The 113,204-nt window shown below is 37.6% G+C and overlaps 8 protein-coding genes across 19 annotated transcripts; 6 read left to right on the top strand and 2 right to left on the bottom strand.

Moving 5' to 3' along the window:
- The first annotated feature begins 4,580 nt into the window (after positions 1–4,580).
- On the top strand, positions 4,581–21,847 carry ticrr (TopBP1-interacting, checkpoint, and replication regulator). Of its 2 annotated transcripts, none has more exons than XM_067380289.1 (22): positions 4,581–5,915; positions 5,987–6,239; positions 8,091–8,317; positions 9,087–9,315; positions 9,408–9,552; positions 12,358–12,494; positions 12,632–12,823; positions 13,023–13,168; positions 13,599–13,699; positions 13,826–13,916; positions 14,049–14,131; positions 14,222–14,449; positions 14,536–14,623; positions 16,091–16,166; positions 16,264–16,401; positions 16,484–16,574; positions 16,704–16,762; positions 16,853–16,987; positions 17,141–17,268; positions 17,372–19,409; positions 19,498–19,611; positions 20,384–21,847. In XM_067380289.1, the coding sequence occupies exons 1-22, from the start codon at positions 5,226–5,228 to the stop codon at positions 20,476–20,478; spliced, it is 5,484 nt and encodes a 1,827-aa protein (XP_067236390.1). In that variant the 5' UTR covers positions 4,581–5,225; the 3' UTR covers positions 20,479–21,847. The 2 variants fall into 2 exon arrangements, with proteins under 2 accessions (XP_067236390.1, XP_067236389.1); XM_067380288.1 differs by having other exon boundaries at positions 4,582–5,915; positions 13,596–13,699.
- Positions 21,848–22,244: 397 nt separating this feature from the next.
- Positions 22,245–28,953, bottom strand: pdia3 (protein disulfide isomerase family A, member 3). The gene is made up of 13 exons (XM_067379283.1): positions 28,642–28,953; positions 27,467–27,545; positions 26,487–26,604; positions 26,294–26,401; positions 26,070–26,199; positions 25,856–25,972; positions 25,638–25,763; positions 23,770–23,952; positions 23,573–23,681; positions 23,180–23,308; positions 23,000–23,079; positions 22,824–22,881; positions 22,245–22,743 (listed from the first exon to the last, which is right to left on the bottom strand). The coding sequence occupies exons 1-13, from the start codon at positions 28,776–28,778 to the stop codon at positions 22,630–22,632; spliced, it is 1,488 nt and encodes a 495-aa protein (XP_067235384.1). The 5' UTR covers positions 28,779–28,953; the 3' UTR covers positions 22,245–22,629.
- Positions 28,954–32,001: 3,048 nt separating this feature from the next.
- On the top strand, positions 32,002–40,096 carry LOC137014786 (uncharacterized). Its single transcript, XM_067379307.1, has 10 exons — positions 32,002–32,248; positions 32,443–32,579; positions 32,761–32,914; positions 33,140–33,391; positions 33,777–33,871; positions 33,989–34,039; positions 34,110–34,488; positions 35,473–35,649; positions 35,799–35,961; positions 40,006–40,096. Exons 1-10 carry the CDS (start codon positions 32,002–32,004, stop codon positions 40,094–40,096), a joined length of 1,746 nt encoding a protein of 581 aa, XP_067235408.1.
- A 715-nt stretch (positions 40,097–40,811) lies between these two features.
- ckmt1 (creatine kinase, mitochondrial 1) lies at positions 40,812–53,792 on the bottom strand. The gene is made up of 10 exons (XM_067378826.1): positions 53,596–53,792; positions 51,834–51,992; positions 50,989–51,187; positions 50,813–50,908; positions 48,222–48,443; positions 48,043–48,128; positions 43,367–43,490; positions 42,917–43,051; positions 42,487–42,612; positions 40,812–41,234 (listed from the first exon to the last, which is right to left on the bottom strand). Exons 2-10 carry the CDS (start codon positions 51,983–51,985, stop codon positions 41,121–41,123), a joined length of 1,254 nt encoding a protein of 417 aa, XP_067234927.1. The 5' UTR covers positions 51,986–51,992; positions 53,596–53,792; the 3' UTR covers positions 40,812–41,120.
- Positions 53,793–58,375: 4,583 nt separating this feature from the next.
- Positions 58,376–74,963, top strand: ahcyl2a (adenosylhomocysteinase like 2a). 9 transcript variants are annotated; one of them, XM_067379990.1, is made up of 17 exons: positions 58,376–58,647; positions 62,243–62,354; positions 62,458–62,592; positions 62,699–62,799; positions 63,715–63,817; positions 63,919–64,013; positions 64,121–64,227; positions 64,392–64,508; positions 65,965–66,028; positions 66,161–66,249; positions 66,326–66,396; positions 66,479–66,573; positions 66,670–66,768; positions 69,096–69,164; positions 69,381–69,459; positions 69,573–69,693; positions 69,781–74,963. In XM_067379990.1, exons 1-17 carry the CDS (start codon positions 58,381–58,383, stop codon positions 69,785–69,787), a joined length of 1,731 nt encoding a protein of 576 aa, XP_067236091.1. In that variant the 5' UTR covers positions 58,376–58,380; the 3' UTR covers positions 69,788–74,963. The 9 variants fall into 9 exon arrangements, with proteins under 9 accessions (XP_067236091.1, XP_067236089.1, XP_067236090.1 ...); XM_067379988.1 differs by having other exon boundaries at positions 62,449–62,592; XM_067379997.1 differs by lacking the exon at positions 58,376–58,647 and adding an exon at positions 60,167–60,345.
- A 2,809-nt stretch (positions 74,964–77,772) lies between these two features.
- Positions 77,773–89,328, top strand: ppp1r3ab (protein phosphatase 1, regulatory subunit 3Ab). The gene is made up of 4 exons (XM_067379772.1): positions 77,773–78,578; positions 83,892–83,944; positions 84,029–84,117; positions 85,250–89,328. The coding sequence occupies exons 1-4, from the start codon at positions 77,818–77,820 to the stop codon at positions 88,079–88,081; spliced, it is 3,735 nt and encodes a 1,244-aa protein (XP_067235873.1). The 5' UTR covers positions 77,773–77,817; the 3' UTR covers positions 88,082–89,328.
- Positions 89,329–91,794: 2,466 nt separating this feature from the next.
- bmt2 (base methyltransferase of 25S rRNA 2 homolog) lies at positions 91,795–102,427 on the top strand. Of its 3 annotated transcripts, none has more exons than XM_067380000.1 (5): positions 91,795–92,049; positions 93,979–94,120; positions 96,599–96,727; positions 96,829–96,949; positions 99,642–102,427. In XM_067380000.1, exons 1-5 carry the CDS (start codon positions 91,893–91,895, stop codon positions 100,269–100,271), a joined length of 1,179 nt encoding a protein of 392 aa, XP_067236101.1. In that variant the 5' UTR covers positions 91,795–91,892; the 3' UTR covers positions 100,272–102,427. The 3 variants fall into 3 exon arrangements, with proteins under 3 accessions (XP_067236101.1, XP_067236104.1, XP_067236103.1); XM_067380003.1 differs by lacking the exon at positions 91,795–92,049 and adding an exon at positions 92,062–92,259; XM_067380002.1 differs by lacking the exon at positions 91,795–92,049 and adding an exon at positions 92,460–93,882.
- Positions 102,428–103,918: 1,491 nt separating this feature from the next.
- On the top strand, positions 103,919–112,915 carry tmem168b (transmembrane protein 168b). Its single transcript, XM_067379478.1, has 4 exons — positions 103,919–105,650; positions 107,664–107,806; positions 107,915–108,189; positions 110,281–112,915. The coding sequence occupies exons 1-4, from the start codon at positions 104,514–104,516 to the stop codon at positions 110,826–110,828; spliced, it is 2,103 nt and encodes a 700-aa protein (XP_067235579.1). The 5' UTR covers positions 103,919–104,513; the 3' UTR covers positions 110,829–112,915.
- The last annotated feature ends 289 nt before the right edge of the window (positions 112,916–113,204 follow it).

Below are 113,204 nucleotides of genomic sequence, written 5' to 3'. Positions count from 1 at the left end.
TGTTCTAGGTTATATAACAGATTGTTCTTATCGTTTATTCCTTCCCGAATGAAGATCTGATGAAAATGTTCCTGAAAAGGGAGTGCGTCAAGGAAACCACCAGGGTTAAAAGACTCCTTCCAAGCTTATAACAAAATTAAAATGTATTTTACAATGCATCCGCTTCGTGTTTGCTTCCTCAAAACACAAAATATAAGTATGTCATGCTGTTCTATGAAGACTGTTTATTTCACTCTTGACCTAGCAGGAATAATTCAAGTGAGTGGGCTTGAAACGTGACTGAATCATTAGAGGAAAACACTGACTCATGTTTACAAGCCGGTGTTTATTAAATGGATTGCTAGTGACAAGTTGGGCTGATGGACAAAAAAAGAATAAATGCTCAGGAAAATGAGGGATTTGTCCCTTTTTTGGAAACTCTTAGATCCATCTTTACCTCATGGCACTCAACAGTAGATCAGAAGCCAGATTTGGGGGAAATTATATTGCTTATTCACCTGACTTTTGCTTCTCGTTTTGCTGTTGCCTGTTCAAGGCTGTCTGTGTTCTGTCTGCAAAAGTGTTCGTTTGCTGAATCCCTGACCTACATTCTCATACGCCACGAAGCAGAACCCTTTGGGCTTTGGGTCAGAACCAAACGGCACATAACTGGAAGCACCGTGTTGCCCTTGTTCTCCCAGTGTCTGTCTGTTTCTCTCATTGATCTGATGGAGACAAAGATACTGAATGAGCAGAGGGTAACCTATTTACACACTCTCATTTCCTCAAACCATCAATGAGGCGGTTGGAAATTGATGACATGCAAAGAATTATTAATATATGTGTCAGGGGAAATAAATAGATCGATACTGTGAGCGTGATATATGGTGCTGTATTTCATTTTTAAGATTTAAAGGTGCCCTAGAACTTTTTTTAAAAGATGTAATATAAGTCTAAGGTGTCCCCTGAATGTGTCTGTGAAGTTTCAGCTCAAAATACCCCATAGATTTTTTTAAATTCATTTTTTTAACTGCCTATCATTATAAATGCGCCGATTCAGGGCTACTGGCCCTTTAATTCTTGTGACCCACGCCCACGGAGCTCTCGCTTACCTTTAACAGCATAAACAAAGTTCACACAGCTAATATAACCCTCAAATGGATCTTTACAAAGTGTTCGTCATGCATGCGTCGGATTATGTGAGTATTGTATACTGTTATATTGTTTACATTGATTCTGAATGAGTTTGAGGCTGTGCTCCGTGGCTAAAGCTAACATTACACACTGTTGGAGAGATTTATAAAGAATGAAGTTGTGTTTATGAATTATACAGACTGCAAGTGTTTAATAATGAAAATAGCGACGGCTCTTGTCTCCGTGAATACAGTAAGAAACGATGGTAACTTTAACCACATTTAACAGTACATTAGCAACATGCTAACGAAACATTTAGAAAGACAATTTACAAATATCACTAAAAATATCATGATATCATGGATCATGTCAGTTATTATTGCTCCATCTGCCATTTTTCGCTATTGTTCTTGCTTGCTTACCTAGTCTGATGATTCAGCTGTGCACAGATCCAGACGTTAATACTGCTGCCCTTGTCTAATGCCTTTCATAATGTTGGGAACATGGGCTGGCATATGCAAATATTGGGGGCGTACATATTAATGATCCCGACTGTTACGTAACAGTCAGTGTTATGTTGAGATTCGCCTGTTCTTCGGAGGTCTTTTAAACAAATGAGATTTATAAAAGGAGGAAACAATGGTGTTTGAGACTCACTGTATGTCACTTCCATGTATTGAACTCTTGTTATTTGACTATGCAAAGATAAATTCAATTTTTCATTTGAGGGCACCTTTAAACAGCTGTGTAAGGGGCCGTTCACGCAACTTTTTTTTTTCTTAATTTTTCAACTCTAAAAGCACGTGTATGACCGTTGCGCTCGCGACTTGTGTCTTTTGTTTTGCGGTGTCTCGCGCATGACGCCGTTCTAAGACGCCATTTACCCTAGTGCGTTTTCGCTTTAAAATGCATTGGTTTTGCTACGGTTACACCTGTCGTTTACACTACGCCGGCGTTTTCGAACCTCGAAAACTGAGACTTTCAAAAACACTGCAGTAGCCGTATTAGGGGCCGTTTACACAACACTGTTTTCAACTAAAAACTTCTTATGTGTTTTTGCCGTTCATTTACACGACAATGGCGTTTTGGTGGTCTGAAAATGCAAACTTTTGAAAACGGGTTTCAAAGTGCACGTTTTTGGAAAACGGTCTCCGTGTAAACAACAAAAACGGCAATCTGTGAAAACGATGACGTCAAGCACATGCACATTACATGTTTCATTCTATAGTGTATCATCGCCATCTAATGGCCTGCCGGCAGAATACAGCGTTTTTAGTCATTTTCACAGATTCGTGTGAATGGGGATCGTTTTGACAATGGTGTTGTCTGTATGCGGAAAACTCAAAGGAAAAACTTTTCTGTTTTAAGCATATCATTGACGTGTAAATGTACCCTTTGTTTGAAAATGTTTCTCTGCGTATCCTTGCCGTGTAAATAAAAACATGGAGAATGAACTGCGATCTTTGCTGGCTTTGTTGTCATTTTTAGCAGCCATTGTGGAGTTAAAAAATGCTTTTTTTTTTTAATATTGCAGCTGCCTACAAGAGGCTATTTTTAAACTTGTACGCGCATGCCCAGAGTACATGAACGGTCATGTGACATGCGTTTTCGGCCGTGTAGTGTAAACGGAGATTGTTTCTGTAACGCTTTGGAAATGCCAGTGTAGACAAAGATAATTTTCATTTAAAAATACCGTTTTAAAACAAAAACACACTAATTTAAACGGGGCCTAAGGATATGTTTACACGACAAAGATATGCTTAAGTTTTTCCTAAGGGGCCATTTACACAACACAGTTTTCAACTAAAAATGTAAAACTTTTTATGCATTTTGGCTGTTCATTTACATGACAACGGCGTTTTGGTGGCCTGAAAATGCAAACTTTTTATAACGCCTTTTTAAAACTTTTTTAAATGTGCAAGTTTTTGAAAACAGTCTCTGTATAAACAACAAAAACGCGAATCTGTGAAAAAAAGTCTAAAGTGTTTCATCGCCATCTAATGGCCTGCTGGCAGAATACAGCATTTTTAATCATTTTCACAGATTCATATGAATGGGGATTGTTTGACAATGGTGTCTGTATGCGGAAAACTCAACGGAAAAAATTCTCAGTTTTAAGCATATCATTGTCATGTTAGCGTACCCTAATTTGAAATCAGTTCAACTTTTAAAAAACGCGTCTCGAGACCTTGCATTTTTCCCCCATTTCACTGCGCGTGTCTCATTCTGTGTGAACGAGCCCTAATTCTGCTTTGGATAGATTCAAGAATGTTTTCGATGCTGTCAAGCTTCTGATATTTGTGAGAATGTTAAAAATGTAGATTAGAAACCATCTTCTGTCTGTGATTATGACTGGGAACTTATCTGGCCCTTCTTTTTAATGCTCTGCTGATATTTCCATTTTGTGTTCTGACACAACCTAGTTTGAGAGTTTTGCCAAAGTAAACACGTCTATTCTCTAATGGCTTGCTGGGATGTAAAATCTTTCCTATTTTATCCTGTCCTTTTACCCTGTAAGTTAGATTATCTTGGCGAGAGCAGGGAAAAAATTCTGTGCACAATGAAAATCATCAAAATTAGAATCACCGACCTGATTAATCTAGTATGCATTAAAGTTAAGGCAGTTTTTGGTTTAATTCAGATGGATTGTAAAGCCAAATGCTGTCACTTTTGGTTTTGTGGATGGAGAAATAATAAAAGCAACAGCATTCCTTTGTTATATGTTTTTTAAACAGTGCGTCTGGGCCAAAGAGCCATTAGTCGGCACAACTTGTTCTCTTTTATGTTTTTATCCTTAACAGACCCAATGACTAATGCTGTCCAGACAACAAAATAAGTGGCCAAATGTCTGGATCGTCCAAAGATAAAAACATAAGAACTTCAATGTAACCCATAAATGGTTTCTGCATCCTGATTATACAATCATTTGAGGCGCTGAGGGGAGAAACGAGCCTCATTTCTGAGAAATACTGAAAAGAAGATCCTTTTGAATACTATTCATATAAAAAATCTGCCATCAACTCACCATGTTTAGCTAAAAATAAGAAATGAACATGCATCCTCGAGGACAGTATCTTTTTTTTTTAAACTTATCTTACTCTTATACTCTTTTTACTCTTATTGTCATGTGACATTAAAACTGTTAAAGTGGAATTAAAAGCAGTATTATTTTGAATAAAACATTAAATTGTATATTGAGTCCTAATGTGCACCAGTTTCAAAGTAGGCCTACTTTACACACACAATATTGCCGAATATACAACCCATAGAAAAATCCCCTACATTAAAAAAATATATATAGATATATAAATAAATATAACAAAACAGAAAATACATTAATAAGCCACAATAATAGGCCTAAATAATATGATTACTTCATTGGTTACACATATTAGTTTATAAAGCTACGGTTTTCCTGCTCATTTGAGCGTTTTTCTTTGACGTTGTTCTGATGCTTATATTGTTAAATATGACAATAAAACCAAACACACATTTTTAATCACTTTTCAGCTGACTTCAGTCCAGTAGATGCCAGTAACACATGAATACTGCACTGCATACTACACACGAGAAGAAGCTCTTTTTATTGACCTGACTGTGAACCAATCACAAAGCGAGAAACGATTGACGTCTTTACATTTTTTAACTGCTGGAGCTCTCTGAACCAATCACGTGAAGAGAAACGAATGACGTTTTTAAAGTTCGTTTGCTCCAGCCAATGACGTTCAACGAATTCTGAAGCGCGAAGAGTTTGAGGCAGAGAAGAGAGCGATGGCTAACGGAAACTAAAGTTTAACAAAACAATGCTTTCAAAATGCTGTTTTTATATATTTTCCGTTATTTTAACCGTTTATTTTAGATAGACGTAGTTCATTACAAACTGTTTTGGGTTGTTTTAGCTCAACAGCGACAGGAATCATGACTCGTGTTGAGAAAAATAACGTTCGTGTGAGTTCGTTCGCAACAGCTGCTCGTGAGATGGTGCGTGTTTAGCGTTCAAATGAGTTTGTTGACATTTAAAAACACTTGACTTCACGTTTCGTGTATGTTTTAATCCTGAACGCCTGTACGTGTAACATTTGCGATAATATTGTTACTTTATAAGTGCAGTAATGGCCTCTCAGAATGTTGTTTTTGCTATCGATGTGGATTATCGAGCAGAGGAGAACAACAGCACGACTAGTGCCTATCTAAACCATCTCAAACACTGGATACTAAGAGTCCTGCTCAGTTTGGGACACAAATATGGACTGGAAAAAGTGCGATGGGGGTATAAATTCTTCCATTCGAGGACTGTGAAAAGTGCAACACTTATAAACCGAGGATCTGATTTCAAGGAACTCCAGGAGAAGGTGTTCAGTGATTTCGAAGAGGAGCTGCTTGTCAAATTCAGCGGTGTAGAAGGAAAATCGCCCAGAAATCGGATAAAGTCGCATAAACTCAAACCCAGCCCGGCTAGTTGTGTCCAAAATGCCTTGAAAGAAATCCTCTTAGACTTCCAGTGGGACAGACCTGATCTCACATCTCCCACCAAGGTGACACTGAGACCAAGAAGGTCCAGTCGAAGTGGCAGAAATATCCCTCTGCAGGACTATGACATGTTAAACCCTGATAGAAATGTCCTTTTTGTGGTGTCTGAATGTCCACGGTCCAAAGCAGAGTTGGAAGACTACCTGTCCATCAGTAGAGAAGACAGTAGACATCACAGAGACATGCATGAGCAGGTGCTGCCCAAAAGTCTCATTGATATGCTTATGCAGCGCAAGGTTGTGCTTCATTGGGCTGATTCTGGTGTATTGAAGGTAAGTGGTGCTCTTATAGAGTTCCTGTTGTTTATTTAAGTGTTTTTGACTGCAATATGGTTTTTAACCAGGCTCATCATGCGGTGGAGGACTACACTGGCACAGACACATTGGCAGAGCTTCTCGGGCAGGTTGGTGGACGGGTGGTGCCCATGCTGTCTCCTGGTTTGCCACTGATGGACCAGCATCCTGGTGTAAACCATTCACTGGCTTTGGGACTAGATGCCTTTCCTATAGACTTCATCAATAGCTACCTTCAGCTGTCTGAAAGAATGCAGCAACAAGTGTTTCCTCCTTTGAGTGGATCGCTTTCCTGGATTGCAGGTAAATAATATGATGTCACTGGTGCATTTTTTTTGTTTGTTTATCATTATCATTATTATTATTGTTATGATTAGTAAATGGTAATTTTTTTATTATTATTTAATAATATTACTAACATGAATTATTAATTGTATGTTTATACACTACAGTTCAAAAGGGTCAGTCAGTTTTTTTTTTTTTTATTATTATTAATTAAAGGATTAGTTCACTTCTGAATAAAATTTTCCTGATAATTTACTCACACCCATGTCATCCAAGATGTTCATGTCTTTCTTTCTTCAGTCGAAAAGAAATTAAGGTTTTTGATGAAAACATTCCAGGATTTTTCTCCTTATAGTGGACTTCAATGGCGTCCAAATGGTTGAAAGTCAAAATTACAGTTTCAGTGCAGCTTCAAAGGGCCAAAAAAATGCTGTATGCTGTATGTCCTACACCTTCCGTATTCTACTTACGGAACGAACGCGGCACCAGTTCCATTTTTTCCGTAAGTAGAATACGGAAGGTGTAGGACATACAGCGTAAGCTTTTTGAAGAATATGGAAAGCGGAAGCACTTGCAAGGCAATCATTTGTGTTTATAAAGCATATACATTTGTATTTTTTTAGAAAATGACCGATCGTTTCACTAGATAAGACCCTTATTCCTCATCTGGTACCGTTTGAAGCTGCACTGAAACTAATTTTGACCTTCAACCTTTTGGAGACCATTGAAGTCCACTATAAGGAGAATAATCGTGGAATGATTTCATCAAAAACCTTAATTTATTTTCGACTGAAAGATGTTCATTCCTGGATGACATGGGGGTGAGTAAATTATCAGGAAAATGTTATTTGAAAGCGGACTAATCCTTTAAGTTTTATTCAGCAAGGAAACATTAAATTGATCAAATGTGACCGCAATTACCAAAAAAATTGGTTTCCAACAAAATATGCTGATTGTTGTAGTCAGTGAATGCTCTATGCATTTTTCAGATGAATACCTTAACCAAGTTTAGGGTTATGTTCTTCCCTCATATTTAAAGTATTTACAAAATATTAAATATTTTCCTCTAATTTTGATGGTTTAATCAAACAAACATCCCCTCCGGACATCACTTTTGGCCACTTGTGTGTGTGTGTGTGTGTGTGTGTGTGTGTGCAGGGCTTGACATTAACTTTTTTGCTCACCAGCCACTGTGGCTAGTGGATTTCCAAAGTTATTATCCACTCAGCATTTTCTCTGGCCACAATTTTGACATTGATACCATGGCGAAAAACTGTCATATAGATATCTTTAACATTATCTCATAATTTGGCTGCTGTCACTTTAAGACCTGACGCACAGATCCATTATACTGTTATACGTGCATTTTCCTTCTCAACTGTTTACGTTCACTTAAAACATAACCGACTCTGTTTACGCCAAGACCGGCATTTTGACATCGTTTTGTGTGTATTTGACTGTTTAAGCACAATAAGCATCGTAAAGCACTGAGAGGCGGCTTTATGCGCGCCCTATGGGTGTGAGCACAAAATTTGCAGGAATTAGTAAAATTTGCTCATTACTTGCAATCCCATACTGAAATTCAAGCCCTGTAACGCCAAAAACATTCATCCGGAGCAAATGAAACGAGTGAGTGAAGGGAGTCGGGTTTGTGGGTCATCTTGCTGTCGGAGAGATGAGAGAGCGCACATGGTATTGTGTATCTATTGTGTGGAAAATGACTATTGGAAGCGTTACAGATATTTCAGTATCGAAAAATCAAGTTTTGTAATATAATTGTAATATTTTAATGAATTAACTACTTTTAAACTTTGTTTTATTGTCTGATTTTACAAAATTGTCAGTGATTCCTACATTTTTTTGTGGCAGATGGGAACAGGCGTTCCTGCAATGTGACGCTGGAGCCGGTGTCATGCAGGCAGAGGTTTCTGCGTGTTCCTGTGGAGGTGAATCTCAGAGGTGTACTGCAGGACTTCGACGCCATTTCCCTTTCACGTCCAGCCTCAGAAAGCTGGATACTGCAGTGCCCAGATGCTGAACTAGGTCAGGAGGTGTTTCAGCACTTAAAGGAGCTGTCCACTGGAGGATCCGCCATGGTAAAATTACCTATTCTGTCATGCTGTTTTATAATAGGATGCTTCCCGCTTTGAAATGTGATTGGAGTCACATGCAGTGCTGTTGCTTAATGGGTAATATATACACACTTGTACAACTACAGGTAGATTAATAAACATTTTTGCTTATGGTGTAAGTGGTTTATCAGTTTATGTGTTGAACATTTTTTTTTTTTTAACCTTACTTTCCTTTCTTTTAAAGTATGCATTAAACAAAAGTCAAACGCTATGTTTACTTTAATCAATGCTAAAGTTAAGAATCTAAAGCTAAATGTACGTCAATAATAAATATTTTAGTGACCTTAAAGTGTAATCATCCTAGATGCGTATACAAATATAGAAGTATGGTATAATATATATGCTATTTTAGGAGTATTATTTTAGGATACAGGTAGAGTTGTCAAAAGTACTGACTTCGGTACCGTGTCATTGTAGCCAATCACAGACACATCCGATGAGCACATGAACACAATCAGAGGTGTTTATGAATTTGTTTAACTCAAAGCATCACATTTTTAAAATTTCAGTACCGATTGGTACCAAAGTTGGTATTTTTGACAACTCTAGATGCATGTTATTTTAAGTATTAAAGAAAAACAGCATTCAGTGTAATAGGGGACACTTAATGTAATGCATGTTGTGTTTTTTTTGCATTGTCGAGTCTGTGTTTACATTGTGCAAAGATAAATGTGTATGTCCATGACAGGTGCTGTTAGCGTAAAGTGCAATAATATCTACTTTATTTACACAGCTAGCAGAAGTGAGTGAAGGAGGTGTGTTGTGTTCAGCGGTGCTGTCGGTGCTCTCCTCCTGCACGGCTCAGCTTACTGTCCTTCAGCCTCTGGTTACTCAGGAAGACCAGCTCCTGCCTGCAGACCTTGTTTCCTTGGACACTACAGACCTTTCCAGTGACTTACCTGATGTTGTCAGCAGTGTTCTCAATGTCATGTATGACATCATGGAGGATGAGGATTGCTCAGGTGTTTGTTTTATCTGAAATAATTGGTTTTATTTGTGCAGTGTGCATAAGATTTTTATCCTGTTTTTAAAATAATGTTTTTGCGGTTGCCAGATCAAGTGAAGATGCCGTCAGTGCCTGACTGGGCCGATCAAGAGCTCAAGCAAGGGTCTTGTTCAAGGAGAAATGAGGTGGTAGAGGGGTGGTTTCCTCTATCTGACCAATCAGGAATCAGTTGCCACTTAATGGAATCAATGAGGTTTGGAATCTTTTACTCTTACTTGTAAAGTAAACACATATATAGTTACACACATTTTATTTTATATATGATATTATTTAGTAAGATCTCTTAAGGTCTTGTTTAACACTCTGAGGTCTGAAAACGCGCCGGCGCGTTTTGCAGGGTTTTTTTCACATTGCAGCAAAACAGACTTAAAATACTCCGTCATTTTTTGTCATAGAGACATAAGTAATATATCAATTGAAACTATAGAATATCTTCTTTTATGCGTGTACACTCAGTGGAAAAACACAATGTTGTGCTTTTTGTAAAATAAAGAAAACTAACATGATGCGTGATTTCTCCTCTCCCTCTGAACGAAGTCCAATCTGATAGTTCTCAGAAAATGAACTAACTTAGTGAATACTAATCACAGAAAAATTAAACTTATGTCTAAAAAAAACGTTAAGATGTCAGGTTTTAAATCATGTAAGTCAAACCTTCTGTGTTTATGTAATCTGTATGAAAAGAGAGCCATGTCAGAAGTCCGTGATTCAGCTCATTACCCGCTAATGCGGCCACGCCCACGGAGCCAGCGCTATTCAGACACAAATTCATTCAATACATGCATTCATCGTCTCAATCGTGTATTTATTGTCTTGAAAAGTGTTTATCTGGATGTAAAAGTCATGGTTAGCGAACTCTAGAAGACATGCAGTTAGTTCTTGTTTTTTTTTCTTCTATAGATGAAGTTTAGATGAGTTTTTGTTTCTTTAGCGCCCTCCTGCTGCAGTATGAATTGGAAACTCCATTCATGGAATAGCCTCTTCTTCTTTTAGATGAATTTGTGGACTAAAAATGCACAGAGCGCCCTCCGACTTCAAGGATGAATTGAAAACACCAGTGCTCATAGTAATGACAATGAATATTAAATAAATATAACTCTTCTGTATAGAAAATTGACATAAGCATATGAGAATCCAATATTTCTCCAAATGTGCATGCTTTTAAACTAAAAGCCTATATTCAGACTCTTTGCATCACAGAAATACATTATATTTTAAAGTATAATATAAAACCATTACTTTATATTGTAATAATATTTTTCTGTATGTTTCATATATCATAATGAGCTTGAGACATCACAGAAGGTTTTTTTCACAGCCTACCTGACTGAAATGCCTCATTAATATGCAAGTCATTTCAGCTCATTACTATCCAATTCTTTTGTCTTCTCAGGTGAGAATGGCCCATTATTCAGTGGTGATTCACGCCTCCGGGCATACTGTGTTTCTTGGCAAAAAAGTGTCTTACAAAAACTAAATCAATATATTGTTTTATATGAAGGAGTAGGCAGCATAATTTTTACATAATTTTGAAGCAAAAACTCTAGTTTACAACCTCCAATACCCAGAAGTCTTGTAAACACAGATTTACTATACTTTTTTGGCCTTATTTCAGTGACTTAAGTTTTTTGTTTTTTCAATAACCACGCATAAATGTTATTCCTTCAAAAACACAAACATGTACATTCATGTTCCTCACATATTATTGTAGCCTAGTTTGTGCTGAATACAGTGTAATGACACTTTTTCCATTAATATGTTTATGAAAAACTGAAAAAAGCACAAATTTCAGGGCATGTCAAAACTTCTCCAGGCCCCAAATCAGCCTCAGATTCCATAGGGTTCATAAGATCCTTCCAGAGAACTTTTTAGAATTTGTGTCATATGTAAATTTAAAGCATCTTGTGTAATTTTAATCTGTTGTACTCTATCTTTTGGTTTTATTTTACTGTATTTATACAACTCCTATGTAACACAACTCTTGCCATGAAAAAAGCCTCAACTGCTGCTGATATGGCATTAAAGGGGTCAGATGATGCTATTTTAAAAGTTCATTATTTTGTTTATTGTGTATAATGGATTAGGTTATAATCCTTTAATGTTCAAAAACATTATTTTTCTCATACTGTAGATTATTGCTGTATCTCTATTCCCAGTCTTAAATGCGCTGATTGTGTTCCGGTTTCTACAAAGCCTGCCCTTCTGAAAATTTTAGATTTCTCTGATTGGCCAGCTGACCCAGTGCATTGTGATTGGACAGACACCTCAAGCATGTCGAAAATGAAATGCCCCTTACCATAAACATGAGCTTCAGCTTCCAAGGCTTCTAAAGCAATTGTAAACACACATGTTGATGAGAGATGCTAGTTGAGTTTGTGGCAAAAAGTTCTTGAGGGTTGTTTTCTTGTACTGCATGTGATAATTCGTACTCAGAAAGTAGAACTGAAATGACATTCATTACAAGCTGATTATCTAAAACATTTCAAATGCACCTGCAGACTGTTTTTCTAGTCATGAATTTTGTCATTGAGGATTTCTTAAAGATAACAAGTAAAAAATCTTGTTCTTGTGAACCCAATCTCGTGTCTCGTCTCATAAGTAGTCTCACCCCTAGTAAGTAGTCTTTGTATATAGCTGGCATTGAACTGTCCCAGGTTCAGGAAGTTATCCTCTGTAAAATGTGCTGTGCACAAGTTAACTTCTGGGTTGTACTGCTCAGTGATATAAATAAATCTGAATGTTTAGATGTCTACGCAAGTAATATTTGGATATTTGAATATCTGGATCAATGTGTTTAAGGCAGGTCTGGAGCAGTGTTCTCTGTTTAAATACTTTTTGTGGAAGACTATGCAGAGCTTATACACACTCAAGGAAAAGTAAAACATTAAAAAGCATCCAATGACCCCTTTAAAATTTCTATTTAAAAAAGTGGCACATAATGTTTTCTGTTATGGTCTATTTTTATTCTAGTACTAAAAGATCTGTTTTACATGTTCAGGCTCCTGCATGCAGCTCCTGAGGAAGAGGAGCAGGGAGAGGAGTACTCAGATACTCAGCAGGAGATCACCAGCAGTCTCTCAGAGCTTTATCAGAGCAGCACAGCTGGATCAAGTGGCAACCTGAGGTCCAAAAAAAGTAAGGACAAATGGTGCTTGATGCATTGAGTATTTACTAAATATTTGCAGTGATTTTGTTGCAGATATCATGAATAAACAACTAACACATTCAGTGTTTTTATTATTGTTATTAATGGCTTAATCTGTTCTTTTCAGGAGGTACACAATGTACACCAGTAAGACAGAAGATGAAGACCATGAGTCGTTCTCTACAGATGCTGAATTTTGCTCGCTTGAATGTGAAAGCTCAAAAGACTCAGGTTGATAGCAGCTCTACTAGATCTGCTGTAGGGGCTGAAAAAGGGGGCAAGAGATGCTCTGGGGATCGGACCAAGCCTGGCCTCATGTGTGAGTAGTCATTTCATTGGAGAAAAAAAAACTGGTTTTAAAGCTAGGGCTTAGGATCTACCCGGACTTTTTAAAAATACGTATTTTTAAGCTTTATAATACATTTATCACACTGTAAATTTATGATAAATATATGAATCGATCTAATCTTCAGAACTTGGGTACATGTTAATGAAGATATTTATGGACTCTCTTACAGACTTCAGCAGTGAGGAAGAGCTGCTCTCCCACCTGGGACTCACTTATCAGAAAGCTGTGGAGAACAGATGTGTGTCTGTTCCTTCTCAGGTCCAGGATTTGCTTTCAGTTGTAAAGGCATTCATCAAAACTAACACTGATGTGGAGGTGAGTCAGAGGAACATTTGTGTCAGAATCGCACAGCTGTGTTGTCTGGCTGTAGACAACTGCAAATCATGGTCTTCATATACTGCATGCATGTGTATAATGAACTGTTGTGCCCTTCTAAAATATGTTAGTCAAATTAGATCATGTTGCATTTACTTGAAGTCTGAAATGTTAAACTACCTGTGTTGAGTCAAAATAAATGTTAAAATATATATGCTTCTAAGAGTTGTATGTTGTTGATATGGTGGTTTATTGTGTTATGCTAGTTTGGTGAAGACCAAAGTCATGTAATCATTCAGAAAATGTGCAACTGGAATGTTTTTTGTTTGTTTGGCAAAGACCGTAATGAACTTTCATGAGAAAAAAGTGACTTTTTTTATAAAAAAAAAAATTCATTTAACTTTACATTTCTCCAACCATTTCTCAGCAGGTTTCATTCTTGGATTTGGTGCAGAAGCATCTGTTAAAATCCTGTCAGTCTATTCGTCAGCTTTATGGAAATTCTTCAGATGAAGAAAGTAAAATCAGGGAGTAAGTATTCAGACAAAAAAAACGAATCAATGTGCAGATGGCAGAACAGTAATCTTGAAGCATACCTTCATACAGATAAAGTCCAGGTAGTAGACTTATGACTACAAAACATAAATCTTCATACAGATGCCAGCTGCAAGCAGTTCTCAGACTTGAGTTGTGCAGACAACCAGAACAACAAGACAACGAGGAGGTTGTTGAACAAAGAGTGGAGGATGTAAGGAGACAGTAAACCTTTATTAACTATGCATCAAAGTCATTATGGACTTGTGTGTAGAAATCTTGTATAGTTTGTAGGTGTTAAATAACTTACTTGATTGATTTTATTTTCCTTTCATGTTGGATTAAGGTGGCTGATATGTTCCGGATTATCTCCCGGAGTAAAGATGCTGTCTACTTATCCAAGTTTATGCAAGATGAAGTTCTGCCAGTGTAAGTTATTAAGGATTCAGGAATTTTAATGAAAATGCAAATTGAATACAATTCATGAGATGTGATGATCTCTGATATGATATCTCCCAGGTACCTGAACAGCATCCCTAAGGTCCTGGCAGACGTGTACCACAGTTTAGGAACTCAGTTGCCCGAGGCGCTCGTTGCCGTCCTGCCTTCTGACTTCTTCAGTGATGAGTCTTTGGCTAAGGACAGTGTGTCTGTCAGTTCCTCACCTTTCTCTGCCACACAGAGCAACGTATCCAGTGTTGGAGATCATCTGGAGGAACTCCGCAATCGCTCTGCAAAGAAGAGGAGGTGATTGTCATAGAAAACATTTTGTAATTATATTAAGTGCTTTGTATGTAAGTGAACTTATAAACCCTTTTCTCTTGTTTTTGCAGACAGAACATGATCACACGCCACAAAAGCATGACTGAGGCTCCTCAAGCACTTCGACAGATAGAAATGCCAAGAAAGTCCACACGCCTGGTGAGTTTTATTTTCCCTGTTGCTTTTATGGTATTATTTTCTGACATGTTCCTTGTAATGAGAATTTCTTAAGTCAGAATTAGGGGTGCTAACGATTAATCGATGATTGATTGATTGATTAATTATTGTTGATAATTTAATTGGTAAAACTTATCAGTGGTTGGTTTAAGCAAGGCCATCATTAGAGTGCATAGTTTTGAGGTGCATGCCGGCACCTCAAAACTTTTAAATGAAGCTAAACTAGGTGGTAACACTTTATTTTACGGTTCTGTTCTGCACGTGCGTACTATGTACTTGTAATAGCAATTATAATAACTGGGCAATAACTAGGTACTTACCTACCCCTAAACCTACCCTTAACCCATTAAGTTACCTTATATTACCAGTACTTTCTTAGGTAAGTACACGTACTGTAAAATAAAACGTAACCAACTAGGCTGTAGTGTTATGGGGCCCCTCCATCACGGGCAAAATACAGCCTGTGTTCATACAAAATAAAGTTTTATTTGAAATAATGTGCAAAATGCACTTGATACTTGATACAAGAATGCACAATATCTTTGCATCTACAGAGAGGTTTTCTATGTGCCTGCAAATAAAACAAAGCAATTAAAACGTTTACATTAATTATTATTGAGGCAGTATGAATAAAGGATAATATGTCTGACATGCAAACGAACAAGTAGACGGCAAGCAGGTTAACACGCATAGCTACAGTATAGAGACACGGAAACATAGACGCGTATAGAATCTTGTTGTCAGTGACTTTATGAATAAAATACCTTCGCATCTGCAAAACGACATGTTTTTGAAGCAGTTAAACTTACAGCTTTGCTATTAGAGACACTGCTGCTGAACAGTGTTGAGAGACACACAGATTTACACATTAATGTACACACATTTAAACTAATACATCAATCTCTCTAATAATTGCATTTGTATATAAATGGTTCAAGCCTTTCTTACAAGCTCTAAAATTTTAAAACCTTTTGTAATTAGCAATAAAGGGAGATGCATAATAAATTAGTTACACTGTACACACCAGAGCAAAACCTGACAAATGTCTTTAAATAAAACAGCTGAACAATGTCTTGAGGTGTGGTTACCGCAGTATAAGCAGAATAATTGATTCCAGTCTGCTGAATCCACTTCGCGTCATGGCTTCATCACCACCTCGATTTTTTTCTAATAAATCAACGACGAGTCATCAATTATTCTTCTATATATTCATTATAAATATATAAATCACATAGATTCATTTCACCATCCTGTACTATACTATTATTTAGAGCTTTTTATTCAGGAAAACTGGTGTTTTGAGTGGCACTGTCATGCCAACTTGCAGTTTTAAGGTTATCGAATAATTGATCAATAATTTAAATAATGACCAATCATGGGAATTTGTGCAAGTTGACGTCCCTAGTCAGAATAACCAAACCACTAAAGTATCTGTTCTGTGAATTTCAGGCAAAGCCAAAACTCAGTGTCCCTGTAGAAAAGCCTGCTGTGGAAGAACCACCACCACCAAAGCAAGCAGTTCAAGGTAATTGGCTCTTCCCATTTTAATCTTTATGCTGTCCTATGGCCAAACTGCTTTAAAAAGTTGTTGTGATCTGTTGTTGTACCTTTTTTGTTCACAGAGGTAACAAAGGTAAGGAGAAATCTCTTCAACCAAGTAACCGTATCGCCCTCAAAGTCGTCCAAAATGCCACGAAGCCAGTCTGTCTCAGCAGTAGAGGGTCTAAAGAAACGCAAGCGTTCAAATTTGGAAGATGAAGGTAATTTTTTTTTATAGTGAGATTTTTTTTTTTTTTTTCATCACCACTGTAGTGTGTAAACTTGAATCTTAAAACCTTTCAGAACGGCACACTCTTCTGACAAAGAAAGTGTCTGAGACACCACTGCATAAGCAGGTATCCAATCGTTTACTTCACCGGCAAAGGACTGGCAGGTGAGTCGTATGACCTACAGTTATTTTTAAATTGTCACTATATTTGTTCAATGTTACCTGTCACTTGTATGAGAAGTATCTAGTTTGGAATTGACATTTTCTGCCTTTCTGTTGCCCTCTTCGTCACAGGAGATCTGGAGAATCTGATGTGTGCATTATTGAGGAGTCTCCTGTCAAACCAGCTGCTGGTTGGTGTCTTAAGATTTTGCCACAATGTCATAGAACATAGAATGACCTCTTCCTAATATAAGGTGCTCTAATAAATCATTTGTTCTTAGATTTGAGGAGGAGCCCAAGAATTAAGAGCCTTACCAGGAGACATTCCAGTGTGTTCTATTCAAGCTCACAGCCACGTTCCCGAAACCTGGACCGCGCCATCTCCTCTTCTCAACTCTGCCACTCTGAGGGCAAAGGTGAGCAGGAAAATTTTTCAACAGTTAAAACAGACCACACTTCATTAAGCTACTGGTCATAAAATGTTTTCTCTAAGGCAATGTGTAGTTGTTTTTTTTTTAAATACTGTTAAGTTGTGGCATTCTCAAAGTAGCCTTCTCTTCATCTTGCAGGTGGATTTGATGTTAGTTCTGTTAGGTCGCCAGTTCGGCTTCTTTTTGGTGCTACCCAGTCCCCTGGTCGTCTACGACACACTACAGCATCCTCTTCAGAAGATCAAGGCAGCTCTACAGTTTTTGAGGTAATATCCCTTTTGCTTTGCAGTTGATTTAAAATAATATGGAATATCAAAGGAGCAAGTCCTGTCATCTCCTTTGCATTAATAAGATCCATTTGTTTTTCAGAGTCAAAATAAAACTCCACAGAAGTTAAGATCTGATCCAGCAGGATCTGCTGTTGGGTGCAGAACCCCTCGGTCCCCAAGAACTCCAAGCCAGACAGTTGGGGAAAATGGGATGACTCTGCGAGGGAGCCCCTTTCGCTCGCCTGTTGCGAAAAGTTTAGGGGTAGAGACGCCTAAGAAAAGCCCTTTGAAGGGGATACTCAAGACTCCAATGAAAAGCCTTTTGGATTGTGTTTCTCCAAATGGTGCTTGGCTGAGGAGCCCAAGCTGTAGAACGCCAAAAAAGAGTGTGACATGGTCTCCATCTCCACGGAAACACCTGTCAGAAAACCCAATCAATGTGCCAGAGTCTCCGATGTTTACAAAAAGATACTCACCAAGGCTGATTACACCTGGCAAGAATTGCAGCCCAGAGGAAAGAACTGTTTTTAAAACACCTGACAAGGTGCCCCAAAGGAAATCCAAGGCATCTTCTGGAATGATGCCTAGGACACTTGAACTTCCTGGAAATCTTGATTTAGAAACATCTCAGTCCATTACGAGATCAGGAAAGATGAGGAGAACACTAAGCTTACCTTGCAAGATTACTGAAGAATCTGGTGAATTTGCCTCCGTTGATGTGCAACAGTCTGATTCCGGGCCAGTGTGTTTCTCCATTTCACCAATGAAACCAAATATACAAACGCCAATAAAAAGCCCCAGCCCAGCACACAGGATGTGCACTCGCTCTGGTAGGACACCTGTTAAAGACTCTGCGTCAACTTCTAACAAGTTAAGAGCCATTGCAAGTACTAGCCCTTCACCTCATAAAGTTCTGATTGTGGCTGTAGAAAAATTAAGTGCATCACCATCCCTTGGTCTTTCTAGATCAGGTATCAGCCATCAAAGCAGTTCATCCTTCAATAAAGAGGGAAAATGTCCACAGGAGGATAAAGTAATTGCCCAAATTGAGACAGACAATGGAAAAAGAGAAGAGGCATCATCTTCTGACTCCCAGCAGTTTGATTGCTCTGAATTCAGCATTACCACAGATGATGAAAGCATCGATATATCGGAGGCCTCAGTGGTGAAGACCCAGCTCATAGGGGGCATTAAGATGAACATCGCTTTCTCAAGAAAACCCTCTAGATCCTCAGAGGTTTTTGAATTTGAGGGCAAACAAGCCACCCCGTCCGCAACAACAGCAAGTCGAAGCTATGGCTTCCGTCAAACTCCAGACCGGCGGCAACGAGAAGCAGAAGCACGCCTTGGATATCCCTCAGGAACACCAAAGATTTCCACCCCAAGAACAAGGCGAACTCCTGCATGTGAAAAGACGTCCACTGCTCAACCACTTACTTATGAAGTGGAGATGGAAATGCAGGCGTCAGGTCTGCCTAAACTAAAGTTAAGACGGACAGACTCTTTCAATGCAGGTGATGCACCTAGTAGTGCCACCAAAGGCATGGCCACACATCTTGTGCACCGTAACATGTCAAATGTGAAGGCGCCGCAAGTTGACAGCCCTCTTGCTCAATGTTCTAGACATCCTGGCTGCATATCTCCATCACTCTGCAGTCGAGGAACCCCTGCCAAAGGTACACCTGGAAAGGGTGTACAGACATACATATGTCAGTCGATTACTCCCACGCGGTATCCGGCAAGTAGCCAGTCCCCTTTGGCGTCCCCACTGACTCCATCTCCTCAAAGCAGAGGATGGTCAACCCCAGAGAACCTCAATAGTTGGCCTCGTAAGAAAAGGGCTCGAATCGAGACTTGCGGGAGCAAAGAGCAGGTCATCAAAGGGGTTCCTCTCCTAGAAAAGCCTGGGGTATTGGAGGACCCAGAACTTGAAGGGGTTTTCCGTATTCAAGGAGTGGAAGAACTCAAGGAGTCACTGAACACCCCAATCAGTCAAAGAAAACTGGGTTTGAGATCAAGCCAGATGATGGACCATCAGTGCTCACCAGAAGGCATGGACTGGACCGAAACTGTGGTTCAAGAGTGTGATGCTAGAGACCCTATGAAGTCTGAACAGTTTGCATGGAAGGGCATAAAGGGTACAGTAAAACTCGTGCAATTTAGGCTATAGCATGTTCCTTGTTTCCGTAACTTGTTTGTAATCGTTGTCGCTTGAATGTCTTACAGTGGACACCCCTAAAGTAAAGAAACCTGTGTCTGCCAGTGGAATCTTCGCTCTCACTCAGTCACCTCTGTTATACAAGAAATCAGCTGTAATCAATGAGGCATCGCAATTTAATGGTAAGACAAACAAGATATATTTAGAGCAATGGGCCTGAGTCAGAACAGACTCCTTACTCAATCTGACACAAATGAGAATGAGGCTGTGATCACAGCTGGTGTTTTCCTGAGATTTTTTTTTTTGGCTACTGCAACTTTGCTTCAGCTCAATTTTTATGTCAAGTTAGGCATGTTCTTTTACCCTTTTTCTTGTTGGAGCTCTCGCCAAAAGCTTATGGCATATGCATCATCACGTTGAGCTTTAGTGCTTATCCAGGTGTCAAAAGTTCAAATCTGGATCAAGATTTTTCTTAATCTCAACTAGGGTTGTGACCGTGAGGAAGTTTTCCCGCTGGTTATTCGACGTGTGACAACACTGATAATACCTGTATCACAGATAGGACGGGGGTTTAAATGGATTTAAATCCAAAATATTGCAAAGATCTTCTGCCATCATCAGTCAGCTCACTCTCATGATGAATGAAATCTGACTCCTGCTGCTGATCTGTGCTGTGACTCTCGTTCAGCTCATGCTGCATTGAGCAGATCCGTTCAGTTTTTAATTGTAGTGTCTGTTTTCTAACTGAACTAATTGATTTTTATTAATATAAAAAATCAAAATGACGGTGACGGGCAAGTTACGTAACCGGTGTTGCAGCTGAACACAAGTCGCAGCAAGCCTAATCTCAATTGTTGTGATTTTATAATCCTGTCACAATTGAGGGATGTATTAGATCAGGTTTTAAGCATTTATGTTAATAATGGCATCATGATTTATACTTTCTCCCAACAGGATCAAAGGCTGAGCTGGATATCTCTCCCCTTTGCCAGCCGAAAAGGCGAAGGACACCTAGCAGGACTTACAGCCGAAAGAAACTTCTAGACTAAGATGGTTATTACAAAAAGTACTTTCTTATCTCACACTCTTTGATAGAAGAAACACTTTTTTTTTTTAATAAGTTTTATTGTATGTTTTAGCTGAACTTGATTCTCGTTTGCTTGTATAATAATGCATTTCCCAACATTGTATATTTTGTACTCTTTATGTATTATACAAATGTACATATGCCATCAGTTACGTACAGTACAACTCTCAGTAGTTTAAACTGGTCTGAACATTTATTGTGAAAATAAGGTGGAAACATTTCTTTCTTTTGCATTTTTCACTGTAATTAAGTTTGTTAGTGCTCTATTTATTTGTGCTGTGGATTTTTATGTAGCATGTTTTTTAACAGTTTGGCAGCTCATTTGCAATCTGTCATAATGTGAAATAAATGTAAATGTTAAACAGATTATTTTAATAAAGACACTGTTGATCTTAAACCTATGCATGACTGCTGTTTTTCCCAAAAGCTGCTTAACTACTGCAAAATTATGTAGTTGATGCCTAAACAAAATGTGTTGCTTCTGTTTCCATGCCTGATCATGAGTCATAGGCCTGTGAGCTCCAATAAGGCTGGAATACACTACACGTTTTGCTGCGATTTGCAGTCTGGATGGGTTGCTATTTGCTAAAATTTTGGCCAGTTGGAGTTGACAGATTTAACAGAAAATCACGTAGTGTATGATGGTCACAGTTTTGAAATGTGATATCCAGTCACATTTCAAACGTTCAATATTGAGCCCCATCTGTTTTGTAACAAAGTATTGCACTCTAGAAGAAAAAGTTCCATACAGAACCCTTGGGTTCTAAAGAACCCTTGATGTTAAAAAGGTTCTATATAAAGATATATAATATTTATGTTTAGTTTTTTTTCCCCCAGTGATAGTTTTCATTTTATGAATTAAACTGCTTATAATTAAAATAAAAAATTAAACTAAATCCATGAAATGATTCCTTAATGGAAAGGTACTATATAAAGGTTGCCTGACAGAACCTTTCCTTTTAAAAGTAGTGTGTGATCCTCAGGTCTTCAGTGCTTTATAAAGTCAGCAACGGTTTCTATATTAAAAATAATACTGCAATATTCCATTAAAAGAATTGTCAATTTTGACTTCATGGTGACTTTAAAGCTGGTGACTTTCTTGGAAGAATCGGTTTCTCATGTGCCAGTGTCACTGAGTAAACTGCACCATCTAGTGTATTACTAGTGGATCTGTTTGTTGATTCGCAGTTCTATGCGCTACAGAAGTGAATCTCAACCTTTGAGTCATGGACCCCCATCATATTTGGAACCATCCTCAAGGATCCCAGAATAAAAATGGCACATTGGTATCATTAATCTCTTTGTGACAACCAAATGCAATCAAGTATAATTTACTACGTTTGTTGACTTGTCCTATATTTAGCTGTATTGTCAGGTACATTATATATTATCTTCCTCTTTTATGGGAACATGTCAATGTCAAAATATACAAAAATTAATATTCAGATATTTTATAAGGACCCCCTGGCATTATGTCAAGGACCACTAGGGGTCCATGGACACTGCTCTACAGAAATGCACCTTGAGATTTCTTGACAGTTAAACATGTCAGATAAGATCTGACTTTATAACAAGTCAAACTGATAACAGCCAAAATGAAAACTTTGAGAATGTCATTTGAAAGATCATGCTGAAGACTTTCTACTGGTCTTTTCTTTAGATGCTTTTCTATAGCTTTTGCCATTTTTAAAATCCCAGAACAAGTACATCAAGAAGAAACCAGCATGATTGTAGGTTTAGTGGGCCTTTTATTTCACAATCCTTCCAAACATTAAAAAAAAAAAAAAAAAAAAGGTACAAAAAAGGAAAAATTCACCAAATCCCCCTCCCCTTTTCCATGAGAAAGAAATATGTAGAATTGGTCTCAAAAGTGCATCTCTCCAAGGTACAGTGTAGGGAAAACAATCTCAAATTGACAGGTCTGTACCTCTTCCACTTATCTAAAAATCTCACACAGTCTGGCCGTCACAAGCTTCCACAGTGTTCCCAGAGCAGCAGGCCCAAGAGAGGGCCGACAATGTGACGTGGGTCAGAGCACTTGCTTCACTAAAGATTGGAATATAATTTATGTCTCCTGCAAGAATTCCCTCCTTGGTTGTTGGGCTGTGATTGTTTATAACTCAGACTTCTTCTTCTTCTTTGACTTCTTGTCATCCTCTTGAACCACCACTGTGTTTGTCGCTTCTCTCTTTAGGTAGGAAATGAAGTCGCTGACTTCACGACCTCCCTGAAAGTCAAATAAGACTGATGAGGATTCATTCTCGATGGACTTCTAAGTTTGCATTAACCAAAGTCAAATAAACAAACCTCATATTTCTTTGGATTGTTCTTCTGACCAGCTGGGGAGAAATAGATGGTGGGGAATCTGAAAGCAAAGAGTCAAATGATCAATAATCAAAACCTTAGCAAAAATTCAAACTACAAATGAGACCAAAAAAACACCACCATTCTGGCAGACAAGAAAGATAGATGGATAGACATACCCTCTAACTTCATATGGAGAGGGGACATCGTTAGCGGTGGCATCCATCTTCGCGATGATGATGTTTGGATCATCAGAAAGCTGTGAAAAAGATAACATTTATAATACAGTGAAGCAAAAGCTGCTGTTCAGGTCAATATTTCATAGCGATCAATATAATAATCGAGGTCTAAAAACTCACCTTCTCTCCAAGTTCTTTGTATTTAGGCTCCAGGCTCTTGCAGTGTCCACACCAGGGGGCGTAAAACTCGATGAGAACGTCTTTGCTGTCATCATTTACAATTGAGTCAAAGTTCTCAGCCACAAGAACCTGGAATGATATGGATGAAGTTAGGTTATGTAAACTGGTTTAAAAAAATAAAAAATTAAATATAAAATAAAAAATTAAATATAAAATAAAATTTAAATATATATATATATATATATATATATATATATATATATTGTAAATATGATAATTTAATTATACAAATATATAATTATTATAATGTAAAATAAAGTAAAAATAAAAAAATGATTACTACTATTATTAATAATCAACGCTGAAAAAAAAAAAAAAAATCCTCTGACGCACCTTCACAGGGCCATCATTGTTCTCAGGAATGGGCTCAGATTTGAGGTAACGCTTCAGTTTCCCATCAAAATAATCTTGCAGGAACTTCTCCAAGGCCTTTCCATCACGACTGCAGACACAAAAGAAATAGATTTTTTTACTTGCCTAAAACAAGGTTTGTGTGGGGGAAAAAAAAAAAAAAAAAAAAAAAAACTTACGAGAACTCCTCTTTCATGACGTATTTGTCTCCCTTGGCAGTACGGATGCCGACGAGAGGCAGCTCTCCACTGCTGCCGTCCAGACCCAACTCAGACACGTCATGACTGAAGCTGTTCTTACTGGCCACAGCAAAGCTGAGCGTCTTCCCCTGATCCAGGAAACTCTTGGCCACCTTCATTACCCTAGAGAGAGAGAGAAACATTATCAGAGCCTGATCACAATCAACACTTCTGCTTCATTCAGAAAATAAAAATATTTAGATTTCAGTATTTGAGACAGTCAACCCAAAATTTATTCAGACAGCTTGAACATTTCATTCATTAATACGGTTTATTCACTATAGTTTAATAAAATATGACAAGATCTCAGAGTTAAACTGTGTCAGAAAGCATTAAATCTTAATCATGTCAGATAACACGAGCAAAACATGGTCCGGTCAAAGTGTCTGAATTTTCGGTTCCACATTTTGACAAATTTATTAAAGAATAAAATAAATTGGCAGTCCACTGTATGAAGAATTTTTGGGTATAATATGTCACAGTTTACTTTATTTTGCGATCCTCACTTACATAAATGAACTATAGTGTCCTGCACACACTAGTACAAATATATCAAAAATATCTGAATCATTTTTGGTTTGACTGCATGTATGTGTGTGTGCGCGTGTGTATGTTTTAGTATTACTGAGATATTATTGTAGTTTCAATTAATACTTTGAATACGTTTTTATTTTTATGATTTTATTAATTGTTTTGTATGTTTTTGAGATTTGTATTCGTTATTGTTATTTAAAATGTCTATATCATTTATTTATTTTATTTTAGTCTTATTTTAGAAGAAAGTTAAACTAAATAAAAATAAATGGAAACTAGCTGAAATAGAATAATTTACGGAAGAGGATTAGGGCCAAGCAATAATAAATTAAAACCATCTCGAGATTAAAGTTGTTAAATTACGAGAACAAATTCGTTAAATTTCGAGAAAAAAGTCGAGATAAAATTGAGAAAAGTCATAATTTAACGAGTTTATTCTCAACATTTTATCTCGACTTCTCGAAATTTATAGACATTTTTCTCATAATTTAACGAATTTGTTCTCGTTATTTAACGACTTTTTTCTCGTAATTTAATGAGTTTATTCTCAACATTTTATCTTGACTTTTTTCTCGAAATTTAACGACATTTCTCATAATTTAACAAATTTGTTCTCGTAATTTAACGACTTTTTTCTTGTAATTTAATTACTTTATTCTCAACATTTTTAGACTTTTTTCTCGAAATTTAACAAGTTTATTCTCAACATTTTATCTCGATTTTTTTCTCGAAATTTAACGATTCTTCTTCTCGTAATTTAATGAGTTTATTCTCAACATTTTTAGACTTTTTTCTCGAAATTTAACAAGTTTATTCTCAACATTTTATCTCGATTTTTTTCTCGAAATTTAACGATTTCTCTTCTCGTAATTTAATGAGTTTATTCTCAACATTTTTAGACTTTTTTCTCGAAATTTAACAACTTTAATCTCGAGATGGTTTTATTTTTTTATTATTGCTTGGCCCTAATCCTCTTCCGTAATAAATAAAGTTTTTCTATATTTCATTTTATTTATGTTAAATTTTATTTTATTTTAAGTAGCGAAAATGTTATGGTTTTTGTTTTATAAAATACAAATAAAATAATAATATATTTTTTACTTTTTTAGACCAAAGGAATTGATTTGGGGAAAAAACTACTACTACTAATTAACATTTTAAGGTTGTTGTTTTTTTTTTGATCATTGGAATTTGAAATATACAGATTGAAATAAAAAGCCAAAATATTTCAATGGCCCAAAGAAACCATTGACAAAAATGATTTGAAGTTGTACCTGTTCCTCCAGTAGTTGGAACCCTTGGGGTTCTTCTCATAGTCCACATCATAGTAGGCCACCAACAAGTCTTTGCCTTTCAGCTGGTCTTTGTTGTCATCAGTCATGTGGGGACAGATTCCAAAACTGGCATATGATGAGAAAGTAACTGATTAAATATCTGATACATCAAATAGATCAGAAAAGAATGCAGATTTGAGCAACTCTGTGCAACATACATGTTGTCCTGAATGAACTTCTTGATCTTTGCACTTGTGAACTTGTCCTCAGTGAACTTCACACTGCCGTCTTCAAATTTGTTGCTGAGATGAGGTGGCCGGAACAAAATAATTCCCCTGCAATGTGCATTTATATAACGTTTTTTAAATTAGAAATTATGAATTTCTCTGTGAAACAAACCAAAAGCATTAGGAACAGAAAAATGCCACATACTCTCCATCAACATCATGTTTCTTCAATAAGTCCTCAACGTTAGTGTGGGCGAAACGGTAGGACTCTCTGAAAGCACTGGCCGCCTTCAGGAACTCTCCCTGAGCAGTGCTTCCTCCATCAGCGAAGAAGCCTGGAGACACGGAGAACCATTAATACTGTATTAAAATTAACACAGTATAATCAGGGCTAATATGAGGCTACTACTAAATAATACCAGCACTTACCCACGACACTGGCATCACGGTCCCCGATGAACTTCTCAAACTCAGCCTGACTCTTGAGCTCCACCGAGGCTGGGCCTGCCTGCTTCTTCAGGTGGCTAACAATTCCATCTGTCGGAGTAATGAAGAAACAGAGACATTAATAATCTGATACAGAAACTACTTAAAGCATCACTTACAAGAAATGAGAACATGCCTGCTGTCCTGGGACCATCGTAGCCACCAGAATCATCTCCGTCTCTGAAAATCTTCAGGGTTGGGTACCCGCTCACGCCATATTTGCTGCACACATTGGAATTGGCGGTACAGTCCACCTAGATCATATCGGAAATGAACATTAACAGCAATCCTCCACCAGACCCAAGACTTTGGCAGTTTGATATGCGCTACGAACCACTGATTCGAAACAAAAGATTCGCAAAGCTTCATTAAGCAGTGTTTTAAAATCTTCCATCACTAGATATTGTTGAAATAAAGTCGTTATTTTGTTTTCTGGTGCAAAAAAAATATTCTCGTTGCTTTATAATATTAAAGTCGAACCACTGTAGTCACATGAACCGTTTTAAATATGTCTTTAGTAGCTTTCTGGGCATCTGAAAGTGTTAATTATCTTGCTGTCAATGCCTCACTGAGCCATCGGATTTTATCAAAAATATCTTAATTTGTGTTCTGAAGATGAATGGAGGTCTTACGGGTGTAGAACGACATGAGGGTGAGTAATGACAAAAAATATTTTGGGGTGAACTAACCCTTTAAATGCATGTTATTTGCAATTAAATGAAAATGCATTACAGTTTAAATTTATATTAAATACAATTCGCTGAACTTTAGAGTGCTTTTTTCAACTCACTTGGATAAGACTTAAGTACATCTTTATATGCAACTTCATAATTATCTCTATTATCTTTGAAATATGCTTAAAGTGTACTGCTGAATATAATACACTTTAAAGTATTTTTTATTGAAAGGTTTATATTTAAATACATTATCTGCAAGTGCAGTTTTTAAAAATTAACTTTTAAGATTTGAAGTGCACTATAAGTGCACTTTTTTCACAAGGGAAGGCCAAATTCATTTCAAATAGGTCTTCAATGCAATATGGCAACCTGAAAAAAATATATATATTGAGAATATGTAAAGGTACTCCAGTAAATTTGCAGGGCTGAATATCAATACCTTAGCAAGTGGGACAATGCCTTTTAGTCGAGTGGCGGCTGCCTCATACTCAGGGGCAAGACGTTTGCAATGGCCACACCTAAAAAAGTGAACATAAGGTTTATTATTTTGTAAAATTAGGCTGCTAAAACAGAATGATAGAATGAAAAAAAATATACAATGAAAGTTAAAAGTGACTTGATAAGAAATATCCTTTTCACAACATCAAAAACAAACCAAAAAAGAAACAAAATATTAATTTTTAGTTGAACTCTCCCTTAGTTTCTCTAGACTGTATATGAGATCTGAGGCACCTATAAATCCAGTCAGTGTAACTCATTGATAAGTTAGCAACGCTGAACCACGTAATCGAGCGCCATCCAATCACACACGGCCAGCGAAACTTCATTGACCAATCAAAACGTTACAACGTTGGGCGACCGAGCCTCCAAACATCCTTGTTCCCGCCCACATCTAAGATCTCTATCTAATCAACTGCATACTACCAAAAGCATTAAATTTGACACTTTAATATTTAATGACCTGCAAATGTATCTAAAATGCAACTATTTTACACGGAGAACAAACAATTAATAATTTACAATGTGCAGAATACGAGTCCTTAAAGGGCCAGTTGACCTAAAATGAGAAGTCATCATCCGTAACCCAGTCTCATGTGACTTGAATTACTTGATTTCACCTCATGGTATTCAAAAATAAGATTTGTGCGGAACGTGTGGGACAAACAGCAAAGTAACCCACGAGCTAGCATCAGCAAAGAAGAGGAAAAGCTACAAACAGGAAGTGATTGATATAATTAGCTTCATCCATAACTATGGAGCCACATGGATTCATCCTGATCCCAGTGCGCTTTTAAAAATCATTACCACTATATTTGCATTCCCAGATTGCTTATAAATATCTCGCGACTTTGCAGACTTATAAATTGACTATATGACTGGTTACTTTCGCTTTAGCAAGCTTGGCTTGCAGCATTATTAAAAGTCCCGTGTATGCATGCCGTTGCTGGGTAGGTTTGGCATCTTGAAAAGAGCTTAATACATACATTTATTGTCATTTATAAGCAACTATGGTGCATTAGCTTATATTAGTTACCTAGAGTAAACCCTAGTGCATTAAAAATCTAAATCGCATGGAGAAAACACAATTAAAAGCCAGAATGGTCTCACACTCACCAGGGCGCGAAGAACTCCACCAGAATGAGGTCGTGATCTCCGATTCTGCTGTCAAAATCATCATCTGTGAACTCGAGCACATCACTCGCGCGCGCGGCCGCTGCAAAAGCAGCGACAAATAGCACAGCCAGCATCATTTCAAACCCTTTTCAGTGCAACAGTGAAGGGAATGTTTAATATCCTGGCAGCCCTCGGTTAGTTGCTTCTTTTTGAGGTGATGCTGTATTAAGGAAGGAGTGCCCAACAGAAAGGCCCGCTGTATCTGGCACCCCGCACTCAATGAAAGAGAAAGCGCAGACGGACGGATGTGCAAACCCGGAGCTCTTCAAAGTAACCAAAGTGTGGCATCTCACTATTGGATTCTCAGCCGCGTCAGGCTGTTGTAATCAGCCAATCAGAGCTCGGGAAACACACGCTTCCGGGTGGGGAAATCATCCTTTGCAAGCTACAAGGAAAAATAGTTGCCTTTGTTTGTTTTTAAAATATAATGTGTCATAGATAGATAGATAGATAGATAGATAGATAGATAGATAGATAGATAGATAGATAGATAGATAGATAGATAGATAGATAGATAGATAGATAGATAGATAGATAGATAGATAGATAGATAGATAGATAGATAGATAGATAGATTCTTTTTGACATAAAATACAATTTACTGTGATATCTATTTTTTAAATGTGTAAAACCACTAAATTAGTTTATGTTCCTGAAGTCCACCCGGTTACTGCTGCCCTTTAAAATCTTAAGCATGTGCCCCAAATCATGTGACATCATAGAATTGACATCATTTCCTTGGAGGGAAAGAACCCCAAGAACAATCAGTCATAACATTTGTTTCTTTGTTTTCTTTATTTTTAGAAGACTTATCTAAAATATGTCCACAAACATGAAGTGTCAATTTATACTGGAGGTGAAAATGTTTGATATTGTATACATATACACTCCCTGCCCTCCAAAAGTTTGGAAACACCCCTGGCAAAGTGTGGTTTTGGACGATATCAGCATAAATCCTTATCATTTTTTGGTGCAAATACATTACAGTAACTTGACATTATCATTGAAGACCAGCAATAATAATTTTCATTTTGATTACATAATAATAGCAATATATACATGTCAAAGTCAGACATGCCCCTTTGCCAGCTGTGATGTCTGGTTACTGGTTTAAACTTGGCCCAGGTTTGTGAAAGATTTTTGGGTCAGCACACCTTAATATCTTCAACTATTGATTGCTAATTTAAGTTTAGAAAACAGTGAACCAATTAGAACCTAGATAAGGTCAGATAGCTGCTAATGGTGGATATTTTGATGAATTGAAAATTTAGGTTTTTTCTATGTATAAACTGTTTATGTAATAAAATGTGTTTTCGTAGTTTGTGTTGGAAAATGACTATATGGCTGACTTAAAATGAATCTAAAATGAAATTAAAATGTTCCTTTATTAAACATGTTAATAAATGTTAATTTTCAAGATATTTTGGGTTCATTTTAAGTAAGCAATACTGTAATTTTACATTTGATTATTCAAATTCTGTTGTAGGCTATGAATTTATCTGAATGCCACTGTTAGTAGCCTACATCTTCCTGAAAAACCTAAAGCACTATTTTAAATTTCACTGACCTTTAAAATTACTCATATCATGATCATATCACCCAGCTATAATCATGTTAAATAATCGTTTTTTCAGTATTGAGCAAAATAATCATGATAATCGCCATAATCGAGCAGCCTTAGTTTGAATAGAAGCCTAAATTAAATCTGTTCAGCGTATAAAGTGATTGTGTCTTGTTTGTGCCACACACAATTCATAAATGTTGTTCATTGACTTTTCATGTGCCTCAAGAAAACATGAAATATATTTACGTGAATGTCTCTGCATTTTCCAAATGCATCTGTTTATCTTTATGTTAGTATAGATCTTTTGGAAGTTTCTGTATTCTTCAGGTGGGACAGATCCATAAGTTGAACTCAAAAACATCTAAGAAGAGAAGTCAAGTATTTCATATATTACATATTAGGGTCTTTAGAGACCCGGATCTATATTTAACATGGATGGATCTCCATCTGTTGGAATAATATAAAACTCTCCTGACATTTGAGTAAAAATTACAGAAGAATAAATAAAGCTTGGAAGAGTTCAGTTTGAGCAGATGTTTTATACCATCTTCACTGTCCTCGTCATAGCTCATTTCCCAGTACATTTCAGCATCTGGCTCACTTTCACGATCTCAAACATATTCTCAAGCTATCATTTTCAACATCTTCAAAATCAATATTTTGATTGCTGACAGCATCTTCACCATATCCATAGTGACAATGCCACTAAAATTTGATTGCGTTCAGTACTTGCTCTGCAGTAAATCGCTGAGTCATTTCAAATTTTGCTGATGATGCTTCCTATTCTTTTGTTTTCTGCCTGCGGTAACTATGAGTGAAACGTCACTTCACCATTGTGTATCAGACATTGTCACCTTGTGGAATAAAGGTGAATTGCACTTATTCAGTTATCAAATATTTAATTATTGTTATGCAGGAAAAATATTACACACCTCGGGTCGTTAGCGAGCCTATACATTTTTTTTTAACAAAAAATTAAGGCATTCTTTAATAATTTTATTATTTTTACTTTTTAGATTGTTTATAATGAATTGATTCAGGAATACTATGAAGGTTGATGTCTAACTTTAAAAAATGAATGAGGAGGAGGTTTATGAATGATGTCCCGGGTCACTAAAGACCCGAGGTATGCGTTTAAGGGTTAACTAAGCTAGCCTATATATTAAAATTTGTAGGTTTTAAGCAATTATATTTTATACATGCATAGTGTAGGATTTAAATTAAATTTCCACTTGACCAGAGATGTCACTGTCATCTTAACTCATTTTTTTTAATAGCTGTTATTATATCGTAACTTATTTTTCAATTAAACCTTAAACTTAAATGATCTAATTTTTGTCAATGGATAATAATGGTCTGTGAATTTATGTTGTATTTTTAAAGTTTTTATATTTGTTAATGGACACAGGAATTAATTTAAATAGGGTAAAATATTGTTTTTATTGTGACGTGAACGGTTAAAGTAATACCTTGAGGTATAATGTTTTAATTAGAAATATTTTCCTAAATATACCTAGGCTATATAACAAATAATTTTAGCAAGAATAGGCCTTTTCTCAGCTGTCAGAAGAATTCAATCTCGCGCGCATTCGAAAGTCACTCAGTGATGTGATGGCGTCATAATGAAAAAAGAACGTTGTGTTGCTACTTTAGTTTTAGCAGCGTCAGTTTTCTCAGTCTTCTCGTTGTGTATTTTGCTGTTCTTATGATAGTTACCCGAGTCAACATTTGTTATCATGGCAATGTTGAAGAGAAAACGTAGTTTTCCCGCTCAGGTGTACGACTCTTACAGCAGCTCCTCAACGTTCAACACCGATGCGGCTGAAGACCATCAGCCCGTTAGTGTCGTTGAGGAAAAAGAAATGCCAATGAGAAAGCGAAGGAGGACGGATAGTTCTGAGAAGCTGCCGTCTCTTCATTTCTGTGACTGGAGCGGCAGCTCAGATCAAGATACCGCTGTGAAATATGAAAGAAGTGCTGAGGGTAAATCAAACGACCATTAAATCAAGTGTCAATGTTACAAATCTACACCATTATACATCAGAAGTTTGATCAGATTTTTTCCCAAGACAAGACTTGTTAAAAACAAATAACATTTTAACTGAACAGTCACCATAATACTCAATGTTTAATAATTATTATTGACTGAAACATGCTTTTGCATCTGATTGCTTTAGATCAGATTTCTCTATGGTACAGCGCCTCTGCTCTAGAGGATCATGATCTTCAGGAACCTCTTTCCAGCGGTCTTGAGGTCCGTCCTCCTGCAGATCAGCAGCTTCAAACTCCTCCAGCTCCAGTCCACCTCATTCCAGTCAGTCCAACAGTCTATGTTGCTAATTACTCTGAATATATATTAATATTTGTAAGATTTACACATTTTTTGTGCATTTATTTTGTTCTTTGTGATATGGGAAGGAATTTGAGGTCAGATCTCTTCTATGTATAATGCACCTATCCTGATTCCTGTTTTTGTTTTGTTTGCGTATCATCAGCCTGTTAGTGAGGATAGTGATAGTCAGGAGGAGATCCAGAGGAGGAACAGTAGTTTTGGAGAGCTGATCTCTCTTCACTGGAGCTACAGTTCAGGTCAGGGTCAGAAAGTGGAGGATCAGACCTCTGCAGCAGTTAGTGAGAGACACGCTGAGGGTAAATCCAGTGACCATTTGAGAATCTGTGCATCATAAAGTCTACATCATTTTCTGCTAGATATGAGTGTCCATTAATAGAAAAACTTAATTCATAAATTAGAAGGAATTTTTCTGTTCTTTAGGATGAAGAGTCCACACCTTCACACATTTGATCAGAAATCAGTTAGATCAAAGCCATGATCAGATTTTTATTCCAGGAAATGTCATATATCTTTAAACACAGATGAAACCAATTGGGCATCTTTCATCATTGGCCGAAAGAGAAAACGAAGTTCTCACAGTGCTCAGGTGTACGACTCCAGCATCGATGCGGCTGAAAACCATCAGCCCGCTAGTGTTGGTGAGGACACTGAGATGCCAATGAGAAAGAGAAGGAGGACGGATAGTTCTGAGAAGCTGCCGTCTCGTCATTTCTGTGACTGGAACGGCAGCTCAGATCAAGATACTGCTGCGCAACATGAAAGAAGTGCTGAGGGTAAATCAAATGACCATTTGAAATTGTGTAACTGTTTACTAGAGCTCTGTACATCATTAAGTCTACATATATTTAAGTATCCATTAATGGGAACTTTAATGTTTTACATTCCCTGCTTTAGATCAGATTTCTCTATGGTACAGCGCCTGTGCTCTAGAGGATCATGATCTTCAGGAACCTCTTTCCAGCGGTCTTGAAGTCCGTCCTCCTGCAGATCAGCAGGTTCAAACCCCTCCAGATTCAGTCCACCTCAGTCCAGAACCAGATCAGAGCAGAGTGGACGTGACAAATGAGGGTGAAGTTACACTCATAACCTCAAACGCTACACTCACTGCTGTCCATTCTTGACATTTCATGTCAACTAAAATGATTCATCTTTTAACAGATGACATTCTGAGCCGGTATGAAATTGGCAGAATGCTTGGTAAAGGAGGATTTGGATCTGTCTTTGAAGGGAGACGCTTGGAGGATGACCTTGAGGTGTTGTCATTTTTCGACAATATTTAGCTAACAAATTGTTTTGTCTCACTATATCCATTTGAAAATATTTAGTGCACTTGACATGTTGGAAATATAACAATGTTTTCAATTGATCAGGTGGCTGTGAAAATTGCCAGAAAGCCATCGAACATGAAATACATCTACATTGTAAGTAGTGTTTTTCCACTGTTTTCAAATTAAAATGTGTAAACACCTTTAATTATGATCTTTCTTCTAGCCTGGTCATCCCACACCTCTTCCATTAGAGGTCGGCCTTTTGAAGCTTGTTAACACGGGCCCTAAAGTTCCAGAAATCATTGAACTGCTGGACTGGCAGGACCAGCCTGACCAATACGTCATGATCTTGGAGCGTCCCCCATCCTGCCAAGATCTGAAGACATTTACTGCATTCCACGGCGGCACCCTCAATGAGGACACGGCACGCTTAATCATGAGGCAGGCAACAACGGTCGCTCACATGTGCTGTCGCCGCGGAGTCTTCCACCGTGACATAAAGCGGAACAATTTGCTGATAAACACTGAATCTCTTGATGTCAAACTGATTGACTTCGGGTGTGGGGATCTCTTGCAGGAAGCCGCTTATGAAAGATTCTGTGGTATGTATTGTGCATCAGACCTGTAGTTTGGGACTTAAAGTTCTAGTCGGAAGTAAAATTGGTATCATATAAACCATATCTCACTTTTGAAGCAGCATTTTTTTAAAGGAACACTCCACTTTTTTTGAAAATAGGCTCATTTTCCAACTCCCCTAGAGTTAAACAGTTGAGTTTTACCGTTTTCAAATCCATTCAGCCGATCTCCGGTTCTGGCGGTACCACTTTTAGCATAGCTTAGCATAGTTCATTGAATCTGATTAGACCGTTAGCATCGCGCTTAAAAATGACCAAAGAGTTTTGATATTTTTCCTATTTAAAACTTGACACTTCTGTAGTTAAATCGTGTACTAAGACCGACAGAAAAATAAAAGTTGTGATTTTCTAGGCTGATATGGCTAGGAACTTTACTCTCATTCAGGCGTAATAATCAAGGAACTTTGCTGACGTATCATGGCTGCAGCAGTGCAATGATATTACGCAGCGCCCGTGAGCCCCTGCTTGCACAGGGAACGTGCCTTGCAACCATGGAGACGTTTGTGAGAGACGCTGTGTAATATCATTGCACTGCTGCAGCCATGGAACGGCAGCAAAGTTCCTTGATTATTACGCCGGAATGAGAGTATAGTTCCTAGCCATATCAGCCTAGAAAATCACAACTTTTATTTTTCTGTCGGTCTTAGTACACGATTTAACTACAGAAGAGTCAAGTTTTAAATAGGAAAAATATCAAAACTCTTTGGTCATTTTTAAGCGCGATGCTAACGGTCTAATCAGATTCAATGAACTATGCTAAGCTATGCTAAAAGTGGTACCGCCAGCCGCGGAGATCGACTGAATGAATTTGAAAATGGTAAAACTCAACTGTTTAACTCTAGGGGAGTTGGAAAATGAGCCTATTTTCAAAAAAAGTGGAGTGTTCCTTTAAGTTAAAAAAACACTAGATATAAACAAGCTTACCCATCAAACAAAATCTACTTCCTTCAGGCACTCGAAAGTACTTCCCACCTGAGTACTTCACAGAGGGCAAGTACCACGGTAAACCAGCTACTGTCTGGTCTCTGGGAGTCGTCTTATTCTTGATGGTGTGTGGACATCATCCAAAACCCAGAGACATTCAGATGATTGATGACGGCACCTGGATCAAACCTGGCTTGTCAAACGGTAAGATGCATTCGTCACAGCAACATGGCTTTATAAAAGATGGATCATTTTTTCTGAACATACAGTATAGATTAGTCAAATCTTAATACAAAGAGAGCATGTGCGAAGTTTAAGGTAATAATCTTACTCTCTTTCATTGTTCTGCACAGAATGTTGCCACCTGATTCGATCCCACCTGCAGCAAAACCCAAGCCGGCGGATCAAGTTGCGGAAAATCCTTCGACATGAATGGTTTAAGGTACTAAGCCTAAGATCAGCTACTTATGATTTTGAAGATATTTTTTCCCTCAAACAATTAAGAAAGTTGCATGAGTATTTTTGCGCATTTGTTTTTAAATGTATAGTTTGTGTATTGTGAAAAAAAGAAATGTCTTCTAATTGTAATGTATGTTGACTATAACTTTTATTTTTTATTTTTTTTTCCCAGGTCACAGAATAAGACATGGAATATCCAAAAAATGGAAACTTTGACGCCATAGTTCCAGAGTTCATAAAGTCAGCTTAGCATCTGGTGGCCTGACACAAGTGGCATCCCTCCATGCCTTGGCTGGCTTGTGGCAGTAATATTAGCATCTGGCGATATTACTTGCCTAGCAACAGTATAAAAATTCCCCGTCACAGCCGACTTTATGGCAGAGCTGCATGGTCAGAATTCCTCTCGGCCGCCCCAGAAGTTCATTTGAAAGCTGCTCCTGCCGCGGCACTGCACTGGATGTCACAGAATTTCCGGCTTTTGGCCACTTCATCCCTCTGCTTAGCATCTAGCAGGCCGATATGAGTGGTCCCACAATGCTTTAGCACATTGTAAATGCAATGTAGATACTGTAAATTATATTACAAATCTGTATTTGTTCTTGATCAAGTAGTTTTGACTCAGGGCAAAGTTGTTTCATAACTTTATATTTTTCTTAAACCTTTGTATTTTTGATGTTGTACAAACTTGGCTGTTATTGTTCATTAAAAATTATTGTTCAATAAAAAATATTTTAATAAATAATATTGGCGTACCTGTTATTGAGAAACTGTGTGTTAGTGTTGGGGATTTTTCAGCAACTTCAGTGCAGGTTACATTGACTTGACCTAGAGAATGAAAGCTCTTACAGATGCAGGTAATCTCAATAGTCTTCTTCTCTCTCAAAATACTCTACTAATACACTAATTACTTTATTGAAGCAGCCCAAGATGCTACTAGGTCTAAAGTGACATTTCACTCAGATATACGTCACAATAGGGAAAATAAGACTATAGCAACTTATGTTTCATGCTGACTTTAAAGCAGCTAAGAGATGCCTGTATTACAGAAATGCTTCACATCTCCCATCACCAAACAAGACATTTGATGTTCTGAACTTTACAATGGGATATCTTGGTATTATGGATCTGTCAATGATGAAACAGACTGGCTTTTGCATCTCTAAATTATCACTTACAGACCATAATTCATTCTAATTGTAAACATTTCAATTACATCTATTTTTACACCGGCAGGTAATCAGTAGCTCACTGTCACTGTTTCCGCCACTCAGTAAAGTTACTAGACTCTGATGACGTCACACGCATACGAAATTACCACATTCAAGGTCCAGAAAAGTAGTAAAAACATTGTTAAAATAGTCCATGTGACTAAAGTGGTTCAACCTTAATGTTATGAAGTGACAAGAATACTTTTTGTGTTCCAAAACAAAACAACAATAATGATTTTATCCAACAAATGTGTCTCTCCTCTGTCATTCTCCTATGCTATTTTCATTGCAGTGCTTCCTTGTTTATGTCCGAACGCAGACTCAGTATTGGCCGACGCTGTTCACATGAGCACTTGGATTTCATCAAAAGTATCTTAATTTGTGTTCTGAAGATGAACAAAGTTTTTACGGGTGTGGAACGACATGAAGGTGAGTAATTAATGACAGAATTATCATTTTTGGATGAACTAACCCTTTACTACGGAAGAGGATTAGGGCCAAGCAATAATAAAAAAATAAAACCATCTCGAGATTAAAGTCGTTCAATTTCGAGAAAAAACTCTTTAAATTTTGAGAAAAAAGTCTAGATAAAATGTTGAGAAAAAACTCGTTAAATTTTGAGAAAAAAGTCTAGATAAAATGTTGAGAATAAACTCGTTAAATTACAAGAATAAACTCGTTAAATTTCAAGAAAAAAGTGGATAAAATGTTGAGAATAAACTCAAATTATGAGAATAAAGTCATTAAATTACGAGAAAAAATTCGTAATTTAATGAATTTGTTCTCGTAATTTAACAACTTTTTTTATATAGGTTATAGTTTATATAGGTTATATAAGTAACCAACAGTTTAATGTTTAACAGTTTGCGAATGACTCGTAATTGTATCCTAATTTAGTTATTTGGTGTTTGGTAACGAAGGGCCTACTTTGCATCAGCAACACTGACTCAATGACAAACAAGTCATTCATAACAAAACAACTGATGGCACCTGTAATAAAGCAGAACTAAGTAACTTTTTTTTTATCTTCATAAATAGTTTTTTAAGTCCTTACGATGGTTAATTGACTTGTAGTGGTGTGTTTGAGGCGAGCACTAACCCCCTCTGGCACGTCTACGCCAGAAAACAGCACTTGCAAGTCGAGCTGCGCCGACCCGACACAATCTCGCCTCATGTTCACGTTCACGCGAGAGTGACAAAACGCTTTACGGTAATTCAAAAACAATGTATATATTAAGACAATTTCACCCACCTCCATCGAGATTTCTTGTACTGTATTTGCAAAACTACTGCGCTGGTGAGCGTTGAGGTCGTTGTAGTCCAGAGCTGCGCTTGGAGTATTTTTCGACAGTGTGATTCCCTGAAGGAACCTCTAGGGGGAGCTTCGCAAATCTTACTGAGTTCCGCTTTAATAGCAACTAGTTTCTAACTAATTAATTGATTGATTGTTAATCATAAATATAGGGGGCTGCTGCTCGGTATAATAGTTTTCAAGAACATGATGTAAATTGGTAAACTATTTAGCCTAGGCTGCTAAAGGCAGGAACACACCAAGCTGACGGTCAGCCGTCAGGCAGTTTTTCTTTATCGGCCGACTAAGTTTTCTCAGTGTGTTCTGCACCGTCGGCTGAAGTTGGTCCTCGTCGCCTTTTTTCCGGCCAATTCGACATGTTGAATCGGCGTCGGAGCTTGTCAGTTCCGTCAGGCCATCTGATCATTCTTATTGGCTGTTCAGATACTGCCACCTGCTGGTACGGCCACCCCGCTCACAACCGCTGTTTCATAATAATTTTTTTTGTTGAAAAGAATTGCGTTTATTTAAACGCAGAACCGTCTCTTTAAGACCACAAATAAAACGGGAGACTTTTCAGACGCGCACTCCAACTTCGCCTCAGCGCCAGGCTCAAGTCAAACGCGCGCAGAAATGATACAGGTGCCGAATGAGCTTAATCAGAATTAATAGCAGTGAACAGCGAACATTATATAGCTTACGTAAATGTTTCTCAACTGGTGGGTTGCAAGACGCGCAGTTTTCAATCACGCGCAAATACGGCGCGCTGTATATTAGCTTACTCACAATAAATAAAGCGTAAAAGAAACTACGAGCATGCAAAGTCGTAGTTCTGTCGTCTATTAAGTTATGAAATGACAAAAAAAGTGATTAAAGCTGCATTAAAACTGTGCATGCATGTATGTAGGCCTATATGAGATTTATGCGTCACATGTCTCTGGACTAAAATATTCTGCTATGTCAGATCACAATATAGGCCTAAGGCACAAACTGATATGTAATTTTTTTTTAATGCATAAATAAATGTAAGAACTGTGCATTTGTATTAGAAGATGCTAATTTTGCAATAATTTATAAAGTACAAACAAAAGTTATAACATTTAAATGCTTAAAATAATTAATTTTACATTCTGGCATTTATGTGCACTTCTGCATCAGTAAATGGGAATTCAAAAGAGAACACTTTTTTTTCTTTATACTGAGTTTAATTTAGGTATGATAGAACTGTTGCAATTATTTATTTTGACTATATAGAAAGTTTAAAATTTAGTGTTTACTTTTTTGGTTAATTTTTGAAACTACAGTATGTTGTTATCTGCATGTCTCATCCATAGATATGCAACAATGGAGAACAAGTTATTGGGTGAACAAGCTGACTGAACAAGTTGAAATTTAGCTATAGTGTGAGCCACTTTACTAATATGCCTGCAAGTGAGGAACGAAAAAAAAACAAATAAATAAATAAATAAAAAGGTCACATTCACTCATCTCAATTAATTAAGTACAAATGAACTGTATTAGTTGTGTTGTAGGCACAGTTCAGTACTTTATAGTCAGACTCGTTTTTATGTTGAAATAATGAAGATTTCTGTGCCACCCCAGACTGGTTGCTGGCCCCTGCCTGGCCACCCCTATGAAAAAAATCCTGGCTCCGCCACTGGTTCAGGCTTACCTTAACCTGCGCGACTGCTAAGAGAAATGTAAGAAGAGAACCTGTTCTGTGAGTTCGGTTCTCACTCACTAACACTAGGGGGCGCTCAGACAATGAAAGATGTTTGTTTTGTTTTTGCACAGTTCACACCATCCGCACTGGTAAGTTTAAATACTGTCTATAAAGTGTGTAAGTCTTATAAATTATAAACACTGTCTGTAGAACATTAGTAGACATTAGTGTTAGTTATCTATCCACCTATCTATCTGTTTGTTTGTGTATCTATCTATTTTGTCTGTCTAATTGTAATATGAGCGTTTTAACATAATGTGTTGTGTAAGTCTCGTAACTTCACCTCAGATAACCAATTAGGGAAAGTGACTGAGCATGGTACTCTCAAATGTTGTCTTGGCACAAAGCCTCAAGTCCACTGAGAACAGTGATGAAGGAAAAGATATATATATATATATATATAAAAAGCCTTTCCTCACATGGCAGCTGCTTTATACTTTAGGACGACAAGACTTAAAGCTTAAAGATACATACTGTATCAGTAGCTGATTTATTTGACATGGAGTGGGTCGCCTTATGTGGGCGGCCATTTCACAACACTAGGTGTCAGTGTAAACTTGTGACAACTGCCAGCACCATATACAAACTTGACTGAGCACCTTTAAACCTTAATGTCAGTGGTAGTTTGCCTAATTTCATGTATAAAAACAGCTAAACACAATAAACAACAACACTCGAATATCCTTCAGCACTTTATATTGTCAATCTCTTCAACAAAACATCAGTTTAATTCTCTGACACCTGAGGCAATTCTTGACAATGGCTATAATAGTATTATTGCAACACAATCAAGTTACAATGTGACAAATCAATAGCGCCACATTAGCACAATCATGATGTACGATACATTCACTCCTGTTTTATACTGGAGTGTGGTATGTCTGACATGACACAGAGGCATGCTTATGGATCATTATCATGGAATATTGAAGGAGGAAGGAACACACAAGAGGGAGGAGGCAGGAGAAGGGAGGAGATAAGAAAGACTGCCATTCTATTTAAACTGGCTGATGGGGGCAGGGATTTTGATGTCTTGGCCTTTCTCCAGTCTCTTCTCGCATTCAATGAGATAGTTCACTCCATCTATCACAGTCTGAACCAGCTGGACCTGTGCACGTTTTGATAAACACAAGAGGTCATGGTGAGGTAATTACATTTTTTCAGTTTTTAAAGGTATTTAAAAGCGCTGTCTGTGAATGTCCTGTCACACACACACTCACAACACAAGCCAGTATCGTGCGCATGGACGGCGCGCCAGAATTGAGTTCTCTGTAATGGTTGAACGAACAATAGCACGCACAATAATGCCAAAAATACGAATACTTAGAAAATAGTTACTTTTTTATTGATTACATGATTACACACACACACACACATACATATTATATATATATATATATATATATATATATATATATATATATATATATATATATATATATATATATATATACATATTATATATATATATATATATATATGAAAAATGTATATATATATTATATTAAAGTAAAATATATAAAAAACGTATTAAATTTTTTTTCAATTGCGATTAATCACAGAAAAATGTGACTAATCGAGTTAATTTTTAATCGATTGACAGCACTGATCTATATATATATATATATATAGTGCTGGTTTGTAGCTCATTACATGTAATATGGATTTATTAATTAGATGTAATTAGATTACATTACATTTTAAAATACTTGTATTCAGAGTTACTTGTAATACAGTTACTTTTTTATTTATTACAGGATTACACACACACACACACACACACACACACACAATATATATATATATATATATATATATATATATATATATATATATATATATATATATATATGAAAAATTCATATATATATTATATTATATTAAATTAAAATATATTAAAAACGTATTAAAAAAATGTTTTCAATTGCGATTAATAACAGAAAAATGTGAATAATCGAGTTAATTTTTAATCGATTGACAGCACTGATCTATATATATATATATATATAGTGCTGGTTTGTAGCTCATTACATGTAATATGGATTGTGTAGTTCCAAAAATGAAGTACTTGTAATTAGATTACATTACATTTTAAAATACTTGTATTCAGAGTTACTTGTAATAGAGTTACTTTTTTATTTATTACATGATTACACGTGCGAACACACATACATATTATATATATATATATATATATATATATATATATATATATACTGTATATACATACATACACATATATATATATATATATATATATATATATATATATATATGAAGAATGGATACATACATATACATTTTTCATACTGTACCTTATCATTTTGTGATGACTAAATTCACTTTTTAACACCACTGACCTCTGATTGGCCCAGCCTGTCCAGATTGGAAATATCAAAAGTGCTTCCAACAGCCGCAGTGTCCACTCCTCCAGTCCCCCTTTTCTGGAGCCTCAGGTTATCCAGGATTTTAGGGAAACGAGGGTCCTGCAATAGAAATACTACATAATAAACATGCATGAAACACAAAATATTCTACTGGTTATAATGGATTGTTTGTTATACAGTGGATCAACTATTAATTTAAATACACAACACACGTTACAACATAAATGTGGGTCAACCTAACACCAAAAAACACTGTATTAAAATACATACATAGGTAATACATATAAAAATACACAGAAATGCATTAACATTACCATACATATGCCCAACAAGGTGCAAAATTATTAGCATGGCATAGTCTAAATAGGAAAATAAATTAATAATATATTTCTAGAGCAAGGACCTTGCTGAGGCGAGGGAGAGTAACATGGACGCCAGCTCGTAGCCCTGTGCCCAGGTTTGAGGGACAGGTGAGAATGTAACCAAGATGTTCGTTCCACATGAATTCCCAACCCTTCTCCTGAATTAGTCTCTCAACCTGAGGGACAAAGAGTGAAAATATCTTGTGAGAATAATGGAAGAGTGATCTGTTGAACTAAAACAACGGAAAACATGGCCAAAAATAAAACAAACATATATTTATAATTTCCTTTTAGAATAATCAACAGACGATACCCACACACATAATTACACACATCTGGCAGGACGACTTGTTTACAACTGTATGTCCACAAAGGGCATTGCTCTGAGTTGCAGTAAACACAGCTGCAGCATCTCTGCTGGATAAATAATGGAGACTTGTGCGGTTTTAACAGTGACTGAGAGCCACATACATACACATACATGACCTCACCTCTAGCAGACCCTTGCAGAAACGCTCAAAGACCCTCTTCATGTTGCCCCCCTTCTCCATGGAGATCACACGAGTGTGGTCTTCCTCGTTGACCCACACCAGGAAGGTTTTCTCATTGTTGTGCCTGGAATTGAAAGGCATGTGTTTATTCTGTATCATCTGAATTAATATTGAGGCAAGTGTCTTTAGCCTGTACATACAGTATATGCATGTGACAACAAAGGTTTTTTGAACATTTTTGGCCTGAGTGAAACTTTGAAGAGATCTCCAGCCAATTGATTTGAATATGATAGATTTAAATATTCAATTATTCAAGAAGGTATAACGATTCTGGTTCCTCAACGATTACATTAAATTGCATTGCATTAATATAGAAATTGCACTGCGTAAAACAATTCTAGCAAAAGGTGTGCTTACTGCTTAAGAAGACTTTTAATGACTTTTCATTCTTTTCTAGAGGCGGCAATACTATATGAAGAGTTTCGTTGCAAAACGAGATAAATCCGTTTTTAACATTTTTGTCAAAACATGTTTATTATTATGTTATCATGTTATTATTTTGTTTTATGGTGCTACATAGCTGTATTTTTTAAGTTATGAAGGTTTAAATCAAAACAAACCAACTGCAGTTGAATTGATATTAATTGGAATGCACAACCAAAAAACAAGATTTTTGAAAAATTAAAAAAATGGATTTATCTCGTTTTGCAACGAAACTCTTCATATATTAACAATAATATTTAAAAAATGTAGAAACATTTAATTTATTATTATTTATAAAACGCTACTTACGCTACTGATTCAGTAAAAAGGTTCAAGTCAGGACTAATCAGATTCGGACTACATTGTTTGCAATTGGTTTCAGTAAAAAGAACCACCTCATTAGAGTCATTCATTTGTGAATCAGACTACAATGTAAGTTTTGATTTGTTAAAAAGAACCAAATCATTAGAGTCATTTGTTTGTGAATCAGACTACACTGTGTTTTGATTCGTTAAAAAGAACCAAATCATTAGAGTCAATCATTTGTGAATCAGACTGCACTGTATGTTTTGATTCGTTAAAAAGAACCAAATCATTAGAGTCAATTGTTTGTGAATCAGACTACACTGTATGTTTCGATTCGTTAAAAAGAACCAAATCATTAGTCATTCGTTTGTGAATCAGACTACACTGTAAGTTTTGATTTGTTAAAAAGAACCAAATCATTAGAGTCAATTGTTTGTGAATCAGAGTACACTGTTAAAAAGAACCAAATCATTAGAGTCAATCGTTTGTGAATCAGACTACACTGTATGTTGATTTGTTAAAAAGAACCAAATCATTAGTCATTCGTTTGTGAATCAGACTACACTGTATGTTTTGATTCGTTAAAAAGAACCAAATCATTAGAGTCAGTCGTTTGTGAATCAGACTAGACTGTATGTTTTGATTCGTTAAAAAGAACCAAATCATTAGTCATTCGTTTGTGAATCAGACTACACTGTAAGTTTTGATTTGTTAAAAAGAACCAAATCATTAGAGTCAATCATTTGTGAATCAGACTGCACTGTATGTTTTGATTCGTTAAAAAGAACCAAATCATTAGAGTCATTCGTTTGTGAATCAGACTACACTGTAAGTTTTGATTTGTTAAAAAGAACCAAATCATTAGAGTCAATCGTTTGTGAATCAGACTACACTGTATGTTGATTTGTTAAAAAGAACCAAATCATTAGTCAATCGTTTGTGAATCAGACTACACTGTATGTTTTGATTCGTTAAAAAGAACCAAATCATTAGAGTCAGTCGTTTGTGAATCAGACTAGACTGTATGTTTTGATTCGTTAAAAAGAACCAAATCATTAGTCATTCGTTTGTGAATCAGACTACACTGTATTTTGAACGTTAAAAAGAACCAAATCATTAGAGTCATTCGTTTGTGAATCAGACTACACTGTGTGTTTTGATTCGTTAAAAAGAACCAAATCATTAGAGTCATTCGTTTGTGAATCAGACTACACTGTATGTTTTGATTCGTTAAAAAAGAACCAAATCATTAGAGTCATTCATTTGTGAATCAGAATACACTGTATTTTGAACGTTAAAAAGAACCAAATCATTAGAGTCATTCGTTTGTGAATCAGACTACACTGTGTGTTTTGATTCGTTAAAAAGAACCAAATCATTAGAGTCAATCGTTTGTGAATCAGAGTACACTGTTAAAAAGAACCAAATCATTAGAGTCATTCATTTGTGAATCAGACTACACTGTATGTTTGATTTGTTCAAAAGAACCAAATCATTAGTCATTCGTTTGAGAATCAGACTACACTGTGTTTTGATTCATTACAAAGAACCAAATCATTAGAGTCATTCGTTTGTGAATCAGACTACACTGTATGTTTTGATTCGTTAAAAATAACCAAATCATTAGAGTAATTCGTTTGTGAATCAGACTACACTTTTTATTTTGATTTGTTAAAAAAGAACCAAATCATTAGAGTCATTCGTTTGAGAATCAGACTACACTGTTAAAAAGAACCAAATCATTAGAGTCATTCATTTGTGAATCAGACTACACTGTATGTTTGATTCGTTAAAAAGAACCAAATCATTAGAGTCATTCGTTTGAGAATCAGACTACATTGTGTTTTGATTTGTTAAAAAGAACCAAATCATTAGAGTCATTCATTTGTGAATCAGACTACACTGTATGTTTGATTCGTTAAAAAGAACCAAATCATTAGAGTCATTCGTTTGAGAATCAGACTACACTGTGTTTTGATTCATTACAAAGAACCAAATCATTAGAGTCATTCATTTGTGAATCAGACTACACTGTATGTTTGATTCGTTAAAAAGAACCAAATCATTAGAGTCATTCATTTGTGAATCAGACTACACTGTATGTTTGATTCGTTAAAAAGAACCAAATCATTAGAGTCATTCGTTTGTGAATCAGACTACACTGTATGTTTTGATTCGTTAAAAAGAACCAAATCATTAGAGTCATTCGTTTGAGAATCAGACTACACTGTGTTTTGATTCATTACAAAGAACCAAATCATTAGAGTCATTCGTTTGTGAATCAGACTACACTGTATGTTTTGATTCGTTAAAAATAACCAAATCATTAGAGTAATTCGTTTGTTAATCAGACTACACTTTTTATTTTGATTCGTTAAAAAAGAACCAAATCATTAGTCATTCGTTTGTGAATCAGACTACACTGTGTGTTTTGATTCGTTAAAAAGAACCAAATCATTAGAGTCAATCGTTTGTGAATCAGAGTACACTGTTAAAAAGAACCAAATCATTTGAGTCATTCATTTGTGAATCAGACTACACTGTATGTTTTGATTCGTTAAAAAGAACAAAATCATTAGTCATTCGTTTGAGAATCAGACTACATTGTGTTTTGATTCATTACAAAGAACCAAATCATTAGAGTCATTCATTTTTGAATCAGACTACACTGTATGTTTTGATTTGTTAAAAAGAACCAAATCATTAGAGTCATTCGTTTGTGAATCAGACTACACTGTTAAAAAGAACCAAATCATTAGAGTCATTCGTTTATGAATCAGACTACTGTTTGTTTTGATTCGTTAAAAAGAACCAAATCATTAGAGTCATTCGTTTGTGAATCAGACTACACTGTATGTTTTGATTCGTTAAAAAGAACCAAATCATTAGTCATTCGTTTGTGAATCAGACTACAATGGCTACGCTATATAGATTTCTGATTCAATTAAAATGGCCAATAACTATTTAGAGTCATTTGTTCGGATGTCATACTACACTGATTGCACTTTATTTGTTGTTGTTGTTGTTGTTGTTGTTTGTTCACTAAAACAACCTGGTTGCTCTGTTGGTTTTGTACTTGTTGCATATTTTAATGAGCCATTATGTCCACATAGGCAAAAGAATGCAGGCATCATTCAGTTCTGTTTTTTTTAAAGTCACCATGAAATCAAAGTTAACAATTGTTGTTTTTTATAGAATATTACAGTATTTATTATAAATGATTACTATGCCGTTTTGTTTAAAATTCATGTTCCCTCATAATCTTTAATCAAAATAACTTCCCCTCCCTCTTGCAGTGACATCTCTTCTTTGATGATGTGTTTACTAGCGTGAGGGCGGGATCAAACTGTCACTCACATGAGATCGACCAATAGCAAACCACAACCATCCAATCAATTCCCCGTGGACAAAATCAAGTCCCACCATACATTTTTTCTTCTTCAAGAAGTTGTTTTGCTTGGATATAATAGGTCACAATAGGGAAGAAAAGACAATCACAACTTCCATTTCAAGCAGACTTTTAAATAAGCACCTGTTCTTGGTTCCCAAACCTAATTACGCATGACCTTATTTCATTTTCATTTCATTTTAATGGTGTCAGAAGTGCTTTGTTAGCTCAAAAACCATCAGAGTATTAAATCTGAGGTAATTTCCAAATTGAGCCTGGCAACGGTGGCATACTTTCCCTTGCAGGCAGGAGGAAGAAGTGAAAAAAAGAGGATGAATAATGCAGGAGATGTAAGTGAGCCATGGCTCTACTCCGTGATCAATATCAAACCACAGCATAAGACCGTAGAGGTTCCTTCAGGCTATTTCTGGGTGAAATGCAGTCCTGTCAGAAGGCAAACTGCTCAACTCCTCCAGCAACCATTCAATGTTACACTCACCAAATGCCTCTTGCATCGGGCCAGTCGCGAGCCATGCCTGCACATGTCAGCAGGGGCGACACAGGCTTATCAAACAGGAAGTGATCCTATACGGCAAAACAAAAGGTCAGCGTGAATATTTTTTAGTTTTCAGTCAGTAGCATTGAATGACATCTCATCACATTTGTGAATATGCCCACATCAATAAGCTGCTGCTGCTCTTGGTCGGTCATAAGAGTGAGGCTGTAGTATTTTCCTGCCAGATCCCCTTTTAGGCCTGCCAAGGCATCAATCACAACCCTCTCCACCTCTCTACGCTCAGCACGGGTGCAGGCCGGCGGCAGACTCAGGCCTCGGATACTCCTACCTGTCCTGACTCGGGACGACAGCACGTACTTCTCATCAAAGTTTCCTCCCCGTATCTGATGGGCAGAAAGTAGGACAAACATAATGGAAGTAACTTGAAACTTTAAGGCTTGTGTTTGTGACCTGCTTTGCCATTTAAAAACATGTAAATGAATGCCAAACAATCATGATATTATATAACTCTGTATTATTTAACTCTGAGTAACTCTTCAACTGTACACTTTTTTTTTTATTACCTCAGTGTAATTTTGTGTTGGAAATGGTGGTGGTATAAATGGCATTTTTAAGTGACAAAATCTTTCGCAAAAAGATCTATAACATGCATTTGGAAAATAAATTAGGTGAATTTTCAGTTTTTCATGCTGCCTTTAAACATTTTTGGAATAAAATTTGCGACTTTTTTGTCTTGCCAAGACTAATTTCATAACTAGCATTTTATGCATACAATATATAAATATAAACATAGGCCTATTGGTCACACCTTATTTTAGTGCCCTTGTTACAATGTAATTACACAAATAAGTAATATTAATTAACATGTAGTTAGTGTTTGGTTTAGTGTTAGTTGCTTGTAATTACATATAATTTACTGTTATAAATAAAGTAAACAAAGTAAATGAAGTAAAGTACTGTAATAAATAAAGCTAAATCGTGTGCACAATTTATAAATCGAGGGAACTACAAAATAGCAAATCGTGCGCATAATTTAGCAAATACATGTAACGAATTAGTAAATCGTCTGCACGATTTCGCAAATTGAGGAAATTAAATAGTTTATCGTCTGCACGATTTTGCAAACCGAGGGAACGAATTCGCAAATTGTCCGCACAAATTAGTAAATCACCCACATGATTTAGCAAATCGATGGAACGAATTAGTAAATCATCCACAAGATTTAGCAAAGCGATGGAATGAATTAGTAAATTGTCTGCACAAATTAGTAAATCGCCCGCACGATTTAGCAAATCGATGGAACTAATTAGTAAATTGTCCGCACAAATTAGTAAATCATCCGCACGATTTAGCAAAGCGATGGAACAAAATAGTAAATTGTCCGCATGATTTAGCTAATTGATGGAATGAATTAGTAAATTGCCCGCACAATTTAGCAAATCAATGGAACTAATTAGTAAATCGTCCACACAAATTAGTAAATCGCCCGCACAAATTAGTAAATCGCCCGCACAAATTAGTAAATCGCCCACACAAATTAGTAAATCGCCCGCACAAATTAGTAAACCGCCCACACGATTTAGCAAATCGATGGAACTAATTAGTAAATTGTCCGCACAAATTAGTAAATCATCCGCACAATTTAGCAAAGCGATGGAACAAAATAGTAAATTGTCCACATGATTTAGCTAATTGATGGAATGAATTAGTAAATTGTCCGCACAAATTAGTAAATTGTCTACACAAATTAATAAATCGCCCGCACGATTTAGCAAATCAATGGAACTAATTAGTAAATTGTCCACACAAATTAGTAAATCGTCCGCACAAATTAGTAAATCGTCCTCACAAATTAGTAAATCGCCCGCACGATTTAGCAAATCGATGGAACTAATTAGTAAATTGTCCGCACAAATTAGTAAATCATCCGCACGATTTAGCAAAGCGATGGAACAAAATAGTAAATTGTCCGCATGATTTAGCTAATTGATGAAAAAAATTAGTAAATTGTCCACACAAATTAGTAAATCGTCCGCACCATTTAGCAAATCAACAGAACAAATTAGTAAATCATCCGCACGATTTAGCAACTAATATAATAGTAAATCATCCGCATAATTTAGCAAATCAACAGAACAAATTAGTAAATCATCCGCACGATTTAGCAACTAATATAATAGTAAATCATCCGCATAATTTAGCAAATCGACAGAACAAATGAGTAAATCGTCCACACAAATTAGTAAATCATCCGCACAAATTAGCAAATCGACGGAACAAATTACTAAATCGTCGACACAAACTAGTAAATCATCCGCACGGTTTAGCAAATCGAGGGAGCGAATTAGTAAATTGTGCACACAATTTACTTTTTTTCTTGCATATCATGTGGTTCCATAGAAAATATATATAATATTTTATATTTTTATATATACATACATAGTATATATATATATATATATATATATATATAACATTTGTTTATTTTAAGATTGAAAATCTATACATAAAAATAAATAAAAGTATTCTATAAAATGTTTAAAAAAGAAAATTTGAAAAACACCAAAAATAACTTATAAAGGCATAATGAAACACTGTCAATGCTTTTAATGCACTCTAATATGAACTTAATGTAACAAAAAGACTTCTTTAAAAACAACAACAACAACCCCTTGGAACATAAAAGTGCCAATATTTCAAGAATCACCATACTACTGTTAATGTTGTAAATAACTGAAACATTCCCACATACCTTACTGGAATCCAGATCAGTGGGATGTTTCATTGTGCAGGGGTCATAACCATTGTGCCTTTCTTTGATGACTGGGTTAAAGAGGTCAGCAAAGACCTGCACAAACATATTAGCTGTACTTTAGTCCTCCAAAAATGCTAATCTCTTAATATGTGTGATACGTAATATCCTCTCACCTCATATGACTCCTCATCCCCTGCCACCATCCCTACTGTCTTTATAAAGGGATGGCCTGGGTTGTCCACGCCAGTTTGGATAGCTTCGTCCAAAGTGTAACCATTCGGGGTGGATTTATCAACCAGCTTTGCGTAAACGGCAGGAGTCAGATGACTGGCCATACAGTTATTGTGCTTCCGCAAATCTGGATATTCAGCACTGTTGGGGAAAAGACAAGCTTTAGCCTTCAGTTGGAAATCAAGGACAATGGCTGTGTCTCAAAACCAAGTGAGCTGCCTGCCTACCAAAACGGCGTTTTGTGCGTCAAACGCGCGTTCCGAACGCGTTAAAACCTACCGAGCAAAAGGTTTTCAAGCTCAGCCAGTGCTCAACTTCTACATGTGCATTAATAGTGATATAATGGGAATTACTGGACATTAATGTATGCGTACAAATTAACTACAGCTAAATAAACAAAATCTTTATTTGCATTCATCAACATCTTAAACATGAAAGGTGTGAAAATCAAAAAGGTTCATTCGAGAAAAGACAACTAAATGCAATATTTATAAGTAATAAAATATAACATTAAAAATGTGTAATAATATAATATAATATAAAATAATATAATATAATATAATATAATATAATATAATATAATATAATATAATATAATATAATATAATAATTATTCATCGCCACGCAACCGTGGAACTGGATCATTCCTGGCTCCTAATGAACATTTTTGACACCCACTTATGCATTTGTGCATTACAATACATGGTTTGTGTGCCATTGCATCACAATATTTCATTGTTTTCTGTAAGATATTGTCGTTATGAGAGACGGGCATGGCTGTAGTTACCTAGGAGGGTAGATTCTCCGGACGTTCGCTCCTGCATTGACATGCTGCTCCCTATTCAGGAAGAATCCGACCGTTAGAGATCCCGCGCCGACCAACGACAAGATGCCCACCTTCCTTTTACTGGACAAAACCCGTGCGAAGCTGCTTGCCATTTTGACCCTACAAAAGCAGACGAGATCTCTCCAGATGAAGAATGGACAAACAGAAGGATAGACACTGGAGAATGCAGGGAAATGCTGCGGATATATGCCCTTCTTCCAGCACAACCGCGTCCCGTCACCCTCCCCTTCAAGGCACCAGCAGCACAAGACGAGATGATTCAGAATCTCACCAGTGCAGCTTCTCCCTCCCCTTACAGTAAACCAGTCAACAACCTTGAATATCTCTACACCTAGCTTATTCCCAAAGTCTTGACATTTTATTCATGTTTTAATGAGTTATTAAGGAACCAATAAATGTGTTGTTAACCATGAAGCAACTGACAGTCACAGACATTTGAACCATGTACGTGACTTTGAAGCCCATTGGTGCAGCTTTACCTGTAACGTGAAAGAACACACGCCCGTCTGCAGTATGCGCATGCGCGCTAGGGATTGAGGATGATGAGTGGCCTCGTTTCATAAATTATATGGCTGTTTCGATATATAGATAATTTCTGTGGTTGCGATACTATGAGTAGCTTAACTTGAGGAAAATTGCACACAAGTGCACCTTTGACTGGTTTTTAAGTTAAACTAACTTAAATGGATGGTTGCATAAAATAAATGGTTTCAGTTCTGTTTTGGCAGAGACTATATTTTCTAGATGTCCTTAATATTATATTTAAGTTATATTTAACAAAACTAAGGGCTGTGCTGCATTATGAATATAACACATTTTAGCTGTGACTATATTAGTGTATAATTTTTTTGTCATTCAAGTTTCCCACAAATTGAATGAATTTAATCTATTTAACTCTACAAGTAACATTTGTCAATCAAGTTACTTTTGAGTTTCAAGCATCTAAATTTTTTTTTTTTTTACTATAAATAAAAGTTTGGATCGTTTTGATTGCATTGCGAACATTAAGTCACATGACTGTATATGACGTTTTTTCTCAGAACTCCATAAAAAGGAAACATGTAGCTTAAATATATCATACATGGTACATATAATATTTGAAGGGTCTATTATTAATATATAGTATTATGATTTCTCTGTCATGATCACATGTCAGTGGCTGCATTTATAAACCCTATTTTGTCATTCTCTTGTCTTAAAAAAACAAAACAAAAACAGTTTGTTTCATTGGACAACAAGCAGTAGCTGGAAATCATTTAGGAATAAATGGGTTAACCTTCATTCATCATAAGCCTGAATTAGGCCTAACCCTCGAGACGGATTCATAGCATTCACTGGTCTTATTCGGGATGAAAATCCCTGGTTAAAACCGCTCCACTCGGATACTTTGCAGAAATCATGTGAAATAAACAACAGAATTACCGTAGGCAAAACTAACTAAAGCCTGTATAATAATCCCTTAGTGTACTGTACAGCAAGCTGGTCATTATTGTGAGATTAAATCAGTGTTTAAGTGATGCAAGCCAGAAATGCCATTCAGTGAATTGCAGACTTTGGATAATACAAGGATATTTCTTAGGCAATGCAGTGCAAACGTGGAATGTTTGAACAAGCATGTAATTTATCAAACGTCAGTGAAATTTAATGAAACATGAACAGTCTGCATGAACATACACATTTGAAATGAAACTCTAAAGCTTACCAGATGCTTTTTTTTTAATCCGCTGAAGTCGGTCTTATCTTCTGAAGTACAGTAGGAACTGGTACAAGGGCAACGCTTTTGCTTTCTTCAATAGAGCAGAGCAGAAATAGGTGTGGCCTTCTTTATTACAGTGCCATGGGGTGGTTAAGACTTCCTTCTGTTTGACCTGGCACTGTAACACACAAGTCGCACTGTGCCATTCATTCATTGGCTGGGTAATGCTACCTAATGTTTCCTGGGAACAAAATCACGACTGGATTTCTTATCTGTATCCAGTGTCATCAGAGCTGGGCAGGAGATAATGAACCCATGAACGGTTCAAAGGTCACTGTGAGGACTGTATAAATGACACGTCCCTTTACAGCCTACTGTAAGACACCATTACTTCAAAGGGAAGTATATATTAAAAAATATTTTTTAGATGTTAACAGATATGATCAGATTGCACATCAATGAAAACAAAAATAGCACTCAAAATCAACTAAATAATGTTACAAAGAAAATCTACATATGCAAAAGTGTAACAAAAAAACATTCGGCTTAAGGCTATTGATGTCTTTATCATCTGTATTGTTTAAAACTGATAAACTGAACTGTTGAAGGCCCCTTTAGTCTTGATGGAAAATTGAAAGCGAAAACGGAAACTATTCAAAAATACCAGTTAAAGTTAGAACTTAAAGGGATAGTTCACCCAAAAATGAAAATTATCTCATGATTTACTCAGGTGTATATGACTATCTTCTTTCAAACGAACACAATCGGAGATATATTCAAAAAATATCCTGGCTCTTCCAAGCTTTATAATGGTAATGAATGGGGGGCAGATTTTGAAGCCCCCATAAATGCATCCATCCATCATAAATATAATCCATGATATGGCACAGGGGGTTAATAAAGACCTCCTGAAGTGAAGCGATGGGTTTTTATAAGAAAAATATCCATATTTAAAACTTTATAATCTAAAATAGGTAGCTTCTAGCAGACGACAGTACGCATACTGCGCAAGTCGAATTGATTAACCCGTGACGCGATGTCGGAGTATCGTAAACTTAGACGCCTCTCGCGGTTTAAACAAATATGGCTGTACAGCAAACTGAAGCTCCTCTTCTCTTATATCAAAATCCTCCGCCATTTTTTTTCTTTAAAAATTCTCGTTTTAGACTTCTAATTCATGACCTTTTTGTTCTTTACATATTCTTTTCTCTGATCAAATTAGGCGTTTGACTTGCTATTCATACTGTACTTTATGTAAACCAATATCTAATAAAAACTGCTAGTAGACATTAAAGTAGTTTTGTTGTGCTATATAAAATAACCATTACAACACACACAAAAAAAAAACAACTACCAACTTTAAATAACATTTCATTGTATTTTGAAAATATCATATTAAAACATACATATTTAATAGTCTGACTGCTCCCCCTGTTGGAATTATTCTGCAATATGCCAACATGGAAAATTTTCCAGGGCCGGGTTTCCCAATAATGATGTATTTATGATGCATTAATGATGTATTTTATTTCCCAATATTGATGCTCTTAAGAGCGCTTTCTACGAGCGAGGTTACGAACGCTCACTGCAATTCCACGTGCGTTTCCCAAAAATGCACTTAGTAGCACGCGTTCTCGCGCGTTCATGTTAAGAGTCGCTGTCCCGTTTCTCAAGTGCTGAATATTACCTTATAGAAACGTATCCTTTAACGTTTAACCTAATAAATAGTTTTTAAAAAATGGTAATAAAATAATGACAAGATCTCAGAGTTAAACTGTGTCAGAAAAAAATTATCTTAATTATGTCTGATAACACTTAAGTAAAACATGGTCAGATCAAAGTGTCTGAATAATTTTTGGTTCCAATTTTTTTTCAGTTTTACTGGTAGTCCACTGTATGAAGAATTTTGGGTATAATATGTCACATTTTACTTTATTTTGCTATCCTCACTTACATAAATGAACTAAATTTGAACTATATTGTCCTGCACACACACACACACACACACACACACACACACACACACACACACACACACACACACACACACACACACACACACACACACACACACACATATTATATAGCCTATATACACACTACCGTTCAAAAGTTTGGGATCGGTAATATTTTTAATGTTTTTAAAAGAAGTTTCGTCTGCTCACCAAGGCTACATTTATTTAATTAAAAATACAGTAAAAACAGTAATATTGTGAAATATTATTACAATTTAAAATAACTGTTTTCTATGGGAATATAATATAAAATGTTATTTATTCCTGTGATGGAAAAGCTGAATTTTCAGCATCGTTACTCCAGGCTTCAGTGTCACATGATCCTTCAGAAATCATTCTAATATGCTGATTTGCTGCTCAAGAAACATTTATGATTATTTTCAATGTTGAAAACAGTTGTGTACTTTTTTTTTTTCAGGATTCCTTGATGAATAGAAAGTTCAAAAGAACAGAATTTATCTGAAATACAAAGCTTCTGTAGCATTATACACTACCGTTCAAAAGTTTGGGGTCAGTAAGAATTTTTATTTTTGTTTTGTTTTTAAAGAATTTTGAAATAAAGAAATTAATATTTTTTTCAGCAAGGATGCATTAAATCGATCAAAAGTGACAGTAAAGACATTTATAATGTTACAAAAGATTATATTTCAGATAAACACTGTTCTTTTGAACTTTCTGTTCATCAAATAATCCTGAAAAAAAAAATATTGAACACAAATATTTTGTAAAATTGTACACATTAAATGTTTCTTGAGCAGCAGATCAGCATATTAGAATGATTTCTGAAGGATCATGTGACACTGAAGACTGGAGTAATGATGCTGAAAATTCAGCTTTGCATCACAGGAATAAATTACATTTTAAAATATTTATATATTTATAACAGTTATTTTAAATTGTAATAATATTTCACAATATTACTGATATTACTGTATTTTTAATTAAAAAATGTAGCCTCGGTGAGCAGACGAAACTTCTTTTAAAGACATTAAAAATCTTACCGATCCCAAACTTTTGAACGGTAGTGTGTGTATATATATATATATATATTATATATATATATGTGTGTGTGTGTGTGTGTGTGTGTGTGTGAAATCAATCAAACTGTGTTTCAATGTTTTAGATGTCCATATGTTTGCTGAACCACTCAAGGCCTAAGGCTCTATGAAATACTATAGGAATTCTTCTGAGATCTTCCAAGTGTTTCTGAAGTGACTGACTTTTTTTCAAACATAAACTAAATTTTAAAACATAAACATGCAAGTTTAGATATTAATAGGCCTTTATAAAGGGTATATATTAAGGGTGACAGTAGCACAAATTATGTTCTTCATCTAGCCAATTACTACAGGTGTAAAGACGAAATTTCTATTGCAGACATGTTTTATCAGCACTATTCTACATATTTATGACATCACGTGTATTTTTATTTTTTTTATTTTATTCCCTTTTCTTTTTAATTATTTCATTTATAAATTATTTATACAAAAAAGAGTATTTAAGAGAAATACAGTCAAAACTTTAGCTATGTTATACACATCGCACTTGAATAAAGGTGTAATCTGCCGGTTGTCCTGTAGGTGTCCTCATAACTCTGTCTTCTTACGATGCACTTAGAGCTTTACGATTAACGTTACTCCAGAGCACTCGTAGATCTACAAGTGCTACTTAAGTTACGATGCTTTTTGGAAATGCAGCCCAGGATGATGATAATGGGAGTGTGCCATATGCTTTATTTAAGAGCTTTTTTGTTAGACAGCAATTGTTTGGAGAGCATGCATAGGTTATAAAATCTTAAAAATTTGTAAAACTCATTTCACTCTAATCTGGCAAATAATCCACCACAGTTCCAAACAGCAATGAATTTACTCACCACAAGGCGGCGCTACTTTCCCTACTTCCACTAGAATGGGCCTACATTCATTGGATATAATGAACTGGAGAGAATTTTAGCAGCTGTCCATTATCTTTCGTTTTATAAAAAAGAAGTTTGTTTACTGTACATGGCAGTATTAATAAGTCATGAAAAGGTGCAATAAAAAGGGGCAGCCATCATCCATTTTAAGCGTCCATGTTAAAGTTGAGAGACTTGTGGATCAGTCGGTGTTATTTTAGTCTTAAAGCTGGTAGAAGTTGAAGTTAGCAATGAACATTTAGCTTGTAGCTACATTTCAGAATAAAACTAAAACTGAAGTAAAAGCCTTTTAAATGGTGACCTTAAATTCAGGATTATTTCTGACGCTCTGTGTTTAGCCAACACAGCAAGCGAGTTTCCTGTAAACAGATCTTTCTTCAAACATTATATTACTTTAATGATAGTCTGAAATCTCATGGAAATAAAAAACACCACTATTATCACTCTATAACTCATAATGGTGTACACAAGCACTAATTTAAAACTGAATCTGAATCATGAATTGAATGTGTCCTTGACAGATGACGAATAAAAGTATTAATTTCTAAAAAAAAAAAAAAAAAAAAAGTATGACCCCAAACTTTTGAATGGTAGCGTAGTTATAAGAGGGTACAACTGATACAGTTGGACGGTACAAAAGAAGTAGTCACCACTGTTTAACAGCATCAATCAGTAGTAAACCAATCCCAAAGATTCTTGAAAAACTCCTCTACCCCCATGCCATTCACAACCTCTGTTTCCACAATCAGTTTTCACGAAGGCAATGTTTACACACCTTCAAGGCCCACGTATGTTTAAAAGAACAACAGCCTATAACTTCAACACTCAACTGGAGATCTTAAAATGGACAGCAGTCTCAACATGGAAGCAGAGATTCAGTCTGCAACTCCGCCTTTGGAAGACAATGAAGGCACAGAAGAGAGCAACCATAATGGAGAAGCTGCAATTTCTTCAGCTTTGGAAAGAGAAGATGGAGATTCCTCACAACCGCCATCAATTAGTGCCAAGTTACTGAGAATGCTTGAGGCAGCGACCAACTGGAGGCCTGCGCTTGTACCAGTGCAGACCAGCGATGAAGTGTTCGACGCAAATGATGGAGCTGTTAGTGAAGCGCCAAGAACAAAAAGAGTAAGTGCTACTGGTGCTGAACAAGTGCTTCTACAAAGTATGTTTAATGTTATGCATTATGTTGTAAGAAAATACTAAATGTACCATGGAAACTTGTTACTGCATTCAATTTCCGGTTTCTAACCTGGGCTGGCAACAAACACTTTACCACTTGTTTGTCCTTTCAACAAGGTGCTTGATCCCAGTTTGCTTCAGTGGGAATATCCTTAAAGCAACAGAACTGTAATTTTCCTGTTACATATCTGATTTAGAAGGGATTAAATATCTGTGCTGGACATTGTCATGCGAGTCCTGAGGTTAAAACTTGGAAAAGTAGAATGTGAAAGTTGGTGAGGACCTTTTCCACCATTTTGTCCATCAACAAGGCGCTTGATTCCAGTTTGCTTCAATGGGAATGTCCCTTAAGCAACAGAACTGTCTTTTCCTGTTATATATCGGATTTAGAAGGGGTTAAATATCTGTGCTGGACATTGTCATGCGAGTCCTGAGGTTAAAACTTGGAAAAGTAGAATCTGAAAGTTGTTGAGGACCTTTTCCACCATTTTGTCCATCAACAAGGCGCTTGATCCCAGTTTGCTTCAGTGGGAATATCCTTAAAGCAACAGAACTGTAATTTTCCTGTTACATATCTGATTTAGAAGGGGTTAAATATCTGTGCTGGACATTGTCGTGCGAGTCCTGAGGTTAAAACTTGGAAAAGTAGAATGTGAAAGTTGGTGAGGACCTTTTCCACCATTTTGTCCATCAACAAGGCGCTTGATTCCAGTTTGCTTCAATGGGAATGTCTCTAAAGCAACAGAAATGTAAATGTTCTGTATTATATCAAAATTCTGAAAGGAATTAAATGTTTGTGGAGTGCACAGAATTGGAGACCCATGAGTCTGAGAGTTGTTGAGTTCCCTTACTTCCATTTTGTCCTTGACCCTATAGGTTGTGCAAAGGTGACTGCCTCTGTGAGAAGCGAACTGGTAGTTTCAAATTGGGTGGGGTAAGGGTAAAAATCTGGCTTTGGTGACCTAAATGTTCTGGTTTTAAACAATGGAAAAGAGTAAGCCTTGAATCTGAGAGCCATCAAGTTCCCTTGGGGACTGTCTCTGTGAGAAGCGAAATGACTGGTTTATACCACTTGGGGAAGGAGTAAATAGGTTTGATAACCTAAATGTGATAGATTTAAACCCTGGAAATCTGAGGTTTGTTTGAGTTGCCTTACCTCCATTTTGCCCTTGAACGAGACACTTGACCCCAGGTTGCTCCAAAGGGACTGTCCCTTTAGTTAGAGAACAGAAAGTCATTTAGGATCAAACATGCCTGCTAAATGACGTGTAACTGAACAGCCAGTTCTTGATCATCATTAACAACCCTGAACAGAGGGCTGAACACAGACCAGTGAACTTAACATCTTACGGCAGCAGCTCAGTGGCACTAGGCCAGGATTAATAAATGACTTGTGGGAACTTTTGTGACCTCACAGACTTTAATCATTGTCAAATAATGAGCTGACAGAGAGAATTCACTGTAAAGGCTTTGTTCTCACAGTGTAGGATTTCATCTGACAGTGGATCCATGCTTCTCTGGCCCGCTTATTTAACATTATGACACAACAATTACTGTTGTGGTTCAGCCTTTAAATGCTTACGTGGGAGTTTTTCTGCGCATTTCTCAAGCGGATCAGACACCATGAGGAAAGTCTACAGCCTGGTTAGTCTCACTAAAAACAGAGAATCAAAAGATGCTGTGTTATCTCTTAACATCAAGGTATTTCTAATCTCTTTAGACAGAAGTTGCAATTTATCTGTTTGCTTTTTGTTAGAAGTGGGTCATAAGATGTAAAACTGAAGCATTACTTGTGGTCCGTTTTTGTGATTTGTAGAAGCTTGTATTAATCAGTTTAGTCATTTTATATGTTGGTTTATTGAATAGAACAATCTAATTTTAATTTCTAACTCTAGATTGAAGATTTATTTTACCTGGCACTCAAGTTAACTTTTTTTTTCCATTAACTTGCTAATATAGTTGATCAGTGTCAGCACTTTTTAATTACATGTAATTTGCCAGAAGATAAACCAATAAATAAATGTGATGTCGTGTTTAATTTTAAGTTGTCCTTTATTTGTAGAGTGTAAAAGTTAGTGAGCAAGTGATAGTTACTATATAACTGGTCTCTAAGATCTCTTTTCTGCACTTGCGCATTTAACGTGTCTAGCCTAGTTTATAGTTTCCTTTAAAATAAATAGTTATAATGCTTCTATTATTTTGAGAAATTGATTAAAGATTTTGGCTCTCTGCAGGAAATGGTTACATTTGCATTCAAATATCAAAATGTATATTCTCAACTAGATAAAGTTGACAATTATACTGAAAAATCAAAATATTTTGGAGTATATGGTCACACTTTAGTCCAATTCTCACTATTAACTATTAACTTTGCCTCAATAAACACCTAATTACTGATTAATAGTTAGTAAGGTAGTAGTTAAGTTTAGGAATTGGGTAGTATCATGCAGAATAAGACATTAATATGTGCTTTATAAGTACTAATAAATAGCCAATATCCTAATATGTCCTAATATGCAATATAGGGTGATATCAGCTAAATTGGGCCACTTTTTGGTAAATCGCTTGGGACAATAATACAAGCCCATATATGCCTTTTCCATGTGTTTTTATGATTAATAATGACTGTTTTTGATAATTTTGTGTTGAAATTATGTAATAAAATATAATTATTTAGGCCCTACAGTTTCTTGAAACATCAGCTGTGCCAACTTTTTTTTTCATGAGCAGTTTCAGGTAAAATGGGCCACAGTTTCAGGTAAAATGGGCCAGTCAAACTGCAAAGGGAAATAGTAATTTATCATCAATTTTAATTTTAAAACACAATTGCTTATACAGCCACATAACATTTAAACTACATTAAACAAACATATTCATATGAGCCACTAAAAAAAAAAAAACACATTTTGGATGCAAACCCACATATTCAAATGTGCAATTAAAAAAGTCTGTTTTGGAACAGCATAGATCAGTGAACTGATGTCAGTGGTGTGTGTGTGTGTGCGTGTGTGCACACACACCCACACACACGCATGGAAGTACACACACACAGACACGGCCTCACACAAACAATCAGTGGGTTAAGGTAAATTGGGCCGCCAAGAAAAACATCACTTTTCCAAAAAATATGTTCATATACCAAACTAACAGCATTATTTCTGATGGATGCCATCAAGACAGATATTATGCATCGTTTTTTTATGTGCATGTTTGTTTTTTTATAGATTTATCATCCTTATAATAGTTTAGTTAGATTTGGTATGCCAGGCTACTTACCATGCAGCTTTTTGGTGCAGTCTTGATTTAATTATTGCCCCGCCCACCATAGCAACCATAAACCAATCAAATCACCTGTTACTTGTCAAGCACAGTTATGACAACAGTTTGAAAACCTTTGCAGTCATTGGCTCTAAATTCCAGAGGGGCTGGGACCCCCAAACCTTAAATGGCCCATTTTACCTGATGGCCCATTTTACCTGATATCACCCTATATAAATAAATAAATATAATATAATAATAAATATAAGTGTATTTCCCTCAGCAAATCCAGTATCCTGAGCAGACGCAAGAATTCAACAGTCGATTAACAAAGACGGGTCGCCGCTCACTGTCCCACTCTATTTCTCATTCCTCTACAGACAGCAACAGCTCAGGTAGATGCCAGCTAATTCAAACTAGACAATTTAAGTACTTTTTTGACAATCTGTGATCCCAGTTTCCTTTCTTATTTTGTTTCCTATTTTTGAGGGGGTTCAGATGCAGAAAATCTTGAGGATGAGGTCTTTCTTCGAGACAGACAACAGATTAACTCCAAAGGGAACAGGGACTTCTGCGTCAAAAACATCAAGCTGGCAGACTACGGCCGCCGAGAGATAGAGCTTGCTGAGGATGGTAGGCATACAGTGTGGTTTAATATATACGTATATGCATATGTAGCCAGCTAGGTGACTTAAAAAAAGAAATGTAATGAATGTCTGTAAACCTTTATTTGTTGAAGAGATGACTGCACTGATGGCCTTAAGAAAAGCTGCTCAAGGAGAAAAACCATTGGCGGGGGCTAAAATAGTGGGATGTACTCACGTCACAGCCCAGACAGCTGTAAGTGTCATCTGTATTTTGATTGTATGTCATGCAGACAGAAAAAAATCTCATACAGAAACAAAACCTACAAGGTCAGCAGCACAAATGAAACATGAATCCCCCTAATTGCTGGAGTGTGTAGCTTTTCATTTCTTAAACAACTATGTTGGAAGACGTATCATGGTTATATTCCAGGGCAATGTCAAGATTCATCAGACTCAAATTGTGAAAGAAAGCTTGGGAAGGAGAATGAAGAATGTTTTCACACATGAATTGGCACCTTAAATTCATTGAAAGTCTTTGGGATGTGCTGGAGTAGACTTTACAGAGTGCTCACCTCTTGCATCGTCAATACAAGATCTTGACCAAAAAAATGATACACCTCTTGATGGAAAAACATCACAAAATCTATTTCCATCAAGAGGTGCATCTTTTTGGTCAAGATTCAAGCAATTTGAGCAGCAAATTAGCATATTAGATTGATTTCTGAAGGATCATGTGACACTGAAGAGTAATGATGCTGAAAATTCTGCTTTGCATCACAGGAATAAATTACACTGTAACGAGGTCAGTAGTTGTGGGAAGAAGGAGGCGGGAACCGGCGAACATTCAACAAAATTTAATTCAAAATAAACAAAGAACAAAACGAAAGTAATGCCGGTAGACCCTCGCGGACGTCTGCCGGCCACACAAACATAATAAAACATAAAATAAAGTCCAGGCCTGGTTCTCTCTCGTCCTTCACTGACGTCGCTCCTCCTTTTATGCTTCCGGAGCTCCTCCATGAGAGACTCGTGTCACCGGCCTCGCGCCGTTCCCTCACGGCTCTCGCCCGCCCTGCTCGTCACATACACTTTAAAATATATAAAATTCTGAAACAAAAACTTACTAGCCCCAAACCTTTGAACAGTAGTGTTATATTTCCCTCAACAGGTGCTGTTCGAAACTCTGACGGTGTTAGGGGCTCAGTGCAGGTGGGCAGCCTGCAATATTTACTCCACTCAGGATGAAGTGGCTGCTGCTTTAGCAGAGCAAGGTGAAAATAAACTCTTATGACAATTAATTAGACCCATTGTTCATTTTTGCACTGTCCAAGTTACTTTTTTGCTTTCTCTCCCATCCCGCTCTCCATGGCAGATCTTCCAGTATTTGCATGGAAGGGAGAATCTGAGGATGACTTCTGGTGGTGCATTGATCGCTGTGTAAATGTGGAGGGCTGGGAGCCAAATATGGTACGATTCACTTCAGTGATAAGATAACACTTTCCCTTCAAGAATCAATAGTGCGATCTTATCTTGCCTTTAAATAGAAATGTGTTAATGGCCTTTTATTGCTTTAGATCCTTGATGATGGAGGAGATATGACACATTGGATTTACAAGAAATATCCTCACCTCTTCAAGAAAGTCAAGGGTATTGTTGAAGAAAGTATCACCGGCATTTACAGGTTGAGTTATTTGTGGATAAATAGGGACAATCCTCTTCATAAAATGTTATGCCTTAATTCCATATTAAAGAGGAAATTGCATCAAATTGACACTAAGGTGTTTGCACAATGAAACTTACAGCTTTTCAAATGTTAAAAAAATGTTTTTGCATCACATATATCAGGCTTCATCACCTCTCTAAAGCTGGAAAACTATGTGTACCAGCCATAAATGTGAATGACTCCGTCACTAAACAGAAGTTTGACAGCCTGTACTGCAGCAGGGAGTCCATTCTGGATAGGTAGGATGATGATACACATATTTATATATATCACCGATCAGGCATAACATTATGACCACCTTCCTAATATAGTGTTAGTCCCATTTTTGCTGCCAAAACAGCCCTGACTTATCAAGACATGGACTCCGCTAGACCCCTGAAGGTGTGCTGTGGTATCTGCACCAAGATGTTAGCAGCAGATCCTTTAAGTCCTGTAAGTTACGAGGTGGAGCCTCCATGGATCAGACTTGTTTGTTCAGCACATCCCACAGATGCTCGATTGGATTGAGATCTGGGGAATTTGGAGGCCAAGTCAACACCTCAAACTCGTTGTTGTGCTTCTCAAACCATTCCTGAACCATTTTTGCTTTGTTGTAGGACACATTAACCTGCTGAAAGAGGCCACAGCCACCAGGAAATACCATTTCTATGAAAGGGTGTACATGGTCTGCAACAATGCTTAGGTAGGGGGTACGTGTCAAAGTAACATCCGCATGGATTGCATCACACTGACTCCCCATAGTGCAGGGATGGACAACTCCGGTCCTGGAGGGCCAGTGTCCAGCAGAGTTTAGCTCCAACCCTAATCAAACACACCTGAACCAGCTAATCAAGGTCTTTAGGATTAGTAGAAAGTTATAGGCAAGTGAGTTTTTATCAGGGATGGAGATAAACTCTGCAGGACACTGGCCCTCCTGGACCGGAGTTGTCCATCCCTGCCATAGTGCATCCTTGTGCCATGTGTTCCCCAGGAAAGTGATGCACACGCACCTGGCCATCCATGTGATGTAAAAGAAAACATGATTCATCAGACCAGGCCACCTTCTTCCATTGCTCTGTGGTCCAGTTCTGATGCTCATGTGCCCACTGTTGGTGCTTTCGGTGGTGGACAGGGGTCAGCATGGGCACCCTAACTGGTCTGCAGCTAAGCAGCCCCATACGCAACAAACTGTGATGCACTGTGTATTCTGACACCTTTCTATCAGAACCAGCATTAACTTCTTTAGCAATTTGAGCTACAGAAGCTCAACTATTGGATTGGACCACACAGGCCAGCCTTTGCTCTTCACGTGCCTCAATGAGCCTTGGACGCCTATGACCCTGTCGTCGGTTCACCACTATTGATAGAAACTGACCACTGCAGACCGGGAACACCCCACAAGAGCTGCATTTCTGGAAATGCTCTGACCCAGTCGTTTAGCCATCACAATTTGGCCCTCAAATCCTTACGCTTACCCATTTTTCCTGCTTCTAACACATCAACTTTGAGGACAAAATGTTCACTTGTTGCCTAATATATCCCACCTACTAACAGGTGCCGTGATGAAGAGATAATCAGTGTTATTGGTCATAATGTTATGCCTGGTTGGTGTATATATATATATATGTACACACACACATTAAATTACATAGAAATGTGAAATGAACAGCATTTATATAATTAAATCTACTTTCTGTCTCAATCCTATTCTCTCAGTCTTAAAAAGACCGCCGATGTCATGTTTGGGGGAAAGCAGGTGGCTGTATGTGGATACGGAGAGGTACAGTTCCTGATTCAAATAAACTATTGTGTCTATTGTCAATATGCCACCTGAGAACAGTGTCCGTCACCTGCATTAGTTTAGTACTGGCCTCTGTTTTGTGTGTGTTAATGTAAATATCGATGCCCACAGGTGGGAAAAGGTTGTTCTTCAGCTCTGAAAGCAATGGGATCTGTTGTGTATGTAACCGAAATTGACCCCATCTGTGCTCTACAAGCATGGTAAGACATTAGTTATTTGAAAAAACACTATCCAGAATCCTCCACAGTATCTGACAGCCAATTCTGTTTCGACTAGCATGGATGGCTTTCGATTGGCCAAACTAGGTGATGTTGTAGGACAAGTGGACATGGTCATCACCTGCACAGGCAAGTTGCGCAATATATTAAATAAAGCAATTCATTACTTTACTATTACCTTACACTGTTATTTGCTTTGATAACTACCTAGGTAACAAAAACGTTGTTGTGAGGGAACACATGGACCTAATGAAGAATGGCTGCATTGTCTGCAACATGGGACGCTCCAATACAGAAATTGATGTTGTAAGTGGCTCTAGGACCTGATAAAATGCACAATTAGTTATGACATTTGAATGCTTGTAATTTACTTGTAATTTGTATTAATTGTTGAATTTTCAGACCAGTCTGAGAACCCCAGAGTTAGCATGGCAGCACGTGAGAGCGCAAGTGGATCACATTATTTGGCCTGATGGAAAGAGAATAGTTCTTCTAGCTGAGGTGAATGAATACTACAAGAATTATAAAACAGAAACCTATTTAACGTGGAAGTAAGCTATTTCCTGTGAATGTGCGAGACTTCAGATTCATTATCCACTATAGGTAAATAATTAGAAGAACAACAAAGTGCAGTAAAAGATCAAACTATTTGTGTTACCAACATGTTTTTTATTACGATATTATATTAAAGTCCCCCTGTAGTCAATAATTTTATCCTTTAAAACCAATCTTTGATCACTAAAATGACACATTTAAACATGTTTTCCTGTGAAAAAAAAAAATTAGTTCATTACTTAAAGGTGCCCTAGAACGTCTTTTTAAAAGATGTAATATAAGTCTAAGGTGTCCCCTGAATGTGTCTGTGAAGTTTCAGCTCAAAATACCCCATAGATTTTTTTTAATTAATTTTTTTAATTGCCTATTTTGGGGCATCATTAACTATGCACCGATTCATGCTGCGGCCCCTTTAAATCTCATGCTCCCCTCCCCCAGAGCTCACGCTTGCCTTAAACAACATAAACAAAGTTCACACAGCTAATATAACCCTCAAAATGGATCTTTACAAAGTGTTCGTCATGCAGCATGTCTAATCGTGTAAGTATGGTATTTATTTGGATGTTTACATTTGATTCTGAATGAGTTTGATAGTGCTCCGTGGCTAATAGGCTAACGCTACACTGTTGGAGAGATTTATAAAGAATGAAGTTGTGTTTATGGATTATACAGACTGCAAGTGTTTAAAAATGAAAATAATGACAGTCTTGTCTCCGTGAATACAGTAATAAACGATGGTAACTTTAACCACATTTAACAGTACATTAGCAACATGCTAACAAAACATTTAGAAAGACAGCTTACAAATATCACTAAAAATATCATGATATCATGGATCATGTCAGTTATTATTGCTCCATCTGCCATTTTTCGCTATTGTTCTTGCTTGCTTACCTAGTCTGATGATTCAGCTGTGCACAGATCCAGACGTTAATACTGGCTGCCCTTGTCTAATGCTTGAACATGAGCTGGCATATGCAAATATTGGGGGTGTACATATTAATGATCCCGACTGTTACTCTGTCAAATTTTACTCAACTTACTGAGGTAAAAGTTGCACAATGGTATCGCTTTTTACAACACCAGACACATAACGGTAATTAATATGCTTAACTACATTAACAACTAATAATGTATTGCTAATGTTAGTGCAAGTATATAACAATTAGTTTGAACTAATTGTTATATACTTGCACTAGCATATTGTATATGACAAATTAGTTCAAACTTTGACCTGTGGAGGGCAGTAATACACTTAGCAATGTCTACACTGCTGGAATTCAAATAGAGAAAAAGAAGAAGAGAGCTAGTTCAAGATGAGCATTTATGGTTAAAATGTATAAAATTAAAAAAAATAATTAGAAAATGAGTGATGGTTTCTCTAGATAAGACCCTTATTCCTCATCTGGGATCGTGTAGAACGCTTTGAAGCTGCACTGAAACTGTAATTTTGACATTGAAATCCACTATATGGAGAAAAATCCTGGAATGTTTTCATCAAAAGCCTTAATTTCTTTTCGACTGAAGAAAGAAAGACATGAATATCTTGGATGACATGGGGGTGAGTAAATTATCAGGAAATTTTTATTTGAAAGTGAACTAATCCTTTAACATCAATGGAGAAAGGCATATAGTTCATTATAACATCGTTCTATACATCAAACACCCACTATATTGCCAAATTTCCCCGATTTTTTATATTAACAGAGATATAAAATGATATGCTATGATATGATATGCTTTAATGATATGCTAAAGCCCGCCGGCATGTTGATGTGATTGGTCACAAGGCGATTTCAAACCACTGTCTTTAGACTGCAGTTTTAAATAGAAGAAGATACTCAGCAATGGTGTTGACTTATGAATTTGCACATCATATTAAAACACCACATAGACATATAAACAACATTAAAAACATGATTTTCACCACAAGGGGACTTTAAAATAATATGGAACAAATATCAATTTGCAACACCAAGCAACATTAGAGTATTTTTGCACATCAAAAATAACTGGAATTGTCCGATACTGGAAGCCTTGCACATTCAAGGTAAAAAAAAATTGCTGTGCCGCTCTTATGTAAAATAAATAAATGAATAAATAAGGTGGATAATGCACAAACAGCATGTTCCTGGAAAAACAAAGGATCTAGGAACATGTCCTACATGTGTAAATGATGTTTAGTTATTATCTACATTTCCTGGTTACAACCCTCATGGCATATTGGTCATTAATGTTAATGGCAAGGTTACTGTTTACCCGTTTGATTCCAGGGCCGTGTCCTTAATTTAAGCTCCTCCACTGTACCCATATACGTGCTTTCCATCACAGCCACCACACAGGTATGGAGCAGTTTGCTAATACATGAATTTAAATGAGGTTTTATAGCCTAAAGGCTAAAGTTCTTCCACTCTTACTTAGCCTAAACAGTAAAGACTAGCTGGGTGGAAAAATAAAACTTTTAAAAGTACATTTGTATTTAGTACAACAGAATGTAAATGACTTGGGAAACATGACAGTTTTGGCCAATTGTTTGGTTTGAAATTTGTACATTGTAGGCTTTGGCATTGATCGAGCTCTTCAATGCCCCCGAGGGCCGTTACAAGCAAGATGTCTACCTTCTTCCCAAGAAACTGGGTAAAAAACACAGTGGATAGTTGTGGCACCTGCCAGAATTCAATATTGTTCATCCATATTTCATGAAATATTGAATCATATTTGGATGAAAATGACATTATTTTGTGTACCAGATGAGTATGTTGCAAACCTGCACCTTCAGACCTTTGACGCACACCTGACTGAACTCACCGATGATCAAGCCAAATACATGGGTTTGAACAAACACGGCCCCTTTAAACCAAGTTACTACAGGTGATAAATGTATTTTAAAAATATCCTTAAATTATCACAAAGAAATGTAAAAAATGTAACACCTGCTTTGTGTTTTTCTGTTTTTAGGTATTAGGAACATAGAGATGTCTCAATGTAACTCATCATCAGATTTAAAAGAAAACAGATGGATCTATATAGATTTGACTCAGCATGGATTTCTTCACCGACACATTATATTACAGACATGTGAGAGTGTACAAATTTAAAGTGAACATTTTCCTCTTACTATTGTTATGTATAAAACATCATCATCATCATGATTTTGACAAAATAAATAAATAAATAATTACATAAAGGTTAAAGAAAATGCAACAAGTGCATGCAGAGATTTATAAAGAATGAAGTTGTGTTTATGAATTATACAGACTGCAAGTGTTTAATAATGAAAATAACGACGGCTCTTGTCTCCGTGAATACAGTAAGAAACAATGGTAACTTTACCACATTTAATAGTACATTAGCAACATGCTAACAAAACATTTAGAAAGACAGTTTACAAATATCACTAAAAATATCATGATATCATGGATCATGTCAGTTATTATTGCTCCATCTGCCATTTTTCATTGTTGTTCTTGCTTGCTGCCCTTGTCTAATGCATTGAACATGGACTGGCATATGCAAATATTGGGGGCGTACATATTAATGATTCCGACTGTTACGTAACAGTCGGTGTTATGTTGAGATTCGCCTGTTCTTCTGAAGTCTTTTAAACAAATGAGATTTATATAAGAAGGAGGAAGCAATGGAGTTTGAGACTCACTGTATGTCATTTCCATGTACTGAACTCTTGTTATTCAGCTATGCCAAGGTAAATTCAATTTTTAATTCTAGGGCACCTTTAATAAGTAATCTTTATTCAATATATATCACATAATATGTATTTTATTATAAAAATTATAGTAAACAAAACGTCCTGTTATAAAAAAGCAGATCCATGTGTGAGATTACAATAAATAATAATAAAAATAAATGCATAAACATTTAAACATTACTGCTTTATGTGACCCTGAACCAAAAAAAAAAAAAAAAAAAAAAACAGTGATAAATCGCACAGGTATATTTGTAGCAATAGCCAACAATACATTGTTTGGGTGAAAATGATTGATTTTTCTTTTGTGCCAAAAATCATTAGGATATTAAGTAAAGATCATGTTCCATGGAGATATTTAAAATAAAAAATGTCCAACCATAAATATACCAAAAATGTATTTTTGTGAGTGGATATGCATTGCTAAGGACTTGATTTGGACAACTTTAAAGTAGATTTTCTCAATATTTTGATTCCAGATTTTCAAATAGTTGTCAAATATTGTCCTATCATAACACCAATACATCAATGGAAAGCTTATTTATTCACATAAAATTGACCCTTATGACTGTTTTATATAACTGTATATAACTGGTTTATTTAACTTTTTATATAACTGTAACCATATAACAAATTTAGTTACAGTAATAAAACTACATTAATTATTATAGTAACACTTTACAATACGGTTCATTTGTTAAACATTAGTTAATGGATTAACTAACATGAAATGAAGCTCTAGCGCAAGTTCTGCCGGGAAGACTCAAATGTTACGTCACTTATTAATTCAGATCTAACCAATCATTATCTAACACTTGGAGTATAAAAGATTGGTACTTACACTTGTCTGAGTTTGCAGATGCTGACGCAAACTTTCACGTCGGTGCGGGATATATTCAGCCTGTCTCGTCGTTATCCATTAAATCACTGATATTTCAATCTAAAACCCAAGCTTCAGTGAACCACTGTAAAACAATATTCCTCTCTCGATGCATGCACAGACTATTATAGTGATTATCTAAATAATCAAACAGATTACAAAATGTCTGCGTATATTGATTTACTACTCCATGTAAAAATGTTAAGCTACAGCGTCATTTGAGTTCATGTCAGCCTATCATTTCGAATGTTTGAGCTGTTACGGCCAGAGGAGAAAGATTCCCGTTTAATTTCAGAAGCATCTCCCTTCACGGATTTCTTTTGTTTTCGAATTTCGTCTCAGCAATATCATCAAGGGTTAGTCACGGCTGCAATCTTCACCATCCTCGCCTCTTCACTACGGATTAGCCATTTCATCTAAGTGATAAGTATTTTCGTCGTGTTATGCACCTTGGTGTCTATTGGGCGAAGAATCGTCTTCTGCTCTTTTCACATTCATAATCAGTATTATGCAAGCGCACGCATTTGTTAGTCAGAGCGCTCGTTAAACGCTGCTTGTAGTGCTTGTTCGTATTGTATAGCCTTTAGCACGTTGTTATGATCATCCACATATTTTAAGTACCATTCGTTTAGGACAAAACAAAGAATGGCATACCATATACGGATATTGTTGCAAGGCTTGGAAAACCCCGTTGCGGTTTAAACCTTAAAGCAATACACCCACATCATTACATTGTAATGTAGTCTAGATCTTTCTAACGAGACATTGTATTACATATTGAGACATTGTATTATCGAATATTGCAATTCGTCATAAAATCATCAGTTTACTCAAATAATTCTTTGGAATTTAATAGCAATTCTAGAACGACTGGGCTGATGTATCGCATGTAAGAATCTTGGGACATGTGGTCTCCACCTTAACGGTCGGTGCAAAAGAATAGGGATAGGACTCAGTAAGAATTATGTTCATGGATGTGAATATTAACGTTATTGTAGTATGAAGCAGAGCAGGACCGAATGTTGTGGGAACTGAACGAGGCCGCTGGAGCGATTGCGCAACACAAGCCTCACGAGCAGCGGGACTTTTATTATGACAGAGTCGCCGGCGCTGCTTCCGCTTTTCCGGTCACGAGTATGAGGTAACATAGCTCCGTTTATTATAATTGTAGTGTGTTGAAAATGATGTTATAACATTACTGTGTGCGTTCACTCGGCGGCTGCTATGAGACACTTACACACTGCAGTAAGATAGATCGATTTAATGGAATATCATTGCTGGATGTTTCGTGTTGATAAATGATAAATTTATGCATGATAAATTCATTTTAAAATGTATTGTATGATGGAGAAAATGCTGTATTACTGTTAATAAAAATAAAGCTGCATCTGATTATGCTATGTTAGCTACTTGACAAAAATAATGTTTTTCTCTGATGCATAGTACTCACCAAAATCAAGGATATTAGATTTAAACAATGACTAATCATGTTGAGCTATTTGTCATCAATTGTTTTTTGTCTATAGATATATCAAAACAGTTGTTCCCTTGTCTATTAATATGTGTAATATTTTAAAGCGTCTTGGTGTTTCCATGGTTACTACAAATTAAAACCGGAAACCACGTTAATGCAGGTCATAACCAGGTCATAACCAGGTTAATGCAGGTATGACGACCTTGACAGGCGGCGACTCACACGTCCCGAGCCTTGGTTAAAATCGTAATTTTTTGCAACTTAAATATAGTTGGAAACATTGGGATATTGTAAGTACTCAAGTAAGCAAAAAATATAACACTGGACTAGTGGTTTTCTGATATTTACAGCAAAAAATATTACTTATTGCACCTTTAAATGTAATAACAGTGTTTATATTTTCAGGTAAGTATTTAAGTTCGGAACAAGTTCAGTGTTCCGTTTATTCAATGAATAAATTAAATGTAAATAATACTGCATTGTCTTCACCGCATAAAACTAAAATCTATTTCAGTGTGAAATTGTGGGTGTGCCAAGCGAATCCCAGGGTATAGCTATAAAGGATAAGACGATTCATTCTACCAAATACTTCCAGTGCTGAAATATTACTCATACTTGTCAGTTTATTTGTCAAATTAAAATCGTGAGATAAAGCAGATGTTTTACTTGGTCTTAGCGTCATACTATCATACTAATCTGCATTTGAGCATGTTTATAGTTTATGCAGTTCTGTGTATTAGTCTGTCGACTGTAAGCTAGATCAAATTATAATATCCTGACGATATTCTAACATTTCATCAATTCGATCTCGCATTTCGCTGATCCCCTACAATTAGCACATCGGTTTTCTGTGTTCGTTACCTAAGCAATAAGCGCTGTATGCACAAGGACTTTTGACATAACCCGCGCATGCCCATCCAAACACAAATAGATGGTACACATATTTTGGTGTTCACAGAAAATAGTGTGCTCCTCTTCAGGACCTGAACGCATGCAACTTGGTCTAATCACTGCAATTTCTGTGGCGTGACTATTGTGGATGTTCATCACGATCGTGCTGCCTACCGCATTTCAAACATCTGGATTTATTGCGTTCAGTACTCTGCCCCTGCCTGGTTATAAGCATTTTGCTTGTGCTTATCGCGCCCCATCTCCTGTGCAGGGCTCTTCACAGTTTTTCTCTTCACCGAGGTACTGAACAACAATTATCGCATTATCCTTTTGCCAAGGTTTGCTAGCTTTTGCAGAGTTCAATAGCTAGCTAAGGTTAGCTAATATAGCATTACCAAGTATGCGTTTTCCTTTCTTCAATAGCATTATGACAAGGTTTTCTCAGTCTTCATCTGTATCTATGCAATTTAGTATTCTCATACCTATCTGTTATGCTATCTAGTTAACTTTCTTTTGGGGGTTCTCTCGGCAGGTTCTGACTGCTAGATGGAGTCCTGTTGGCTAAGTTCCGTCAAGCCACTAACATGGTTTAGAAATTTTCCTAACAGCAGATGAAGAGGACTGCTGTGTGCTCAATGCTCAACTCAAATGCTCATTACAATCAGCAATTTTCTGCAAATACTGGTGGGGGTTTTATGTTTCTCGTTTTCATCATTGCTTCCGTATTTTTAGCTTTTATAGCTTTAACGTATTTCTAACGCGGCCTTGTCTTTGTGGCCTATCGTGGCCTTGTCTCCGTGTGGCCTATTGTGGCCTTGTCTCTATGTCGCTTTTATCTCCCTTTCTTGTTTTTTTATCCTTCTCCATTCACGTGTTAAGTAATTTCATGCAAATACTGGTGGTGGTATGTTTTCGTATTTTCATCATGCCATTTTCAGCTTCTATAGCCTTATGATTTTCTGAGGCTCATCACAGCCTTGTCTCCATGTTATCTCCTTTTCTTGTTCTTTCTCCTTCTCTTAGTAATTTCACGCAAATACTTGTGGTGGTGTATGTTTGCTGTATTTCTTCATACTATTTTCAGCTTCTATAACCTTATGAATTTTCTGAGGCTTATCGTGGCCTTGTCTTCATGCGGCCTATCGTGGCTTTGTCTCTATGTGGCCTATCGTGGCCTTGTCTTCATGTGGCCTATCGTGGTCGTGTGGCCGATCGCGGCCTTGTCTCTTTTAGACCTATCGGGGTCGTGTGGCCGATCGCGGCCTTGTCTCTGTGTGGCCCATCGTGGTCGTGTGGCCGGTCGCGGCCTTGTCTGTGTGGCCCATCGTGGTCGTGTGGCCGGTCGCGGCCTTGTCTGTGTGGCCCATCGTGGTCGTGTGGCCGGTCGCGGCCTTGTCTCTGTGTGGCCCATCGTGGTCGTGTGGCCGGTCGCGGCCTTGTCTGTGTGGCCCATCGTGGTCGTGTGGCCGGTCGCGGCCTTGTCTGTGTGGCCCATCGTGGTCGTGTGGCCGATCGTGGCCTTGTCTCTGTGTGGCCGATAGCGGCCTTGTCTCTGTGTGGCCGATCGCGGCCGTGTCTCTGTGTGGCCGATCGCGGCCGTGTCTCTGTGTGGCCGATCGCGGCCGTGTCTCTGTGTGGCCGATCGCGGCCGTGTCTCGGTGTGGCCGATCGCGGCCTTGTCTCTGTGTGGCCGATCGCGGCCTTGTCTCTGTGTGGCCGATCGCGGCCTTGTCTCTGTGTGGCCGATCGCGGCCGTGTCTCTGTGTGGCCGATCGCGGCCGTGTCTCTGTGTGGCCGATCGCGGCCGTGTCTCTGTGTGGCCGATCGCGGCCGTGTCTCTGTGTGGCCGATCGCGGCCGTGTCTCTGTGTGGCCGATCGCGGCCTTGTCTCTGTGTGGCCGATCGCGGCCTTGTCTCTGTGTTGCCGATCGCGGCCTTGTGTCTGCGTGGCCGATCGCGGCCGTGTCTCTGCGTGGCCGATCGCGGCCGTGTCTCTGCGTGGCCGATCGCGGCCGTGTCTCTGCGTGGCCGATCGCGGCCGTGTCTCTGCGTGGCCGATCGCGGCCGTGTCTCTGCGTGGCCGATCGCGGCCGTGTCTCTGCGTGGCCGATCGCGGCCGTGTCTCTGCGTGGCCGATCGCGGCCGTGTCTCTGCGTGGCCGATCGCGGCCGTGTCTCTGCGTGGCCGATCGCGGCCGTGTCTCTGTGTTGCTTGTTTTCTTGTCCTTTCTCCTTCTCTTATTATGTTTTAATTTGTTTTTCTCTGTTTCAGGAACTGCAAGATTCTCCTCTGGTGGGTATACATTCCCTCTCACAGTTTTTGGGGGGAGAGTGGGCTCCGTCCTGGCGGTCACGTCTCACCACCATTTTTGGGGGTTGGCTACGCCCCTGCCTTCAGCTTCAGGCAGGAAATGCAAAGTCTCCAACCCTCAGGACGTGAGCTACGGACGGGGCCTACGCCAAAGATCATTAACCTTATATATTCTGCTTGCTGTTTGGTAATAAATATCAGTGTTCCGTTATCTTGCCTCCCGAGTCTTTCTGGTAGAACTAACAATGAGCAATACATTTGTTACTGTATTTACTAATCTTCGTTAGTGTTATTTAATGAGAATACAGTTGTTCGTTCTTCATGTTCACAGTGCATTAACTAATGTTAACAAGCTTTTAATAATGTATTAGTGAATGTTGAAATTAACATTAACAAAGATTAATAAATGCTGTATAAGTGCAGTTCATTATTAGTTCATGTTAACTAATGTAACGTTAGTTAACTAATGTTAACTAATGAACCGTATTGTAAAGTGTTACCATTATATAACACACATCTGAATACCTTTTAAGCAAACTAACTAACCCTGGAACATAACCTGCTCCAGAGTTGATATGGCTACTTACTTACCCTAAAAGTTACCTCCTTTTTTGGAACAGAAAATTGAGATTACCCACTTACTTACACTTAAACATACCCGGGTATGTCACATAACCTGCTTTCTGAATAACCCCCCGGTGTCAGGTCCAGGATTCTAGCAAGTTTTTCATCAAACTTCCAGTCACATCATTCTGCATCTTCGAGTTGTTGCTTAAATGGAGCGCCCACACAGCAGCCATCTTTTACAGTTCCTTCTGAACCAAAACAATGAGATTATGCTGCGTTCACGAAATGTCCTAATCTTCTGGCCTTCAATCTTGAAATGGAGTAAAACATTTCCTCAATGTGCCTCTAGATGGAGGTAATGTAGAGCTGTCCGGAGTATGGCTTTGGCAAACAAGGCAAAGACGGTTGGGGAAGTTTGCTTGTCTAGTGACAAGAATCCCGTTGGATCTCAGTTAGTTTGTAAGACAGAAACTACTTTTCCTCCACTGTATATTTTGTTTCTCTTTGGTTTCCAATTAGTTTTATTCAATCATTTTAAAGCCACATGACCTGTGCTTTCTGAAAGCAGCTTTAAAGAGAAGTTGTTCCATTCAGTGGTTTTCATATGCTACCAAAGCTTCCTGTTTCTGTTACAAAATATAAGTCTCTTACAAATATGGGTAATCACATTTTATTTTCCCACTGATAAGCAAAAGAGAAAGTTTGGTCATAAATAAGTAATAATTATGTGCAAGAAAGTAAGAAAGTGCTTGTATAAATATGAGCACAGACTTTTTTAAAAGTCTTTTAAACAGCACATGCTTCGTTTTAGCAATATAGCATGTGTACAGCTGACTAGAATATTTAAAGGTATCACCCAAAAATATTAACTCTGTCATCGTTTACACACCCTCATGTATTTTTAAACCTGTATCATCTCCTTAAAGACACTGATATGTTTGCTGTGTCTGTGTATGCATAACAATGTTATGTTGTTTGTAGTGTGTCTGTGACATATTTTTTCATAGCTCCCCTGAGCTCTGACTGCATAGCTCGAGTTGTTTCTGCCCTAAATATAGAGCTGGCTTTTCCCTACAATGTCAAATGTAACTTGAGTCCATAAGTTAAGTCACAGCACGTCAGTTGCTGGCCGACAGGCTGAGTTCCTCTCACTCTGTCCCACATTGCCTGATGGAGTCTGTGGAAGCACTGGGCAGGCCCATTGGGGCCAACCTTCTGAGCTTGCCGGCATCCTGCCCCTGGGATGAGGATGAGGAGTCACTGGGTCTGGAAGGAATCAAGCCCAAATCTTCACCCATACCAAGACGACGGAGTTCAGTGTCTTCTGATGACTCCCTGCCTCCCCCTTCAAGCAGCCGAAGAGTGTCCTTTGCTGACGCCTTTGGTTTGAGTCTCGTCTCAGTGAAACAGTTTGACGCTCGGGGAGTAACAACACCATCATGCCCTCTGGAGAAAGACTTGAATGAAGATAAGGAGTATTACATGCTTCCTCTCTTCACTCTTCCACAGACCACAGAGGAGCTAGTCTTGCGGGTTCACGAGCAGAAGCTGGAACTGGAGAGTTTGGAGTTGATTTCTGGGACCTCAACCCTAAGAGGAATCGTTAGAGTGCTGGATGTGTGTTTTAATAAGATGGTCTATGTACGCACCTCTCTAGATTTGTGGAGAAGTCATTTTGATCTATTGGCAGAGTACATACCTGGGTCAAACAATGGTGGGATGGACTGTTTCTCCTTCAAGCTCACACTGGTACCCCCATTCGGAGAAGAGGGTGCGAGGGTTGACTTCTGTTTGCGATATGAAACATCTTTAGGCACTTTTTGGGCAAACAACAATGCAAAGAACTATTCTCTGTTTTGTTGTGAAAAAATAAAGGAGAAAGCCTCAAATGTGAGTGAAAACAGAAGAAAAAGCTGTCTGAAAATAACCAGGTGAGAGGTTTCTAACTTATCTGTCATACACAGTAAAGAATGTCAAAAGAAATATTTCTAAAATATTCATAATTATACTTTTATAGATATGATTCATAAACAATTTGATAACAATTCACACAGTTTTTGCATTTAAGTGACATGCCAGAATTAATACATGAATAAAACTACAATACTAAAGAGGCACTTGATGAATTAAAGGGTTAGTTCATCCAAAAATGAAAATTCTGTCATTAACTTTACACCTGTAAGACCTTCGTTCATCTTCAGAACACAAATGAAGATATTTTTGATGAAATCTGAGAGTTTGACAACTACCACTTTGATGCTTCAAAAAGTTCATAAAGAGATTGTAAAACTAATTAATATGCATTGAGTGGTTTAATCCAAAGTTTCTGAAGAGACTCAATCGCTTTATATGATAAACAGATTTAATTTAGAGTTTTATTCACATATAAAAATTGATCAGCGAACATAAACAGAAGCTCAACCGAACCTGCTTGAAGTGCGAGAAGAAACCTCATTGGTTCTTGCCGAAGCTCAAACATGCTCCGTAACGCACAAGATTGAACGTCATTGGTACTTGCGGAAGCTCAAACGTGCTCCGTAACGCACAAGATTGAACGTCACTGGTTCTTGCCGAAGCTCAAACGTGCTCCGTAACGCACAAGATTGAACGTCATTGGTTCTTGCCGAAGCTCAAACGTGCTCCGTAACGCACAAGATTGAACGTCATTGGTTCTTGCGGAAGCTCAAACGTGCTCCGTAACGCACAAGATTGAACGTCATTGGTTCTTGCGAAGCTCAAACGTGCTCCGTAACGCACAAGATTGAACGTCACTGGTTCTTGCCGAAGCTCAAACGTGCTCCGTAACGCACAAGATTGAACGTCATTGGTTCTTGCCGAAGCTCAAACGTGCTCCGTAACGCACAAGATTGAACGTCATTGGTTCTTGCGGAAGCTCAAACGTGCTCCGTAACGCACAAGATTGAACGTCACTGGTTCTTGCCGAAGCTCAAACGTGCTCCGTAACGCACAAGATTGAACGTCATTGGTTCTTGCCGAAGCTCAAACGTGCTCCGTAATGCACAAGATTGAACGTCATTGGTTCTTGCGAAGCTCAAACGTGCTCCGTAACGCACAAGATTGAACGTCATTGGTTCTTGCGAAGCTCAAACGTGCTCCGTAACGCACAAGATTGAACGTCACTGGTTCTTGCCGAAGCTCAAACGTGCTCCGTAACGCACAAGATTGAACGTCATTGGTTCTTGCGAAGCTCAAACGTGCTCCGTAACGCACAAGATTGAACGTCACTGGTTCTTGCCGAAGCTCAAACGTGCTCCGTAACGCACAAGATTGAACGTCATTGGTTCTTGCCGAAGCTCAAACGTGCTCCGTAACGCACAAGATTGAACGTCATTGGTTCTTGCGGAAGCTCAAACGTGCTCCGTAACGCACAAGATTGAACGTCACTGGTTCTTGCCGAAGCTCAAACGTGCTCCGTAACGCACAAGATTGAACGTCATTGGTTCTTGCCGAAGCTCAAACGTGCTCCGTAATGCACAAGATTGAACGTCATTGGTTCTTGCGAAGCTCAAACGTGCTCCGTAACGCACAAGATTGAACGTCATTGGTTCTTGCGAAGCTCAAACGTGCTCCGTAACGCACAAGATTGAACGTCACTGGTTCTTGCGGAAGCTCAAACGTGCTCCGTAACGCACAAGATTGAACGTCATTGGTTCTTGCGAAGCTCAAACGTGCTCCGTAACGCACAAGATTGAACGTCACTGGTTCTTGCCGAAGCTCAAACGTGCTCCGTAACGCACAAGATTGAACGTCATTGGTTCTTGCCGAAGCTCAAATGTGCTCCGTAACGCACAAGATTGAACGTCATTGGTTCTTGCGAAGCTCAAACGTGCTCCGTAACGCACAAGATTGAACGTCATTGGTTCTTGCAAAGCTCAAACGTGCTCCGTAACGCACAAGATTGAACGTCATTGGTTCTTGCGAAGCTCAAACGTGCTCCGTAATGCACAAGATTGAACGTCATTGGTTCTTGCCGAAGCTCAAACGTGCTCCGTAACGCACAAGATTGAACGTCATTGGTTCTTGCGAAGCTCAAACGTGCTCCGTAACGCACAAGATTGAACGTCATTGGTTCTTGCGAAGCTCAAACGTGCTCCGTAACGCACAAGATTGAACGTCATTGGTTCTTGCGAAGCTCAAACGTGCTCCGTAACGCACAAGATTGAACGTCATTGGTTCTTGCGAAGCTCAAACGTGCTCCGTAACGCACAAGATTGAACGTCACTGGTTCTTGCCGAAGCTCAAACGTGCTCCGTAACGCACAAGATTGAACGTCATTGGTTCTTGCCGAAGCTCAAACGTGCTCCGTAACGCACAAGATTGAACGTCACTGGTTCTTGCCGAAGCTCAAACGTGCTCCGTAACGCACAAGATTGAACGTCACAGGTTCTTGACGAAGCTCAAACGTGCTCCGTAACGCACAAGATTGAACGTCACTGGTTCTTGCCGAAGCTCAAACGTGCTCCGTAACGCACAAGATTGAACGTCATTGGTTCTTGCCGAAGCTCAAACGTGCTCCGTAACGCACAAGATTGAACGTCATTGGTTCCTGCCGAAGCTCAAACGTGCTCCGTAACGCACAAGATTGAACGTCATTGGTTCTTGCCGAAGCTCAAACGTGCTCCGTAACGCACAAGATTGAACGTCACTGGTTCTTGCCGAAGCTCAAACGTGCTCCGTAACGCACAAGATTGAACGCGTCATTGGTTCTTGCCGAAGCTCAAATGTGCTCCGTAACGCACAAGACTGAACGTCATAGGTTCTTGCCGAAGCTCAGTGCTCTTGCGTCCGTGCTCCGTAACGCACAAGATTGAACGTCACTGGTTCTTGCCGAAGCTCAAACGTGCTCCGTAACGCACAAGATTGAACGTCATTGGTTCTTGCCGAAGCTCAAGCGTGCTCCGTAACGCACAAGATTGAACGTCACTGGTTCTTGCCGAAGCTCAAGCGTGCTCCGTAACGCACAAGATTGAACGTCCACTGGTTCTTGCCGAAGCTCAAACGTGCTCCGTAACGCACAAGATTGAACGTCATAGGTTCTTGCCGAAGCTCAAACGTGCTCCGTAACGCACAAGATTGAACGTCCATTGGTTCTTGCCGAAGCTCAAACGTGCTCCGTAACGCACAAGATTGAACGTCATTGGTTCTTGCGAAGCGAATACGTTGTACGTAACTCAAAAGATTTATAGTCATTTGTTCTTGCCGAAGCTCAAACGTGCTCCGTAACGCACAAGATTGAACGTCCATTGGTTCTTGCGAAGCTCAAACGTGCTCCGTAACGCACAAGATTGAACGTCACTGGTTCTTGCCGAAGCTCAAACGTGCTCCGTAACGCACAAGATTGAACGTCATAGGTTCTTGCCGAAGCTCAAACGTGCTCCGTAACGCACAAGATTGAACGTCATTGGTTCTTGCCGAAGCTCAAACGTGCTCCGTAACGCACAAGATTGAACGTCATTGGTTCTTGCGAAGCTCAAACGTGCTCCGTAATGCACAAGATTGAACGTCATTGGTTCTTGCCGAAGCTCAAACGTGCTCCGTAACGCACAAGATTGAACGTCATTGGTTCTTGCGAAGCTCAAACGTGCTCCGTAACGCACAAGATTGAACGTCATTGGTTCTTGCGAAGCTCAAACGTGCTCCGTAACGCACAAGATTGAACGTCATTGGTTCTTGCGAAGCTCAAACGTGCTCCGTAACGCACAAGATTGAACGTCATTGGTTCTTGCGAAGCTCAAACGTGCTCCGTAACGCACAAGATTGAACGTCACTGGTTCTTGCCGAAGCTCAAACGTGCTCCGTAACGCACAAGATTGAACGTCATTGGTTCTTGCCGAAGCTCAAACGTGCTCCGTAACGCACAAGATTGAACGTCACTGGTTCTTGCCGAAGCTCAAACGTGCTCCGTAACGCACAAGATTGAACGTCACAGGTTCTTGACGAAGCTCAAACGTGCTCCGTAACGCACAAGATTGAACGTCACTGGTTCTTGCCGAAGCTCAAACGTGCTCCGTAACGCACAAGATTGAACGTCATTGGTTCTTGCCGAAGCTCAAACGTGCTCCGTAACGCACAAGATTGAACGTCATTGGTTCCTGCCGAAGCTCAAACGTGCTCCGTAACGCACAAGATTGAACGTCATTGGTTCTTGCCGAAGCTCAAACGTGCTCCGTAACGCACAAGATTGAACGTCACTGGTTCTTGCCGAAGCTCAAACGTGCTCCGTAACGCACAAGATTGAACGTCATTGGTTCTTGCCGAAGCTCAAACGTGCTCCGTAACGCACAAGACTGAACGTCATAGGTTCTTGCCGAAGCTCAAACGTGCTCCGTAACGCACAAGATTGAACGTCACTGGTTCTTGCCGAAGCTCAAACGTGCTCCGTAACGCACAAGATTGAACGTCATTGGTTCTTGCCGAAGCTCAAACGTGCTCCGTAACGCACAAGATTGAACGTCACTGGTTCTTGCCGAAGCTCAAACGTGCTCCGTAACGCACAAGATTGAACGTCACTGGTTCTTGCCGAAGCTCAAACGTGCTCCGTAACGCACAAGATTGAACGTCATAGGTTCTTGCCGAAGCTCAAACGTGCTCCGTAACGCACAAGATTGAACGTCATAGGTTCTTGCCGAAGCTCAAACGTGCTCCGTAACGCACAAGATTGAACGTCATTGGTTCTTGCCGAAGCTCAAACGTGCTCCGTAACGCACAAGATTGAACGTCATAGGTTCTTGCCGAAGCTCAAACGTGCTCCGTAACGCACAAGATTGAACGTCATAGGTTCTTGCCGAAGCTCAAACGTGCTCCGTAACGCACAAGATTGAACGTCATTGTTTCAAGCAAGCATGCTTGAGCTTCCAGTTTACCACTGATGTGTGAGTTGATGTATGTTTATACGTGAAAAAAAGCCTAAATTTAATCTGTTAATCGTATAAAGCAATCCCGTCTCTTCAGAAAATTTGGACTAAACCACTTAATTCATATGGATTATAGTTTTAAGATCTCTTTATGCACTTTTTGAAGTGTCACAGTGGTTGCGTAGCTGTCAATGGATTTCATCAAAAAGATCTGCATATGTGTTCTGAAGATGAACGAAAGTCTTACGGATTTGGGTGATTAATTAATGACAGAATTTTCATTTTTGAGTGAACTATCTCTTTAAGGAACAATATACATACTGCATTTCCCCCAGTTTTTAAAAACATGTAATTTTTTGTCATTTTCAGCCCAAATATCTCTGCTTCAACTGTTCCGGAAACAAATAATGAGGAACTTCCTGGTAAATTATCCCCTGAAATTGTCTTAGAACTAGATTTGGAAATACTACAAAATTCTGATAAATACACTTTTTTTTTTCTCTCAGATATATATCTAAATTCTGGAAAGGCCACTGGCCCTGGATCTCCAAATGAAAACTCTGAAAAACCTGAAAAAGAAAGCATGAAATTAGTGGTAAGTTGTAAATTTTTACATTTTACCAAAGAGTGATTGATAGTCACTTAATAATGTGTTTAAATGAAACAACATATTTTAGCATAAATTATATAGTGAAATCTAGGATGAACATTATATTACATTTTATAAAACATGTGCTGTGACACTGGCTACTCTTTCAGAATGCCATGTGCTCACTGATGTTAGGCTTTGACAAGTGTTAAAGTAACATTACGTACTGTCCCAAACAAGACACTTGATAGGTCAGCCTGTTCAGGGTCACTCTGAGACCATTATGTTACGTTGTTAAAAGTAAGTCCAAGTTCATGTCAAAGTCAATTTATCATAAAAGTTAAAAATGTACTTCTATAATATCTTCAGATATTTTATTCCTTAAAGGTAGGGTAGGCAATTTATTTATATAAACACTGTTTGTTATTCTTGTTAAAACTCTCTTTACATTCTGATAGTAATCAATAACAGAAGTTGTCTAAATATTAAATCTTGTACATATATATTCTGGACCAAAAAATGTTCGTCCAGTCATTGCATTTGACATCATACCTGCCTGTCAACATGTGTATTTCCAAACCTCCATTCACCTGTTCGCACAAACATCACAAGTCATCAGCGCGTTACATGAGGCTATGCAGAGCTGTAGACAGACAATTCAGCGAGTGCCCACACAGCAGCCATCTTTTACAGTTCCTCCTGAACCAAAACAATGAGATTATGCTGCGTTCACGCCATGTCGTAGCCGTAATTAAGAGATGCCAACCCGTGACGTTCTACCCGGAGCTGTTCATGTCCTCAGATTTATGCGTTTCTATGTCAACACTATCAACACCAAAATGAATCTGCTGCAGTCAGGTGGTACAAGTAGAGCTCTGTTTGCATTCATTATTATTTTAATGTGAGACATCAGGTAATTTAACGCCGTCTCTCGTCTTGTGACGCTTTGCAGACTCTGCTCTGGCTGTGCGTGTTCATGTGTTTTGAATGAGGCGTGGCTTTAGAGACGCTCTGAAGGGAGGGTGGGATCTCATGCTTTCAAAGCTAGCTTGCTATTGCTGCCTACCCTACCTTGACAGTTATTTATTGAAGATAGTCTTCCATTCAGTATATTTCACACCTACTTCTTTGTAAACAGGAGGAAATAAGCAGAAACCGCAGCCGAAGGAGCAGAAGAAGGGCTGTGCGATTAGCAAAAGTCAAGGAGCACTTTGCTAAGAGAGAAGAAGAAATGAAACAAGGGACCAAGACCAAAGAGAGTGAAGTTACAGCAGAGACCAGCATGCAGGAACATGCGTCAGTGCTGGAGAAGACACCATGCAGCCCACAGTCCACACAAACTGCTCGACCACCAACATGCAACCAAATATCCTCCTCACCAGCTGAGTCCTTAAAATCAGCAGAGTATACTGGATATTCCACTGACATTTACAACCAAGCTCTTACACAACATAAAGAAGCCGTGATCAACACCAAGACTAATTTATCTGAAGCACACACCAATGTACCCCTTGAAGACTGTGGTGAATCAATTGCATACTCTGCTTCTGAGGCTCTGGAAGACATCCAACTTACTGAGGACCTTAATGACCAAAAAGGTTCAATCGATCAGTCTTTTCCTGTATGCCAAAATCCTGACTTGTCTATTTGCAAGAATGTTGAAAGAGCATGGGAGCACTTTGAAAAGGACGCTAAGCAAAGAATTAAAAGTTTGGCATTGAGCTCTGAGATGGACACAAATATTAATGATGGAAAACCAGAAGAGAATGTTAGTTTGAAAACTACTAACTCAGAGCCTCAGCTGTTTTCTCAAGGGTTCACATTTGGGACCATTGTAGCCCCACTTTATCATCAGGTTTTTAAAAACATGGAAACAGAGAGAAAAGACTTTTTTTCGAAAACATTACAAGTAGATAGGTCATTAAGGGACCTAGAGAACGAGAGTTTAACAGCGGTCATGGCCTCTGAGACCACAGACATTTGGCTAGAGTCGTGCAAATCTACAAAACAGACAGTACATGATATTAGTGTTGGCGCCTGCAAAGAATCAACAGATCAGAACTCACAACTTACAGTAAACCCAACCAAAAATCCTCTCTCTGAGTCAAATAAGAGTAAAAATGTTGAGATGTTGGAAGTTTCTCACAATGATTGTACTGGTGTTTTCAGAGAATACCCAACAGATAATTCATCTACTGAAACAAACCTTCCAGAAGTCACATCCAGGCAGCCAGATCCTCCTCTGGGAGAAATTTTACCAGTGTGCACATTAGCTTTGACTGACTATTCATTCCAGGATGATCCTGGCCACAGTCCATGTTTATTTCCCATACAAGGACCAGAAAATTTAGTTCCTTCAAATCAAACAATAGAGTCCGGTATTGACAACCTATCTGAACAGATACACCCTTCATCAGTTTTAAAAACTTCATTATCTTTGGATAATCAGATGTCTAGTATCAAAATTGAAATGAACCAGGGGGACCCTGCAAATATTATAAGCAGCACTTCTTGCAGTTTTGCCCAATCTCCTGAAGATCCCAAAATGCTCCTGACTTCAGGGATCATCTTGGGTTCCTCTAATGATAAATCAGAACTTGACAGCTGTAAGCTAAGATTGAACATTGAAAAATCTGAAGAACTTTCTCACTTAGCAACAGGCATGCTAACCGAACCATATACAGAATTGGAGAACAAGCAGCTAAATATGAGCAATACTTTGGAGAGCTGCCAAATGAATGAAAAAAAGGAACAAACGCTCATCGTTTCTGCTACACAGACTTCAGAGACGGAGAGCTCAAGCATTATTGAGTTTGATGGTGAACATAACACATTAGTGAATAAAGAGGTGGAAGAAATTCACAAAATAAAAAATGATGAAAGCCTGGAAGAAGGAAATGGAAATCAAATAGAGAAGCAAAAACAAGACAAAGAGGAGAAAGAACAAGAACCAAAAGAACAAGAGGGTGCAGAAGAAAAACTTGAAGATAAAGGAGGAATAAATAGCATTGAAGATGAGCTTAAATACATAGATGATGAAGAGGACTTGGATGCAGTGGAAACTGAGAGAGAAAAGAAACAACAAGCAGATGCAGATGATCTGGAGAAACAGAAGCAGATCATTAGTACCAATGTTAAATCATTACCACAACATCATACTGACTTAAATGAAATAGAAAATCTTGGTGGAGCTGAAAAACAGGACAGGCACTTCAACAGTGGAGTAGCAATTTGTGAGGAAACTGCATCTTGCAAAGAATCATCTCAAAAGAGTGATACTGAACTCAGTGGAAGTATGCAAGCTATGGAGAATGATTGGGACCTCATTGAATTTATTGATAAAGAAGAGGATGTGTGCTGTGGAAGTGAGAACAGTGACCGGGAAACTACTGATAATGTGAACAATATGCTGGAAAATATGGATTGCCAGGCAAAAGACTCAATGAACAGAGATCTCGAAAATGTTGAAGACAACACCTCAACAGAATCGCAGATTGATGATGAGATGGAGCTGTACTTGAACAGTCTGAGGAATTCACAACAGTCAGTATTCAGAGAAGGCACAATGAGTGGAAGCTATGGCAAAAGACCCTCAGTGAGTAAAGGACGGCCATTAGCTATGCCTTCAATCTCGGAGTCTGTCGATGAGGACCAGACGAATAGTTCCCTAGAAGATTTAACAAATATCGAGTACATCAAGGAGCTGGAAAGAGATACGCTGCCCCTAGTGGATAGGAATAAGCATGTCATTGGACGCAATGTCTTGTGGTGGAAAGAGTTTTTGTCTTATGATAACATGTCAAGAGTGATTGGATACACATTTTTGTTGATAGTGTTTTTGGTTGCAGCATATTATTATGACTTCATTGCATGTTTTGCCCTATATCTTCTTACAGTATATTGGCTGTTTCGACAAGGGGAGGAAGAGCCACTAAAAAACTCTCCGAAAGGTGACAGAGGAATGCAGTAAAGATGATTTATGAAAATTTTTGGAGAGTTTAGTAGAAATGTGGAAGTGGATGTACAACTGTGTATGGCAACATTGATTATGTTGTCATACTGATTATATTGAATATGGATTATGTGGAGGTATTTATAGCACATAAGAAAAACTGACTTTTGTTCCATTATTTGCCATTTGACATTATACGAGTCAGTATATTATTTCCCGGCTGTATGGACAAATACAAAGTTCTGTCATGAAATTCTAGATGCCGCAAGATGATAGGTACATGATTCAATCTGCTTGCAATCACATCATTCTCTATAGAGCACAGCTGATTGGTTCCTGCACTATTAGCTGCCAATGAACTCTAACCTTTGAATACTCGGTCAGCATTTGGTGTAGCAGTTGCTACTGCGCTTTCAGAAACCCTCCTCCTTCCCCAGCTCCACCTGTATAAATCTGCTACGGGTAGTTCATGTACACTATAGGCTATTGTACAGCAGCAGCATGTCTTCCTTTCTCACAGCAGCATGTCTTGTATGTATTTACAGTAGCAAGTCCCGTACTTACTCTGCAGCAGCAGATCTATTCCGCCAAGACCAAACATATCAACATTGTCATATCCATTACCATGCCAAACACTCTGAGAGTTGTCATGACAGAACATTGTTTTTCAAAGTTGGCATACAATATCACAATGCTTTTTACACAGAGCTGACCACATAGCAAGGGATTATATGGGATTTATATATGTATAAATGGTTGAATTATGTGCCAATGGTGCCTGGTACAGTGATATTTAAAGGACCAGTTTTGTGAGTGAAAAGTTTGACAGATAAGATTAGTCTTGAAAAAGGATTAGAGTGCAATTGACTTTTATGTGTAACTTTAATTTCATAGTAAGTACCTAATTGGATTATAACTTATATATACATATAACACTTTTTTTTTCTTCAGGCAAAAGGCAATTATTTTACAAACATTTTCCCATACTCGGTTGTACAAGTTTATTAGAGTTCAGAAATTATATGTTTCTGTATGTATCATCTTGTTTGTTTACAGCTATGGTTTACAGTCATAAACTTTTTGATAGTTCACACTACCTATTTTCTAAAAAGACATCAAGGGTCACTATCCTATTTTATGTTTCAATATACCAAACATTAGGGTCTTATCATCTTCAAACTGACCAGCGTTTGTTTCATAAATACAGGTACTGTATGTAGACAGGTGTCTACTCACAATGAATAAACCATGTAAAATAAACAATAACCTCCATCATTGCATTATTTATTTATTAGATAACATGCATGGAATAATCTGTTTTTATCAATCTGTTTTTCTGTTGCGTTATCTATAAATTTATTTTGTCCAATCAAAAGTGTATTTTTATTGTAACTCAATATTGTGCACCTGTTATTATTTCAAGGTGTCTTTATCTTGTCCATTTATTGTTGGACATCATTCACGGAAATGGCTTTCAATGAACAAACAGATGAACTATGATCTCATCTCCAGGTTATATGCAATTCGCAGAAATAAATCTGACCACAGATCTCCCCAAATAGACTGTACATATTTTTAGCTGTACATATTTTTTTGACCATACAGTGAAAGTCACTGGGGCCCAAAACATCGTCAAACACAACCCAACCCAACAAACATTTTTCAAGATATCATCTTTTGTGTTGCACAGAGGAAAGAATACATACATGAGGTTGAGTAAATGACGCCATTTTCATTTCTGGGTGACTATCCCTAATGTCATCTTTAGAACACTATAATTTCAAGCATGATTAGATGAGTGACTGCATATTTATAAGCTGATAGCATAAGAAACGTTTTAGTCCCAAATTCATTGGGGAGGAGTCTGCACAGCTGAGCAGGGAGACTATTATGGGATTATCACTCCCTCCAAATGGGATGGAAGCATATGATGACATTTTCAAGAGGACACACAATGGCACTGTAGCTCCATGTCAGAGCTACTAAAAATGGAAAAGTATTTCCTCTGCGTTTTTCACGTACAAACGACAACAAAATGATTCCCATTCACATTGATCTGCGTCAACAACTAAAAATGCTGTATTATTCATGCCAGGCCAGTAGGTGGCAATGTCACTTTGTAAAGAAACACTACGCGCCTATAGACTGAACATGTAATACATATGACACAAATTCACAAATTCAAGTTTTTGTAGTTTACACAGAGACCACAACCTACTGGAGGGAGTTAGAGTGGATTCCAGCCTCTCCTCAACAAACATACACATAAGTCCAGGAGGGAGGCGGAGCAGAGGCAGATCAAGGAGACTGGAGACTGAGGAGGAACAGAGAGCCAGGCCGTAGCAGGCAGAGCAAGTTGCCAGGGCAGGTCCAGCAGCGCAGGTAGCCAGAGCTGAGTCGGCGGGAATGAAGACCACCTCAGCGGAGCTGGAAACCGGCAGAACTGGCAGAGTAGAAGACCATCACGGCGGAGCAGGAAACCACCACTGCAGAGCAAAAGACCGACCACGGTGGAGCAAGTGGAGCAGAAGACCACCACAGGGGAGCCAGAGACTACCACGGTTGAACAGGCAGAGCAGAAGACCACAATGGCAGAGCAGAAGACCACTGGCAGCCATGACGGCTGAGGACTTTGGAGTGGCGGTCATGACGGCTGAGGACTCTGGCGTGGCAGTTATGACATGACGTGAAGAGACTCTGGCATGGCAGCCATGACGGCTGAAGACTCTGGAGTGGCGGTCATGATGGCTGAGGACTTTGGCGTGGCAGTTATGACATGACGTGAAGAGACTCTGGTGGAAACTGAGGGAGTGCCGCGTTCCTTCACTGCAACTACCACAGTAAATTCAGAGCCGCAATGCTAAGTTGATGTAGAGTTTCAGAGTCCAGTTAGGTTCAGCAGCATAAGCGAGCTGAGCGGCTCAGATACTTAAAGGTACAATATGTAAAATTTTTGCAGTAAAATATCCAAAAACCACTAGGCTAGTGTTATATATTTTGTCCAGCTGATTACAAACAATATCTCTAATGTTTTCAACTACTTGTAAATCATGAGAAAATACTATAATAAAAAGTCCCGCTGCTCGTGAGGCGTGTGTTGATCAATCGCTCCAGCTCCTCGTTCAGCTCCCGCAACACTCGGTCCTGCTCTGCTTCATACTACAGTTAACGTTAATAATCGCATCCACGAACATGAGTTCTTCCAGACTCCAATCCCTATTCTTTTGCACCGTCCGTTGAGATGAAGACCACATGTCCCAAGTTTCCGCTCTAAAACTTGATGTCATCAAACTACGCCTTTGTTTTGAATAAGCTTCTAGCGACCTCTAGCGGAAAGAAATATCACAAATTGTACCTTTAAACACAAGACAGGGAATCATTACGTGACATTACGTGCATGATTTTATATAGTTTATAATATATAATAATAATAATAATATATATATATATATATATATATATATATATATATATATATATATATATATATATATATATATATATATATATTATACAAATCTTTAAAAAAAATAATTATAATAATATAATTATTATTATTGTTATAATAATAATAATAATATTAATAATAGTCATAATAACCACAATTATGATTATTATTATTATATGTAACGCAATACTTTATGATCAAGCTTAATCATCAACCTTTCAGAGTTCAGAGGCGTTTCATGTTTAGTGTTCACAGATTGGCCGTGCACTTCCGTCACGTTCGCCAGAGTGGCGCAATCAGGCTGCGCGTTGTTGCGGCGTGTGCGTGCGTGCTGACGGACTGACGGAGCCGGTGCGCCGGTAGCCTCAGTGGTGCTGTACTATGGACCTGCGGAGCAGCGTTGAGACAGACCCGGATTTCTCCGATTACCACCCCGGCTCTGTCCCAACAGAGCTGCAGTCCAGGAAGCAGGAGCAGGAGAAGCTGTCGGGGGTGGTGAAGAGCGTGCACCGAAAACTCCGCAGGAAATACATTGAAGGTATTGGCTGACATACGTAGCTGTGTAGCCTAGCCTTGATCAGTCTCTGTAGTCTGGCCTGTTCAGAGATGCGGATGTTTAAACGCCTGGATAACAACCGTGACGCTTCGAGAGCAAAAACGTTATTTTGTTTTAAACTTATGTTGCATCCCTGTTGACATGAACTGATTTTATACTTGGCTCGTTTTTGGCTGTGGCTGAAAAAACCTGGTGAGCTAACTGTTACATACATAGACAGCGTTTTGAATAACATTCGAATAAAACGTTCTGAACGCCCGTAAATGATACTGTTTGGGTAGGCAGCAGCACATTAGGTATTGAAACAGCCCCTGTCTGTGTGTCTGTCTGTCTGCAGCACGACGTTAGACTAGTCAGCAAACTTGTGTATAAGGGTCGTTCATCTGTTCCTGTTTTGCCCTTCATTGATATGATGACTGTGTTTGAATACATAAACAAATTTTAATGGTCCTTCGGGGAGAAAAAGGCAATAAAACAATAATTTATTTGCATAATTCCTCTGAATTATGTTTTTTTGATCATGTACAGGTGAGTATGCCTCTCTAAAAGCTTTAATTTAATTTATATTAATTTATTTTTTATTAAGATTTAATACACCTATGATACATAATGGACACTTGGCCTATTTTTAATGTGTCTATCTGCTGGGGAAGGCTTCATAAGTATAAATGAATCACAGTTTCAGTGTCGACAATGTCACTGTTGTTATGAGTATGTGTCATTTGGATTTTTTTTTAATTGCCAAATCTAGCTTTTCCTCTCAGTTGACATGCATAAATTTGCAACACTTTTTTGTTACTTAATGTTTATTGCAAGACAATTTCAATTCACAGAGTGTTTTAAATCACACTTTAAACATATTTTTGACCTCAACGTTTCTGTAACACGTTTGTAAAAATGACAACCTTTAGAAAACAAACAGAAAATTAAATGAATAATATGTAGTTTGACCTCTCAAGAGGTTTTCTGAAGAGTAAAGCGATGGTTCACCCAAAAATGAAATTGAAAATTGAAAAAATGAACTAGGTTAAGCACCTCCAATCACTGACAATGAAAAATGAAATCCAAAAACTTTTAAAAAAGGCATCTTTCAGGTCATATTTTGTACCTAATTTGTGTTTTTAATTTGTTTTCTAGTCAAGGCTCGCTCCCTAAAAACTAATGCATATTTTTGTGAAAAATATTATTTTGAGAAATGTATTGAAAAGTCAAATAGTCTGTCTTTAGTAGAGAGTAGGATGAGATTATGAAATGTTATATTTTTGCCTGCAATCAGTTCCACATGAAGCAAAACCTAATGTAACGTGCCACCATGTTTATACTGACTTTAAATGTGTTGTTGAGTTTCTCCTGGTTCTGTATCGAATCTTCCTCGGTTTCCCCCGAGAGCGATGAGTAGCGCTATAAATCCCACACACAGTAGTCTATTCACTAGACCCCGTGATGGGTTAATAAGGAAGGCGTGATCTGGTCTTCTTGGCATTGTACAGCAGTATTCATATGTAACAACACTGCAGCCTCTTCCCTTCTCTGTAAATCTGATAAGGCCTGTATTTTCCACTCTGTCATGGGACAGCTCACTTTTTGCCAGTTCTTTCCCTCCAAAGCAGTCTTTTAGGGTAGTGGTTGCCTTCTGGTGTCATCGACAGTATCAGCAAGTTTTTGAACTGTGTGTGAATCAGCACAAACACTTTGATGATACAGTACTTTTGAGCTTGGCGATGGAGTTTCACCGAGTTGTTGAAGAAACCGGATGGTGGTTTGCGAGCCGTTTGATAGATTAGAGAAACCACGTACATCAGCTGACTCCAGAAAGTAGGATTTGTAAGAATGCTCACTAGTTATGCTGTGCAGAATGATCAATCATGTGGCGTGACGGTACACTCCTCGGTTTTGTCTCTATGAATGCAGTGGGAGATTTCGAGAAAATATGGCGTGAGCATTGTGAAGACGAGCAGACTCTCAGCGAGTATGCCATGGCCATGAAGAACCTGGCCGACAACCACTGGGCGAAGAAATGCGAGGGCGAGGGACGCATCGAGTGGTGCCGCAGGTAAGACCGTCGATGGTCAATGTTTTATGTTGAGAAACCGATTTGGTACTTTTTAGGGCTTTCCACATTTGAGATGGTCAAGTCACCTTTATTTATATAGCGCTTTTTACAATGCAGATTGTGTCAAAGCAGCTTTACAGTGATAACTGGTACATCAATTCTGGCTGCACAGCAGCTCTTAAAGAATAGTGTCAATGCAGGCAGATCAGAAGCACTGTTGAATAAATGTCAAGAATACTGTTGAATATCAAATGTCAAGTGTCCCCAACTAAGCAAGCCAAAGGCATTAACCATTTGGTCCATTCTTAGTCCCGGTTTAAAGAATTAGTTCACTTTAAAATGAAAATTACCCAATCCATCCTAGGTGTATATGACTTTCTTCTTTCTGATGAACACAGTCGGAGTTATATTAATAAATATCCTGACGCGTCCAAGCTCTATAATGGCAGTGAACAGGACCAATGAGTTTGAAGCTCAAGAAAGTGACTCCATCCATCATAAACGTACTCCACACGGCTCCGGGGGTTAATAAAGGCCTACTGAAGTGAAGCGATGCGTTTGTGTAAGAAAAATATCTATATTTAACAAGTTATAAAGTAAAACATCTTCCATATCTTCACTACGTCCTATGCCTTCCATATTCAACTTAGGAAGAAAGCATAACTGACGTTGCATCACTTACTTTTTTCGTAAGTTGAATACGGAAGGTGTAGGACGTAGCGTAAGCATTTTGAAATGCGAGAGATGTTACACTTTCTTCAGAAGTTGAATACAGAGGGTGGTCTGGCGGAAGCTAGATATTTTACTTCATAACTTGTTAAATCTGGATATTTTTCTTACACAAACGCAGTGCTTCACTTCAGAAGGCCTTTATTAAACCTCTGGAGCAGCGTTGAGTACATTTATGATGGACGCATACACTTTTATACTCGTTTGTCCCATTCACTGCTGTTATAAAGCTTGGACGCGTCAGGATATTTATTAATATAACTGATTGTGGTCATCAGAAAGAAGAAAGCATGGCTAGCATGGCTTGGCTATCAAGTTTTATTCAGAATGGACTTTTCCTACTATAAAGGTAAGATTGAAACTGTCTCCACTACAATTAACATGTTTTCCATCACCATTTGACATTTTTCCCATCAAAAGCCAAAACGACTGTTTATTCAACAAGCAGTGTTTCCGTGACTTTCCAAAGCATGAAAATATGAGGCATGCGATTGGTTGTCGGTTACTAAGCGTCTAGTTGTAACATTCTAAGTGGCTGTTCACACGTCACATCTTTTGCTCGCTCAAGTTTGTTATTTTAAATGTAGATTTAAAAGACAACAAGTGCGCTCACAATAGAGCGCCTCAACTTAGAATGCCGCAAGTGCACCGCAGGTCATGTGACAAGAACCAAGCAATCGCGTCACCCTTTTTTGTAACAACATTTTTAGACACGACATTTGAGCGTCCCCTAACACTGCATCGTTTCACACTGTACACATTTGGCACCGCAATGCCGGGTTAACACCATCAAAAGCAAAAGCATCATAACCATGGGTAAAAAGCGGCGCTAACCCCACTTCTAAATTACAGGTGTGAAACTTTCCTTTACACGGGGTTAAAAGTGAGGTTTAGAACAATGATAACCCAGAGTTAAAGGGATAGTTCACACAAAAATGAAAATTTGATGTTTATCTGCTTACCCCCAGGGCATCCAAGATGTAGGTGACTTTGTTTCTTCAGTCGAACACAAATGATGATTTTTAACTCCAACCGTTGCCGTCTGTCAGTCAAATAATGCGTGTCAATGGGAATTCCATGTATAAGAGTTAAAAATCATGCACAGACAAATCCAAATTAAACCTTGCGGCTCTTGACGACACATTGATGTCCTAAGACACGAAACGATCGGTTTGTGTGAGAAACCGAACAGTATTTATATAATTTTTTACCTTTAATAGTGTCCAACTGCCTTGAGCATTAGGTTGGTGAGGTCTGAAAACATGCTTTGATGCCGGATGTGATGTCTTGTGTGTATATGTCACTGAGTGCATTCAGACCTCACACACCGGATGCTCAAGGCTGTTGGACATAGTGGTGTATTAGAGGTAAAAAATCATATAAATACTGTTCGGTTTCCGTTTCGTGTCATAGGATATCAATGTGTCATCACGAGCCGCAGGGTTATACAAATGTATAGTATAATGCAATGTAAGTCGCTTTGGATAAAAGCGTCTGCCAAATGCATAAATGTAAATGTAAATGTAAATGGGTTTAACGAAGTTCCCATTGACCCACATTATATGACTGACAGACCGCAATGGATGGAGTTAAAAATCATCATTTATGTTCTACTGAGGAAACAAAGTCACCTACATCTTGGATGCCCTGGGATTGAGCAGATAAACATCACATTTTCATTTTTGGGTGAACTATCCCTTTAATTACATTGTGAAAAGCCCTATTGTTGTTAAATCTCTCTTGCCACAGTGTTTGTCAGGAGTACTTCCAGGATGGAGGGATGAGGCGAGTGTTGGAGAAGGATGAGAAGAGCTCTAAGCTTGCAGCAGCTGGAAATAACACATCTGCAAACGCTCTACCACAATCGTCCTCTCCAAGGTGCTCTAGAATGACCTTTTTTATTGCAAATCCACAAACACTAGGATTTTCCACATGGCAAATGAGTTTATTGACTAAATCAGCTTTTTATTTATGCTTAGTAACCGCTCAACGTTCCAGCTTGGGAGGATACGACTGTTGGATGTGGGCAGCTGTTTCAATCCTTTCCTGAAGTTTGATGAGTTTCTGACTGTTGGTATCGACATTGTGCCAGCAGTAGAGGTTTGTGTTCCTTGAAGTAATATGAGATTATAGACAATTTTTTATTTTTTTATTTGAATGGTCATGAAACACGCAGAGAACAAATTTTTGTGTAAATTGTTAGTAAAGTCGTTATGACGTAAATGTTCGGATTCCTGAAAATGTTTGTATTTTTAACATGCTCCCTACCACGTGTAAATGGTGCGTCTCAGCTGGGAAAACACTGCGCCTCCAAAGTACTCTCAAGTGCCCCCAGCTGATCATTTTCAGAGGAGCTCCAGGCATTTTTTCAGCTGGCTAAATACGCTATGGTGAACACATGTTAAGTGAATATTTATTGTCCGGCATATTGGTCTCTTTTGCATTTATACAATATACTGGAGCCAAACCTGAGAACGGAGTCCAGAAGATTCCACAGCATTTCTAGACATGTAATTTACGTAGTTGTAATTCATAGATGGGAATTATGCTAATTGTGACTTTTCAGGAAGGTCAGTTTTATGTGCAAAATTACTCTGAATTTAATCATATATTTACAAAAGTTTAATGAATGAGGCCTATTTGACAGATGTTACGTCTGTCTAACACAGCAGTTTTCTCATCAAATGAAATATGGAATCTAAAGTTTTTTTTAGTGATTAACTTATTGGTTAAATTATGTTGTTTTCTTACACCGTGTCTACACTATTTGTTCTTCATATCAGAAGTAGCACGAGCCTTAAGTATGTCAGAAATAGAACAGGGCATCAGTTTACTGTCTGGAATTAGTCTTTTTTTAAAGAGTACATTACTAAAGGCCTGTTCACACCAAGAACGATAATTATAAAAATAACTATAACGATAACTATATTTGCTTCCACACCAATGAATGATAACGCGCTGCGGTTTCAAAGTGTGTACAACATTGTTCTTGCATTTACACCGCTTTGACCAGCAGATGTCCTCAGCATGCTGTGTTTCGAGTGAATAGCTAGTGTAATCGATCTAATCTAACAGTGAATTTAGCTGACAAAGTCAATATAGTGGAATAAAAATAAGGCCTAGTCTTTTTCACTGCAGCTTCAAAGGAAGCAAGACAGTGTTGTCGAAACTAGCGCTGGATACCTGAGATAATTTTATTTTACACCGTTTGCTAGCCTGGCATAATGATCTCATCTGTTAATACTTATCACCATTTATTCTGAGGTTATGACCGATTGTCAAACTTTTTTTGTGTTAAAAATGTACAAAATTATATGATGAGAATATACAACATGAATCAATTTTCCAAACCGTGTTTTTGTCTTATCCTGAATCATCATGGTACACTTACAATAAGTGTTTATATTCTGACTATTTCAGACCGGACTGGTAGGACTCGCCGCAGAGTATCACAGTAACTGCGTGACTCGCCATAGACATACACGGAGAAAAGTAGCTCCGGCTAGAATGTTCCTCCGCAAGATGCGTGCAGTTCTGTTTATTAACCGCTAGAGGGCCAAAAATCACGGACAGCAGCTTGAAATAGGGTGGTTGACTTGTTAAAAAGGTCCTCGGCGATTAACTTCTCCATTTTAAATGCACGAGCCCTTAAATTAGATTGGATTCTGATTGGTTGTCAGTGTTTTATCATTCAACAGCTAGAAAAAATCATTCTGAAAGTGATCCCAACGATATCGTTTCTCTCTATCATTATAGCTGTGGTGTGGACGGTGCTATATTTTTTATTTAGAACGATTTTATCTTTAACGTTATCTTTATAGTTATAGTTTTTGGTGTGAACGGGCCTTAAAGGGTTAGTTCACCCAAAAATTAAAATTCTGTCATTTATATCTCACCCTCATGTCGTTCCACACCCGTAAGACCTTCGTTAATCTTCGGAATACAAATTAAGATATTTTTGTTGAAATCTGATGGCTCTGTGAGGCCTCCATAGGGAGCAATGTCACTTCCTCTCTCAAGATCCATAAAGGTACTAAAAACATTTAAATCAGTTCATGTGAGTACAGTGGTTCAATATTAATATTATAAAGCGACGAGAATATTTTTGGTGCACCAAAAAAACTAAATAACGACTTATTTAGTGATGGCCGATTTCAAAACACTGCTTCAGGAAGCATCGGAGCAATGTGAATCTATGTGTCGAATCTGCAGTTCGGAGCGCCAAAGTCACGTGATTTCAGCAGTTTGGCGGTTTGACTCGCGATCCGATTCATGATTCGATACATTGATTCATTTATGATCCGAATCTTCCAGAAGCAGTGTTTTGAAATCAGCCATCACTAAATAAGTCGTTATTTTGTTTTTTGGTGCACCAAAAGTATTCTCGTCACTTTATAATATTAATATTGAACCACTGTACTCACATGAACTGATTGAAATATGTTTTTAGTAGCTTTATGGATCTTGAGACATCCCCTATGCTCCCTATGGAGGCCTCACGGAGCCATCGGATTTCAACTAAAATATCTTAATTTGTGTTCCAAAGATTAACGAAGGTCTTACGGGTGTGGAACGACATGAGGGTGAGATATAAATGACAGAATTTTCATTTTTGGGTGAACTAACCCTTTAAAAACTTACTGTTTACTACATTTGTAAAAGATTTTTTAAAATTCTTTATCTCGGACACTTTTTTTTGTCATTGACCCTTGTACTAATTTGACTTGTCCTGTAGAGTGAAGCTAAATGTTCTGATTCTCCTTGTCCATTTGTCCTTTTTTTATGGCTACAGAGTGTCTACAAATGCGACTTTCTGAACCTGCAGCTGCAGCAGCCTCTGCAGCTGGCCAGCGACGCCTTGGATGCCTTCCTGCGGCAGCTGCGTGGCCCCATCGACGCTTTACCTGCCCAGCTATTTCACGTGGTGGTCTTCTCCCTGCTTCTCTCCTACTTCCCTTCACCCTATCAGCGCTGGCTCTGCTGCAAGAAAGCACATGAACTTCTGACCCTGAACGGCCTCCTCCTCATCATCACCCCTGACTCCTCCCACCAGGGCCGGCACGCGCTTATGATGCGCAGCTGGCGAGTTGCAGTGGAGTCTCTGGGCTTCAAGCGCTACAAGTATGTCAAGTTCTCCCACATGCACCTGATTGCTTTCCGCAAGGTGTCGCCCACCACTAGCAGCGACCTGGTCAGCCGCAACTACCCGGAGATGCTTTACATCCCGCAGGACTTTAACACGCTCGACGAGGAGGGGTTCACAGATTGCTATGAGCTGCCACGCTCTGATTTCGAGGACGACCAGTTGGCGTGCAGCTTCGCGGAATTGCCGGACACGCCGTACGATTCGGACTCGGGCGAGAGCCAGAGCAGCTCGGCGCCCTTCCACGAGATGGAAGACCCCATTTTGCTGCAGAGCTGAATTTGTTTACGGCCCCTCTTGATATTTAGTACCCTACCGTCGTGTGCTGCCAAAATTGCTCTGCTGCGTTTGTGTACTCGACCCCTTTTTAAGCAGCAAAAAGTTTGCACAGAGTGAATGAGGACGTTTAAGTGGGTGTTGGTTTTTAAGAGCGTGCAAGACACAAATATAGACACTAAACTAAGAAATGGAAGTGATGTGGTTTTGTAACAGAAGCAGCTATGTGATATCAGCTCACCCACTTTGGATGTTTTCTCATTCAGAATGACTCAACTGGACAAACCTTTTCAGACTAGCATAAGTTACAACTTAGGCGTAGTTATCATTGTGTCGAACCTTTTGGCTGGAGTTACTATATTGTGTTAATCTTCGATCCGCCAAAAATGAACATACGGTCATCATTTACTCACCCTCATGTTGTTCCAAACTCTCTTAAACACAGATATTTAGAAAAATGCCTCGGTGTTATTTTGTCCACACAGTGAAAGTCCATTTTGATTTGGACCCCATTGACTTTTATTGTAAAGACAAAAAAACGGTTCTTCAACATTAAAGTAATGAAAGTCTTACAGTTTTGGAAAAACGCGATGGCGCGTAAATAACGACCAAATTTGTGAACTAAGCCTTAATCGTTTGATTATCAGCAAGTTTCCACTGGACATTTTGGATGGAGATTTCAGCCATCTGTTTTGGAATAGCCTTTATCAATGATATTTGTAGCATTTTAAGTGTTTGCAGAACTTGTGCGTGTTTGGTTATGTGACATTGTAACTGTGAATGTGGATTTCTCGCTTCAACAAGGTACAAATCATGCGAAGTAGTCGTAGTTTTTCAGAACAAACAATCTTACAGGTGACCAGATTGGATGCATGTATTGTGTGGTAACATGTTTCTAATCTTACGATCAAACCGCTATTATAACCAGTACTATCCAATTACTAGTCAGTAGTATGTAGTGTGGAGCAGGTTAGATTTCTGTGCATTTTGCCATAATGTGACTTTGATTGTTTACTCTTGACTGTTTACTCTCGAAACCTTCTGTTGCTCTAAATCTACTTAATGTATTGTTATCTGGTGTTAATCGAATTGAGTTCTTCAGTATATTATTTTAGCTTCCCGCTTTCAATTATGAAATATAACTTTTAAGGTACAAAAGTTTGGAAAGCCAAATTTTTCACAAAGAATCAAAAGATTGTCGCGTATCACTGTACGTTTTTAGCTCCTATGTTTGTGTAATTGCAGAATTTGCAGGTTTTTAAATTCACTCCAGGTTCTTAAAAACACTATATTAAATGTCCAAGCACATATTTGCACGTTTTCGATAACACCCTACGTGGGGTTGGCAAACTATCGAGATTGGCATCAGCACTTCATTAGAATAGCAATACCTTCATAATCATAAACGGTCAAAAACGCCCCATATCACTGTAACCTGGCAGTTATATTGAGTAACTGATGTTAGGCACTGTTTTGTATTGTATTAACGTGGTTACCGATGGGAAACCTGATGACGTGAGAATATGCGGTGTGTGAGATGTACATTGGGGTTCTGTTGAAGTATCTATGTGAGGTTTTGGTGTTGGGCACTTTAAATGAGTTGTAGGGGTGCCAAATATAAATGTGGAAAGATTTGAAAGAATTCAGTATGTGATCTTTCAGGGTATCAGGAAAAAAAAAAAATCCTCCTCAAGGTGCCTTCAAACCCAAATTGTATTTTTGCATTTGTGATTATATAGAATGGATGCAAGAACAGGCTACTGATTGTCATTTGAAAGTAAGCTCATTTCTCTCCCACAATAAGCAGTCACAATACATACTTTCAGCAAATTAACCAGCTCTTGGCTAAATTTCTAAAAAAATACTGCCCTATTAGCAATAGCATCTAAATGCATTCTTTAGTCTGTACTCGATTTATAAATCGAAGAAAAAATGTTTTAAAACCATTAAAAAAAAAAAAGGTTTGTATTATAATGTTTACTTGGTGGTGTGGTCAAACATTCACATATCAAATATATTTGTCTTCCCCTGGCTTTAATCCACTGTTTGCATGATTGATTTTCTTTATCAGTGTTATAATGGTTGACTGCCACTGGAACAGGCTGTTTGTGAGAACTATTGTCATTCATCTTTTATAAATAAAGGTTTTTGTTGCCTTCTCTCTGGTCTTTCATTTGCTTTAAATACTTTACAGCTATTCACATATGATATGCAATTAAATGGCTAGTTCACCCAAAAATTAAAATAATGTAATTAATTACTCACCCCATGTCGTTCCACACCCGTAAGACCTTCGTTCATCTTCGGAACACAAATTAAGATATTTTTGTAAAAATACGATGGCTCAGTCATAGCCAGCAATGACATTTCCTCTCTCAAGATCCATTAATGTACTAAAAACATATTTAAATCAGTTCATGTGACTACAGTGGTTCAATATTACTATTATAAAGCGACGAGAATATTTTTGGTGCACCAAAAAAAACCAAAATAACTTATTTAGTGATGGCCGATTTCAAAACACTGCTTCAGGAAGCTTCGGAGCGTTATGAATCTTTTGTGTCGAATCAGCGGTTCGGAGTGCCAAAGTCACGTGATTTCAGCAGGTTGGCGGTTTGACGCGAGATCTGAATCATGATTCGATACACTGATTCATTTATGCTCCGAAGCTTCCTGAAGCAGTGTTTTGAAATCGGCCATCACTAAATAAGTTATTTTGTTTTTTTGGCGCACCAAAAATATTCTCGTCACTTTATAATATTAATATTGCACCACTGTACTCACATGAACTGATTTAAATACGTTTTTAGTACATTAATGGATCTTGAGAGAGGAAATGTCATGTCATTTTTCCCTATGAAGGCCTCACTGAGCCATCAGATTTCATCAAAAATATCTTAATTTGTGTTCCTAAGATGAACGAAGGTCTTACGGGTGTGGAACGACATGAGGGTGAGAAATAAATGACATTATTTTCATTTTGGGGTGAACTAACCCTTTAAATCTGACAGAATACATTATAAATATCAGTTCTCAAAATTCCATTTGTCACTATCAAATAAGATACACTATACTGTTCAAATGTTTGTTTTTTAAAAAAAGAGAAATGAATAGTTTTACTCTGGAAAGATACATTAAATTGATCAAAAGTGGCAGTAGAGTCCTGAAAAGTACCACATTTTCCAGAGAAATATTAAGCAGCGCAACTAATTTCAACATAAATAATAATAATAATGTTTCTTAAGCACCAAATCAGCATACTAGGATGATTTCTGAAGGGTCATGTGACACTGAACAGTAATGGTTTATATAATATATATATATATAATATTTAAATATAAATAAAATATATAAATAAAATAAAATATAATAATATATTATAATATTATATAATAATAAATTATATAATAAATAATATATAAATAAAAGCTTCTTATAAGGGATTCAGTAGGCTAATTCATACATGAGTACAGATTTTCCAGTATTTTCAAAATTGTAAAAGCATTATTTTCCCCATAAATATTAATGAAGTAGGCTTACATAAAATAATTTAATTTCAATCACCCCCGTTTCACTGAGAGGTTGAATGGACGCTTTTGTCCCTTCAGGAATTCCGTAGCGGCTTAAAACCGATGTGCAAATATGGCGGACTCCGAGTGAAGTTTAGACGCTGGTACGGGGATATTATGCGACAAATGTCCAGTTTCACTTGTTTTTCTGTAAACGGCAATAACCAATGATTTGCATATCTGCTGGCGTATTTCTTTAACTTTGGTTTAATCGATGTTACTCTCCTCGTGAAGAGAAACAACACATTCAGTCAACTTTCTGATGCCGGCTAACAGACTGCAATCTGCAAGGCTAAATCAGACTGACAGCACACTAAAACTCTTCAGCTCTTGTATTTATTTTATTTTACAACTTTCGACGAGTTTAACATTTTCACACTTATTTCACGGCTTCGTTTTAGCCATTATAACATGACTTTGAGTGAATAGCTCGGTTCATTCAGCAGTAACAGGTGGATATTGACAATCCACTGTTTCATTATAGATGTTTACTCTGACTTTTGCACTAAAATGTCTCGAGAAACTATTTAGTACCTCAAATCCACACCACAAAATGATGTTCTTGCATCCTTTTTGCTGAACGGTTATGCTGCGAATATTTTTTCCTTTTGTGACGTATAACTTACGTCACTCGCGACGCTAATTTTTCTGTTGTGCGAGTTTTAACTCTGCAGCGATGTGCAAGCTGCTCAAGTATTGCTTGAGCCACTTCCTTTATGCTGCGATGACCCGCCTGGACGAAGCCAACAAAGGGGTCAACACATGGTCCTCCATCCGTTACCTCGGTTACCTGTCCAGCCTGAACTCCCTGGTGGCCATTTGCCTGGGGATTTACGTACAATGGGAGAAAACTGCCGACACTATCATCTTGGTCATTTTTATTTTGGGCCTCTTTGTTCTTGGGATTGCCTGCATTCTCCACTATTATTTCGGCATGGAGAGTGTCAGCCTCTTTCTGTTGCATCTGTGGTTTGGTTTCCTTCTGGGTTTGCTGTGCTTCATCAGTGTCCCGTCCAAAGAGCTCGATGTCAAGGAACAGGTGGCCAACTGTATGTTAATAGCAAGCATGGTTATACGAATCTTTTGGGCTTTGGTTGAAAGAATGTGCGGTTATACTCGACATCAACCCGCTTTTCTCACCTCAAGGGAAGCTCTGGAGCTCACAGGCTTCGCTGTGGCCAGCACGACCTTGGTCGGCCAGAAATCCATAAGCCTTGTAGTCCTGACCCTCGCTTTGGCCGCTGTAATCGTGGACTTGCGCATGAAGTCCTTCTTGGCCTTCCTAAACCTGACCTGCTTCTGTGGGATGGCTGCATTCTTCTTCCAGGAGTCTTTAGGAATGTTCACCAACCCCTTCGCCTTGTCTTGCTTCTTCAGCCGCCTCGTCTGCGACCCATTCCTGGATGTCTACTTCAGCGGACTTTCAGTCACCGAACGCTGGTCACCACTCTTATCGAGAAGAGGCCTGTGGAGACACTTAACACTTCTTCCTCTGGTTGTCGTGGAGGTGACGTTCCTGGTCGTGGCCGCTCTGAAGATGAGAGACCTGGATCGGTGGTACCTGCTCATCCCGGGTCTCTCAGCATCCACTATTTTTTGGATCATCTGCCACCTGGTTTTCCTCGTCACTCTGTGGGGTTTTCACAGTAAGCTGAGTGACTGTCAGAGGATGTGCATGGCGCAGGTATCAGAGGCTGGAGAACTGGACAGGGTCATGGCGTCTAAGGGGATGCGACACTTCTGCCTAATCTCAAAACGCCTGGTGTTCTTCAGCCTGATGTCCACCATCGTACTCGGGGCTCTTGGTTGGCAGGTAATATTTGCCGTGAAAATCTTTCAAAAATGTATGTGCCAAGTTCTTAGAAATTAGTTCTTGTATTCATGATGATAACATGTTTCCTTCCAAAAAATATTTTAAGGTACAATACCAGTTACTATTTTTAATGTTTTTGAACAAAGTCTCTAATATGATCATTAAGGCTGCATTTATTTAATAATAAATACAGAAAAAACTATAATATTGTGAAATATTATTACAATTTATGTTAAATTTGTGGTTTTCTATTTTAATATACTTTAAAATATAATTTATTCCTGTGATGCAAAGCTGAATTTCCAGCATCATTATTCCAGTCTTCAGAGTCACATGATCCTTCAGAAATCATTCTAATATGCTGATTTGATACTCAGTTATTATCAATGTTGTAAATACTTTTTTGGAACCTGTGATACTTTTTTTCAGGAATCACTGATGAATAAAAGGTTAAAAAGAACAGCATTTATTCAAAATATAAATCTTTTCAAACAATATAAATCTTTACTATCACTTTTTATCAATTTAACACATCTGTGCTGAATAAAAGCATTAATTTCTTTCACAAAAAATAAAGAAACAAAATTACTGACCTCAAACTTTTGAACAGTAGTGTATATTGTTACAAAAGTTTTTTATTTTAAATAAATGCTGATATTTTTAAACTTTTTATTCATCAAAGAATCCTGAAAAAGTATCACAGGTTATAAAATAATATTAAGCAGCACAACTGTTTCCAACATTGATAATAAATCTGGATATTAGACTGATTTCTGAAGGATCATGTGACACTGAAGTCTGGAGTAATGATGCTGAAAATTCAGATTTGCATCACGAAAATAAATAATATTTTAAAGTATATTAAAATAGAAAAGCATAATTTTAAATTGTAATAATATTTCACAATATTATTGTTTTTTTCTGTATTTATCATGAAATAAATGCAGCCTTAATGAGCATAAGAGACTTTGTTCAAAAACATTAAAAATAGTAATGTTTCCAAACTTTTGACTGGTAGTGTACATAGTATTTTTATTTATTAATTATAATTTATCATTATTATTTTTTACAAATATCATTATTTATAAATTAATATACATTCTTTTTGGAAGTCGCACCACATGATGTTTTACAAACCACCTATTAAAAAGGTCTACAAGTCATTATAGTCGAATGAAATCATTTCCTGTTTTAAGGTTGGGGGTCATGTTAATTTCAATGCATGACTTTGATTTTGCAGACAACTGTTTTTCAGTTATTAATAAGTGATAATGCAATTTTGTTAAATATATATATTTTATTTCTAAGAAATAAATGATTTTGCAAAACTACTTTTTAATTTTTTAAGAATTTAATCCTTTTAAAGATTAAGCTCATCTTAAAAGAGATGTATTCATGTATTTATTGCATGTATGAATTGCAATTTTAATGTACACTAACGTTTAAAAGATTTGGGTCGGAATGATTTTCATGATTTTTGCAAAAAGTCTGTTGTTCTTACCAATGCTGCATTTATTTGAGAGAAAATACAGTCAAAATTGTTAAATTGTTACAATTTAAAATAACTGTTAAAAAAATCATGTGACGTTATTTAAAATAACATGTCACATCATCCTTCAGAAATTGTAATATGTTGATTTCCTGCTCAAGAAACATTTTGTATTACTATTATTATCAATGTTGAAAACGGTTGTGCTGGAAATAGGAGTCTTATAATAAATAATGACTTTTAAACAATTTTATGCATCATTGTTGAATAAAAGTATTGATTTCTTTTTTTTTTTTTTTTTTTTTTTAAATCTTCCTGACCTCAAACTTGTGATCTGTATTGCATTTTTAAAAAATAAATTAATAGATGTAGACAAAAATGACCTTTGACCCATTTCAGTAGACATTCAGGCTTATATTCAATGGCTCTTAGAGCGCCATACTGCAAATATTTAAAAAATTTGCTTGGTTAAAATGTTTATTTTCCTTGGTAGTCTTAAATGTACTTTTTTTTTTTTCCTACAGCCATCCAACAGTCTGTTCATTGCCTTGTTTCTGCTGGTCCTGCCTCTTGAATCACTAGCCCACGGCCTCTTCTATGAACTGGGAAACAGTCTTGGCGGAACCTGTGTCGGTTATGCTGTGGTGATTCCTACCAACTATTGCAGGTACTGGTTACATAAACACATCTCAGTAACTCAAATACTTGTGGTACTTGATTACTCCGTAACTTGCAGAGGGTCAGTGTTTCACCTCATCCTCTCTTTTTCTCTCAGCCCAGATGGTCAGCCCACCCTCCTGCCCCCAGCGCATGTGCAGGAGCTCAACTTGCGATCCACTGGGATGCTTAACAACGTGCAACGCTTCTTCTCTCATCACATGATCGAGACCTACGGTTGTGATTATTCCACGAGCGGCTTGAGTCTAGAAGCCCTGCAAGCCAAGCTCCGCATATTCATGGAGGCGCACACAGCTGACGGCCCACGACACGACACCTACGTGCTCTATTATAGTGGACACACCCACCGCAGTGGAGAGTGGGCTCTAGCAGGTGGGAGAATCATTACATTCACAACTGGGTGAATCTCACAAGTTCTGACTCAAGAATACTCCGCTGTAATCGTAAAAAGAAATGAGGGATTTTATTTTGTTTTTAGAAAATGGAATCTCATTTTGACCATTTAACATTTAAACATTTTTTCTAATGCATTTTCCTTCAATTCTTATTACTGTAATGCATTTATTTTCAGTTTAGTAATAGTGTATTTTTAAAATGATGGTGATATTTTATTTTAATGCCTTTAAAGGTGCCTTAGAATCAAAAATTGAATTTACTTCGGCATAGTTGAATAACAAGAGTTCAGTACATGGAAATGACATACAGTGAGTCTCAAACACCATTGTTTCCTCCTCCTTTTATAAATCTCATTTATCCGAAGAACAGGCGTATCTCAACATAACACCGACTGTTACGTAACAGTCGGGATCATTAATATGTACGCCCCCAATATTTGCATATGCCAGCTCATGTTCAAGGCATTAGACAAGGGCAGCCAGTATTAACGTCTGGATCTGTGCACAGCTGAATCATCAGACTAGGTAAGCAAGCAAGAACAACAGCGAAAAATGGCAGATGGAGCAATAATAACTGACATGATCCATGATATCATGATATTTTTAGTGATATTTGTAAATTGTCTTTCTAAATGTTTCATTAGCATGTTGCTAATGTACTATTAAATGTGGTTAAAGTTACCATCGTTTCTTACTGTATTCACAGAGACAAGAGCCGTCGCTATTTTCATTATTAAACACTTGCAGTCTGTATAATTCATAAACACAACTTCATTCTTTATAAATCTCTCCAACAGTGTGTAATGTTAGCTTTAGCCATGGAGCATAGCCTCAAACTCATTCAGAATCAAATGTAAACATCCTAATAAATACTATACTCACATGATCCGACACATGCATGCAGTATGCATGATGAACAATTTGTAAAGATCCATTTTGAGGGTTATATTAGCTGTGTGAACTTTGTTTATGCACTGTATAACTGCACTTATAGTCGAGAGCTTGGGGGGGCAGGGAGCATGAGATTTAAAGGGGCCGCAGCCTGAATCGGCGCATAGTTAATGATGCCCCAAAATAGGCAGTTAAAAAAATTAATAAAAAAAAATCTATGGGGTATTTTGAGACGTTCTACGGCACCTTTAATTTATGCTAATTTTAATTAAAAAATCACTAACATTAACCTATTTTTTAAAGGTACTGTATTATAGTAATGAAAATAACTGAGGATATGTGAGGAAAAAAACAACCTTAAAATTAAAACATCTGTATATGTAAATATTAGAATCAGAATAAATTAAAGGTATTACAGCAAATATAACCATGATGTATAAAAACTTTGCAATTTAAAAATATGATTTTATTTTTCATTTTTCCCCCTGTTACGGTAATGACAAATGAAGAAAATTAGTTTAATTAAAAAAAGGTGTCACAATGCAAAAAACAAAAAAAAAAATCCTAAAGGTCCTAAACAAAAAATCTAATCAAATATATATATATATATATATATATATATATATTTTATATATATATTTTTTATATATATTTTTGTTTAGGACCTTTAGGATTTTTTGTTTTGTTTTTTGCATTGTGACACCTTTTTTTTAATTAAACTAATTTTCTTCATTTGTCATTACCGTAACAGGGGGAAAAATGAAAAATAAAATCATATTTTTAAATTGCAAAGTTTTTATACATCATGGTTATATTTGCTGTAATACCTTTAATTTATTCTGATTCTAATATTTACATATACAGATGTTTTAATTTTAAGGTTGTTTTTTTCCGTAATAGTAGGGGCGTAATAGTATTCGATACAGCAGGGTGAGAAAACTAAACCTAAAATTGCTTCTTTTTTCTTCTTTTCTATTAAACAATGTTTTTTTTTTTTTTTTTTTTTTTTTTTTAAAAATTGTGTCTCTTTAAATAAATTAGCTTATAATTAAAAAAAACTCTATCTCAGCTTACGCAGGTAAAGTAAATATAATAAATACATAAGCTAATATAGTCCATATATTTAGTGAAATGCTCCTTTCTAAAAACCTTTTTTTTTTTTTTTTTTTTTTTTCAGGTGGCGACGTTTTACGTCTAGATGAGATTGTGCAGCTCTGGAGGGAGAAGAACGCTGGATTCTGTTCCCGACTCATCATTATTCTCGACACTGACAACTCGCTCCCCTGGGTGAAGGAGGTGCAGAAAATCGAGGGACTTTATGTTGCGGTTCAAGGGGCAGTGCTCTCTAGTCCCACAGACCTGGAAGTCCAGGACATGCCTCAGCTCGGGGACTTCACCTGTCAGTGGGTCGATTTTAACTGCAACCCTGACAGCATTGTTCGGTGGTCTGATCATGGGCGGTCCGTCCGAGCTGCCTACGGCATCTCCAGACTCTGGAGTGACTACAAGCTTCACCTGCCCACTGAAAGCGACGTCACCAGGCACTGGAGACTGTACTTCCCACGCTTGACTTACCCTGTGGTTCAGCTCGCCCACTGGTGCGGCGGGTTAAACCTCTTTTGGGTTTGCGGCTACTTTGTTCGACTGCTCCGAAGGATCAAACTCACATGGTTCCCGCCTGCAGTGCTAGATACGGGACAAGGTTTCAAGCTGGTTAAATCGTAGAACAGGACTGAGAGTGTTACGGTACTGTAAGCAGCTGGACATGGTTAGGTGACGCTCGCCTACGGCAGCTTTAAGTTGTATGGACCTGCGCAGCAATTTATAAAATCTCAGGTGTGAAAAGACTCCATGTGTGTGTTTGTGATGTAAAAATAGCTAAAAATTGGCCAAATTAACTTACAAGAATGTCACATTGGTTTCTAAACAAATTCAAAAATCAGTCTGCAAGGGTGACTTTCGTGAATGTCTGGGTCATAGATCACCTCATAATCAAAAGGTAGACAGACATAAGATATTATATTTTGCATAAAGAAAGAATTTTTTAATTAAAAGTATTATTTAATGAATTAAGTACATTACCGTACTGAAAAAATATAATTATTGTAATATGAAAAATGATTAAATACAATAAAAATCCATGTCATTACTATGTTATTTTAATTTTAAAAATATTTTTTATATTATATAAAATATTCAACCCATACAAAATGTTATTTCAGTAAAAAAAAATACTGATAAATGAAAAAATGTCTCTGCCATAATGTAATTTTTTAATGTAAAATGTATTTAAAATAATTGATATTATATTATATACAATTATTAAACATACAAAAATTATTACAGGAAAAAATGCAATGAGAATTATTACAAAATAAAACATTACATTATAAATGTACGGAAGAGGATTAGGGCCAAGTAATAATAAAAAAAAAAACCATCTCTAGATTAAAGTTGTTAAATTACTTTGTTAAATTTCGAGAAAAAAGTTGAGATAAAATATTGAGAATAAACTCGTTAAATTACGTGAAAAAGTCATTAAATTTCAAGAAAAAAGTCAAGATAAAATGTTGAGAATAAACTTGTTAAATTACAAGAAAAAAGTTGTTAAATTACGAGAACAAATTTGTTAAATTATGAGAAAAAAGTTGTTAAATTTCAAGAAAAGTCGAGATAAAATGTTGAGAATAAATTCATTCAATTGAGAAAAAAGTTGTTAAAATACGAGAACAAATTCGTTAAATTACGAATTTGTTCTCATAATTTAACTAATTTTTTCTCGTAATTTAATGACTTTTCTCATAATTTAATGAGTTTATTCTCGACTTTTTTATCTAAATTTTACGACTTTTTTTCTCGTAATTTTAACAACTTTAATCTCGAGATGGTTTTATTTTATTTTTTATTATTGTTTAGCCCTAATCCTCTTCCGTATAAATGAGTATTTCTATCCTTAATTTCATGAAAATAATTTAAAAATGAATGATACTAAAATGTATTTTCTTTATGCTAAATTATAATATCCTTTTGTTAATGGGGTTAAGTTTGACCTGGAGATGCTTTTCATGAGATCTACATATTCATATATATGCATTACTGATGGGCATAACAGCATTGCACCCACTAACCATTTCAGCTGTTACAGCTTTAAGCTTATTGTATTTTTTTTTAATCTCCCACTGCCATTTTATCACTTCTCATTATTACTTGTTTTCATGCCTATTAGCTTCATAAAAGTGTAGCAGCACTGAACAGTTGAATGCAGCGTTTGTAAAGCATCAGTACACAGATCCAGCAGCACAGCATGGAGTGCCTCTTCTTAACTGCACTAGACAAAGCACAGCCTTATATTTGGCATCTATACAAGGGACATAGTGTGCATTTAACACTATAACCCACATTCAGTCTGTCTTTTGGAGAAGAGTATTTGTTTTATTTGTTTATACAAAACAAGGTTTTCTACTGCCCTTTATAAATTGATCAATTTATATTATTTTGTATACTTTGGTTGGTCTCATTTAATTATATTTGATTCATTTGACTAATATTTTATGTTGCTAGCACTTATAACGGTTCTAATCATGACAGTTTGGGTTGAGTGTTTATACTAGTCCAAGTAACATGTTCTGAAGTGCCTTGTGTAAGATTAGTCCTCACCAAAAGAGTGAAATATGCAATATTTATTGATTGATTTAAGACTTAACGAAACCTGCGAATGACTTCAACAAAGAATGAATGAGAAGCTGGGATGATTTCAATGATTGTTTGCGTGTATGAGATCTGACATGAGAATGAGTTTGATATGAATAAAAGAGCTGCTCTTTCTGCAACCTCTTGTACGGAATTGTTTTTATTCTTCATTTAGATTTTTTTATATTAATAAAAATAATTTAGTTCAGTTAGAGAACAGACACTACAATTAAAAACTAAACATGTCTGCTCAATGCAGCATGAGCCGAACAAGAGTCGCAGCACAGATCAGCAGCAGCAGTCAGATTTCACCTCACTCTTGACTGACAAGACAATGGCGGAAGATTTGGTTTCAAAGCGAAATGTAAAAGCGCCTATTTAAGTGAGTTTGTACAGTGGCCCAGTAGTGCA

Source organism: Chanodichthys erythropterus, chromosome 24 (assembly GCF_024489055.1).
Source record: "Chanodichthys erythropterus isolate Z2021 chromosome 24, ASM2448905v1, whole genome shotgun sequence".
In the NCBI taxonomy this organism is placed as follows: domain Eukaryota; kingdom Metazoa; phylum Chordata; class Actinopteri; order Cypriniformes; family Xenocyprididae; genus Chanodichthys; species Chanodichthys erythropterus.
Note: the sequence above shows the minus strand (reverse complement) of the source record. Positions and strands in the feature narration are given on the sequence as shown.

Excerpts from the sequence above, each read along its gene's own strand:
- ahcyl2a (XM_067379988.1), top strand. The coding sequence starts at position 58,381 with ATGGAAGCAGAGATTCAGTCTGCAACTCCGCCTTTGGAAGACAATGAA. Across the intron at positions 64,509-65,964 it reads AGGGAGTCCATTCTGGATAG|TCTTAAAAAGACCGCCGATG; the intron begins GTAGGATGATGA and ends CTATTCTCTCAG. Across the intron at positions 69,165-69,380 it reads CCATCACAGCCACCACACAG|GCTTTGGCATTGATCGAGCT; the intron begins GTATGGAGCAGT and ends TGTACATTGTAG.
- LOC137014786 (XM_067379307.1), top strand. The coding sequence starts at position 32,002 with ATGGCAATGTTGAAGAGAAAACGTAGTTTTCCCGCTCAGGTGTACGAC. Across the intron at positions 33,392-33,776 it reads ACATGAAAGAAGTGCTGAGG|ATGACATTCTGAGCCGGTAT; the intron begins GTAAATCAAATG and ends ATCTTTTAACAG. Across the intron at positions 34,040-34,109 it reads ACATGAAATACATCTACATT|CCTGGTCATCCCACACCTCT; the intron begins GTAAGTAGTGTT and ends TCTTTCTTCTAG.
- ppp1r3ab (XM_067379772.1), top strand. The coding sequence starts at position 77,818 with ATGGAGTCTGTGGAAGCACTGGGCAGGCCCATTGGGGCCAACCTTCTG. Across the intron at positions 83,945-84,028 it reads AAATAATGAGGAACTTCCTG|ATATATATCTAAATTCTGGA; the intron begins GTAAATTATCCC and ends TTTTTCTCTCAG. Across the intron at positions 84,118-85,249 it reads AAGAAAGCATGAAATTAGTG|GAGGAAATAAGCAGAAACCG; the intron begins GTAAGTTGTAAA and ends CTTTGTAAACAG.
- tmem168b (XM_067379478.1), top strand. The coding sequence starts at position 104,514 with ATGTGCAAGCTGCTCAAGTATTGCTTGAGCCACTTCCTTTATGCTGCG. Across the intron at positions 105,651-107,663 it reads TCGGGGCTCTTGGTTGGCAG|CCATCCAACAGTCTGTTCAT; the intron begins GTAATATTTGCC and ends TTTTTCCTACAG. Across the intron at positions 107,807-107,914 it reads ATTCCTACCAACTATTGCAG|CCCAGATGGTCAGCCCACCC; the intron begins GTACTGGTTACA and ends TTTTTCTCTCAG.
- bmt2 (XM_067380000.1), top strand. The coding sequence starts at position 91,893 with ATGGACCTGCGGAGCAGCGTTGAGACAGACCCGGATTTCTCCGATTAC. Across the intron at positions 92,050-93,978 it reads CCGCAGGAAATACATTGAAG|TGGGAGATTTCGAGAAAATA; the intron begins GTATTGGCTGAC and ends CTATGAATGCAG. Across the intron at positions 96,728-96,828 it reads CCACAATCGTCCTCTCCAAG|TAACCGCTCAACGTTCCAGC; the intron begins GTGCTCTAGAAT and ends ATTTATGCTTAG.
- ckmt1 (XM_067378826.1), bottom strand. The coding sequence starts at position 51,985 with ATGGCAAGCAGCTTCGCACGGGTTTTGTCCAGTAAAAGGAAGGTGGGC. Across the intron at positions 43,052-43,366 it reads TCTGCAAGGGTCTGCTAGAG|GTTGAGAGACTAATTCAGGA; the intron begins GTGAGGTCATGT and ends TTTGTCCCTCAG. Across the intron at positions 42,613-42,916 it reads CTCTCCCTCGCCTCAGCAAG|GACCCTCGTTTCCCTAAAAT; the intron begins GTCCTTGCTCTA and ends TTTCTATTGCAG.
- pdia3 (XM_067379283.1), bottom strand. The coding sequence starts at position 28,778 with ATGATGCTGGCTGTGCTATTTGTCGCTGCTTTTGCAGCGGCCGCGCGC. Across the intron at positions 25,764-25,855 it reads AAGTTCATTCAGGACAACAT|TTTTGGAATCTGTCCCCACA; the intron begins GTATGTTGCACA and ends ATCATATGCCAG. Across the intron at positions 23,682-23,769 it reads GTCATGAAAGAGGAGTTCTC|TCGTGATGGAAAGGCCTTGG; the intron begins GTAAGTTTTTTT and ends TTGTGTCTGCAG.
- ticrr (XM_067380288.1), top strand. The coding sequence starts at position 5,226 with ATGGCCTCTCAGAATGTTGTTTTTGCTATCGATGTGGATTATCGAGCA. Across the intron at positions 13,917-14,048 it reads TTGAACAAAGAGTGGAGGAT|GTGGCTGATATGTTCCGGAT; the intron begins GTAAGGAGACAG and ends TGTTGGATTAAG. Across the intron at positions 16,402-16,483 it reads TTCAAATTTGGAAGATGAAG|AACGGCACACTCTTCTGACA; the intron begins GTAATTTTTTTT and ends AAAACCTTTCAG.